We start from the raw sequence: 144,179 nt of genomic DNA, 5'->3' as shown, positions 1-144,179 counted from the left end.
CAGCGTAATTGTCGGCACAATAAACTTGCAAGGAATTGCCAAAGTGTATCCTGAAATGGGGCAATGTGAATTCTCCCTTTCCTTAAAACAACATCATTGAACAAACACACTTTGTAAATTGGTGCACCCTATTCTATAAATAATTGTCATTGTTGCTATGTATCAGATTAAGCATGTGTGTCTATCTGATGAAGAGCCTTTGTCAGCCTTGAAATGTGTTTTAAAGGACATCAATGAAGCCACTCAAGTTCTTCAGATATCACTGTAGCTTTCCATGGCTATTTGCAAGCAGATAGCCTCACATTGAGAGGGACCGTATTGAAAATGGACAAATATGAAGACTAGAGATGAGCGAGTAGTGAAATATTCAAGATTCGAGATTCGTTTTGAGTAGAGCCTCAATATTTGACTACTCGATCGAATATCGAATCCCACTATAGTCTATGGGAAAAAATGCTTGTTTCAGGGGAAACCACTGTTCGACTAAAGAAGAGTCATCAAGTCCATGAGTGGCAGGAGGAGAGTGTTTAGGAGGAGCGAAGTGCAGTTGAGGAGTGTTGAGGAGGAGTGCTGTACAGTTAAAGCGCACGGACTCCATAGACTATGGGCCGGTTCACATTAGCGCTTACCTCCCGTCCGGAAAGATTCCTTTCGGACAGGAGGTAAGCGCTAATGTGAACCGGCCCTTACTCGTCCTGCAGAACCAGCATTGATTGTCTGAATGCTATACACTGTATAGCATTCGGCCAATCAATGCTGGTTCTGCAGTAGGCTCGTCTTTGCTAGTCGGGAGAGCTGGCAGCTTGCAGTTATGCGGGAACTGACTTTTTCTCATAGGAATGTATTGACCAGCGTTGATTGGCCGAATGCTATACAGTGTCAATGGGAGTCTTATTTTACACGTGCAAAATTACACACCAAAATACACGCCAGTTTACTCCGTGTGAACTACCCCTAAGAGTGCAGAAGGAGGGGTATTTTCAGCACAATGTCATACTGCACTTAGTCTATAAAACAAGGAAGTCTGCAGACCACCACCGAGGTATCAAAGTTAGCAGTGAGGGAAGAAAATAGATAGAGGAGCTATAATAGGTAGTAGGGTTATGAGGGAATCTGTGTCAAGGGACCAAGAATAAGAAGAAGACGAATGCTGGAGACTAAGAATAAGAGGAAAGTTGTCCTGGGCATTAATAAGAGGAGCCATGGTGGAGACCAAGAGGAGAACCAGGGATGAAAATTGAGAGGTGTACTAATCATAGAACTAAATATAAGGAGAACCATGCTTAGAGGATAACTGTAAATTTGAGTGGTGGGCTGAAAGAGTTTATAAATTGTAAAATGGTGCTTAAAGGTGATTTCCCCAAAGGGAATTTCAAGCTAAGTAAAACAAGATACACACCCATCTAAACAAAATACCTACATTACATTCTAACATACAATATAAATACACACGGCATGTAGACTGCTTCCAGTGTTGCTGATTTGCCTTGAGAGTAAAGACACTACTCCTACAACCATGCTTCTGAAGATCTGTGCATTTATCATCTTGTCACTCAGTGAATTCTCAATGCCATGTGATGTACATGAACATCCTGTAGCTCGATTAAATGGGGACATCATAATTGGTGGGATTTTTCCAATTCACCAAGGAGTGTCTAATTCATTACAGCGTCCTTATGCAGATGGCTTTACTTGTAGTGGGTAAGTGTTTTTACAATTGTAAATGATGATACAACTTCCAGTTTATTATTGAAGGGATTACCTTCTCAAAAACATGTTCATGTGTTATTGAAAATGTATTAATATACTGTAATATATACTGTAATACCTTCCACCTAATATCATTGGTCACATAGGGAAGATGATTTTTTAAATGTAGATTGTGAGCTCCATATAGGGCTCACAATGTATGTTATTCTGTATCAGTACATCTTTGGAATATGGGAGGAAATCCATGTAAACACAGGAAGAACATACAAACTCCTTGCAGATGGTTTGTCCTTGACAGGATTCAAACCCAGGACTACAGCACTGCAAGACTGCAGTGCTAACCACTGAGCCACCGTGTTGCCCCCCTTGGGGCAGATGTTTGACACTAATTTGTAGTGCCACAGCCACGTGTACAGTAGCATTGAGATGCTCTCACTCTCGGTGGGTTAGCATAAGGTTGCTTGAAGCGTCTGGCTTAGTTACTGTTAGCTCAGCTAGTTTAGTAGCTACACCAGCTCTTTCAGTTTAAATATTCTTTTGAAACTTTATATAACAATTTTACAGTTTTTTCCAGTTCTACTGCATGACTTAGAGGGGTTGGCTAATTTCTGACTAACCTTTCTCATTACTGTTAATGTTTATGAAAGATGAATACATGACACTAAAATGGCCATTGTTAATGTGATGTGCAGATCTGTACATTTCTTAAGCCACGCCCCTATGCCTGGGCTGTTTTCTGTGTCATCTACATAGAGATCTTGCACAAGATGACTACTAATGAAGGGGCACGTGACAAACATGTCACTCAGCCTCCTCAATACAAATACACAGTGTTTGCAGCAGCTAAAATGTAGTACATGGATAGTGTGGCTGAATTATCAAGGTCAGTGTATTACATGGCAGTCTAGATGATGCTGCAATGGAGGTGAATTTCCCAGATTCGTGATGAGACACAAGCAGCCTTACTGAAATCTATGCTAGCTGGCAAATTAGGTATAGGCAGTGGGCTTGCCCACATCCATTCTGTTCCACCCATCCCCATCCCTGTTCTACTCAATTTTTGAAAGTGGCAAAGTGGGCGTAAAATAATGCTACTCCTACCATGGTTGCTATGAACAACTGGCATCAGAGCTATTAGATGTAATAGTTCTTCATTCTTCAGATGGTGGTGGACCTGGGAATCTGACCACCGCCAATCAAATATTGATGCTTTGTCCTAGGAATAACAAATTTGTTCTTGAATTTTATTGAAGTTTAAAATTGGAACAATATTACAATTCCATATTATTATTGATATTAGAATATGATCAGTGATCAATTATGACAGTGTTATCAGCTCTCCAAGACACTGTAAACCACTGGTATGTTAATGTACATGATAGGAATATAATTCTAATCATACAGTTCAATTGCTGATGAACCACGGGGATGCCTGTAAAAACTTATTTTAAGAGATATGCACATTAGCTTAGGGGACATTGCCTTCAACGTCATCAATAAATACTTCCATCCAGGCCTCTTGTCCAGCCCCCTGGGCAGTGGAAGAACAACATCATCAGCCCTGCTATCATTGAGTGCTCCTGTCATACAGTGCTACAGCAGCATACTGCACATGTGCAGGATTTTGATGATATCAGTGAAATCCCATGATTGTGTAGTTGTATCATCCACTCCTGCCTGGGCTTTGGCGCCATCTTCCAGCCACATGCTGCAGGAGACGTGTTCAGCTGTGATTTCTTCCTTTGGGTTCTTCATGTATTGTCTAAACACTGTCCTATTTCCTCACCTTGGTACTTGATTTTCCACCACATCCATCTCTTTCACCTTGGTTTCCCTCTGCTCCTCTGAGGGTAAGTTAACACTGAGTTTTTTGGTCAGGATTTTGAGGCCGTATTCTCCTCAAAATCCTTACCAAAAAGACGGCTTCCATTGAAATCAATGGGAGCCACTTAGGTGTTTTTAACGGGAGCCGGCTTGTTCCGGCTCCTGGAAAAAGAAGCGAGATGTTAATTCTTCAGGCTGATTCGCTTCGTGATTCGTCCTGAAGACACTCCTTCCTCACGACTAGGCCCATTCATTGGACCTAATTCGGAGCGGAGTGTTTGACCGGCATCCAGTCGCGCACTCCGCTCCGGATGAGGCCAGTGAATGGGTCTAGTTGGTAGTGTCCTCAGGCCAATTCGCTTTGCAAATGAGCATCTCACTTATTTTTCCGGGAGCCGGAACAAACCAGCTCCCGGAAAAAAGACCTGACCAGCTCCAATTGATTTTAATGGAAGCCATCTTTTTGTTCAGGATTTTGAGGAGGATACGGCCTCAAAATCCTGACCAAAAAACAGTGTGAACTCACCCTAATAGTAAATTTTAGCCTTATCCATGTGATTGACAGCCTATTAAGCTGCCTATTAAGTCTGGTGCGGGTTCTTACCCCTTATTTATTGTTGGCTCACATTCACACTGGTGCTTGATATTGCCTAGTGCTTGCTGGCTATTTACTCTTGCTGTTTTGTTACCTGTATTCTTATTCCTGACTTCTGGCTTTATCTTTGACTATTCTCTTGAATTCTGATTCTTTATTGCGTTGCTTGACTGTTACCGACCCCTTGGCTACCTGACCACCCTTTGTTGTTGTTTGTCTTGTCTGTGCTCTGTGTCATGATCTATATCTAAGAAGAGCTTTGTCGACCAGTTGTCCTCTGACGCCTAGTGCAGTGAGGCAAATAGGCAGAGAGATGGGAATTGCGGCGGGAGGGGGGAATTCAGTTTATGGCTCAATGTCTTATTGTGCCCCTCCTCCCAGGGTTCATTAGCAGCTAGTGGCGAATTGCTCCTCTAGCAATTTCTTTACAGTATTATTCTCATGTAGTACTGCAGTACTACTACTTGCAGGATTTCAGCACAGCGCTCAATGACAACAGGGCTGATGATGCTGATCTTTCACACTCCAGGAATGCCGAACAAGAGGTCTGGATGGGCATATTTATTGATGACTCAGCTGTGCACGAGCACTGAAGGCAACGTCCCCTGTGCTCCATGAAGCTAATTTGAACATCTCTTAAAACGGATTTTTACCGGCATTCTGGTGGCTCATCAACTTAAGAAAGATATGATTGAAATTATATTACTAGCATGTACATTCCGAGAAACAAGTGGTTTACAGTGCCTAGGGAGCTGATAGACTCCCTTTAACCTTATATCAGTCATCCACAGAAACAAACACACATACCAGTATATTAGTTATTCACAGATACAAGCCAATACATATATCAGCCATCCACATAAACAAACACACATATAACAGTCATACACATAAACAAACACATATATCAGTCATACACATAAAAAAACACACATATATCAGTCATACACATAAACAAACACACATATATCATTTGATACATATAAACAATCCAATACATATGAATTAAATAAGTTGTTCCAAAACTAGATAAAACAGAAAGCATGAGCTCAAGTGATTTGATCCAGTTATTGTTAAAATGATGTATTTGTGGTGATGTTACAATATCTGATTTTATTTCAGACTGGACTTGCGAAGTATGATTGATGCCCTTGCCATGATCTATGCTATAGAAACAATTAATAATTCCACTGATTTCCAAGGGATAAAACTGGGATATGAAATTTATGATTCATGTGCAGATGGCATGAAAGCAGTTCAAGCAACAATTAAGTTAATCCCAGAATTTTTTACCATAAGAAATACAACAGAGTGCAACTACACAGAAGTTATACCTAAAGTCAAAGCTGTTATCGGAGAAGAATTTTCAGAAATCTCTATTGTCATGTCAAGAATTCTAAGCACTTACTTTATTCCACAAGTAAGCCTTTTTCTTAAGCAATATTTAGCTGCAAAATTCTAGCTGTAACTGGATACTCTGCCGTAGTGGTTTTAATATCTATAAAGCTAGTGAGGGATCGAGTTAAAAATATGCACTAAAGTTAACAAGCCAAAAAAAAGCAATCAATTCCCAGAGCATACAACTTAGGAGGCATTCACACGGAGTGACGTGGTGCTGATTCTGGCACGGTAACTCGTGTAAGAATTAGCGCTGCAAAACAGAATCCCATTGACTTCAATGGGTTCCGTTTAACGCACGTAACACATTGAAATCAAAGGGTTAAAAGCCTCACATTGATTTCAATGTGTTATGCGCGTTAAACGGAACCCATTGAAGTTAATGGGATTCTCTTTTGCAGCGCTAATTCTTACGCGAGTTATCGTGCCAGAATCAACGCAGCATTACTCCGAGTGAATGCCCCCTGAGGACACATGGAGTTTTTTGGTCAGGATTTTGAGGGCGTATTCAGGGGTGAGCCTGCTCCTTTCGCCGCCCGAGGCTAACTGCAGAAAGCCGCCCCCCCCCCCCCCGTAGGAGGAGGGGGCGGATCGGGGGCGTGGCCGGGCGGATTGGGGGTGTGGCTGCGTGAAGGGGCGGGGCTTAGCCCCGTTCGCCGGCAGAGAGTAGGCCCGGAGACTGCCTGCTCTCTGCCTGAGCATGAGGGGAGGCTGCTGGAGCAGCGCTGCTCCAGTGGCCTCCCCAAACCACCGCTCGGTGATAAGCCAGTCCAGGACAGCTTGTCCTGGACTGGCTTAGGTTAGCAAAAATGCCGCCCTCCCTGAGGCCCTGGCATCGTGCCGCCTGAAGCGCTCGCTTCAGGTCGCCTCATGGGAGGTGCGGCACTGGGCGTATTTGCCTCAAAATCCTGACCAAAAAGACGGCTCCCATTGAAATCAATGGGAGCCGCTCAGAAGCTTTTTCCGGTAGCCGGCTTGCAACACTTTCTTTTTCTGTGTTTCGCTATGTAGGGCCTTAGCAATAGAATGTCACACCAACATGACATTGGTATTTGAAAAAAAGAATGATGAATTATATCAAGAGTGTGCCAGTGACAAATACAGAATTTGAAGGAAAATCTCTGGCTAAAATGTTTGGATTGTCAAAAAGCACTATTGCAAAAAAGCTCTTAAGAAAATGAGAGTTTGCACTAAAATGAGTGGCATTGGCAGCCAAAACAATGAAAGATTCTCTGGACAGTCATCGATCACAGTGCAGCAACACTAATGGCAGATCAGACACTGTGTTAAAAAATATAGTTCTATTGCAAAGAAAAACTTATAAAAATTAATTTTTTGGCACTTAAAGGGTGACCTAGCCATTGTATATGTACTACTGAGCTTTTCCCCCTACTCCAACAATTTTTTTGCACATCTCCATAAATTGATTAAATCTATATAAACTATGCTATGAACCAATTTGCCCATCTCTACTACTCATTATTGGCTAAGAGGCTTTCAGGTGATGCCAGAAGCCCTCCTAGGTCACAGACACCATGTGATCCTCCTCCTCTTCTGTAGCTCATTTTACATGTTTTTATTTCATTTGAAATTAATCACAAAAGTTTTGGTTTAATTTAAACCCAACCTAGTTAAAGCTGGTTTGTTCTGAATCCATTCACTCATATACACTTATAATCACATTTGCTGGGCAGGCCATCAGTCTGTCTCCTAACCATCCAAACACCTGACTAGCAACAGAGAGAAGAAGAGTTGTGGTCCACAAACTGTTACTTTAAGTGTAAATGAAGAACATTTAGGTCTCCATAAATGTATTATTTGAGTTCCATCTTGCATTTTCTAAAGACTCATAATTGTATCTGTCCAGGAGAAGCATTTTAGTAATAATTTATTAACTCTTGCTTTCCAGGTAAGTGCTGCCTCCACTGCGGATCTACTTTCTGATGAAACAAGATTCCTTTCTTTTCTGCGAACTGTTCCAAGTGATAAATACCAAACGCAGGCAATAGTGAAGCTCATCAGGCAGTTTAAGTGGAATTGGGTTGGTATTATTGTTGGTGATGACGATTATGGCCACTCTGCTCTGGCTTTTCTCAATGACTACTTCAATGACAATGGGATATGCACTGCTTTTAGTCATATTGTCCCAACATATGTGGAGAACCCTGCTTTACAGAACAGTTTAAGTAATATAATTTATGACCTCAAAAATACCGCAGCTAAGGTGGTTGTTGTGTTTGCAAGAAGTGAAATTGTTAACAAGATTCTTAAAGAAGCTGTGACGAATAACATTTCATGCACATGGATTGGAAGTGACAGCTGGATTGTATCAGGACAAGCAGCAGATTTGCGAAATCTTAGAAATGTTGGGGCAGTGATGGGATTTACTTTCAGAGGAGGTTCAGTTCCTGGATTTGTGGAATATGTGAAAAACATTTTTCCTATTAGCCATGAAGAAACAAATGAGTTCCTTGAACAATATAAAGAGCTAAGATTTGGATGTACCAAAGAATACAGAGAATATCTGCAATGCATGAATTCCTCTTCCAAAAACTGCCATATTCCTAATTCAGCGCAATATAAATCTCCCCTGGCGTGCAGCACTGATAACATTTCTCTACTTAACGATGACTACCTGATGAAGTATATAGAACGTGGTACATTGTACTCAACATCCTTAGCTGTAACCGCCATAGCTGAATCACTAAAAAAAATGGTATGCAAAGATGGAATATGTGACAAGAATCTTCAAGTGTCTCCTCGCAAGGTAAAGTTCTATGCAGTCTAGGAATAGCACAATAAGAAGCCAAAATATTGGATCATCCAATGATATATAGGACCCTTCATTAAAATATAAAACTAGCATTTATTTATTAGTTTCCAATTTATTTTCTTATTACATTATATAGTTCTTTAGTGCGTCTTTTCAATATTGTGCCTTATGTGTATGTATTTGTTCCATGTGTGTATATATTTGTACTTATATAAGCGTATATGTATGTTTACTTATAAAACTTGCAACTCACTGATGCTGGTTGACATCTGCGTTTGGTAATCTGTGTGGACAGAAAAGTACTTCATAATCTACATCCCTGTCTGCATGACTCACGCAGACACTGCACGGAAAGCACATGGACCCCATTATAGTCTATGGGGTCTATGTGCTTTCACTGCACACCGCTTGTCAATGCGTTCGATAGTCCGTTCAGGGGGCCCCCATGTGGACTTCCCAAATGAAAACCCAAACGCAGATGTGAACCAGGCCTAAATAATTCTAGATTTCTACTCACTGTATGATAGTGACTGCATATTACCACATACATTGTTTTGTATTCATTCAATTCATTCTCAATTTCACAGCTCCTTGGAGAATTAAAAGAAAACTACTTTTCCTACAATGGTGACACGTTCCACTTTGACAGTTCTGGGGAAATATTGCTTGAATATGATTTCATTAATTGGCATACATTAGAAGATTCCACAGACTTTACTGTAGTTGGGAAATATGACACATTCAATGAAAGACTAGAGATCAACAGAAGTCTTCTGCTATGGAACACAGTAAATAATTTGGTATGTACTATCCTAAAGATACTTTTTAGTAGATAAAACACTCCCTTCAAGATAATTCACTTGATTAGATATGGATGAACACTTAGAGGACCTGTCACCAAGTAGAAAATGCTAAGTAAGGGTGCGTTCACACGATGTAACATGTAGCGTGATCTGGCACGTGTACAGCGTGTCAGAGTTTGAGCGCTCAAAAAAATCCCATTGAGTTCAATGGGAGTTACGAGCGTATACGCCGCGTTATTTTGCGCCCACCGTATACATGCCAGATCACGCTACACGTTATATCGTGTGAACGCACCCATTAGACCATGGCCTCACTTTGCTAAAAAACTGCTTTTTTTTGTTGCAGATTTTTTGCTAAATTTTAGCCTTAGCAAACATCATCAGATTCTTGCTGTTCCCCTAAAAAATGTGATGTTTTTTTTTTTAACTCTGTCAAACCATTCAAACAATATGTAAACCAGATTGTCTTCTCCATGTGGGGGAAACCTTTAATAAAAGGTTACCGCTAAAGATGAGCGAATCAATGCTGATTAAGTGGAATTCATTCCGACTTTCAGGAAAAAAATTGATTCACGTCTAATCCGGATTTCCTCACGCTTCATGGTAACGAATCACATTTTTCTAAAATGGCTACTGCACATGTTAGGATATGGGGCAAGGGAACTCTGGATACTTGGGATCACCCACAATGCCATGTGTGCAGCCAATCAGCAGCCAGCCAGCCCTGTGATGTCACAGCCCTATAAATACCCTCCAATATCTTAGGAACAAGCAGTTTCCATTGTACTTAACCCCTTCACGCATTATCACGTACATGCATGTGGGAGAATGTAGTGACTTACTGCATCCCCACGTGCATGTACGTGATGGTGATCGCAGGGGCTAAGAAGCAGAGCCCATGCGATCACCATGGGAGCCCGGCTGTATCTTACAGCCAGGCTCCTGCTGTAACAGCGGTTTGTCACAGACCCTGGATCCCGCCGTCAGCATTGGGAGCTGGTGTTAGCTGTATCGTACAGCTAACACCCTGCTGCTTAATCCCCCATCGGAGTCCAGCTCTGATGGGATTTTTTTAACCCCTTGAATGCCATCGTCAAACATAACAGTGGCATCCAAAGGGTTCTGTCATCTTTCTGCCTGGCACCCCCTGTGGTGAGATCCAAGAGGGGGGCAGCATCTATAAATTGCAGCTTGGGGTCTGGCCAGTGACCCTAGGCTGCTAAGACCCCCTGTTACCTGGTTGAATCTGCCTTGCCTTGCCTAGGCTCACTTCCTCTATAGACTCACAATACAAGTAAGGTCCACTTTAATAGCCTTAATAAGGATTACAGTACTAATCTCACAGTCTGTAGACTACATATAGATACCACATAGTCTTATAACAGTTGCTTTATAAGAGTCAAAATGATAATAATACAATAATGCAATATACTGAGAACACAGCAGTACTACAACAACCAGCAATCCTGCAACAGTCTTAAGTTACCACCTGCCACTTGCCTTAGGGCTAGTTCACATGGGACATTTAATGGTGTATTTTGGTTCTGACTCTGATGCGGGAAGCCGCATCAGAATTGGACTAAAATGCACCTGCTACGACTGTCGCGGCTTCCCCCTCTGGAGTACGCTCAAATGAATGGGCCTAGTCCGAAGGGTGCTGTCGTGAGGCGGACGCCGGGGCTGACTCAGCTGTGGAATCCGCCTGAAGAAAGGACAGCTCATTTCTTTCTTCTGTGAGCCGGAACATACCACTCATGGAAAAAACGAATGTAGCGGTCTACATAGACCTCTATTGTGAGCGGGAGGATTCTGAGGTGGATTCGGCTTCAGAATTCGCCCCCTCTTGACCCGTGTGAAGGATTTCTTAGACTCCTAGAGACATAAGATACCTCATACAGTGAAACGTGCTCTTATACCCTCATATATTTGCACGTTTATATCCCATACTGTACAATGACTCCCTTATGTCCCCATATAATGGTCTCTTGCACTCCCTTAGAGTAATCCCTTATTTTCCCCATATATTGGCTTTGTATGTCCCCGTACAATACAATGCTACCTTATGCCTCCACTTAATAGCCCCACACAATATAATACCCCAATATAATAGTTCCTTATTCCCCTATACAGTACAGTGACCCTTAAAGGGGTTGTCCCATCACAAGGATCCTATCTATACTGCTGGTTAATGTGGATGTAAGACTTTTCCTAAATACACTGCTTCAGCAAAACTGCTTTGTTTGTCCACTATCTTACTTTATTCAATTTTTTGTGGCCACAGCCCTGACCTAGCTGCTCCTGAGTCAAATGATGTATCTGCTGCTCTCAGGGGGGAGGGAGGAGGGGCTAAGTGCAGGGAGCCTGTGTCTCTAGCTAATCCTGTGTCTGCACCACATGACCTAGGTCCTGCACTCAGATAGAGGAGCTGCTTTCATTTCTTCTGTTCTCCCAGTTATCAGGCTAGCTAATTCAATTGTGTTCATTATGGCAGAGACAGGCAGTCTCTGTATGTAACACAGAATGGAGTTGCTTCTGCCTGTACTTCATAGTCCAATGTGGGTGGGCGGAGCTACACGCGAATTTGGGGGCGGAGCTAAACGGCAGGTTGCCTGTGAAACCCCGCCCACCAAATGATGCAAGAAACCAGGAAGAAAGAAGATTTTACAAGAGTGAAGACTGCTGAGTATGTGAGGTGGGAATACCCCTTTAATCCCTAATATAATGGCACCTTATGTCCCCACATAGTATAACAGTACTGCATATGCCATTATATAACATCACCTAATTCCCCATACAATAGAGTACCCTCTAATGCTTAAGGGCTAGTTCATACGGGGTTCCACGTGTAAACATTCTGTCGCAGCTGCCGCAATAGGATGCTGGTGCAGTGCACAGGCATCCCGCCGTGGCATTCCGCGATGGATTAGTCCCAAATGAATTTGCCGTGGCATCTACGGCAAGATAGGGCATCTCACTTCTTTTTTCCGCTAAAAGCTAGCGGAAAAAAGAAGCGAGCAGCTTCCATTGAAGTCAATGGGAGCAGCAGATTTTGAGGCGGATTCCGCTTCAAAATCCGTTGCCAACTTGCCCCATGTGAACTAGCCCTTACCACCTCTCCATGCTTTATTGGTAGAGAGCAATAAGTGCAGACTTCATGTTCACTTACCAATTGTTGCTCCTCAGACTCCTGCCGCTTCCCTGCTTTGGGATCCCTATTAGTGCCGAAGCAGAGAAAGGGCAGAGATCAGAGGAGCTTTGAGCAGCAAGTTAAGGGCTAGTTCACACGTGGGCAAAGGGGAGGTTTTTGACAGCGGAATTCGCTTCAAAAACCTCTCCTTTAACATGGTGGTCTATGTAGACCACTAGCTTTTTTTTTCCTCCTAGCGTTTTCCGCCTGAAGAAGCGACATGACCTTTCTTCAGGCGGAAAACGCCTGAAGAATTGCATAGAAGTGAATGGGAGGCGAAAACCGCGCGGTAAAAAACCGCGCGGTTTTTTGCAAAAAACCGCGCGGTTTTAGCCTGCAGTTTCTATAGCACATATAGGAAAAAAAAAACCTAGCGAAAACTGCTAGCGAAAACCGCGTCAAAAACCTCGTCAAAAACCGCGTGGAATGCAAAAAACAGCGTCAAAAAAACTCCTCAAGGTTTTTTACCTCGCACAAATAAGCTAGGCGGTTTTCACGTGTGAACTGACCCTAAAGTGTAAATTACATTTTCCACTAAACTCATTACAGAACCTAGGGAGATCTGGGGTAATTCCTGTCAGGAGAAAGCTGGATAGTAATTCCTGATAAGCTGTGTTGTGAAAAAGAACTGTCCCTATATATTTCTGATGTCTGAGTTTAAGGAGCTTTTCTTTTCCTCCACTCTCCTCTCCCTAGAGTTCGATTGTACAGATTTGATCAGTGACACAAAGACACAAATAAGTGAAGAAAAAACACTTTTCTAGTGTATTAGGGGGCGTTCACACTACCGTCAGTGTCCGACAGGTAGTGTCTGCTGCTGATGTCTGTTCAAAATCTTGCACGGACATTAGGAGCGGACACTAGCTGTGTCCGTGACATTTTTCATTCATTTAAATGGAGATCGGGTGCGTTGTTTTGCACTCCGTGCCTGTCCTTCACTGTCCGTTCCTAAAGATGTCCAACTTTTCAAGCGGACAGCAAAACCCGACATGTAGGTTTATTCTGTCCGTTTGAAAAGTCGGACATCTTTAGGATCGGACACTTAAGGACAGGCACGGAGTGTAAAAGAACGCACCCGATCTCCATTTAAATGAATGAAAAATGTCACGGACACAGCTAGTGTCCGCTGCTAATGTCCGTGCAAGATTTTGAACGGACATTAGCAGCGGACACTACCTGTCGGACACTGAAGGTAGTGTGAACGCTCCCTTACAGAGCTTGTTAGCTTTACTTAAACTATTCATTTATGAAATAAAAATTTAGTTAAAGCATACAATTCCAGTAAATAATTGTTCACAAAATGTAATTCAGAAGTTATAATGCAATGCATCTTATATACTACTTACTTATTTTTACATTTGTAGGTTCCATTTTCTAATTGCTCATCTATATGCAGTCCTGGATATTATCAAGAACATTCATTGATTTCTTGCTGTTATAAATGTCTTCCATGTGCAGAAAATTACTACTCTCCCACAGCCGGTACGAACACGTAACTGAATCTGGTCAAAACTGTTAATATTGCAAAATGAAGCATCTATCTGTCTGCAAGTCTAGCTACTTACTTATTTATGAGTGATTTATATATGTATTTTTTTTTTTATTACCAGATGCAACTGTATGTCTAAAGTGTCCAGCCTGGCAGTGGTCTAGAAACGGAAGTGATCGATGTACAAACAGGACAGTTGAATATTTTGCGTGGAATGATCCATTTGCTATCTCTCTGGTGACTGTAGCAGCATTTGGCTTTGTGCTGGTGATAATCATTGGAGCTTTGTTTGTTAGACACTATGATACCCCAGCAGTTAAAGCGGCGGGGGGCCACTATGCATTTTTATTGATGATATCATTACTCATTAGCTTGGTAGGCATTGGGTTTTTTATCGGAGAACCTAATGAAACTTTCTGTAAAGTCAGACAACCTCTTTTTGGTATCAGTTTCACCATTTGTGTTGCTTGTATCTTGGTCAAATGTATTCTGATCCTTCTAGCATTTGAGTCAGCCTCAAAAATACAAAAAGTGGAAATGATAACCTACCAGCCGGTGGTTATTATCAGTGTATTAACTGGCATTCAAGTGTGTATATGTACCATGTGGCTCATTCTTAAAGCCCCATTTTTTGATGAAATTTATACAATACCTGAGATTTTACTCTTTCAATGTAATGAAGGTTCGTACGCAGCATTTGGCATCATGATTGGCTACATTGGGTTTCTTGCATTGATTTGTTTCCTCCTGGCTTACAAAGGCAGAAAACTGCCAGAAAAATACAATGAGGCCCGATGTATCACATTCAGCATGCTGATTTATATGTTTGTGTGGATTCTCTTTATCCCAATCTATATCAATTCCCCTGGAAAGTATACCTCTGCTGTGCAAACTCTTGCCATATTGGCTTCAATATACGGAATTATATCCTGTCATCTTTTACCAGCTGTATACATTATATTGTTCAAGAGAAAAACTAACAACAGAAAAATGTATTTAGAAAGCATTTGTAGAGCAAGGAGAGCGATACTCTCAATTCACCAAAATAAGTTTAATCGTATTACCCAGATAAGAAGTCCAGTAGTAGCTAATGACAACACTACATTCACTCAGTCATCCAAAAGATCTTTTCCCTCCTTAAAGGCATGTAAAAGACGTAACAGTTACTAGCGCGCTACTGTATTTATCAGGAGTGTCATCTTTCCTGACATACTTGTTGTAGTAGATATTTGTATCCTCTACAATTATATGACATAAATGAAATATTTTTTTTTTCTTAAAAGAAGACTATTCTAGCACAATTCTAGATTGCAAGAATATATTTATGACCTATCCCTGAAATAGGTTATCATTAGAGATGAGCGAGTAGTATTCGATCGAGTAGGTATTCGATCAAATACTACGGTATTCGAAATACTCGTACTCGATCGAATACTACTGCTGCTATTCACAGTAAATATTCAATTCAGAGCCAGCGTTGATTGGCCGAATGCTATACAGTGTATAGCATTCGGCAAATCAATGCTGGTTCTGCAGCAGGCTCGTCCTTGCTAGACAGGAGAGCTGGCAGCTTGCTGTTACGAGTGAGCTTACTTTTTTTCATTGGACTGAATTGACCAGCGTTGATTGGCAAGTGTACAGCATTCAGCCAATCAACGCTGGTCCTGCCGGAGGCTCGTCTGTGAAGAGGCGGAGTCTAAGATCGGACCACAGCAGTCTCCATTTGAGCCTCAGGCAGGACTAGCGTTGATTGGACGAATGCTGTACACTGGCCAATCAACCCTGGTCTATTCATTCCCATGAGAAAAAGTAAGCTCACTCGTAACAGCAAGCTGCCAGCTCTCTGCCGGCTAGCAAGGACCAGCCTGCGGCAAATCAACGCTGGTTCTGCCATAGGCTCGTCCTTGCTAGTCGAGAGAGCTGGCAGCTTGCTGTTACAAGGGAGCTGACTTTTTATCAGCGCAACTGCAAGCACTGTGCAGTTAAAGCGCACGGTCCCCATAGACTATAATGGGGTCCGTGCGCTTTAACTGCACAGCGCTCCTCCTAAACACTCTCCTCCTGCTATTCATGGACTTGGTGACTCTCCTTTAGTCGAATAGTGGTTTCCCCTGAAACAAGCATTTTTTCCCATAGACTATAATGGGATTCAATATTCAATCGAGTAGTCGAATATTGAGGCTCTACTCGAAACGAATCTCGAATATTTCACTGTTCGCTCATCTCTAGTTATCAATATTAAATTAGTAGGGATCTAGAACCTGAAGATCCCACTGATCAGTTATTGCCAGCAGCCGATACCCTGAGAATTGAGCTGTCAGCATGATGTTTTCTGTGTAGTGGTCAGACCTGCTTACTGCACACCAGTTCCCACTTGAGTAGAAGCTGATCTGCAATAACTCATTTTGACCACTACACTGCCACTATTCATCTTCTTCCAGTTCCATTCTAAATGTATCGGCTTCTGTTAGAATGTCAGAATAGGTCGTCAATATATGTGACTCAGAAAATGACTTTAAGATTTAGTGTATGTAGGGGCAATGTTGGCTCAAGATTCCTAGAGTCCACCAGCTAAAATGGTTCTAGGGGTCCACCCTCCAACAACTTCTAGGAAATTAACCATAGTACCCTTCATATTATGGTGTCATCTGCTGGACTATTATTGTGTTATGTAAATGTTTGTTATGAAGTTTCTTTTCAATTTCTTATATTTATATAAATGTTGTTGTTTTATATAATTAAAGTTTTGAGATTCTCCTTGCTAGTAGTCAAAAATATGTTTACACATATTTCGAGAATACAATGACAGTGAACCAAGTGTCATGATCAAGTGTCCTATCTTGAGACAGTAGTTATTACACTTGTTGCATAAGTTTATTAGTAAAATCATCAAGCAATTTCCTTTAAAGGGGCTCTTTCGGAATAGGCTTAAAATAAAAATAAGTCTTAGTAAGAGGCAGGAGCTTCTTTTGCCTAGATTGATTGTGTTAACAAAATGGCCAGCGCTGCTCTTTTTTATTTGTAAAACCCTTCCTAGATGGGCTACCTGCTTTTGGGGGGGGGGGGGCTTAATTCTCTAATTTCTATTTAGACTCTATATCTATATCAAATTCATACATATCCAAACTTTATTAATGGACAAATTTTGTATTTCAACAGTGGCAATGTAATATGAATGAATGCATTAGTAGAAGGTTAAAAACAAACATTACATGCCGCAACTGGTATAGTCAAAAGACATCAATATATATCAACAACTTAGAGGACCATTAAAGGGATTCTCCCATCTCAGCCTTTCAGCCACGCTATATGCAGTGTCTGCTTCTCACTTCCTGTATTTCTCTCCCCTCCTCCCTCCTGCTGAACGGGACAAACACCACTTCTGCAGGTCAGATATTATGCAGATACTTATCTAGAATGAACTCCATGTTACCTATGTGTTTATTTAGAGAGATAACAGACTGGCTTTATCAGCAAAGTGTATCTGAACAATTGTCCTGTCCGTACTGAGTAAGTGACGTCACTTGTCCTATCTCCCTGGTCTATGTTTATAGCAACGCTGCGTAAACAATGAGAGGAATAAGGTCACATAGCAGGCAAACAAAGCAGAATTTCTAAAGCAATAAATTTAGAAAAAGGCTTCAATTTACATAAGCTACCAGTATAGAAAGGATCCTTGAGATGGGACAACCCCTTTAACCATCTAATAGTTTAAAGGACAACTAAAACATATTGTAAAATCACGTATCTATAAAAGTCTATATAAATAACAGTATGTATAGTTACATCACAGAGCAGCAAAATTTTGAGCGTCCCAAAAATAAAGATGTCTACGTACAAAGTGTGGACAGTACACTACAATATAGTACAATGGACAATACAAAAGTCATTCACAACAAAGAAGCAAATCCTGATACCACGTTATAGCCAGATCAAAATAAAACATAATAAGACATAATAAAGAATATATAGTGAATAGAGATGAGCGAACACCGTTAGATCGAATACATATTCGATCGAATATCAGTCCGTTCGAGGTATTTGATTCCAATCGAATTCCACAAGGTAAACGCAGTAAAAATTTGAATCCCCTCCTACCTTTCCTGGCAGGTTTTTTTGTACCAATAGCTGCGCAGGGGAGGTGGGACAGGAACTACGACAACGGAGGTATCGAAAAAAATAGGAAAAAGGAATTGGCGGCTGAAATCAGGTGACCTCCAATTTAGATGAATGGTGGATTTAACATTTGATTAATTTGGGACTGTGAACTATGTGACTGTGAGACAGGGATGGATCTACAGGCTAGGGATTACCTTTATTTAGGGGGGAATGTTACTCACCCAGCTCTTTGGGGCTCTAACTGGTCGGGATCCCTATCAGCTTGCGATGTGCTCGAGCTGACTTTTTCCCATAGGAATGCATTGACCAGCATTGATTGGCCGAATGCCATACAGACTACAGCATTCGGCCAATCAACACTGGTTCTGCCAGAGGAGGCAGAGTCTAAGATCCATCCACAGCAGTTTCCATTGCGGTCTGATCTCAGATGTAGCAGTGCTGACACAGAGATGAAGTAGAGCTGGCCGTTGGCTGAGCTCGGCTACTCCGGAGTAGCCAAGCTGAGCGCACAGCCTGATATAGCAGTGCTGGCCGATGTAGCAGAGCTGAGTGTGCAGCAGCGTTCAGCTGAACCTGCTGCACACTCAGCTCTGCTGCATCGGACACTGCTACATCAGCCAGCACTGCTACATCAGCCAGCACTGCTACATCGGGCGGTGCGCTCAGCTTGGCTACTCCGGAGTAGCCAAGCTCAGCCAACGGCCAGCTCTGCTTCATCTCCGATGTAGCAGTGCTGGGCATGCGCTCTGCTTGGCTGCATCTCCGGAGTAGCCCAGCTGAGCACATAGCCCGATGTAGCAGTGCTGGCCGATGTAGCAGTGTCGATGTAGCAGTCCGATGCAGCAGAGCTGAGTGTACAGCAGGGTTCAGCGCACACTCAGCTCTGCTAAATCTCCAGTGTAGCAGTGCCAGCACTGCTACATCTCGGCATAGGAATGCATTGACCAGCGTTGATTGGTCTAATACTATAGCATTCGGCCAATCAACGTTGGTTCTGCCGGTGGAGGTGGAGTCTAAGAGCGGTCCACAGCAGTCTTCATTCTGGTCCTATCTTAGACTTCGCCTCCTCACAGACGAGCCCCCGGCAGACCCAGTGTTGATTGGCCGAATGCCGTACTCTTCATGGCATTCGGCCAATCAACGCTGGTCAATGCATTCCTATGGAAAAAAGTCAGCTCACGCATATCACAAGCTGACAGGGATCCCGACATAATACAGTGACTTGAGCATGTTAGATGCCCCCAGACATGCTTCCCCTGCTGTCCCAGTTGCATTCCAGGTTGTTGGCATCATTTCCTGGGGTGTCATAGTGGACTTGGTGACTCTCCTGAGTCGAATGGTGGGATCCCCTGAAACGAAGCATTTTTCCCCGTAGACTATAATGGGGTTCAATATTCGTTCAAATAGTCGAATATTGAGCGGCTATTCGAAATGAGTATCAAATATTTTACTGTTCGCTCAACTCTAATAGTGAATCTTCCATAATCGATTATACTTACATGGAAAAGAAGAGTCCTCAAAATATCTAATTGTATTAGTGCTTTTTTAGGCTATAAATTAGCCATACCATGTTGAAATAAACTGGCACAATCCCTGAGAATCGAAAAAAGGTATAAAGATGATTATATCCATGCATATGTAATGTCAACAGGCTCCCAAACGTACAACTTAACTGCTATCATGTTGAAAATGGTCTTGATGCCACACTGAAACATATACAGTCCTATGAAAAAGTTTGGGCACCCCTATTAATCTTAATCATTTTTAGTTCTAAATATTTTGGTATTTGCAACAGCCATTTCAGTTTGATATATCTAATAACTGATGGACACAGTAATATTTCAGGATTGAAATGAGGTTTATTGTACTAACAGAAAATGCGCAATATGCATTAAACCAAAATTTGACCGGTGCAAAAGTATGGGCACCTCAACAGAAAAGTGACATTAATATTTAGTACATCCTCCTTTTGCAAAGATAACAGCCTCTAGTTGCTTCCTGTAGCTTTTAATCAGTTCCTGGATCCTGGATAAAGGTATTTTGGACAAACAATTCAAGTTCAGTTAAGTTAGATGGTCGCCGAGCATGGACAGCCCGCTTCAAATCATCCCACAGATGTTCAATGATATTCAGGTCTGGGGACTGGGATGGCCATTCCAGAACATTGTAATTGTTCCTCTGCATGAATGCCTGAGGATTTGGAGCGGTGTTTTGGATCATTGTCTTGCTGAAATATCCATCCCCGGCGTAACTTCAACTTCGTCACTGATTCTTGAACATTATTCTCAAGAATCTGCTGATACTGAGTGGAATCCATGCGACCCTCAACTTTAACAAGATTCCCGATGCCGGCATTGGCCACACAGCCCCAAAGCATGATGGAACCTCCACCAAATTTTACAGTGGGTAGCATGTGTTTTTCTTGGAATGCTGTTTCTTTTTGGACGCCATGCATAACGCCTTTTTTTATAACCAAACAACTCAATTTTTGTTTCCAAAATGAAGCTGCCTTGTCCAAATGTGCTTTTTCATACCTCAGGCAACTCTATTTGTGGCGTACGTGCAGAAACGGCTTCTTTCTCATCACTCTCCCATACAGCTTCTATTTGTGCAAAGTGCGCTGTATAGTTGACCGATGCACAGTGACACCATCTGCAGCAAGATGATGCTGCAGCTCTTTGGAGGTGGTCTGTGGATTGTCCTTGACTGTTCTCACCATTCTTCTTCTCTGCCTTTCTGATATTTTTCTTGGCCTGCCACTTCTGGGCTTAACAAGAACTGTCCCTGTGGTCTTCCATTTCCTTACTATGTTCCTCACAGTGGAAACTGACAGGTTAAATCTCTGAGACAACTTTTTGTATCCTTCCCCTGAACAACTATGTTGAACAATCTTTGTTTTCAGATCATTTGAGAGTTGTTTTGAGTAGCCCATGATGCCACTCTTCAGAGGAGATTCAAATAGGAGATCAACTTGCAATTGGCCACCTTAAATACCTTTTCTTATGATTGGATACATCTGGCTATGAAGTTCAAAGCTCACTGAGGTTACAAAACCAATTTTGTGCTTCAGTAAGTCAGTAAAAAGTAGTTAGGGGAATTCAAATCAATAAAATAATAAGGGTGCCCATACTTTTGCACCGGTCAAATTTTGGTTTAATGCATATTGCACATTTTCTGTTAGTACAATAAACCTCATTTCAATCCTGAAATATTACTGTGTCCATCAGTTATTAGATATATCAAACTGAAATGGCTGTTGCAAACACCAAAATATTTAGAACAAAAAATGATTAAGATTAGAGATGAGCGAACAGTGTTCTATCGAACACATGTTCGATCGGATATCAGGGTGTTCGCCATGTTCGAATCGAATCGAACACCGCGTGGTAAAGTGCGCCAAAATTCGATTCCCCTCCCACCTTCCCTGGCGCCTTTTTTGCACCAATAACAGCGCAGGGGAGGTGGGACAGGAACTACGACACCGGGGGCATTGAAAAAAATTGGAAAAAGTCATTGGCTGCCGAAATCAGGTGACCTCCATTTTAGACGAATAGTGGATTTCAAATCCGGGTCATATGAGAATGTGAACTTTGTGACTATGAGACAGGGATAGCTGTACAGGCAGGGATAGCTAGGGATAACCTTTATTTAGGGGGGAATGTTATTAAAAATAACTTTTTGGGGCTCTATCGGGTGTGTAATTATGATTTTTGTGAGATAAACTTTTTCCCATAAGGATGCATTGGCCAGCGCTGATTGGCCGAATTCCGTACTCTGGCCAATCAGCGCTGGCCAATGCACTCTATTAGCTTGATGAAGCAGAGTGTGCACAAGGGTTCAAGCGCACCCTCGGCTCTGATGTAGCAGAGCCGAGGCTGCACAAGGGTTCAAGCGCACCCTCGGCTCTGATGTAGGAGAGCCGAGGGTGCACTTGAACCCTTGTGCACCCTCGGCTCTGCTACATCAGAGCCGAGGGTGCGCTTGAACCCTTGTGCACACTCTGCTTCATCAAGCTAATAGAATGCATTGGCCAGCGCTGATTGGCCAATGCATTCTATTAGCCTGATGAAGTAGAGCTGAATGTGTGTGCTAAGCACACACATTCAGCTCTACTTCATCGGGCTAATAGAATGCATTGGCCAGCGCTGATTGGTCAGAGTACGGAATTCGGCCAATCAGCGCTGGCTCTGCTGGAGGAGGCGGAGTCTAAGATCGCTCCACACCAGTCTCCATTCAGGTCCGACCTTAGACTCCGCCTCCTCCAGCAGAGCCAGCGCTGATTGGCCGAATTCCGTACTCTGGCCAATCAGCACTGGCTAATGCATTGTATTGGCATGATGAAGCAGTGCTGAATGTGTGTGCTTAGCACACACATTCAGCTCTACTTCATCGGGCTAATAGAATGCATTGGCCAATCAGCGCTGGCCAATGCATTCTATTAGCGTGAACTGAGATTGCACAGGGGTTCTAGTGCACCCTCGGCTCTGCTACATCAGATTGCTACATCTGATGTAGCAGTGCCGAGTGTGCATCAGATGTGTAGTTGAGCAAAACTGACTCAGCACTGCTAAGTCTCTGCATTCGCATAGGAATGCATAGGCCAGCCTTCGGCCAATCAGCGCTGGCTCTGCGGGAGGAGGCGGAGTCTAAGGTCGGACCTGAATGGAGACTGGTGTGGAGCGATCTTAGACTCCGCCTCCTCCAGCAGAGCCAGCGCTGATTGGTCGAGTTCCGTACTCTGGCCAATCAGCACTGGCCAATGCATTTCTATGGGGAAAAGTTAGCTTGCGAAAATCGCAAACTGACAGGGATTTCCATGAAATAAAGTGACTTTTATGCCCCCAGACATGCTTCCCCTGCTGTCCCAGTGTCATTCCAGGGTGTTGGTATCATTTCCTGGGGTGTCATAGTGGACTTGGTGACCCTCCAGACACGAATTTGGGTTTCCCCCTTAACGAGTTTATGTTCCCCATAGACTATAATGGTGTTCGAAACCCATTCGAACACTCGAACAGTGAGCAGCTGTTCGAATCGAATTTCGAACCTCGAACATTTTAGTGTTCGCTCATCTCTAATTAAGATTAATAGGGGTGCCCAAACTTTTTCATAGGACTGTAGTTCCAACATCTTATAGTAAGCTGGACGCCAGATGATGACGTCAGCCGACCCCAGAGAAGCTGTTAAATAAAGATGTCTATGTCCAAAATGTGGACAGTGCACTACAATATACTAAGACTTTATTTATGTTTGATAGTACGCTACAATATAGTACAATGGACGGTACAAAAGTCATTCACAGCACAGAAGCAAATCCTGATATCACGTTAGAGCCAGACCAAATGAGAACATAATAGGACATAATAACTAAATTCAAGCTGCAGTGTTGTCATTGCAGTTACATAAATACTACTAATTCTGGATAGGTCACTCAAATGTATGCAAAGTATAAATAAAAAAATAACTTTTATTAAATAAAAATAAAATAATTCTAACCATGTATTATAGAATTCCCTAGAGAACACCTAAAAGTGCTGTGCTTCTGCTTTGTGAGTTAACCAGTTGAAAATTCACATAATATCAACATGGAATACAGCTTGGGCAGGTACATTAAAACACTTTTTGGCAGAAAAGTGTTTCTATAGACATACATGTCACTTTCACTTTGTAGTCCTTGTGTGAATGGTTCACATAAAAAAATAACTTTTATGATTATCAATTGAAAATAGAAAATGACCAGGTAAAAAAAAAACAAAATAAAAAAAAAACCCACATGCTATTTAGTGCAGTACCATCTCGTTCCAACTCACCTTTGGTAAGTAACAGGTGTGAGCAATATAAAAATCACACCTGAAACCAGATAAAAAGGATAGAAGTTGACTCAATCTTTGCATTGTGTTCTTATGTGTTTCACACTTAGTATGGAGAGTAGAAAGAGTAGAAGAGAACTGTTAGAGGACTTGAGGACCAAAATTGTGCAAAAATATCAACAATCTTAAGGTTTCAACTCTATCTGCAGAGATCTTAATGTTCCTTTGTACATGGTGCGCAAAATAATCCAGAAGTTTACAACCCATTGCATTGTAGCTAATCTCTCTTGATCAATCCTCTGAGCAGATAATGCTTAATAGTATGCCTTATAAACAACATTCCCTATACTATTGTAATTGTTAATGTACTGCATACCTGACCTCTTGCTTTTCTTAATAAAGTCTTTAGACGTACCTGAGGAGACTTTAATGGTGTTATAGTCATGGACACCACGAACTCCCCAAGGCAAGCTACCCCAGGCCTCTCTCACCTCTTCCTCAAAGAAAAGCTCTATGACACGTGGTGGGCATAACATGTGTCTGAAAGAGACTATACTCACTTCTCCTCAGTTCACATATCTATTCCCATATTGACATGTTTCTAGTAGACATTTCAATATTGTAGCGCGCAAAAGCATCTACTATAGAACTGATCATATGGTCGAATCATGGATCATTGTGACTATTACACTCATAATAGCAGAGGAAATCCCTACCTCACCTATGAGAATATGGAGGAACAACACTTTCATTATATGCCATTCAACATACAAACCCGTAAATTCTTTTAACATAACGTACTTTCAGTCTCCGTTCCTCACATTTTCTGTAGCGTACACAAAGCCTTCATCTGAGGCACTCATATCAAGCTACACTCAACCCACCAGAAAATGGTCACAGACACCTTGACCAAACTATCTACTCTAGAACAATCTAACAAAATGAACTCCACTCCAGACCTAGTTGATCAGATATTTAGAACAAGACACCAACTACGCATCCTTGTTATCCAAGTTTACAAGAAAGCACTTGAAAAGTCCAAAGCCAAACGCTAGTCACAAAGCAATAAAGCCAGCAAATTGTTAGTGAAAAAGTGAAATCCAGAGTGACTAAATCTGGAATCCCATATATTACCTGCCCTGCTGACAAAGCTGGACTGACAGATCCCTGAGACATAGATTTTGTTTTTTGAGCCAAAGCCAGGAATGAATTGAGCAGAAGGTAGAAGTATAAGAACGTCCTATATATCTCCCATCCCTTTTGTAGCCACTCCTGGCTTTGACTCAAAAAGCCACAGAAAAATCTGCAATAAAAGAAGATGCGTTTCTGCAATGTTGGGTTTTAGGGTGCATTCACACTGAGTAAACGCTAGCTTATTCTGAACGTAAAACACGTTCAGAATAAGCGGCGTCTAAAGCAGCTCCATTCATTTCTATGGGAGCGGGGATACGAGCGCTCCCCATAGAAATGAATGGGCTGCTTCTTTCACTCCGTGCAGTCCCATTGAAGTGAATGGGGAGTGCCGGCGTGTACGCTCCGGCATGAGCAGAGCTTGCCGTATACGTCGGCACTCCCCATTCACTTCAATGGGACTGCACGGAGTGAAAGAAGCAGCCCATTCATTTCTATGGGGAGCGCTCGTATCCCCGCTCCCATAGAAATGAATGGAGCTGCTTTAGACGCCACTTATTCTGAACGTGTTTTACGTTCAGAATAAGCTAGCGTTTACTCAGTGTGAATTCACCCTTAGGCTGAGGCCCACAGTTTTTGGGGCCATGCGTCTGTGCCATATTCAAAGAACGCAAATTATGAAGCATGTCCTATTTTTGGCCACCTTTTCAGAACAGACCAGTGTAGGGAACCATACAAGTCTTTTTGCGGATCTGCGTTTGCAGATGGCAGGCAGAGAGGTTTTTTTGCAGATTGCAGATCAGTATTTGCAAACAGAAAGGGTCCATTTAGGGTGCATTCACACTGAGTAAACGCTAGCTTATTTTGTAGAGTAAAATTACACTTGTAAATTTTGCTATTCCATTGACTTCAATGACATTTTACAGGCGTATTTTTACAGGCGTATTTTTTACAGGCGTATATTTTACAGGCGTATTTTTACAGTTGTAAAAAAATATCATTGAAGTCAATGGGATAGCAAAATTTACAAGTGTAATTTTACTCTACAAAATAAGCTAGCGTTTACTCAGTGTGAATGCACCCTTAGGGTGCATTCACACTGAGTAAACGCTAGCTTATTTTGTAGAGTAAAATTACACTTGTAAATTTTGCTATCCCATTGACTTCAATGATATTTTTTTACAAGTGTAAAAATACGCCAGTAAAAAATACGCCTGTAAAAAATACGCCTGTAAAAATACGCCTGTAAAATGTCATTGAAGTCAATGGGATAGCAAAATTTACAAGTGTAATTTTACTCTACAAAATAAGCTAGCGTTTACTCAGTGTGAATGCACCCTTACACAGTTTTTTTGTGCTGATTTTGATGCAGAATCCACCTCAAAATCCACATGGAAAAAAGACTTCCATTGACTTCACGCCAGAATCATCACCAAATTCCTCCATGTGAATGGACCCTAAGGGTCAGTGCACGCAGAGTTTTTTTACGCTGATTTTGATGCTGAATCTGCCTCAAAATCAGCCTCCAAAAAAGCCTCCCAATAGAACTCTTTTGGAGGCTGATTTTAAGGCGTATTCAGCTTCAAAATCAGCACCAAAAAACTCTGTGTGCACTGACCCTAAAAACACTATGGTCATCTGCAGGAGGGCTAAGGCGTTTGTGGTAGGAATGCATATGCCATAAACTATGTAAGGCTGAGGCCTCACGGGCCGGAAATGCTGCGGGAAAAATGGCGGCATTTTACAGTACTTGCAAAGTGGATGGGATTCAGTGAATCCCATCCCCACTTTGCGGAAAAAATAGCAGCACGGACACGCTGTGATTTCCGAAACCATTGCGGCTTCCCTGTAGATATAATGGTAACAGAAAGTTCAAAGCGCTGAGGGATGAACCACAATGCGTTCACACTGCGGTTGTTGCCGTAAGGTGCCTTCACACGGAGTTACGCTCTGTGCATTTTGCTACATTTTACACATGTAAAAATACATGTGTAAAATGTAGTAAGCCTTTGAGTTCAATGTTTTTTCTGTATAATGCGCGTCTTTTTGCGCACGTCTTTTTGCATGCGTTTTTTGCACGCACAAAAAGACGCATGTTAAAAAAAAGCCATTGAACTCAATGGCTAACTACATTTTACACGTGTATTTTTACACGTGTAAAATGGACAAAAAGCTTGGAGCATAACTCCGTGTGAGGGCACCCTAACACTGTCTAGACTAGGCTTGCACTGTCTATTTTTTGATACATGCATTACCTTAATGGAAAGTATAGATCTATGAAAATAAATAAATGACATCCAAGTTTCATCTGTGAAATGTAAATACAGTGTAATTCACGATTAATGTAAACATTTTGCATTCCTATTTTATTTGACTCTTCCATAAAATTATAAGTAACGGCTTTTATTCTTATTCTGATATAACTGCAGCATATTCGTTCATCTGCCGTCTAATTGTCATAAAACTTTGTTAAACAGCAAACTATATATTTATTTAAATTCCTTTTAAATTATTCCAATAAATGAATTCCATTGCTTCACTACAAAGAAAAAAATGACACTGCTGTTTATATAGGATATTTTACGCTACTGATTTTTATTACCATATATTATTCACATGAAACTCCAGCTAAGCGTATTTGTTAAATCACCATGTGTTCCAATGTACAGTGTAATCTGTTTCATTAGATTATCTGGTAAGAAATAAAGGCTTCATCATTGACTCAGTCATGTAGGTTTAGATATGGAGGCACATAGTAAACAAACATCACTTTGACTCACACGATCAGACAGGATTGTTCCAACCTGTTAATCATTAATACCGCTGATCTGATCACCACCATTTTTTCTATCTTTTTAAGACAACAGATAACCCAATTCGCTGCTGCTACATCACATCCAGTGCATTTATCTCTGCCCCTACTTGACTTTTTGTCAAAATAAAAGCACCTGGAATTCTAGGCACCAACCTGTTGATGAACAATCGCCTTTCATTTGATAGGAGATTTATGCCAACAAAAGGGCGTGTTTATAGATATACTTTAAAATAGCAAGCAATGTCAGACCATTCTGTATGGTCTTTGTCAGACCTGAAAAGTAAATAATCCATGAAGCCTGTGGAGGATTATACAAAGAGAGCAGAATCCTGATTCCTAATAATAATTCCTAAGATCTTCTACAAGAACCTTTGCTTGTAATAACCACATTTAGAGAATTCTTTTTTTCTTGGGACGATCATTGGACTCTATTCAGTCTGAACGTGTGCCGTGGATTATTTCTAATTTTTTTCCATGATTGGGGAAGAATTCTAGTTCATAGAATGCCAGTTGAGCAGTTTTCAGAGACACAGGAGGGAGAGTGTCCTTTCCAGAATGGGGAATCCCACAAAAAGAATAACCCAAGGATAGAAGACTGCTATGGAACAATGGTGGCGAAAGAACTGTCTTTTACACAAGAGGGATTGTGTCCTGAAGGGGAAGATCAAATAATGCTGACTCCAGAGGAAGAAGAAACATCAACGTGCATTGGAATAAAAACAGGTATTAACATGAATATTATATTTAAAATATTATTATCGTTATTACACATATAACAGCCAGTATAATATTATTATTATTATTATTATTGTTATTGTTATTACAAATATTATTATTGTTATTATAAGTTTACCAACCACTATAATATTAGTATTATTGTTTCTACAATCATTATTATTGTTATTATAAGTGTACCAACCTATATAGTATTAGTATTATTGTTACTACAATCATATTATTGTTATTATAAGTATACAACCAATATAATATTAGTATTATTATTACTACAATCATTACAGTATTATTGTTATTACAAGTATAACAACCATTATAGTATTAATATTAGTATTATTGTTACTACAATCATTAATATTGTTATTACAAGTATAACAATCAGTACAGTATTGTTATTACTGTTGCTAAAATCATTATTATTATTATTATTATTATTATTATTATTATTATTACATGTTTTATGTTTGGGTCTAGAATATTTTTTCAATTTATTTATTGCTTCTTAATCTCAGCTTCAGGATTCATACACTTATTTTGTATGAAGTTGTGATAGGGCTTTCATGCATATGTCCTCTGTTGTACCTCTATATGCTATTTAGTGACCAAAATAAGCAAAATGAAAAAAAACATTACTTCTGTAAGAGAATTTTTTCATATACAAGTAGATGAGCAGAGGCTGTACCGTACAACTGTGCACAAATGCTATAAGTACTATGTACTAAAAGCTAAATGTCATTTTATGCTATAAGTATAATCTGAAAATGAACATGATAATCTTATGACCAGGAAGATAGAAGGAAACACTTGCCTTATAAATATAATGATTTGGTGCTTTTCTGTATGTAGAACTGCATATGGCAAGTGAAACATTTTCATCAGACGAAGAAGATCTGGATATTATTTATAGGAAAACCAGCACAATGTGTAATAAAGGATCTCAGAAGAAATCAATCACCCAGATTATTAAGGATAAAAAGAAGCAAACCCAACTTACTTTACAATGGTAGGTCCAATTCTAACTTAACATGTCTTCTAAGGGCTAGTCATCTCAAAGAAGATGGCCAGGACCGTATGCGTAATGTAAGGTAGAACTCAAAATCACAAGAATCTGCTCTGATTAAAGGGTTAATCTGGAAGAGTATGTATAACGCGTACAAGTAAATATAATGTGACAATATTGTTTGCATCCAAATATTAGATTCACTGAACTAAACGCAATACTGAATTATTTTCGGAACTTTAATGTATGGTATTAGTTAATTAGACATTATTTAATGTATTAGTTTAATATGTTTTTCATACATCCATGGGTAAACTATAATACATGAATATATATTTATATTATAATTTATTAAGAATAAAGCCCCATGTTGCGGAAACACAGTGTCCTTTGTTAAAGATTTTGCTGCAGGTTTTGAGCCAAAGTCAGGAGTGGATTTAAAAGAAGTGAGAAGTAGAAGTACTACCTTTATATTGTCCATTCCTTTTGTAGCCACTCCTGACTTTGGCACAAAATATGCTGCATTTCCATGACGTTGGGCCTTCGCCTGACAGAGGTTTGACATGCAAATAAATTAGAGCCAGACACTACTACAATCTGGAATACAGAGCTTCTGATAGGACAGTAAATGCACAGAAGATGTTGACTAGAGATGAGCGAACACTAAAATGTTCGAGGTTCGAAATTCGATTCGAACAGCCGCTCAATGTTCGTGTGTTCGAATGGGTTTCGAACCCCATTATAGTCTATGGGGAACAGATACTCGTTAAGGGGGAAACCCAAATCCGTGTCTGGAGGGTCACCAAGTCCACTATGACACCCCAGGAAATGATGCCAACACCTCTGGAATGACACTGGGACAGCAGGGGAAGCATGTCTGGGGGCATCTAACACACCAAAGACCCTCTATTACCCCAACATCACAGCCTAACAACTACACACTTTACACACTCAATACCACATCTCTGACAGTAGGAAAACACCTTGAAACATGTGTATTTGGCACTTGCAGTGAGGAGAGCTTGTCACCAGCAGTGAATTTGGCCCTTGTAGTAAGTTGAGGTTGGCACCAACATTTGTTTTGAAAATCAGGGTGGATTGAGCCTCTAACCAGCAGAGTTTGGGCAAATTCATGGTGGAGGGAGCCTCTAAAAACCCCAGTTTGGACCAATTCATGGTGGAGGGAGCCTCTAAAAACCCCAGTTTGGACCAATTCATGGTGGAGGGAGCCTCTAAACACCCCAGTTTGGGCAAATTCATGGTGGAGGGAGCCTCTAAAAACCCCAGTTTGGACCAATTCATGGTGGAGGGAGCCTCTAACCAGCCCAGTGTGGGCAAATTCATGGTGGAGGGAGCCTCTAAAAAACCCAGTTTGGACCAATTCATGGTGGAGGGAGCCTCTAACCAGCCCAGTTTGGGCAAATTCATGGTGGAGGGAGCCTCTAAAAAACCCAGTTTGGACCAATTCATGGTGGAGGGAGCCTCTAACCAGCCCAGTTTGGGCAAATTCATGGTGGAGGGAGCCTCTAAAAAACCCAGTTTGGACCAATTCATGGTGGAGGGAGCCTCTAACCAGCCCAGTTTGGGCAAATTCATGGTGGAGGGAGCCTCTAAAAAACCCAGTTTGGACCAATTCATGGTGGAGGGAGCCTCTAACCAGCCCAGTTTGGGCAAATTCATGGTGGAGGGAGCCTCTAAACAGCCCAGTTTGGGCAAATTCATGGTGGAGGGAGCCTCTAACCAGCCCAGTTTGGACCAATTAATGGTGGAGGGAGCCTCTAACCAGCCCAGTTTGGACCAATTAATGGTGGAGGGAGCCTCTAACCAGCCCAGTTTGGACCAATTAATGGTGGAGGGAGCCTCTAACCAGCCCAGTTTGGACCAATTAATGGTGGAGGGAGCCTCTAACCACCCCAGTTTGGACCAATTAATGGTGGAGGGAGCCTCTAACCAGCCCAGTTTGGACCAATTAATGGTGGAGGGAGCCTCTAACCACCCCAGTTTGGACCAATTCATGGTGGAGGGAGCCTCTAAACAGCCAAGTTTGGACCAATTCATGGTGGAGGGAGCCTCTAAAAACCCCAGTTTGGACCAATTCATGGTGGAGGGAGCCTCTAAAAAACCCAGTTTGGACCAATTCATGGTGGAGGGAGCCTCTAACCAGCCCAGTTTGGACCAATTAATGGTGGAGGGAGCCTCTAAACAGCCAAGTTTGGACCAATTCATGGTGGAGGGAGCCTCTAAAAACCCCAGTTTGGACCAATTCATGGTGGAGGGAGCCTCTAACCAGCCCAGTTTGGGCAAATTCATGGTGGAGGGAGCCTCTAAACAGCCCAGTTTGGGCAAATTCATGGTGGAGGGAGCCTCTAAACAGCCCAGTTTGGGCAAATTCATGGTGGAGGGAGCCTCTAAAAACCCCAGTTTGGACCAATTCATGGTGGAGAAAGCCTCTAAAAACCCCAGTTTGGACCAATTCATGGTGGAGGGAGCCTCTAAAAAACCCAGTTTGGACCAATTCATGGTGGAGGGAGCCTCTAAACAGCCCAGTTTGGGCAAATTCATGGTGGAGGGAGCCTCTAAAAACCCCAGTTTGGACCAATTCATGGTGGAGGGAGCCTCTAAAAACCCCAGTTTGGACCAATTCATGGTGGAGGGAGCCTCTAAAAAACCCAGTTTGGACCAATTCATGGTGGAGGGAGCCTCTAAAAAACCCAGTTTGGACCAATTCATGGTGGAGGGAGCCTCTAACCAGCCCAGTTTGGACCAATTCATGGTGGAGGGAGCCTCTTAAAACCCCAGTTTGGACCAATTCATGGTGGAGGGAGCCTCTAAACAGCCCAGTTTGGACCAATTCATGGTGGAGGGAGCCTCTAAAAACCCCAATTTGGACCAATTCATGGTGGAGGGAGCCTCTAACCAGCCCAGTTTGGACCAATTCATGGTGGAGGGAGCCTCTAACCAGCCCAGTTTGGGCAAATTCATGGTGGAGGGAGCCTCTAAAAACCCCAATTTGGACCAATTCATGGTGGAGGGAGCCTCTAAACAGCCCAGTTTTGGCAAATTCATGGTGGAGGGAGCCTCTAAAAACCCCAGTTTGGACCAATTCATGGTGGAGGGAGCCTCTAACCAGCCCAGTTTGGGCAAAATCATGGTGGAGGGAGCCTCTAACCAGCAGAGTTGTGGGAAAGCAGGGTGGAGGGAGCCTCTAACCAGCAGAGTTGGTGGAAATCAGGGTGGAGGGAGCCTCTAACCAGCAGAGTTGGGGGAAATCATGTTGGAGGGAGCCTAGTATTAGCAGAATTGTGCAACGCTTATGGTGGATGAGTATGAGGATGCGGAGGAATTGGAGAGGTTGAGTACAGACATGGAGTTTCATGTTGGGGTGCTTTACACAGGTGGGCACAAAAATGAAGGCTCTATCCAGTGGTGGTTCATTTTTATCAAAGTGAGCCGGTCGGCACTCTCAGCTGACAGACGGGTGCGCTTGTCAGTGATGATGCCACCGGCTGCACTGAACACCCTCTCAGATAGGACGCTGGCGGCAGGACAGGACAGCACCTCCAAGGCATATAGGGCAAGTTCAAGCCACAGGTCCAACTTCGACACCCAATACGTGTAGGGCGCAGAGGGGTCGGAGAGGACAGGGCTGTGGTCGGAAAGGTATTCCCGCAACATGCGCCTATACTTCTCACGCCTGGTGACACTAGGACCCTCCGTGGCGGCACTTTGGCGAGGGGGTGCCATCAAGGTGTCCCAGACCTTAGACAGTGTGCCCCTCGTTTGTGTGGACCGGTGAGAACTTGGTTGCCTACTGGAGGAACTGCCCTCCCTGCCACCAACGTCACATCATGGAAACATCTCCATCATATTCTGCACCAATTGCCTGTGGCAAGCATTGATGCGATTGGCCCTCCCCTCTACCGGAATAAAAGACGAGATGTTGTTTTTATACCGGGGGCCAAGGATAGCAAAGATCCAGTACTGGTTGTCCTCCATGATTTTGACAATACGCTTGTCGGTTGTAAAGCACCCCAACATGAACTCAGCCATGTCTGCCACAGTGTTAGTTGGCATGACTCCTCTGGCCCCACCGGAAAGTTCAATCTCCATTTCCTCCTCATCCTCCATGTCTACCCATCCGCGCTGCAACAATGGGACGATTCGAAGTTGCCCGGAAGCCTCCTGTATCACCATCACATCATCGGACAACTCTTCTTCCTCCTCCTCCTCCTCCTCCATTAAACGCAGTGAAGCGGACAGATGTGTGGACCTACTCTCCAGCTGTGACGGATCGGATGCTATCCCTAACTCCTCTGTGTGATCTGAGTTATCCCTGATGTCAATCAGGGATTCTCTCAGAACACACAAGAGCGGGATTGTAAGGCTCACCATCGCATCCTCAGAGCTCACCCTCCTTGTGGACTCCTCAAAGACCCGTAGGATGTCACAAAGGTCTCTCATCCATGGCCACTCATGGATGTGAAACTGAGGCAGCTGACTTTGTGGCACCCTAGGGTTTTGTAGCTGGTATTCCATCAAAGGTCTCTGCTGCTCAACCACTCTATTCAACATCTGAAACGTTGAGTTCCAGCGTGTGGGGACGTCGCACAAAAGCCGGTGTTGTGGCACATGCAGGCGTTGCTGGAGAGATTTTAAGCTAGCAGCGGCTACTGTCGACTTGCGAAAGTGGGCGCACATGCGCCGCACTTTCACCAGTAGCTCTGGAACATTGGGGTAGCTCTTTAGGAAACGTTGCACCACTAGGTTGAAGACGTGGGCCAGGCATGGAACATGTTGGAGTCCGGCAAGCTCCAGAGCTGCTACCAGGTTCCGGCCGTTATCACAAACGACCATGCCTGGGCCCAGGTGCAGCGGCTCAAACCATATTGCCGTCTCATCGAGGAGGGCATCCCTCACCTCGGAGGCAGTGTGCTGTCTGTCCCCCAAGCTGATCAGCTTCAGCACAGCCTGCTGACGTCTACCAACGCCAGTGCTGCAACGTTTCCAACTCGTAGCTGGGGTCAATCTAACAGCGGAGGAGGAGGCGGTGGCGGAGGAGGAGGCGGTGGCGGAGGAGGAGGCGGTAGAGGAGGAGGAGGAGGGGGGTGTTCTTCTCGTGTCCCTGCCAGGAATGTTAGGCGGGGAGACGAGGTACACCGGGCCAGTTTGGGAAGCAGTCCCAGCCTCAACTACATTCACCCAGTGTGCCGTCAGTGAAATGTAGCGTCCCTGTCCGCATGCACTTGTCCACGCGTCGGTGGTCAAGTGGACCTTTGTGCAAAGCGCGGAACTAAGGGCCCGCCTGATGTTGAGTGACACGTGCTGGTGCAAGGCGGGGACGGCACACCGGGAGAAGTAGTGACGGCTAGGGACGGCATAGCGAGGTGCCGCAGTTGCCATCAGGTCCAGGAAGGCGGGAGTTTCAACAAGCCGGAACGCCAACATCTCCTGGGCCAGCAGTTTAGCGATGTTGGCGTTCAAGGCTTGCGCGTGTGGGTGGTTAGCAGTGTATTTCTGCCGCCGCTCCAATGTCTGAGAGATGGTGGGTTGTTGTAAAGAAACGCCTGATGGTGCCTTTGATGGTGCAGGAGAAGGAGATAAGACAGGACCAGGGGAGGATGAGGTAGAAGTCAACAAAGTGGCGGAGGCAGATGAAGTGGTGTCCTGGCTCGTCCTCTGGAGTGCATCGCCAGCACAGTCAGCAGTGGCAGTGGCAGAGGCAGAGGCAGAGGCAGTGGCAGTGGCGTGAACGGCAGGCGGCCTTTGTCCTGCCGTTGCTGCCTGCCACTGATTCCAGTGCTTGGATTCCAAATGACGGCGCATTGAAGTGGTGGACAGGTTGCTCTTCTCAGAGCCCCTAATCAATTTCGAGAGGCAAATTGTGCAGACAACACTATATCTGTCCTCGGCGCATTCCTTGAAAAAACTCCACACCTTCGAGAAACGTGCCCTCGAGGTGGGAGTTTTTCGGGGCTGGGTACGAACTGGAACATCTTGGGAGATTCCGGGTGTGGCCTGGCTTCGCCTAAGCTGCTGACCTCTGCCTCTGCCTCTAGCTACCCTTTTTGGTGCTGCACCTGCCTCAACATCCACACTACTTTCCCCGCTTGACATCCCCCCTGTCCAGGTCGGGTCAGTGTCCTCATCATCCACCACTTCCTCTTCCAACTCCTGTCTCATCTCCTCCTCCCGCACAATGCGCCGGTCAACTGGATGCCCTGACGGCAACTGCGTCACATCATCGTCGATGAGGGTGGGTTGCTGGTCATCCACCACCAAATCGAACGGAGATGGAGGAGACTCTAGTGTTTGAGCATCTGGACACAGATGCTCCTCTGTTAGGTTCGTGGAATCGTGACGTGGAGAGGCAGGTTGAGGGACAATGAAAGGAGCGGAGAACAGCTCTGGGGAGCAGGGACAGTTTGGGTTATTGTTCTGTAAAGCTTCGGAATTTTGGGAGGAAGGAAGACAAGACTGTTGGGTAATAGGAGGAGAGGAGGCAGAGTCTGACTGGCTGCTGGACAATGTGCTGTAAGCGTTCTCTGACAGCCATTGCAAGACCTGTTCCTGGTTCTCGGGCCTACTAAGGTTTGTACCCTGCAGTTTAGTTAATGTGGCAAGCAACCCTGGCACTGTGGAGTGGCGCAATGCTTGCTGCCCCACAGGAGTAGGCACGGGACGCCCTGTGGCTTCACTGCTACCTTGCTCCCCAGAACCATTCCCCCGACCTCGCCCACGGCCTCGTCCACGTCCCTTTCCGGGAGCCTTGCGCATTTTGAATTCCTAGTTAGAAATTGGCACTGTATACCAGTAGTAAAAATTGTGGGTGCACGTAACCCCAATATATTCTTTGAATTCCCAGTCAGAAACTGGCACTATATGGCAGTAGCAAGAAATGAGGGTATTTATAACCCCAATATATTCTTTGAATTCCCAGTCAGACAATGGCACTGTATACCAGTAGTAAAAATTGTGGGTGCACGTAACCCCAATATATTCTTTGAATTCCCAGTCAGACACTGGCACTATATGGCAGTAGCAAGAAATGAGGGTATTTGTATTCCCAATATATTCTTTGAATTCCCAGTCAGACAATGGCACTGTATACCAGTAGTAAAAATTGTGGGTGCACGTAACCCCAATATATTCTTTGAATTACCAGTCAGAAACTGGCACTATATGGCAGTAGCAAGAAATGAGGGTATTTGTATTCCCAATATATTCTTTGAATTCCCAGTCAGACAATGGCACTGTATACCAGTAGTAAAAATTGTGGGTGCACGTAACCACAATATATTCTTTGAATTACCAGTCAGAAACTGGCACTATATGGCAGTAGCAAGAAATGAGGGTATTTATAACCCCAATATATTCTTTGAATTCCCAGTCAGACAATGGCACTGTATACCAGTAGTAAAAATTGTGGGTGCACGTAACCCCAATATATTCTTTGAATTCCCAGTCAGACACTGGCACTATATGGCAGTAGCAAGAAATGAGGGTATTTGTATTCCCAATATATTCTTTGAATTCCCAGTCAGACAATGGCACTGTATACCAGTAGTAAAAATTGTGGGTGCACGTAACCCCAATATATTCTTTGAATTACCAGTCAGAAACTGGCACTATATGGCAGTAGCAAGAAATGAGGGTATTTGTATTCCCAATATATTCTTTGAATTCCCAGTCAGACAATGGCACTGTATACCAGTAGTAAAAATTGTGGGTGCACGTAACCCCAATATATTCTTTGAATTCGCAGTCAGACACTGGCACTATATGGCAGTAGCAAGAAATGAGGGTATTTGTATTCCCAATATATTCTTTGAATTCCCAGTCAGACAATGGCACTGTATACCAGTAGTAAAAATTGTGGGTGCACGTAACCCCAATATATTCTTTGAATTACCAGTCAGACACTGGCACTATATGGCAGTAGCAAGAAATGAGGGTATTTATAACCCCAATATATTCTTTGAATTCCCAGTCAGACAATAGCACTGTATACCAGTAGTAAAAATTGTGGGTGCACGTAACCCCAATATATTCTTTGAATTACCAGTCAGAAACTGGCACTATATGGCAGTAGCAAGAAATGAGGGTATTTGTATTCCCAATATATTCTTTGAATTCCCAGTCAGACAATGGCACTGTATACCAGTAGTAAAAATTGTGGGTGCACGTAACCCCAATATATTCTTTGAATTCCCAGTCAGACACTGGCACTATATGGCAGTAGCAAGAAATGAGGGTATTTGTATTCCCAATATATTCTTTGAATTCCCAGTCAGACAATGGCACTGTATACCAGTAGTAAAAATTGTGGGTGCACGTAACCCCAATATATTCTTTGAATTACCAGTCAGAAACTGGCACTATATGGCAGTAGCAAGAAATGAGGGTATTTATAACCCCAATATATTCTTTGAATTCCCAGTCAGACAATGGCACTGTATACCAGTAGTAAAAATTGTGGGTGCACGTAACCCCAATATATTCTTTGAATTCCCAGTCAGACACTGGCACTATATGGCAGTAGCAAGAAATGAGGGTATTTGTATTCCCAATATATTCTTTGAATTCCCAGTCAGACAATGGCACTGTATACCAGTAGTAAAAATTGTGGGTGCACGTAACCCCAATATATTCTTTGAATTACCAGTCAGAAACTGGCACTATATGGCAGTAGCAAGAAATGAGGGTATTTATAACCCCAATATATTCTTTGAATTCCCAGTCAGACAATGGCACTGTATACCAGTAGTAAAAATTGTGGGTGCACGTAACCCCAATATATTCTTTGAATTCCCAGTCAGACACTGGCACTATATGGCAGTAGCAAGAAATGAGGGTATTTGTATTCCCAATATATTCTTTGAATTCCCAGTCAGACAATGGCACTGTATACCAGTAGTAAAAATTGTGGGTGCACGTAACCCCAATATATTCTTTGAATTACCAGTCAGAAACTGACACTATATGGCAGTAGCAAGAAATGAGGGTATTTGTATTCCCAATATATTCTTTGAATTCCCAGTCAGACAATGGCACTGTATACCAGTAGTAAAAATTGTGGGTGCACGTAACCACAATATATTCTTTGAATTACCAGTCAGAAACTGGCACTATATGGCAGTAGCAAGAAATGAGGGTATTTATAACCCCAATATATTCTTTGAATTCCCAGTCAGACAATGGCACTGTATACCAGTAGTAAAAATTGTGGGTGCACGTAACCCCAATATATTCTTTGAATTCCCAGTCAGAAACTGGCACTATATGGCAGTAGCAAGAAATGAGGGTATTTGTATTCCCAATATATTCTTTGAATTCCCAGTCAGACAATGGCACTGTATACCAGTAGTAAAAATTGTGGGTGCACGTAACCCCAATATATTCTTTGAATTCCCAGTCAGACACTGGCACTATATGGCAGTAGCAAGAAATGAGGGTATTTGTATTCCCAATATATTCTTTGAATTCCCAGTCAGACAATGGCACTGTATACCAGTAGTAAAAATTGTGGGTGCACGTAACCCCAATATATTCTTTGAATTACCAGTCAGACACTGGCACTATATGGCAGTAGCAAGAAATGAGGGTATTTATAACCCCAATATATTCTTTGAATTCCCAGTCAGACAATGGCACTGTATACCAGTAGTAAAAATTGTGGGTGCACGTAACCCCAATATATTCTTTGAATTACCAGTCAGAAACTGGCACTATATGGCAGTAGCAAGAAATGAGGGTATTTGTATTCCCAATATATTCTTTGAATTCCCAGTCAGACAATGGCACTGTATACCAGTAGTAAAAATTGTGGGTGCACGTAACCACAATATATTCTTTGAATTACCAGTCAGAAACTGGCACTATATGGCAGTAGCAAGAAATGAGGGTATTTGTATTCCCAATATATTCTTTGAATTCCCAGTCAGACAATGGCACTGTATACCAGTAGTAAAAATTGTGGGTGCACGTAACCCCAATATATTCTTTGAATTCCCAGTCAGACACTGGCACTATATGGCAGTAGCAAGAAATGAGGGTATTTGTATTCCCAATATATTCTTTGAATTCCCAGTCAGACAATGGCACTGTATACCAGTAGTAAAAATTGTGGGTGCACGTAACCCCAATATATTCTTTGAATTCCCAGTCAGACACTGGCACTATATGGCAGTAGCAAGAAATGAGGGTATTTGTATTCCCAATATATTCTTTGAATTCCCAGTCAGACAATGGCACTGTATACCAGTAGTAAAAATTGTGGGTGCACGTAACCCCAATATATTCTTTGAATTACCAGTCAGAAACTGGCACTATATGGCAGTAGCAAGAAATGAGGGTATTTGTGTTCCCAATATATTCTTTGAATTCCCAGTCAGACAATGGCACTGTATACCAGTAGTAAAAATTGTGGGTGCACGTAACCCCAATATATTCTTTGAATTCCCAGTCAGACACTGGCACTATATGGCAGTAGCAAGAAATGAGGGTATTTGTATTCCCAATATATTCTTTGAATTCCCAGTCAGACAATGGCACTGTATACCAGTAGTAAAAATTGTGGGTGCACGTAACCCCAATATATTCTTTGAATTCCCAGTCAGACACTGGCACTATATGGCAGTAGCAAGAAATGAGGGTATTTGTATTCCCAATATATTCTTTGAATTCCCAGTCAGACAATGGCACTGTATACCAGTAGTAAAAATTGTGGGTGCACGTAACCCCAATATATTCTTTGAATTACCAGTCAGACACTGGCACTATATGGCAGTAGCAAGAAATGAGGGTATTTGTATTCCCAATATATTCTTTGAATTCCCAGTCAGACAATGGCACTGTATACCAGTAGTAAAAATTGTGGGTGTATATAGCCCCAATTCTATTGCTAGGGGACTTGCAGGGTATTTCTGGGGTGAAGGTGGGGGGGCACACCGTTGGAACGGGTATCGGGGTATATATCGGGTATACGGGAATACACTGACAGTGTATTCCATTCAGGATCCTGGGAAAGCTGGGTTGCGGCGATTGAGCCCGTCAGTGCCACGTTACACTGACAAGCTTCTCCCTGGAATTTAGCTCTTACAAGAGCTGTTGGTTGTCTTCTCCTTCCTATCCTAGCCTGTCCCTGCCTACCCAGAATCTAAGCCCTAGCTAGCTGGACGGAAACCTCCGTCCTCGGTGAATTGCAAGCTCAGAATGACGCGAACCTGGGCGGCGCTGTTCTTTTAAATTAGAGGTCACATGTTTTCGGCAGCCAATGGGTTTTGCCTACTTTTCTCAACGTCACCGGTGTCGTAGTTCCTGTCCCACCTACCCTGCGCTGTTATTGGAGCAAAAAAGGCGCCAGGGAAGGTGGGAGGGGAATCGAGTAATGGCGCACTTTACCACGCGGTGTTCGATTCGATTCGAACATGCCGAACAGCCTAATATCCGATCGAACATGAGTTCGATAGAACACTGTTCGCTCATCTCTAATGTTGACAATGCCAGTAATACAATACTTCTGTTAAATAACTGTATATTCAGATACCAGGAGATAGCGGAATATAAATTTGTTTTTGTACCCCATTGCTGGAATTGTAAATCTTAGCACCAAGCAGTATACACTTTGTTGTAAATAAACGCAATTGTAAGGAAAATCAATTTGCCTTGAGTGGGATCCTTTATGTAAATCTTAGCAGTTACATTTACACAGTGCTCAGTGAGTGTTGTATATACAAAAGGAGCAGTGGCAGAAATAACTAGACCGTGCACAGCCATGACTGTGACAACTGGTGACTTATCCAGACTTTTTTCGTGTGGCAGAGCTTGCTATGATGTTCACACTGATGACTGAATATCCTAAAGGTCCATTCACATGGAGTTTATTGGCGAGGATTTTGTCACTGAAATTCCACATGGAAAAAAAGCCTCCCATTGACAATGGACATCAAAGTTTCACTTATCAATAGATAAAAATGAAATACTGTGGGGCAGATATGCTGTGTCTGAGTTTTAGAATTTAATTTTAAAATTTATTAAAGTGTCTAATGCTGTTTGTTAACCCCTTCCCGACATGCGCCGTAATAGTACGGCGCGTGTCGGGTCTGTAACTATGGCGACCGCCCGCAGTAGACAACCGGCTCTAATGCCTCCGATCGGTCCCCGGACCGATCGGAGGCATTAACCCCTCCGGCGCTGCTGTCAAAGGCGCCGGAGGCGCCATCTTCCCGGCGGCGCATGGGCGCCACCATTTTGGCAGGGATCGCTGTCTCCTGGAGCATGCTCCAGGGCCGACCCCCCGTTGCCATGACAGCCGGGAGCCTTGTTAAGGGCTCCCAGCCAGTCTGCAAATTCTCTCTTTTGCAGGCTGGTGTATACAGCCTGCAAAAGAGATGATGCTTTTTTGCAATGCATTGCAATGCATTAGCATTGTAATGCATTGCATTAGTGATCAGACCCCCTGGGGTTCAACACCCCTAGGGGGTCTAATAAATGCAAAAAAAAAAATAAAAAAAAAGTAAAAAAAAATATAAAAAAATATAAAAAGTATTAAAAGTTCAAATCACCCCCCTTTCCCTAGAACAGATATAAAAGTAGTTAAAAACTGTGAAACATATACATGTTAGGTATCCCCGCGTCCGAAATCGCCCGCTCTACAAATCTATACAAATATTTTTCCTGTTCGGTAAACGCCGTAGCAGGAAAAATAGTCAAAAGTGCCAAACTGCCGTTTTTTCACTGTTTTAATTCTGCTAAAAATTTGAATAAAAAGTGATCAAAGCAATAACATTTCCCGAAAATGGTAGAACTAAAAAGTACACCCGGCCCCGCAAAAAAAGACGCCCTATGCATCCCCGTACACCTATGTATAAAAAAGTTACGGCCGTCGGAATATGGCGACTTTTAGAAAAAAAATTTTTTAACACCGTTTTGGAATTTTTTTTAGGGGTCAAAATGTAAATAAAACCATATAAATTTGGTATCCCTGGAACCGTACCGAAACACAGAATACAGGGGACATGTCATTTTGGCTGCACAGTGAACGCCGTAAAACCAAAGCCCGTAAGAAAGTCGCAGAAATGCATTTTTTCTTCAAATCCACCCCATTCTGATTTTTTTTCCTGCTTCCCAGTACATTATATAGAATAATTACTGGTGGCATCATGAAGAAAAAATTGTCCCGCAAAAATTAAGACCTCATATGACTCTGGGAGCGGAGAAATAAAAAAGTTATGGGGTTTAGAAGGGGAGTCAAAAACGAAAAACGAAAATCAAAAAATGCCATCGGCGGGAAGGGGTTAAATCTAACGTATTGTTAGGCAGTCTAGTCTAACAATACACTATTTATTAGTTGGTTAAAAAGTTCTTGACACAGTTTTGGCATCTTTTTAGCACATGGAGTCGCAGCTTAGGCCATGACCCTTTCCTGTGATGTCATGTCCTTTCCTGACATCTCAAACCCCCTTTTTGCATATGTTTAAAAGTATCTAAAGCACTTGATTAATGTGGTACACAGCATGTAAGGCTAAGGCCCCACATAGCAGGCCGCAGCCAAAAACTGCAGCGGAAAGTCATGACGTTTTTTCCCACAGCGCTTTTCACAGAAAGCCCACATAGTTTTCCTCTGCGAACTTACTGCTTCAATTATACCAATACAGAAACCAAGATCACAGCATAGATGGTATTGAAAAGAAAATATTAATAAAACCTAACTTTTAATCAAGTCAGTTAAATATAGAAGCATTCTAAAATTGCAAGTGTCCTCAACACCACACTGACACGTGCCCTCAGGGAGGTATATGTATATCTCCAATACCCTGGCAAATAGTGACTCTATATAGATAACTATCAGGAGATAGGTCCTATATGTACCACCTACTCCCTACAAAATGGTTATAGTTTTTCGTCAAAAAGTTGTAGGAAGTGTGTGTGTGTGTGGGGGGGGGTCTTCCAAGATCAACATCCCATGTGGTCTCCTGATAAGCTACCTGTGTGCCCATGGTGCCGTTATGTTGTCACACCAGCACACAGGTCTCTGCATGCAGGACAATAACAGACTACTAAGAGGGATAGATCAACACTCTACTGGTGCCAGTCTCAAATATGTAGGGTTCAGATACACCTCACAGGGCCGTACTGATAATCTCAAACATGTTTAGGTGTGTAAGGGGTAACCCATCTCCTATCTCCACACTTGACATTTAGGATAAATCAACTAAGGTCTCCTCAACAGATGTTTTTTCTAAATGAGAGCTGAAAACGGGTTCCAAGATCGAGTCATGCGAACCCAAGATACACTAGGTTCACACTAGCGTTCGGGTCTCCGTTCTGAGCTTTCCATCTTCTGCAGGCAGAAGACAGAAAGCTGTCAGAGCGGGTCCGGCCTTGAGCGTCGGTGAGCGTTTTATGCTCTCCACCACAAAACCGGTTTTTTTTTAAAACCAGACACAGAGTACTGCATGTCCGACTCTGTGTCCGATTTTAAAAAACCGGTTTCACGGCAGAGAGCATAAAACGCTCACCAGCGCTCACGGCCGGACATCTTTCAAACCCATTGAAATGAATGGGTATGAAAGAGTCCTGCAGATTTCCGTCTCCTGCCTCTGTTTTGTGCAGGAAACGGAAACCTGCAGAACGGAGACCAGGTGCAGATGTGAACGAGCCCTAACTCATAAATTTTAAGCTCTAATCACTTGTCTGTAGTAAATAATCTATCTCTACGCGTTTCTCCTCATGGTTCCGGGGTTCATCCGGAGCTGATGTAAATATAAGGGCAAGATCACCCTAGTCTTAGCTTGGAGTTAAGCCAAACTGTCCAGCAAAATAATAAACCTGCAGTGAAAACTGCACTTCCTGGGTGGTAAGCTTCAGTACTGATAGTAGCTACTACCCATTATTGTCCTACATGCGGAGACCTGCGTTCTGGTGTGACAACATAGCGGTACCGTGGGCACACAGGTGGCTTATCAAGAGACCACGTGGGATGTTGATCTTGGAGGCTAGTTATCTAGAAAACACCCCACCCCAAAAAAAAAAATAAAAAAATTGGGCCATTTTCTAGGGAATAGGTGATACATGTAGAACCTAGCCCCTGACAGATATCTATCTATAGACATTATTTGCCAAGGTATTAGATATACAGTATATATACACACCCCTGATGGAGGTGTATAAGATGCTGTAGAGGATGCTTGCAATTTTAGGACACTTCTATTTTTATCTGTTTTGATTAAAAGTTAAGTTTTCTTGATATTTTATTTTCAATAACATCTATTTTGTGATCTTTGTTTAATTGGGATGGTTTAGAACCCGCTGTCATGTACCTATACAGAAACCACTGGCATTTCCATATGTATATTTGATCTTCTGCAATTTACAAGGACAACATCTGCAAGGCGTTTGTATGTTCCCCCGCGTTTGTGTGTGTTTACTCCCATACACCAAACACATACTGATGGGGGGGGGGGTGAAATACAAATAGTAGTTTAAGGTTCTTCTATGTAATTTTCAAAAGTAGTTAGAACTTGAAAAACATATTGTTTTTCATTTGTTACACTATAAAAATAAAATATTTTCTTTAAACAAAAGCAATGTTATTTTTTTGTCAAATTGATGTAAAAATAACCAGAAGTATTTGTCACAAATGCAAACAATTCTTGCATAGCATTAGACAAACAGACAAGTCAATGTGCTTGGATAAACATGGAGCCACACTATGAAATACAGCAGAAATAACTGGCTCTGGTATGGCACTGATAACAATAACTTATCTTTACAGGCTGGAGGAGAATTATATTGTATGTGAAGGAGTTTGCCTGCCTCGGTGCATATTGTATGCACACTATTTAGACTTCTGCAGAAAGGAGAAATTGGAACCAGCATGTGCAGCAACCTTTGGAAAGGTATGTTATCTTTTTTTGACCCTTCGCTATATTCACATACCATGAAAAACATTGACATTCTCTTCCACATGATGTGGCATGAGCTGGCTGGTGTAGATGGTAAAGCAATAGCACGGTGCTCAGCAGGTAGTATGCATGGATTTAATTCTGCCTAATAAGACCATGCAGGAGACTCGCTGATAGTCATATGGTTACTTAAGTAACTGTACTGCCCAGCTTGAAATTGTGTCTTTCCATGGCCAATGTCAGATTGGGAGGCAACATATGCCTAGAGGTACACTTTGAGGCTACCCTGCTTTTTTTGTTGCAGATTTTGTTGCCTTTTTTGAACCAAAGCCAAGAATGTCTACAAATGGATTGGGAACTACAGTCCTATGAAAAAGTTTGGGCACCCCTATTAATCTTAATCATTTTTAGTTCTAAATATTTTGGTGTTTGCAACAGCCATTTCAGTTTGATATATCTAATAACTGATGGACACAGTAATATTTCAGGATTGAAATGAGGTTTATTGTACTAACAGAAAATGCGCAATATGAATTAAACCAAAATTTGACCGGTGCAAAAATATGGGCACCTCAACAGAAAAGTGACATTAATATTTAGTACATCCTCCTTTTGCAAAGATAACAGCCTCTAGTCGCTTCCTGTAGCTTTTAATCAGTTCCTGGGTCCTGGATGAAGGTATTTTGGACCATTTCTTTCTACAAAACAATTCAAGTTCAGTTAAGTTTGATGGTCGCCGAACATGGACAGCCCGCTCTCAAATGATCTGAAAACAAAGATTGTTCAACATAGTTGTTCAGGGGAAGGATACAAAACGTTGTCTCAGAGATTTAACCTGTCAGTTTCCACTGTGAGGAACATAGTAAGGAAATGGAAGACCACAGGGACAGTTCTTGTTAAGCCCAGAAGTGGCAGGCCAAGAAAAATATCAGAAAGGCAGAGAAGAAGAATGGTGAGAACAGTCAAGGACAATCCACAGACCACCTCCAAAGAGCTGCAGCATCATCTTGCTGCAGATGGTGTCACTGTGCATCGGTCAACTATACAGCGCACTTTGCACAAATACAAGCTGTATGGGAGACTGATGAGAAAGAAGCCGTTTCTGCACGTACGCCACAAATAGAGTTGCCTGAGGTATGAAAAAGCACATTTGGACAAGGCAGCTTCATTTTGGAAACAAAAATTGAGTTGTTTGGTTATAAAAAAAGGCGTTATGCATGGCGTCCAAAAAGAAACAGCATTCCAAGAAAAACACATGCTACCCACTGTAAAATTTGGTGGAGGTTCCATCATGCTTTGGGGCTGTGTGGCCAATGCCGGCATCGGGAATCTTGTTAAAGTTGAGAGTCGCATGGATTCCACTCAGTATCAGCAGATTCTTGAGAATAATGTTCAAGAATCAGTGACGAAGTTGAAGTTACGCCGGGGATGGATATTTCAGCAAGACAATGATCCAAAACACCGCTCCAAATCCTCAGGCATTCATGCAGAGGAACAATTACAATGTTCTGCAATGGCCATCCCAGTCCCCAGACCTGAATATCATTGAACATCTGTGGGATGATTTGAAGCGGGCTGTCCATGCTCGGCGACCATCTAACTTAACTGAACTTGAATTGTTTGTCCAAAATACCTTTATCCAGGATCCAGGAACTGATTAAAAGCTACAGGAAGTGACTAGAGGCTGTTATCTTTGCAAAAGGAGGATCTACTAAATATTAATGTCACTTTTCTGTTGAGGTGCCCATACTTTTGCACCGGTCAAATTTTGGTTTAATGCATATTGCACATTTTCTGTTAGTACAATAAACCTCATTTCAATCCTGAAATATTACTGTGTCCATCAGTTATTAGATATATCAAACTGAAATGGCTGTTGCAAATACCAAAATATTTAGAACTAAAAATGATTAAGATTAATAGGGGTGCCCAAACTTTTTCATAGGACTGTATATAGGAGGTTCTTATACTTCTACCTTCCGCTCATCCACTCCTGGCTTTGGCTCAAAAAACTGCAACAAAATAAGCTGCTTTTCCACAACGTAGCCTGAATCACAGACATATAGAATGTTGTAAGGATGAAGCCCCATGTTGCGGAAATGCAGCTTTTTTTGTTGCAGATTTTACTGTGTTTTTTAAGCTAAAACCAGTGGTAGATTGAGCAATAGGTAGAAGTAGAAGTTCCTATATAGTTTCCATTTCTTTCATAGCCATTCTTGGCTTTAGCTCCAAAAAATGCAGCAAAACCTGTAACAAAAAAATAAGTGTTTCTGCAACATGGGGCCTCAGCCTAAGACATTATACAACTACTATATGATGTAATTCTGCAAATATGCTATATGGTTTTGAAATGTATTATGTTCCATATACAGCTCCAACATATTTACTGTACAGATATTGTCATGAAAACATCAGCTTCTGCCCCAAATAGGGCTATATGCAGTATACGGCTCATAGTAAACATGCCATCCACAATCGCAGAAATATTGTATAGAAAGGCATGCATTGTGCAGAATTTGTTATGTAATTGAATAGAATTTTATAAGAAGTTGCTAAAATTAATTGCTTGCTCAAAAGTAGCTCAAAATGTATTGTCGAATTAAACATATGTTTTCTGTGTTCATGTTAGTATCGGGATCCTTATTATACCTCTTATAAGGAAATTATTTAGTTCTATGAGAGAAGTCCACATCTATAAAGAGGTGTTATACCTATTTGCTTTAGTCTTCATATTACAACCTGAAGAAAAATATATCAGAGAAAAGAATATTAGACCAAAACTAGTTCAGGACACATGTACAGAGGCATTTATGGTTATAAAAAAGAAAGGGAATTACTCATCTTATATATTTTTGGCATATTGACCTGATTTGTCACACATATCTGATAAGGGGCTCCAGTACTCCAGAGAGCAGGAGACAAAATGGCCACATCTGCATAACTATCATCCACCATAACTTATGGGAGCAACAGAAACAGCTGAGTGCAACCAGTTGTCTTCCTTCTCTATGGAGTGCCAAACAAGGGTTTAGATTTTCTCTATCTTCCTAATATGCAGAGTTCCTGAATTAGAACCCTAAGGCTGGGTTCACACGGGTTTTTTTGGGCAGGATTTTAATGCAGAATCCGCCTCAGAATCCGATCCCAAAAAAATGCCTCCCATTGATTTCAATGGGAGCTGTTCACTTCTTTTTTCCGCAAGCGGTTTTGTGCCGCTCGAGGAAGAAAAGAAGCGACCTGCCCTTTCTTGCGGCGGAATCCATGACAGCGTCCAAGGCGTGACACCTCCCTCCCGACTAGGCCCATTCATTTGGGCCTAATCTGTAGCAGAATGCCGTGAGTGGATGCCGATGCAGTTGCAGTTAGCCGTTTTTTTGGACCGGATTCAGAGCCTTTGTGTCAAAATCACACAGCATTGGAGCACAGAAAAAATATGTGACACTGAAAGTGATATCAGAATGTGCTTCATGACCGTCCATTTAAGTGGAGAATAATGGATGGCATTTGAACAAACCTCATCCGCATTCTGTAACTAATCCGTGCAGGAAAAAGTACTTAAAGTTTTGCAAAGCACTGGACAGTTATAAAGCCACAACATGTCAGTTATTGCTGCTGGCTTTAATCCCAGGTTTAACTTGCAGTGCAAAAGGTTGAATGCTGAAGGAAACATGCAGTGATTCCTGCAAGTGTGTCTCAGCAAGAACAGCAAGATTTCGGATGGTATTTGCCATGATGCTTTCATGGAGAAAGCTTTGAATTTTCCTAAAGGAAATTCAACAGCATGTCCCTCCTGTGTGGCCCAAGCCCAAGGAATTGTCTTAGTTTAGAAATCAGGGAAATCTTGTCCTACAGCTTGTCTGTATAATATATCCCTCTTCTCTGCTGCCAACACTCAGAATTTACCTTTTTTGGAAGATCTATTTGTACAACAGATTGTATAATTATTTTTTTTTCAAAAGATTTAAAGTTTGTTAATCTCTGTACTTTTAGGATGCGTTCACACAATGTAAAATGGAGCGCAAGCTGGCACGTATACGCGTGTCAGCATTTTGCATGCTCAAAAAGATCCCATTGATTTCAATGGGAGTTACGAGCGTATACACCGCGTAATTTTGCGCCCGTAATTTTGCGGCCGCGTGAACGCACCCTTATCCTATCATAATCTGTCTTAGGCAGTGGTGTAAGTCTTATAGGCCTCAATGCAATCTTATGTCCAGGGCCCCCTACCTCATCCCTAGAGTGAATTCTTGATAGTGATGGTTACGGGTACTAAGGAGTTTAATCAACATTAGTGTGGTTAGGATAATCTGTGGGTCTGCTTGGCTTATGGGCCAGATGGAAGCTGAAATTTCAATACTGATTCCAATGCTTATGGGCCCTCTAAGGCTCCTGGGCCACAGTGCGACTGCACCCTCTGCACCCCTTCAAGTTACGTCCCTAGCCCTAGGGTTTTACGAGGCTTGATGCTACTAATGGTGGTGGTCTCTGACCCACATAGCCTGGATACCTGAAGCCTATATCACCAGATTATATTTCATAGTTAGGGTAAGTTCACATGGCAGAAAGTGAGGCTTTTTCGTGCAGCTGGTCGTGAAGGGATGTCGATACAGTGTATCCGACATGCCATTCATCTGGGCCTAATCAGGAGGGAGTCTCAAGCCGAAAACGCTGACTCAGCCGCAGAATCCGCGTGAAGTTAGGTCATGTTGCATTTTTTTCTGCGTTCTTTTAGACGTTTTTTGAGGCGAAATCCACATCAAAATCCACCTGTAAAAACCTTTGTGTGAACTTATCCTTATACTGTTATTTAGGCAGCTGTCTGGTTGTGTCATTTGTACACTGTTTCATTGCATTATTTTGGCACTAGTTGATACAACCTGTATGCAGTGGGGTCATAGCATTGATGATAGATTCTGTAGGGTAACTGAATTTCATTTCTCTGCTGCCATATTGTTTTTAATTGCAATTAGTCAATTTTCTAACAACATTATACAAAACAAATGCATGTAATACAACAGTCAGATATAATATACAAAGTGAATAAAAGTGAAATATTTACCACTACAACATGAGGGCAGCTTATTGAAGCTTATTCTGAGCATCCCTAATTTATCACATTAGCCAATAATCACGTAATACTTTATTACACAGAAATTGTAAACTTTAAAGCCCTCCAATATCAGTGTATCTGTGCCATCAGATGTTGACCTCCCGACTGTCTACTTAAGTGTTTATTTTTCCTCAGGAAATAAGAGTGTGACAGCGGCTTATTCTTTTTCCTCCATTAAAATAAACAAGCACACATGAGTAAACTGAATTTACGTGGTTATTCTGGAGTTGGGAGGAGAGCTGCTCTATGTGGTTTAGTTAGCAGTTTGCTAATTCGTAATCATCTGGTGGTCTGCACCATTGTTGTATAAAATGTTTACTTGGATTCTTTGACTATTTATATACTGATAGTCACACTTAACTTATCTCTAAATGACATTATTTGACATTATTGACTAGTCTAAGTTGAAAGGGAAAACAATTCAGAGCAGTTTGTAAATCTAATCCTCAGAAAAGGCTAAAGCCCCATGCAGCGAAAGCGAACCAGCCGCAGCGAAAATGCACTGTGGGAAAAACTCTGGTGGAAATGCATCAGGTTTTATTCCTGCAGCACTTTTCACTGTTATCCTCTGTGGACTTTCTGCTTCAATTATACCTATAGGGAAACCACCAGCATTTCAAAGCTACAAGTGACATGCTGCAGTTTCCAAAAACGCTGCATTTACGCTACGAGGGGTCCTGGCGTAAAGTTGAAGCAAAAACACAGAGTTTTAAATTACCTGCAAATGCTGTGATTTCTGAACCATTTTTGACAAAAATTGCAGCATGTCAATTATACATACGGAAATGTTGGCAGTTTCTACATAGGTATAACCAGAAAGTCCTCAGAGTTTTCCTGTGAAAACTCCTATGTGATTTTTTTTTTTTCATACAAAAATGTTGTGCCAATTTGCATTTTTATATAACTCACTTCACTTTAGGCAAAGGAACCTTGTTGAGGAAATTTTACTGTACCAGCAAAGCGAATGAGATTTTGCTTAATCTCATCCACACATTGAAGGATATAATGTGCCCATTTTTGAAAAATACAACAGGTTAAGTTTAGCTGTGGAATTACAAGTGGTTTCCCTATAAGTTTAATATTTTGTTTACTTTATGTATTTTTTTATTAAATGGTGGGGGCTTTTTTTTTTTAGAAAAAAAAATAACTTTGTTTATTTTTTTATATACTTTATTTTAAACTTTTCCATTTTTTTTATTTTTCCTTTTTTCCTTTCCCACAAGGAGATTTGAACCGGGGATCTTCTGATCCCCAATTGCAGTGTAGTCCAATACATTGGATTTCATTACATTGCACATGGGGTCCCTATTTGCAATAGGAAAAGGCAGTCAGGATGTCATTACTCCTTCTCCTGGCACCCATGGTATCCTGCAATCTCATCATACGGGATCCAAGGGATGGCAGGGAAAGGGGCAGAACCACCTTGATGCTGTGATCACTATATAGCCAAGACCTGAAGGTAATGCTGCAGACACAGATCCTGCGCATGCAGCACTACAGCGCCATACTATTACTAGATGTAAAAGCTGGCAAGGGGTTAAAGATGCAGTGAATTTATCAAATATTTTGCAAAAACAATATATTTGGCAAAAAGTGGCAATGCAATGGAGGGGATTTATGACATTTTTCTTCTTATTCTGTGCTTTTTTTTAATGTTTTGTGGTTTGTAAGGCTGCGGTCACACTAGTGTTAGGTGACCATTTGGGGACTCCGTCCCCCACTCTGTTTAAAATATATTAAGAGGCTTCTTGCCAGACTTTTATCTCCACCCGGTGGAGAACTGGCAAACCCCATTATAGTCTATGGACTCCGCAGGTTTCTGTGGGTAACTGCTTTTTTAAGCGGATATGGTTTCCATTTTTCTGGTCCCCAAGTGGACCCAAAGAACGGAGACCCAAACGATAGTGTGAGCCTGGTGTTTGAGACTGCATTTCGAAAATCCCCAAAGTATCTGAAAGCAGTGAGATCATAATTTCATCTAGAGGTGAATTTGTGCAAGATTTATTATTACACATGGTGTACCTTTATAGTAAATTAGACACATGGAAATATACTTCATAAGAAAGGCAAATACAACTGGAAAAGTTCAAAAACTATGCAAATTGTATTCCCCCTATTGACAGTAAAAATTGTATTTACAGATTGACAGAATTAGGACCTAGAAATTTATATGGGTATAAAAAGTGGAGGTTGAAATTAAATCACATAGCATATATGGGTTAGCTCAAATGCATAGTCCTGTATTTTCCCTTGAGACTTTAATTGTGTAATTGTAATTGTGTTTAGAGCTAAGACTCCACATAGTGAAATGCTGAAAAACACTGCAGAAAAGATTACTTTGAAAATTCTTTGAATTTTTGTGGCAGTTATTTCTGTATTTCCTCTTACCCTATTAAATCTTTAAGGAAAATACTCATGATGCCACAGCTAAAATTATCTTTTTTTCCCGCATGTGTGGATTAGAACTGACTTGATGGATAAAAAGCTCAAGCATGGTTATCCAAACCCTCTTTTTAACATATACTATTACCGTTTGTATTTAGATAACTTTCCTTTTATACTTAACACCTGTCAAATCTATGTACAGTATATTTCCTGTATGTGCTTCTCAATTGTTGTTTTTGTGTTTTCTTATTTTATGTCAATAAAAAAATATAAAAAAGAAAATCTCATTCACTTTTCAGGTACTGAAAAAAGGCTGTGTTTTTTTCCACTGTGTTTCCGCAGCATGAGCTTTAGATTTTTCAATTTTTACCAGCCAAAGCTAGAAGTGCACTTAGCAGAAGTGAAAAGTATTGATGTTTCCTTTATATTTCCCATTCATTCTGAAGCCACACTTTAAGCCAACTCAAAAAACAGCACAAATTGCACCAAAAAAATCTGCTTTTCTGTAACTTATGACTTCATCTTAAAAGGGTTGTAAAGCTTTATAATATGGCTGCTTTTTTCACAGTGCTACAACTGTTTTCAGGTTTTGTGTGGTATTGCAGCCCACCTCCATTAACAACAATGGAGTTTATCATGGATAGATGTGACACTAGTTCTGAAAGCAGCCATGTTTTCATATCTTGCACCCCCCCCTTAGGCCGGGACTCCACGTGCCGTAAACACTGTGGTTTGCCTGTGGAGGAAATGCCGTGGAAAAAAATGCAGCATCTTACAGTCACAGTAAAGAGAATGGGATTCTAATGAATCCCATCGCCACTTTGCGTTAATATACTCGCGATGGATATGCAGCGATTTCCAAAACCATCAATTATTCCCACGGAAACCTAGCAGTTTCCCTATAGGTATACTTGAAGCAGAAAGTCCACAGAGGAAAACTCTGCGTATATTCTGTCGGAAGCGCTGCGGGAAGAAACACAGTGTTACTACTGTATTTTTCCAGAAGTGCTTTTTTCCTGCAGGACGTCACGTGGGGCCTTACCCTAAAAGAGAATCTGTCACCAAGTACAAGATACTAAATGCCATACATCACTGATTCTCCTGATCAATTTGGTGGTCTTATGTTTAAAATCCATCCACCTGTCCAAAAAGATATGGCACCTGTAAGATTATACTGTAGCTGTGATTCTATGAGGAAATAAAAGGAGAATCCAAACTGGTTTACATATAATCTTCCATCTTTTGACTAGGTAGATGGATTTTAAAAAGAAAAACTTCAGATTGTTCAGGGGAACAGCAAGAATCAAATGATGTATGTTATTTTACATTTTGTATGTTGTGACTGATTCTCTTTAAGGTATGATCACAATAAAAAAAAAAGTCATGGCAATATTTTAAATGTAAAATCAATTTGCATTGTATTTAGTTTTCAATTTCTGTGACATGCAATGTTTTAATTGATGTTTTGCAGACAATTCGCCAAAAGTTCCCACTTCTGACCACGAGAAGATTAGGCACCAGAGGTCATTCAAAGTAAGACCAGTAGTTTATGTGCACTGTGTAAATGGCCCCATCCTCTTGTCATTAGGTATATACCCCTGCAATTAAGCAAAATCCTCAAAGGTAATAAATTGTAAAGATGTGAAGAACTGTGAGTGAACTAGATGACTCCAGAAAGGTAAAATTACAGCCCTATAGAGTATACTGTATATGATATGTACTAAGAGGAAGAGTGAAATCTAACATCAACCTTATTTATTAGTTGTGATTTAGGTGGTAGAAAATAAACCAGATGACAGCTGGCCTCATGATAACATGTTATTGCAGGCTTCAGATAGCTTCCTTATATCAATCTGCTTATCAGTCATTGCTTGTGGCACTGCATGATAACATGAGGTCTTACGGGTGCACACACAAAAAGTGAACATATGTTGCAGGAAATGTATAGTATCTTTCAAATAAAGGAGCCATAAATATAACAAATTAAATATCAGCCTCCATCTAAAACAAGATATTGTCTAAATTGAAATAATATGTTACAAAAAACTGTGAGAATTAGTAAAAAGGTAGACAAATACTGCAGATTTTCTAAAATGTGTCACTTTAGATGTTATTATAAAACGTGTTTATTACATGTAAAGTATTATACAGACAAAATTAGGCACTATAATGTTAACACAATGAAACAAACCATATAGTTCCTGCTCGTAAGAGCTTACAATCTATTAGGAATAGTAGTGATGGTGCAATGGTTCAGTTTTTTTTTAAAAGACAAGTTAACCCAAGCATGGTTACTTTTAAGAACAGTGCATCATGGTATAAGGAACAATGTAGAGGAAAGGGTTACAAAGAAGAGTTACTTTAAGGAGGAAAAATAGCAAGGAAGAATTAGATTAGGGATTGTGATAATTCTGCCTAAAACTACATGTATGTGTTTTAGAAATCGTTTGTAACTGTGAAAGCTGAGTAGTAATGTGATTGTCCAGGGTAGAGCATTCCAGAGAGTATATGCAACTCATGATAAGTCTTGTAGAGGTGACTAATTCAGGCAAAGGTCCCACATAGCGAGCTGCAGACAAAAGAGTTTTTCTCTGCGGGCTTTCTGCTTCAGCTATACCTATACAGAAAACGCCATAGCTATAATTGACATGCTGCGATCTATAAAAATACAATTGTTTTTGAAATCTTAGCATAGCTAAGGCCCCACATTGTCGAAACACATGCTTTTTGTTGCAGATTTTGCTAAGTTTTTCTTTTGAGCCAAAGTCAGGCAGAAGGGAAATGACTTAGAGCTTTCTTCATATTTTACATTCCTTTTCTAACCACCCCTGACTTTGGCTCAAAAAAACAAAGAACAAAATCTGCAACAAAAAAACGCTGCGTTTCTGCAAATGGGGTCTTAGCCTAAGACAGCCTCTCATCACAGCCAGTTTCTCATTAGGAATTACTATGTGTCTTTAGCTTTTATGGACAAATAGAGTTCTAATAAGAATTAGGAATCATTATATCCTGTGATGCATGACCTCGGACTAACTCAGATACTGTCCCTAAGGTCAATGTTTACACTCTCACCCATTGTTAGAGAAGCCTGTTTGACATCTTTTAACAAACTAAAAAAAAATGTTGGGAATGTTGTTCAAAAAGAATGTTGGGAATTGCAGTGCAATAGTGATGAAAGTAATAAAAATATTTTAAAAAGCCCCTCTAAATATGTAATATATTGATACCTGAAATATTAATGTCTTTTATCTATAATATCTCTTAACATAGGTATCATTACTATGGTATTGGAATAAAGGAAAGCAGTGCTTATTACCATTCAGTATACTCAGGAAAAGGACTGACAAGGTAAAAGTATCTTCACGTGTTTGAACAAGCGACCTCCAAATTGTGACTTTCCAGATGACTTTATGTTGATGAAAATATTGTACGTCTCAGTATGCTGTTCATTGTACAGGCAGCATGTTATAATAGTAATGTATAATAATAAATTTTATTTATATAGCGCCAACATATTCCGCAGCACTGTACAATTTGTAGGGTTCAAATACAGACAGAAAGATACATAACAAAGAACGTCATTTCACACAATGGGACTGAGGGCCCTGCTCGCAAGAGCTTACAATCTATGAGGTAGAGGGGGTGACACAAGAGGTAGCAGGGGCGGCACTGCTTATACAGTGGTCAGACAATTTTGTAATAGAGGTTACTGTCATTACACAAAAAACTTTATGAGCCATCACTAGTGGTGTCCTGTAACATGTGGATGGAGCTTGGACCTATAAAGTTAACCTGAAAAGGCATCATATCATGTGGGGTAATGTGGGAGCGAGGACAGAGGAAGGTTAAATTTTGGGGATTCTAATTATAGTACGTTAGAAATTGTGATAGGCCTGTCTGAAAAGATGTGTCTTTAGTTTGCGTTTGAAACTGTAGAAATTGGGAGTTAATCTGACTGTCCGGGGTAGAGCATTCCAAAGAAGTGGTACAGCTCGGGAGAAGTCTTGTATACGAGCGTGGGAGGTTCTGATAATAGAGGATGTAAGTGTTAGGTCATTGAGTGAACGGAGAGCACGGGTTGGGCGGTAGACAGAGATGAGGGAGGAAATGTAGGGAGGTGCAGCATTATGGAGAGCCTTGCGGATGAGGGTGATTATATTGTATTCTATAATGAATAGGCAGCCAATGTAGCGACTGGCACAGACCAGAGGCATCGCTGTAGCGTCTAGCCTGATAGATGAGCCTGGCCGCTGCATTCAGAATAGATTGTAGAGGGGAGAGTTTAGTGAGGGGAAGACCGATTAGTAAGGAGTTACAGTAGTCAAGGCGAGAATGAATCAGAGAGACATTAAGTGTCTTTAGTGTATCTCTGGTGAGGAAAGGGCGTATTCTGGAGATGTTTTTGAGGTGGAGGTGACATGAACGTGTTATAGAGCCGTAGCAGTGGAGCAGATTGAGATATTTGTGATATAATAGTATGGTATAAAGATTTAGTATAACCTGTCATTTAGCCATTTCTATGTGGTGGATTCAAGGAGTCAGTCCTATCAGTGATCGACAGCTATGTCCTTCATTCCTCAACATAGAAAGAGCAGATATTTTCATGGATAAATGACAGGTTATACTGAGGCTTTCACGTAACACTATAGATCAGGGGTCAGGAACCTATGGCTCACAAGCCAGATGTGGCTCTTTTGATGGCTGTATCTGGCTCACAGACAGGGGTGTAACTACCGGCTGTGGGCCCCACAAGCACTATTATACTCGGGGGTCTTTTTGGACCCCCAAGTATAATGATCAGAGGCCAAGGAGAGGTAAGGGAACATAAAAAAACCAGTGGTACTTACCTCTCTGGGCTCCAGGCAGGCTTCGGGCCTACTTGCGTGACATCCCAGATATCACATGACCAGGGCCTGCGTCCATATGCGTCACAAGCCCCCCCAGTCACATTTATCAATAACTGTAGAGGTCGATTTGTAACATACAAATGATAGTAGTAGTAAGGTATAACGTATTTATTTATTTATTTTCCTAAATAAGGTTTTCCGGAAGCAAGCTAAAGAGTGAGGTAAGTCTTAGAATCTGTACCTAAGCGTTGGTATTTGTTATAGTATTATTATTACTATGATTATTCTTATCACAGTGATACAATTATACCACTTTTTGCTTGCATATTGGTCTTTACTTTTCTTTCTTCACATACTGTAGAAGTTGATGAAGTAGCAAAAAACCTTAACAGTTGTCTGCATTTGTTACTATGCATGCTGCTCTATTGTTTTAGTAGATAAAAATGGGAAATTGATGGAAAATTCTAACATAATGTGATCTTCAAATACCTATTTTGTAATGAATCGGTCTTATTTTTTATGGTGCCTTATATAATGCCCGTGCTGCCATTGTAATCAATGTTCAAAGACGTACTTTTGTCAATGGCATAGGGTCGATTGGTATGTGTGCTATGCCATGTCTATATCAATTTAGACAAGTCACATGGCTAAGGTAACCATGCTTATATCCCCACCTACTAACCCACTACATGACTTCAAAGTAAGGCTGGGTGATTAATCTAATAAATTTGATTGATTTGCCATTTTAAGAACCCAACTATTCTGTTTTTTAACATAATTGCTGTATTCATTTTCAAATACCTCAAAATGGCAGCCTTGTGCCAAACTACAAGGTGAAGAAGTTCCTGAGTTCTGTAATGTCTGTCAGCATAGTAATGCTGTTTCTAGTATGTCCTTACCAGAAGTAGGAGATTTTTATTCAGCTATCCACATTGCTTTTGAGACTGTCTGCATGCCCTGCCATAGGTGACAACTGTCCTGAACTATATTACCTCCTGAGTCCTGTCTAGACCCGTATATCTAGCTCTGCAGGCCATAGTCAGGTACTTTGCAGCACTTCATGGGCCCAGGAGCTAAATGTTAAAGTGCACTGGAGCAAAGAGCAGATAAGGGATTGTCTCCTGGACCTAATCACAGCTCCTAGAAGTGAGAGCTGTAATAATGGCTGCCCCTAAAGCCTGAGAAAGAACTTCCTTAGGGTCCATTTACATCAGTCTTTCTCAAAGTGGGCGATAACGCCCCCTTGTGGGCGCTGGAGGCCTATAGGGGGGCAGTAAAGGGCACAGAGAAGATTGGGGGGCGTTGAAGCGGTTTAGGGGAGGCGATGGCTAATTTAAAGGGGTGGTATAACAATGATTCTATCTATACTGCTTGTTAATGTGGATTTAAGACTTTTCCTAAATACACTGCTTCAGCAAAACTGCTTTGTTTGTCCAGTATCTTACTTTATTCACTTCATTATGGACACTAGCACCTGGCCCCCTGCTCATTGCTGAGGGAGCCACATGACGTAGCTCCCTGCTGTGTGGGGGGAGACGGGGGGGGGGGCTGAGTGTACGGAGCCAGCCTGTGTCTGCCCCACACATACACATCACATACACATCACCTAGGTCCCTGCTGTGAGATAGAGGGGGGTGTGTGGAATAAGTGCTGCTTTCTTATATAAAGCAGTCTAAATCCTACTGGGCTAAAAGGACCTGGTCTCTCTGTTCACTAGGATAAAGCTTTATTATATAGAGCAGGCTGCTAGTGGGCAGAGGAGCCAGGTCCTTTAGGAAACCCCGTACAAGGTAAATCCAAGTCTACAGGACCTTTTGATGACATCACAGGCCCTTCAGTCATCCCATAGGATCACGCTATGTGGTGGGCGGAGCTACACGCTAATTTGGGGGTGGGGCTAATTGATGCGAGCAAACAGGAAGAAAGAAGATTTTTAGGCAGCTTAGAAGGCAGATCAAGCTTCATGAGGCTACCCCTTTAAAATTGTTTTTTTGCTTTTAACACAAACTTTACCGCTCCTTTACGCTTAACGCGCGTTTCCTCGTGTAACGCCATCCAGGGGACTAGACAGTAACTATTTCCTGTCCAAAAGTTGTCAAACTGTACTATAGATGGCGGTAAGCTCCAATGCGAAGCGAGAAGTTTCTAGTCCATTCTCGAAAGTACTAGGCCCGCCCGCTGCCTCATATAAAAGCGCATGCGCCATCATGTCACAGCCAGTCATGTCATTCGACGATATTACGAAAACAAGTGAATTTAGCGACTAGGTAAAGTGCTGTACGTGCGGTGGTGAATACTGTGAGTGGTGTCATTAGCAAGTTTTTAATACTAGATTCTTTACATTACCCTCATCAGAAAGTCTTATTTTCACATGACACACATAATTTAATTATTAACATAATGACTGCGATTGTGATTCTTAAGATGTAGTAAAGTAAAAAAAATTGGGGGGGGGGGCGCTAGAAAATAATTAATTCTCGTAGTGGGCGGTAGACAAAATAAGTTTGAGAACCTCTGATTTACATGGAATAAAATGGTGAGGAATTTGGTGTGGAATTTCAGTGCTGAAAAAATGGGTTCCTTTTTCTGCTTGCAGCACTGTAGTCCTGGGTTTGAATCCTGCCAGGAAAAACACCTGCAAGTAGTTTGTATGTTCTCCCCGTGCTTGTGTGGATTTCCTCCCATTCTACAATGACATACTGATAGGACAAAAAAATGAACATTGTGATCCCTATTTGGGGCTCACAAGCTACATAAAAAATAAAAAAAATTAAAAAAAATGAGCAGAATAAAATACAGCCTTAACTTCAGGCAAAACAAGAAACAAAATCCTGCTCATCTGAGCTACTAACTAAACAGTAATAATTATCTAACTATATGTGTGGCTTACTAACAGACAAAGAAATAAGTATGATACAGTCTCATCAGACTCAGAGTATCAGGACAGACTCAGCCGCCTCCTCTCATTCCCTGGATCTGCCCTGAAGTGCAGGCTTTTCAGCCTGTTATGGGCCAGTAATGAGCGTAGGACCCACACCTAGGCTGAAGCCTACTCTAGACCCACCCTGGACCACACATAGGTCAGAAACCTGGGTTGATATAGCGGCACTCCAGCACTTTGCCTGTCACCTTCTCACAACTGGCATACACTGCTCAGAGTCATTGATCAGTCAGTCTTGCCAAAATCAGTGGGTTTGGCCTACATTAATGTAACATGTATGACAAGCTTTACTGTATTCATTAATGTAATGAGATAATCCTACCTCCCTGCACTTAAAGTTAATTAACGCTTTCTAAACAGATGGCATATGCCCTCGCTGAAATCTAATACTAGCCATATTCCAGATAAACACTCACAGTCAATCCATTAGTTTTACTAAATGATATAAAAGTTTCCTTTTCATGAGGAAGGCCATTACTACTGAGAGTTTTTTTCTTAGGCTTTAATACACTTAATGAGTAATAAAATTGCCTAATTGCATTTTTTATCAATATGCACAAAATGCTATATTTACACTCAATTGATCTACTATAAAATATTGATCTAATACACAGACTTTGTTTGTTAACTGTAGTATCAATGCATTATGGGGCGGAGGTAGTACATAGTACATTTATTTCAGATTTGACTACTAACACTTCTTATCTCATAAGGCTAATAACTCATATGCATTAAGTAATGTAATGTTTATGTAAGCATATAAAAGATACTGAAAGCATGGTTTATGATCATGCCTCTGATTCTGTGCTTCCATTTCACATATGCTGACAATGATAAATTGGTTGAAATTTTTTCATATTTTCATACATTAGTAAGCAGAATGCTAAGATAATAAAATCTGGCATAGGTTTTAATAAAGGTATTGCAACAAGTCATACACTGGGAGATGTCTGGAGACAAACCCTAATCTCCTGCCTTGCTTAATAATGTGGATGGAGGTCTGTATAATAAATATGGCTGGATTTACCTATAACTATAACCTTGTAAAGAAAACACACAGACGAAGACACAGTAGAGCAGCGATTCCAAACCAGGGTGCAGCGGGAACCCAGGGGTACTATGGAAATCTGCTAGGGGTTCTATGAAAATTCAGAGGGGAAAATAGCCACATGTCTTCATTCAACTATTTCTGCATCATTCTGACATGGGTACAGTTGAATAGATCACTGCTTCAGCTTCAGCTTCCTGCTCCATTCAGGCATTTGCTAGTGATGTCTGCAGCTTTGTGCCAACCTGCTTCCTAAAATGCAGACAAGAGAAGCAGAGCAAAGATCTCTGTGGGAACATGGATGGGTAAGTTTTACTTGTTTTTTATTTATATGGTGTGCGGCCAATGGGAAGCATCAATTGTCTGCAACCACTGGGGGACATTATTACAGGTTTGCAGGCCTCTCGGGAACAATCATTTCCTTAGTGGTTAGACAAGGTAGAACAGTTGCTGTCACAGGCATACTACAAGGTGTTTTATGCATGGGTCTTTTTCATTTTAGTCCAGGGGTCCTCAAACTTTTTAAACAGTGGGCCGGAGGCAGAGCAGGTCGCACAGACATCGGGAGCGGTGCCATCCAACAGGTAAAGTGAAGTGCGCTCCATGGCCTGGCCCGAGCTCCCCATGAGCTTCATTATAAATGCACGCCTGCCGGCGTTGTCGGCGGGGCCAGACAGAAGTGCTTGGCGGGCCGCATGTGGCCCCCGGGCCGCAGTTTGAGGACCCCTGTTTTAGTCTAACCTTGTCTGTCACCATGCCATAAGTCATGATTCTCTAAAATTGCCATTTCTGGCTGTTATTGTGGTTAACTTGATGTATATTTATATGTTTAGATGGTGATTATGTATATAAGTAAAATGTAGTACAATACTATAGTATCACATATGCACAAAAGTATTACATGATATTGATAAATAATATCTTTCCTTTGCTATATATAATAATCAGATTCAACAATATGTTATTTTGGCGCTTACAGGGTGGCTTCACCAGAAAATATTCTCTTAATTCAAAGACTGGAACTCTACTTCCAGAATTTCCTAATGCCCAACATCTTGTGTTACAAGGATCATTGTCCAAAGAAAAGGTAAAACTATTGGTCGTGCAATATTTTCAAGTGTCTTCATTTTTTGTTATAGCTTAAGAAGAACATTTAAAAATGTTCAAGTCTCCTATCGGTCTACATCTATCTATCTATCTATCTATCTATCTATCTATCTATCTATCTATCTATCTATCTATCTATCCCACTGAAGGTCCAACTGTTTGAAGGTAGTATGGTGCTTTTGCAAGCACAGTTACTTCTTTACTTTTTCCATTGCACAGTATCTGTTTTATTATCACCATGCAATGTTATTACAACCTGTAATAATAGTGCATAGCTGCTATAAAATAGGTGGTAGTGAACGGCCCCCACACAGTATAATACTCTCCACAGTGCCCCCCATGCAGTATAATATGTTCCACAGTGGCCCTCACGCAGTACAGTATGCTCCACAGTGGCCCACACACAGTATAATTCTCTCCACAGTGGCCCCCACACAGTATAATACTCTCCACAGTGACCCCCACACAGTATAATATTCGCCACAGTGACCCCCACACAGTATAATATGCTCCACAGTCACGACACACAGTATAAAATGCATCCAACAGCCCCGCTTCAGGTGAACCCCCACGAAATTTGATGAATATTTGTGAGGTCCGGCCCTTGCCTTCCTTGCTATTATTATACTCTACTGAGGTAGAAAGCCACAGACATCACTGCTGGTGCCTGTGATTGAGCATCAGCGATCAGCAGTACACCCCAGGTAACTGCTGGGGTCCAATCACAGGCCACAGCAGTAACGTTTGAGGCATCTGACCTCAGTTAAAGAGAAGAAGAGTCCTGAAGAAGAGCCCTGCTGGGGCCCGTCAGAAGCCCAGGAGAGATGGGTATAAGTATTTATTTTTGATCACCTCCGTCTGCAGGCTACCACTGGAAAGGTGGGCCCATTTCCTTTAACAAAGTATATAGTAGCATGGTGGTCCGTGGCTTTGGCCATATCCAGCTGGCTGCATGCTCCATACCCCTCTAGGCCTGTTTGCACTCCCAGCAGCCACGATCATTACTCCTCTGACTCCACTGTAGGTTTTCCCATAGCACCTTTTAGCTGTGGCTCGCTATGTAGGGCCTTAGCCTTAAAGGGGTTGTCCGGAATAAATTGATCTTTCTAATCTAAGCTATACAAACCCCCAATCCCCCGCCTACCTCCTAAATTACTTAGGTTACCTAAAATTTATATTCACCTAGATCGCCGGGGCAGACAAGTGAAGACACCAGGCATATATTCCAATTTTCCAGTGATGTTCTGTTTTCGTAAGTAGGGGAACAGAATGTCACCTATCACTCAAACACTGTTAAAAGTATTTAGTTCCACGTATTAACCTATTAATAGTACTAAGAGACTTTTTTAGAAAAAATATTTTTAGCTTAGAAAACCCGAATATCCGTCACACTTCCGCCACATCTAAATAAATACTGTTAATTTTTTGTGAAGTGACAGTTGCGGAGAATATTTTCTTATAATTTTATGTTGTGTTTTTTCTCTAAAAAATTACCACTAGATATTTTTCAATAAATTGCCATCTGAGTATTAGCATTTAGAGTGCATTATATAATGATTTTAACATCTGTTTTGCATCTTATCAAGGTATGGAGCATAACCACCTGATAGCAATGTATGTAAAAACCATATGATGTGAATGCTCCATACCTTGATAAGAAGGGGGAAAAAATTAAGTTCTAAAAAATATCTGATTGGTTTATTGGGGTTAATATAGGTATTTACACAAACAGGCAGGGGAGCTAAAAGATCCTCTTTAAATTATAGGATGGTCAACTGTACCTAAAATTTTTAAGTGCATCCATATTTTTGTTTTAAAGCTGAGAAACCTGTGCTTGTAGTTTTATGATTGTCATTGCCACCATCTTAGGGAGCCTTCACAGGATGTAATGCTGCGCTCATTCTGATCGTAAAAACACGTTCAGAATGAGCGCGTAAAAAGCAGCTCTCATTGACTTGAATGGGAGCCGGCATACGTGCGCTCCCCATTGAAATCAATGGGAGGCTTTTTTCCCTATTGCTTACGCGCGTAATACATTGAAAGCATAGGGAAAAAAGCCTCCCATTGATTTCAATGGGGAGCACACGTATGCCGGCTCCCATTCAAGTCAATGGGAGCTGCTTTTTACGCACTCATTCTGAACGTGTTTTTACGATCAGAATGAGCGCAGCGTTACATCGTGTGAAGGCTCCCTTACAGGTTAATAATAAATACCATTGAGGTTTTCAAATCCATAATATTACTATGTTTATAATCTTTAGAATTCATTGAAGTTACAATTTTTGTATTTTATAACTAGGTTTCAGCACACTTGTCAAACTATACTTACATATAGTAAATGTATGATCATATTTAAATTGCAATTGTATATTGATGTTATTATTTTGATACCTACAGGTAGACACACTCATCATGATGTATAAAACTCACTGCCAGTGTGTACTCGATAATGCAATCAATGGGAATTTTGAGGAGGTATTAATACATTCTGATAAATGATATATCCTTATATTGTAATGCTGATCATTTTTATATGTGTATGTACTATACTACTACTACTGCACCTATTTAATTCACAGTTAACCATACTATGCTTTGCTTCATAATAGATCCAACACTTTTTATTGCATTTTTGGCAAGGAATGCCCGACCATTTGCTTCCCCTGCTTAAAAATCCTGTGATCATTGATATTTTTTGTGTTTGCGACTCAATTCTTTACAAGGTAAGGTTTTTTTTTTTTTCTATTTTTATTTTATATCTCTATGGAAAATGTAAAAACTTATATTAAATCATCTTTTCTATTTACTGCAGGTTCTCACAGATGTCCTTATACCAGCAACAATGCAGGAAATGCCTGAAAGGTGAAACTTTAGAATTGTTTTATTAAGATTACTATTCTTGTTAATTTATTATATTATTATGATTTTAAAGTGGTAACTATTTATACCAATAATAATTCACAGTAGTTCAAGTTATTTTCTTTTAAAAGTTTTCAACGAAATGTTTTCCTCATAAAAAGAGAAGAAAAATATATTTAGTTTGAACGTTAAAGGATCAATACAAATAGTAGTAAGTAAACTGAATACGTCAGTGAGTCATCAAAAAGGATATATTGTGGGCAAACTTCAAAATCTTATTTTATTACTTTATTTTTTCATTTGGTTAACTAAATATACATTGGAATAGCCTTAAGAAAGGCTTTTCTTCTCTTAGCTTTCTTTTTCTGATCTGCACCGCCGTTCCTGAGGAATTTCTTCTTTCTTCTATATGTAAATGAGCTTTCAGGCAGTACAGGGGGCTTTAACCTTTGCTCTACTGAAGTAAAAACTCCCCCACACATCCCTCATTGACCATTTTATAAAAAATGTGAAAGTGCAGGTCATCCAATGTAATCCAACGAAATGAACCTGTAAAAAATAATGAAATGAAAAACTAAAGTAGGCCATACATATGAGAGAGCTGACATCTGAACAACAGTAACTTAAACTGTGGCTCAACTTTCAGAATTGAGGCATGATCTCTGGCTCACATATTGGCAAATTAAACCACACCTCCTTTTCAACAAGCCTCGCCTACCTGTCGTAGGAGGCAAACAGTTAGAAAGCATTGTGCCTCATACAACACAAATCATAGAAAACACATAGAAAATAAGGTGTAAGCATGGACACCAGTTTTGTGGTGCAAATGACGCCAGAATTCTGGCGCATATTTATTAGTTTATCTGCTCTACTGTGTGACCACGGTCTTACCATTGAGTGAAGAGCTACATACCTGGACCGACCATCCTCTTCAAGCTGTTAAGCTCATGTAACACAAGATGGCTCAGAGTATACTGATTGGAGACCCATGGGAGGATCCAAAAATGAAAAACAGTGTTACTTACCTCTCCCTGACTCCAGCACACTCCCCGCAGATCTCTTCAGTGTTGGGCCAGACATCACCTTATCCAGCATTGCGATGCATAATGACACTGGCCTGGGCCCACTTTATGTTGTAATATCCCCAAACAGGCCTTAAGCCTGTAGGAGCCCAGGAGAGGTAAGTAACAGTGTTTTTTATGTTCCTTCACCTCCCCTGGCCCAGCAATCACTATATTCTGGGGTCTTAAAAGACCCCAGAGTATAATGAAAGCAGTGTTTATGGGGTTAAGGGCCCGCGCTCTCACTTACCTAGAAGGGGAAGTGCAGGGGCCGTGAGCAGGAGCAAAGATCGGTAAGTAAATAGGGCTCATTACATGCTAGGGTTACCCCAAAAGGTAATGGCCTAATGAAAAAAAGAAGAAGAAATCAGGGGCCTGCTGGGACCCCTAATGTGGCAACCGCTACCGCTGCTACCCCGGTAGTTGTGCCCCGATCAACAGACCAGACATTCCCTGTGGCCTGGTCCATCACGTTATTCCATACTGTATTACTGCTCACGTTGGCACAACTACCACCACTCGGCCAAACAGCTCTCGCAGCCTGGTCATTGTTCTACTATTCCACACTGTTGGTGCCACATTGTTGGCATAATACAAAAATATATATTAAAAAAAGATATTTAAAAAAAGCATGCCACGAAGTGGTCATTTTTCATTGCTTATTTAATAGTCAGTTCTTCATCACCTTTCAACTGTCAGGCACATTGATAGTGTGCTATAGATTTATCTTGAAATTCTGTAATTGTCACTGTTTGCCGCAGAATCTATTTTTATAATGGATATATAGATTTTTTTTTTGTAGTTCTCACTTGCCATTACCCTTGGCATAATAGCAACAAAATAAAACAAAAAAAAAATTACAGTTTTTTTTAATACTACTGCCATGTTGGTGCAGGATTCTGCTCCAATTTCCTGCAGCCTGCTCTATCACTTTCTCTTCTATACTGTACTGCCATTCATGTTTTCACAGCTGCCACCACCACCAGCAGACATCTCCTGGACTCTACTCTGTCATACTCTCTTCCACACTGTACTGTCACGCATATTCCCACAGATAAAATTTCTGTCACCAGTCAGCCAGACACCTGCTGCGCCTGGTACATCATGTTATTCCCTACTGTACTGTACATTTTTTGCAGCTTTTTTATTCTGGAAAACACATTTCAACAGAGGCATATTGCTACAATTTTTTCTTAAAAATAACAAACCTATTGTACCTATAAGTCCCCAAAAGGAGTTGATTTTGTAAAACGCCATTGCTTTTTCTAATAGAACTGATCTGTGTATATGAAAAAACACAGTTCTTTTAAATCTTAAAAGGCTTAAAACATACCTCCAATTAAAAAAAAAAAAAAACTTTTCAGAAAATAATAAACTTTATACTATATATATAGCTTTCTCCATGTATCAAACTGAGTTACTTTTCCCATATTAGTCTAGGCAGAAGGGAGGGGTAGGAGGCTGCTGATAACACACAAAGATAACTTCTATTGTTAAACCAGCTATTCTCTGATTGAGAGGAAGCTCTCTTAATACTTATGCTCTAGAGATAAGATGCAATAAATCAATTAATATCCTCCTTCCATCTCCATAGTGCTTGGTGTGTTTGCATTAGAGAGCTAGAAATAGCCTAGACAGAGTCCTAGTAGCCCTGACAGTGCCATACACTATGTGTTAAGCCAATTTTAACTCTAGTTTGTAACAAAGTTAATTGACCTGAAACAATTAACATTAAAACCCAAAACACAATAATTTTTCAGAGGTTCATCCATGTCTACCCAAGAGTATAGTTCAGTTTCTGGAAATGGTTTGTTCATTTCAGACAAGCAAGGAAGACTCACCAATTCAACTTCATACAAAGCTGTCTATACTGCAGAAGGCAGTTGGTTTCCTATCAACCCATTCAGGACCAAGCGAATTTTAATTTTTGCATTTCCTTTTTCCCTCCCCACATTCCAAGAGCCATAATTTTTTTTTTTCATTTTTCAGTTCACAGTCACATGATGGCTTATTATTTGTGAAACAAATTGTACTTTGTAATGGCACCATTCAATATTTGCGATGAAGTGGGATGCTGGAAAAAAAGTCAGGATGAAGTGGAATTAGAATAACAGCGTATTTTCTTATGGGTTTAATTTTTACAGCATTCACTGGTTTGCATGCTGTAAAAATAACGTTACCTGTATTTTGCTGGTCAGTACAATCACAGCAATACAAAATTTATATGGAATTTTTAATGTTTGATACCTTTTGAAAAATTCAAAACTGCAAAATAGAAATATTTCCTTATGTCACCATATCATTAAAAATGGCAGCACCCATGTCACCTGTGTAGTGCTTTTTCACGCCATCTAAAGCTTTAACTGCAATCGGAGACACTAGTTTTTGTCATAGTACTGCATAAACCGAGCCTTTAAATATGGCGGCCGCTCTGATGCAAAAATGCCACCATAACCATATTGTACAGTGGAGACCCAAACGTAAAGCCCATGATCAGAATTCACTCTGATCACTAGCATTACTTTTTATGATTTCCAAAGTTAATTGTAGCCCCCCCCATACCTTTTCCATTGCAGGAGTTGCGAGAGCTGTCCCGTTTATCTGGCAGACAGGAACCTAATGAAGGCTCCCAGGCTTGACATAATAATTAGAGATGAGCGAACAGTGTTCTATCGAACACATGTTCGATCGGATATCAGGGTGTTCGCCATGTTCGAATCGAATCGAACACCGCGTGGTAAAGTGCGCCAAAATTCGATTCCCCTCCCACCTTCCCTGGCGCCTTTTTTGCACCAATAACAGCGCAGGGGAGGTGGGACAGGAACTACGACACCGGGGGCATTGAAAAAAATTGGAAAAAGTCATTGGCTGCCGAAATCAGGTGACCTCCATTTTAGACGAATAGTGGATTTCAAATCCGGGTCATATGAGAATGTGAACTTTGTGACTATGAGACAGGGATAGCTGTACAGGCAGGGATAGCTAGGGATAACCTTTATTTAGGGGGGAATGTTATTAAAAATAACTTTTTGGGGCTCTATCGGGTGTGTAATTATGATTTTTGTGAGATAAACTTTTTCCCATAGGGATGCATTGGCCAGCGCTGATTGGCCGAATTCCGTACTCTGGCCAATCAGCGCTGGCCAATGCACTCTATTAGCTTGATGAAGCAGAGTGTGCACAAGGGTTCAAGCGCACCCTCGGCTCTGATGTAGCAGAGCCGAGGCTGCACAAGGGTTCAAGCGCACCCTCGGCTCTGATGTAGGAGAGCCGAGGGTGCACTTGAACCCTTGTGCACCCTCGGCTCTGCTACATCAGAGCCGAGGGTGCGCTTGAACCCTTGTGCACACTCTGCTTCATCAAGCTAATAGAATGCATTGGCCAGCGCTGATTGGCCAATGCATTCTATTAGCCTGATGAAGTAGAGCTGAATGTGTGTGCTAAGCACACACATTCAGCTCTACTTCATCGGGCTAATAGAATGCATTGGCCAGCGCTGATTGGCCAGAGTACGGAATTCGGCCAATCAGCGCTGGCTCTGCTGGAGGAGGCGGAGTCTAAGATCGCTCCACACCAGTCTCCATTCAGGTCCGACCTTAGACTCCGCCTCCTCCAGCAGAGCCAGCGCTGATTGGCCGAATTCCGTACTCTGGCCAATCAGCACTGGCTAATGCATTGTATTGGCGTGATGAAGCAGTGCTGAATGTGTGTGCTTAGCACACACATTCAGCTCTACTTCATCGGGCTAATAGAATGCATTGGCCAGCGCTGATTGGCCAGAGTACGGAATTCGGCCAATCAGCGCTGGCTCTGCTGGAGGAGGCGGAGTCTAAGATCGCTCCACACCAGTCTCCATTCAGGTCCGACCTTAGACTCCGCCTCCTCCAGCAGAGCCAGCGCTGATTGGCCGAATTCCGTACTCTGGCCAATCAGCACTGGCTAATGCATTGTATTGGCATGATGAAGCAGTGCTGAATGTGTGTGCTTAGCACACACATTCAGCTCTACTTCATCGGGCTAATAGAATGCATTGGCCAATCAGCGCTGGCCAATGCATTCTATTAGCGTGAACTGAGATTGCACAGGGGTTCTAGTGCACCCTCGGCTCTGCTACATCAGATTGCTACATCTGATGTAGCAGTGCCGAGTGTGCATCAGATGTGTAGTTGAGCAAAACTGACTCAGCACTGCTAAGTCTCTGCATTCGCATAGGAATGCATAGGCCAGCCTTCGGCCAATCAGCGCTGGCTCTGCGGGAGGAGGCGGAGTCTAAGGTCGGACCTGAATGGAGACTGGTGTGGAGCGATCTTAGACTCCGCCTCCTCCAGCAGAGCCAGCGCTGATTGGTCGAGTTCCGTACTCTGGCCAATCAGCACTGGCCAATGCATTTCTATGGGGAAAAGTTAGCTTGCGAAAATCGCAAACTGACAGGGATTTCCATGAAATAAAGTGACTTTTATGCCCCCAGACATGCTTCCCCTGCTGTCCCAGTGTCATTCCAGGGTGTTGGTATCATTTCCTGGGGTGTCACAGTGGACTTGGTGACCCTCCAGACACGAATTTGGGTTTCCCCCTTAACGAGTTTATGTTCCCCATAGACTATAATGGGGTTCGAAACCCATTCGAACACTCGAACAGTGAGCGGCTGTTCGAATCGAATTTCGAACCTCGAACATTTTAGTGTTCGCTCATCTCTAATAATAATATAGCAATATATCTATTATTTAAGAAAATAAATAAACAAAAACAAACATAAGCAAATTGTATATCCCTGCATCCAAAAATGCCCAGTAATATTTTTCCCATATGGTGAACATTGTAGCGTTTTTTTCGCTGTTTAAACCTCCCACAAAAATTTTAATAAAAATCCCCCCAAAATAGTATAACTAACAAGAACATCTGGCAGCGCCCAAAAAAAAGATGTCTAATGCATCCCTGTATATGGAGATATACACTCACCGGCCACTTTATTAGGTACACCTGTCCAACTGCTCGTTAACACTTAATTTCTAATCAGCCAATCACATGGCGGCAACTCAGTGCATTTAGGCATGTAGACATGGTCAAGACAATCTCCTGCAGTTCAAACCGAGCATCAGTATGGGGAAGAAAGGTGATTTGAGTGCCTTTGAACATGGCATGGTTGTTGGTGCCAGAAGGGCTGGTCTGAGTATTTCAGAAACTGCTGATCTACTGGGATTTTCACGCACAACCATCTCTAGGGTTTACAGAGAATGGTCCGAAAAAGAAAAAACATCCAGTGAGCGGCAGTTCTGTGGGCAGAAATGCGTTGTTGATGCCAGAGGTCAGAGGAGAATGGCCAGACTGGTTCGAGCTGATAGAAAGGCAACAGTGACTCAAATAGCCACCCGTTACAACCAAGGTAGCCAGAAGAGCATCTCTGAACGCACAGTACGTCGAACTTTGAGGCAGATGGGCTACAGCAGCAGAAGACCACACCGGGTGCCACTCCTTTCTGCTAAGAACAGGAAACTGAGGCTACAATTTGCACAAGCTGATCGAAATTGGACAATTGAAGATTGGAAAAACGTTGCCTGGTCTGATGAGTCTCGATTTCTGCTGTGACATTCGGATGGTAGGGTCAGAATTTGGCGTCAACAACATGAAAGCATGGATCCATCCTGCCTTGTATCAACGGTTCAGGCTGGTGGTGGTGGTGTCATGGTGTGGGGAATATTTTCTTGGCACTCTTTGGGCCCCTTGGTACCAATTGAGCATCGTTGCAACGCCAAAGCCTACCTGAGTATTGTTGCTGACCATGTCCATCCCTTTATGACCACAATGTACCCAACATCTGATGGCTACTTTCAGCAGGATAATGCGCATGTCATAAAGCTGGAATCATCTCAGACTGGTTTCTTGAACATGACAATGAGTTCACTGTACTCCAATGGCCTCCACAGTCACCAGATCTCAATCCAATAGAGCATCTTTGGGATGTGGTGGAACGGGAGATTTGCATCATGGATGTGCAGCCGACAAATCTGCGGCAACTGTGTGATGCCATCATGTCAATATGGACCAAAATTTCTGAGGAATGCTTCCAGCACCTTGTTGAATCTATGCCACGAAGAATTGAGGCAGTTCTGAAGGCAAAAGGGGGTCCAACCCGTTACTAGCATGGTGTACCTAATAAAGTGGCCGGTGAGTGTATATATATATATATATATATATATATATATATATATATATATATATATATATATTACTGATGTCAAAAAACGGTGACTGAAAAAAACATTTTTTTTTTGCAAAGTTTTGGATTTTTTTAAGTGGTTAAAAATAAAAAATAAAGTATGGGTGCATGCTATTCAAGATGGGAGTTTCAAATAGTACTCGCTCATCTCTAATATTTACCATTCATTTTGAATCTACTCATGGTTTTGGATCAAAACACTGGGGCAGATTTATTAAGATTGGTATTTCGTAAACACCAGTCTTAGTATAGGCCCCCAAAGGGCACAGGTCAGGACTGATTTATGAGAAGGCTCCGACCTCTTCATAAACTAGGTGCACCTCTGGTTTAGGTACTGGTCTATATTTTCATTATAACTCACCCTTGAACACTGGCATGAGTTATGATGAACAAGTTGGGACAAGGTGTCCCTGCCCTGGTCTGACCCACTCTCCGCTCACCCACATATGTAGAATGTGGTCAATGAGGTTCAGAACAGGGGTCGGGGTGCACATCTGGTGCAAGAAAGGTCCTTGTGCCAAATGTCCACTGCAAAAATAGTGTAGAAGAATTGATGAATTCCCTCCATTGTATACAAGGTAGACAACTATTGAATATAATATTTTAGATAGTCTTACATTACTTTAGTAACTTACTTTGGTTTATTAGTTTACTAGCAGACATAAGAAACTTTGCTAAACACTGGGAACAGTGGGTGATATCATCATTGGAAAACCTTCCAGAATGTCTCTCAGAAAAGAAATTGCCAATTGTCCGAAGATTTGTGTCATCTTTGAAAAGACAGACTTCATTCTTACATTTGGCTCAAGTAAGTTTTGATTGCTTTAAAAAATAAAGCATGGAATCTCATATGCAAGTATGACATAGTTTCTTGTTCAGTTTTGAATGCAGTTTTTTTCAGTCAGATACTGGAATAAATATAAGAACTGATTTTGAGGCGGAGAGAAAAGCACTTCAAGCACTACTTTTCTCTCCACATGATTCGTGCGGACACCACGAGGAAAACACATGGACCGCATTATACTCTATGGGGTCTGTGAGCTTTCATTGCTCACCGCTTTTTAATGTGTTTGGTATTCTGTTCAGGGGGGTCCCCAAGTGGACTCCCCATTTGGAACACCGAACACAGATGTGAACCGGGCCTTAATATGTGGTAGTCTTAAAGTAGTCTGATATTGATGACTTATACTTTATTCCTTGGTGCTCTTGGATAGGAGAGAGGTTAACACTTTGTGGTTTACAGCATAAGAGATGTTAATATTTTGTACCTTGTGGTCTATGGTAGTAGGGACAGAAAGTATCTGGTAATATATTTTTGACAGAAACTAGAACAAGGTGTTTATAATGTGTTCTGCTTTCTAGGGACAGTAATAGCCATACAGGGTATATCACAATTGAGAAGATCCCTTTATTTTCTCAACAATTGTGTAGCATGCCCATAGTCATAGTAGACTGATGATAATGGGCCCTTGGCATAGCTTGTCAATATTTTAGCCCAGAAAACAAAACTAAATGTTTTTTACTACATATAAAAAATGTAAATAAACATATGACATGTTCTCAATTCCAGATTGCTCGACCTGCTTTGTTCGATCAAAACATAGTCAACGCCATGACAACTGACATTGAAAAGGTAGACTTGTATAGTATTGGTTCACAAGCTCTCCTTAACAGCTGTAGTGGAGCAGACTCAGATATTGATGTCTACACTGAGTGTGAGTTCACATTTTCTCTAAGTGGATTGTTTTTTTGTTTTTTTCTAGTTATGCTAACATGGCCAAACATGATTTTTGAGCAGAAGGTTCTTGCACATTTTTGTAATTGATGTCTTCCATTATTGTATTGTCTGTTATTTGTAAGAACAAGAGTGTGCAGACTCCACTTTCAACTACTAGTTTTTATTCCTATTCCTATTTTATTCCTATGAAGTAGCAGCCTATCCTCTTTCCTGATGTAGATGCCATGTTTCCACATCCGGCATGTCAGCCTCATAATGATGTCCTCTAAGAAAGCTAGAGAGCGACAAACTCCTGAGGACTAAAATATATTTATTCAAATAACATAAAAACTGTATTTTAATTGCAGTGGAAATATTATATAATGATAAAATGCTTTTCATAACATAAACATAATGACATGGGGCTGGATTAGAGGTGCATTATGACCTATTTTAAAGTTAAACAAATGTTTCTCTTTGATAGTATTTTTACATAAAGATATACTGTATATTCATCTTAGACAACGAAAACTAATTCTTAAAGGAGTTATCTGGTTTCTAACATTCATGGCCTATGCCAACACTTGGGACCCCACAGATCACCAGAACCAAGACAGTTCGGTCTGCGGTATTGTTTACATTTTTGTGATTATGTTTTTTGCAGCACCACTGCATAGATTTCAATGGGACAGCACTGCAATACCCACACTTACCACTACAGTTTGTAAGATGAGTGAGTAGCATAGCTGACAGTATGTAAACAATACCGCAAAACACGCTGTCTTGATCCCACAGATCTAATATTGATGGCCTATGCAATACACTAGGCCATCAATGTTAGAAACCAGATAACCCTTTTAAACATACTAGTGGTCACCTTCAGTGTGAAATAATTTGTAAGTTCAATTTTTTGTAATACAAGTTCCATATTAGTTCTGTGATTTCACTACCTGTCACAAACAAGCACAGAATATTTCTGAAATTACTTTTTGTTCACACTTTTAAATATAATAAAACATCTTTCCTTCTAGTGTTCCAAGAGCTCAAAGATCTGTTAAAGAAAAATGCAACTGTGGAGTCCTTTATCGAATGGCTTGATAATGTTGTTGAGCAACGAGTTATCAAGGTAATATACTTCTATATGACTAAGGTGTCAACAATGTCATTTCTAGCTTAGAATACGGAATCTGCTTTGTTATATCATACATATCACAAGCAAATAAAAAAAAATATAACCTTTAAGCACAAAAACATACAGTTTACATAAAAATTCACAGCAGACATTCACACTAGCGAGTTCAGCCATTCAACTACTCTTACACAGCTAAGGGAATAACCAAGGCAGTAGTTCTTGATAGGGTCGAAGAGTTTTTCTAGACAAGTCAGATTAATGGAATTTCCTTTGTCAACTGCAAATATTGTTATTGTAAAGTGGGAAAGTCCAGATGGAAGTACAACTCAGCCATATTGGATGAGACCAAATATGAGCTTCATGAACCGGGTTTCCATCAAAAAGCAATCATACATAATACTATGTTTTTATGATAAATATTGTAAAGCAAATAGTTATTGAACTGTAAGGGCCCCTTCACACGGCGTATACGCTCACTGCTTTGGAGCGTGTAAACGTTCCGTAGCAGCGGCGTCTAAAAGCAGATCGCATTGTTTTCTATGGGAGCCGGCAGACGCGCGCTCGCCATAGAAATGAATGGGCTGCTTTTTCCATTCATTTCTATGGGGAGCGCGCGTCTGCCGCCTCCCATAGAAAACAATGGGAACTGCTTTAGACGCCGCTGCTACGGAACGTTTACACGCTCCAAAGCAGTGAGCGTATACGCCGTGTGAAGGGGCCCTAAAAAAGACTGTTTTCTTGAATCAAGAGTTAAGCCACAACTATATGTTGCCTTTTTGATGCACTGCTTCAAATTTTAGCTATTGAGTGACAGCTGCTGCCCACATGATTACTAACCAATCACAGAGGGTCCAAAACCATTCCACTGAAGACTATCACAGAAATCAAATGGCGTTTAGGAAGAAAATGAAAATAAAACGTAACTTTTTTTTGTATGTATTAAAAGTATATAAATAAACGGACGTCCGTGCTTATAAAAATAGGAGACTAAAAATGAGGGTTTATGTGACCATGAGGGATATATGCTCCTCACTCTTGAATCTATACCACATTAAATCCCCACAGAACAGTCAGGTACTGTGTGACTGATAGTATATAGCGGTCCCTAGTCTTTATTTACTCAGGCTACACATTAGACATTAAAAAAAAAATGTAAAACTGAGCTGAAATGCGTCTCAAGATCTGTCGGGCCAATACTAGAACCGGACTCAGCACAAACTTTCCTAATTTTTTGTGTTTGACCAACCTGAAACTTTTGCAGTTTGTTACCCATGAAACACTGTTATACTCTGTGGTCTCCTCACCACCCCTGGGCCTCCAAAATATTATAATAGCATTTGTTAAACGAACCAAGGGGGACTGAACCCCACAAATATTTTTGAGCTGAATTGAAGCTGTGGCTCAAAAGTTAAAATCCATCATTCCTGCTACAAAAAGTTACACTAGTCTATCGAAATATGTCAGAAAATTGAAAAAACATCAAAGAAAGACAACCTAATTAACAAGAAAAGGAAATATCTGTTCTGAGAAAGAATTGTCAAAACTAAGTAGGGAAAGAAAAAAATATTTTCTATGAAATGCTAAATTTTTATATGCTATTCAAAGGTATTTTTAATATCTACAAATTAATTTACAGTTATGTTCATGGGAAAATCTATTTAAGTGAAGGAACAAAAGAGAAACCCAAATCAAATCAATATTTGGTGGGACTACCTTTTGCCTTTAAAACAGCATCCATTCTTCTATGTACACTTGCATTACATTTTTGAAGGAACTCAGAGGAGTTCTGGGAGAACTACGTGTAGATCGGCGGATCTGTACTTGAAATTTTCTGTCTCTTCATGTAATCTTGGACAGTTTCAATTATACACTCACCGGCCACTTTATTAGGTACACCTGTCCAACTGCTCGTTAACACTTAATTTCTAATCAGCCAATCACATGGCGGCAACTCAGTGCATTTAGGCATGTAGACATGGTCAAGACAATCTCCTGCAGTTCAAACCGAGCATCAGTATGGGGAAGAAAGGTGATTTGAGTGCCTTTGAACATGGCATGGTTGTTGGTGCCAGAAGGGATGGTCTGAGTATTTCAGAAACTGCTGATCTATTGGGATTTTCACGCACAACCATCTCTAGGGTTTACAGAGAATGGTCCAAAAAAGAAAAAACATCCAGTGAGCGGCAGTTCTGTGGGCGTAAATGCGTTGTTGATGCCAGAGGTCAGAGGAGAATGGCCAGACTGGTTCGAGCTGATAGAAAGGCAACAGTGACTCAAATAGCCACCCGTTACAACCAAGGTAGCCAGAAAAGCATCTCTGAACGCACAGTACGTCGAACTTTGAGGCAGATGGGCTACAGCAGCAGAAGACCACACCGGGTGCCACTCCTTTCAGCTAAGAACAGGAAACTGAGGCTACAATTTGCACAAGCTCATCGAAATTGGACAATTGAAGATTGGAAAAACGTTGCCTGGTCTGATGAGTCTCGATTTCTGCTGCGACATTCGGATGGTAGGGTCAGAATTTGGCGTCAACAACATGAAAGCATGGATCCATCCTGCCTTGTATCAACGGTTCAGGCTGCTGGTGGTGGTGTCATGGTGTGGGGAATATTTTCTTGGCACTCTTTGGGCCCCTTGGTACCAATTGAGCATCGTTGCAACGCCAAAGCCTACCTGAGTATTGTTGCTGACCATGTCCATCCCTTTATGACCACAATGTACCCAACATCTGATGGCTACTTTCAGCAGGATAATGCGCCATGTCATAAAGCTGGAATCATCTCAGACTGGTTTCTTGAACATGACAATGAGTTCACTGTACTCCAATGGCCTCCACAGTCACCAGATCTCAATCCAATAGAGCATCTTTGGGATGTGGTGGAACGGGAGATTCGCATCATGGATGTGCAGCCGACAAATCTGCGGCAACTGTGTGATGCCATCATGTCAATATGGACCAAAATCTCTGAGGAATGCTTCCAGCACCTTGTTGAATCTATGCCACGAAGAATTGAGGCAGTTCTGAAGGCAAAAGGGGGTCCAACCCGTTACTAGCATGGTGTACCTAATAAAGTGGCCGGTGAGTGTAAGATCAGGACTCTGTGGGAGCCATATCATAACTTCCAGGACTCCTCCATGGGGTTGTCACATCTAATATTGATGTAATTTAGATTTTTCTCTTAACCTTGGTTCACATCTGTGTTTGGTAATCCGTTCGGGGAGTCCGCATGGCAACCCCCCCGAACAGACTACCGAACGTACTTGCAAGCGGTGTGCAGTGATAGCACATGGAGCCCATAAACTATAATGGGTTCCGTGTGCTTGCCGCACGCTGCCCGCATGAATCATGCGGAGAGGAAAGTATATTGTGAAGTACTTTGCCACCCGTATGTTCCCTGCAGAGATCTTGCGGCAAGCACACCGAGCCCATTATAGTCTATGGCAGTGATGGCGAACCTTTTAGAGACCGAGTGCCCAAACTACAACCCAAAACACACAAAATTTTCGCGGAGTGCCAACACGACAATATAGACTTAATACTATGCGGATCCACAATTGCGGACAGTTACTGACCAAAAATTACAGTCATGTGGGGCTTTACAGAGCTTTCAATAATACAAACAACGTTGTACTGAAATGTAAAGGTCTCGGCATTTGGTACTTTGAACAATTAATTTTCACTATTTACATCGCACAGGATCTGTTTTATAGTTACCGTGTAATATTCTTACATCCTGTACTAATATCACGTCTGCTATAAAACAGATACTGTGTGATATAAATAGTGAGGGGACCCCAGACAGTATTATATGCCCTGCAGTGGGCCCACCACACAATATTATATTCTCCACAGTACCACAGTAGCCCCCCAGTGTTATATGCTCCGCAGTAGGTGTCCCCCCCCCACAGGATTATATGCTCCACAGTGGCATCCACACACAGTATTGTGTGCTTATAAATAGGCCCCCCCCAGTATTATATGCTCTTTAGTACACCCCCCAGTATTATAAGCCACCCCAGTATTATAAGCCCCCCCAGTATTATACACTCCCCCCAGTATTATAAGCCCCCTCAGTATTATACACTCCCCCCAGTATTATAAGCCCCCTCAGTATTATACACTCCCCCCAGTATTATACACTCCCCCAGTATTATACACCCCACCCAGTATTATAAGCCCCCCAGTATTATACACTCCCCCCAGTATTATAAGCCCCCTCAGTATTATACACTCCCCCCAGTATTATACACTCCCCCCAGTATTATACACCCCACCCAGTATTATAAGCCCCCCCAGTATTATACACTCCCCCCCAGTATCATACACCCCACCAAGTATTATAAGCGCTCCCCCCAACATCATATACAAAGTGAGCCACTCTCATACTCACCCCTGAAGAGCCGCCGGCATCCACCTTCTTGTCACTGGCGGCGCTGATGACGTCATCGCGCCCGCGTCGGGGCAGAGGTCAAACTCTGCAGCCAGTGTAGGCCGCGGTCGCGCGATCCGCGGCCTACCCTGACAGCTTTCAGCTGTATGTGCATTTGCCCATACAAATGAAGGCAGTGATCGCTCATCAACGGGGAATCCTGTACCGGATTCCCTGTTGGTGAGCGATCCGGGCGACCGCACGCGTGCCAGCATGGAGGGCTCTGCGTGCCCTCTCTGGCACGCGTGCCATAGGTTCGCCATCACTGGTCTATGGGGTCCATGTGCTTTTACTGCACACCACTTGCAAATGCTTTTGATAGTCCGTTCGCGGGGGTCCCCATGCGGACTCCCCTGAACGGATTACTGATGCAGATGTAAACGAGACCTTATTCATTCACTTTGCATTTTGTTAATTGACAAGCATAACAAACCTATTATCATTTCTATTATTTATAGCATTCTTACTTTGCAGCATTTTTTCCACACTTGCTTAAAACTTTTGAATATTAGTGTATATATACTTTACTATATTTAGAAATCATAAAATGATGAACCAGTAAAAGGGCAAATGCAGAAAAAGTGCTCAGAATGTTTAAAGTGATTGTCCAAGATCAGATATTGATGGCCAATACTTAGGATAGGTCATCAATATGAGATCAGTAAGGGTCAAACACCCATTCCTTCCAGCTGGTATCCGCATTGTGTATATACAGTGGCAGGAAGCAACAGCTGTGTACACCGTGCAGTGCCCCTGTCACCCTATTGCTAATCAGATAATCTGTGGGGATGTCTGGAGAAGGAAGAGGTAGTACCTCCACCCATCTGATATTGATGACCATTCCTAAAGATGGGTCATCAATACACTGTGTGCAGAATTATTAGGCAAGTTGTATTTGAGAGGATTCTTTTTATTATTGTTCAACAACTATTTTCTCAATCAACCTAAGGATATAAAAGCTTAATATTTTTGGAAGTTGGAGTGTTTTTTTGTTTTTTTTTAGATTTGGCTATCTTAGGAGGATATCTGTTTGTGCAGGTAACTATTACTGTGCAGAATTATTAGGCAACTTAATAAAAACCAAATCTCTCCCCATCTCACTTGTTTATTTTCACTAGGTAAACCAATATAACAACACAAAATTTAGAAATAAACATTTATGACATTAAAAAAAAAATAAAAAAATCAGTGACCGGTATAGCCACCTTTCTTTACGATGACACTCAAAAGTCTTCCATCCACAGATTCTGTCAGTTGCTTGATCTGTTTACGATCACCATTGCGTGCAGCAGCCACCGCAGCCTCCCAGACACTGTTCCGAGAGGTGTACTGTTTTCCTCCCTGTAGATCTCACCTTTTATGAGGGATCACAGGTTCTCTATGGGGTTCAGATCAGGTGAACAAGGGGGTCATGTCATTATTTTTTCTTCTTTTAGACCTTTACTGGCCAGCCAGGCTGTGGAGTATTTGGATGCATGTGATGGAGCATTGTCCTGCATGAAAATCATGTTTTTCTTGAACGATACCTGCTTCTTCCTGTACCATTGCTTGAAGAAGGTGTCTTCCAGAAACTGGCAGTAGGTCTGGGAGTTGAGCTTCACTCCATCCTCAACCCGAAAAGGTCCCACAAGTTCATCTTTGATGATATCAGCCCATACCAGTACCCCACCTCCACCTTGCTGGCATCTGAGTTGGAGTGGAGCTCTCTGCCCTCTAATGATCCAGCCTTGGGCCCATCCATCTAGCCCATCAAGAGTCACTCTCATTTCATCAGTCCATAAAACCTTAGAAAAATCAGTCTTAAGATATTTCTTGGCCCAGTCTTGACATTTTATCTTATGTTTCTTGTTCAAAGGTGGTCCTTTTTTTCCAGTCTTCCTTACCTTGGCCATGTCCCTGAGTATCGCACACCTTTTGCTTTTTATACTCCATTAACGTTGCAGCTCTGAAATATGGCAAAACTGGTGACAAATGGCATCTTGGCAGCTTCACGCTTGATTTTTCTCAATTCACGGGCAGTTATTTTGCACCTTTATTTTAATCAACACTCTTCTTACGACCCTGATTTGCCATGAAACGCTTGATTGTTCGGTGATCACGCTTCAAAAGTTTTGCAACTTCAAGACTGCTGCATCCCTCTGCAAGACATCTCACAATTTCTGACTTTTAGGAGTTCGTCAAATCTCTCTTCTGACCCATTTTGCCAAAGGAAAGGAAGTTGCCTAATAATTAAGCACACCTTATATAGGGTGTTGATGTCATAAGACCACACCCTTCCTTATTACAGAGATGCAAATCACCTGATTTACATAATTGGTAGTTGGCTTTCAAACCTATACAGCTTGGAGTAGGACAACATGTATAAAAAGGATGATGTGATCAAAATGCTCATTTGCCTAATAATTCTGCACACAGTGTATGATCTTGGACAACCACTTTAAGGATATAATGTTTATTAGGATTTACTTTACCACCTCTTACATATAATAATAAGGATATTTAAACACACTTTTACTCGATTTTTCCTACCATGGCTTTATTTATGCAGTATTGTTGAAAGAGTATTTTTGTTGTAGGCTTTAATAATCATCCATTGCTATGTCAATTTCTAGACAAGCAAGCAAAATGGAAAATCGCTGAAGAAAAGAGCTCAGGATTTTTTGTTGAAGTGGAGCTTCTTCGGTGCACGAGTTATGCACAATCTAACGTTAAACAATGCAGCTAGTTTTGGTAAATAATAATAATAATAATAATAATAATAAATGTAAATAATAAAATATACTTTATTATTAATTTGTTAGTTACATACTGATGCATGGCATTTTATATTTGTTCATCTGATTTTTTATCTTTAAAAATAATTTAATATTAGAATGTAAATACTGTAAGTATAGAACATGTATTTTCTCTGAAATGTATATACCATCATGACATCAAACTCCATTTTGTCATAGACACACAAGTCCATAATTTTAGACCAAAAAAATGGTAGTTTTATTTTCACTCCAGAAAAAACAGTGCAGCAACAAAAAAATAATACAATCGGTCTTAAGATATTTCTTATCCCAGTCTTGACAGCCAATCAACGCTGGTCAATGCATTCCTATAGGAAAAAGTCAGCTTATCGCAAGCTGACAGGGATCCCGACGTAATACAGTGACTTGGGCATGTTAGATGCTCCCAGACATGCTTCCCCTGTTGTCCCAGTTGCTTTCCAGGGTGTTGACATCATTTCCTGGGGTGTCATAGTGGACTTGGTAACCCTCCTGAGTCGAATAATGGTTTCCCCCTTAATGAGTATTTTTTCCCCATAAACTATAATGGGGTTCGATGTTCGATCGAACAGTCGAGTATTGAGCGGCTACTTGAATCAAATTTCGAACTTCGAAAATTTCACTGTTCGCTCATCTCTAATTATTATATATTATTAAAAATTATCTATTCTTGGTGGTTACAAGGTCTCACCGCATGAGGTCTAATGTTCATGACAATGACATCCTTGTACCTGTATGTTTCGAGAAACAGACATCTTGTTTGTGGTCTCGGAGCCTTGTAAGCCAACAGGCCTGAAGAGACTTGCAGCTTACAGATTTGCAAAGCAGGAAGCCTACTACTTACTGCTCTATCATGCTCTTCAACTGTAATGGTATCCTTCAGGCACTGATATAGTTTAAAGAGGTTAGTGCCACAGGGTCAATGGGCATGGGGCCGCCGATTCCTTGCCCCCCCCCACCCCACTAGCTATGCCTCTGATTGGGTGAATAATAGTCTTACATCTATGATGTACTATTCTTTCACAGTTCAGTTCTTATAGTTAGTATTCTTTGTCTATTAAGTGCTATCAAACATTCAAACTTCACTTTCCTGCACCAGAAAATTACAGGGGAAACAGCAAAGAGGGAATTACTTCATCCTGCACATTATGGGACTAGGATATGGTACAAAAGGCACTTTTCTATTAAATAAGACCATGTAAAGTGTTGTTGTGTTCTTAGATGCCTGTCTACTTATAGTTGACTTAGGAAAGTTTGTGTTCACTTTTATATTTACACAAGAGCTAAAGTAAACTGGAACAGGTCAGTAAAGCTTATTATTGATCAAGCAGTATTTGCTTTTCTTTATTAAAGGACATCTTACTTTCATCTGTATACCCTTTCATCTGATTTGTGTACCATCAAGCAGAAGATGTATTGAGCTATATATCTCCTTCACTCTCAGGTCCCAGAAACTGCATCTTATTGATTTTAGTAGATGACTTGAAGTCTAACAATTATTTATTCCTTTGTTTTGACTTAATCCTTCTAAAGAGTGGTGAGATGGTCATGGAGATAATATTAAAATAGTCCTTATGTTTACATGCAGGTTCATTCCATTTAATACGCATGCTGCTCGATGAATATATCCTGCTAGCAGTGGAAACACAGTTTAATAATGATAAGGAACAAGACCTTCAGAATTTGTTGGATAAGTACATGAAAAATGCAGGTAGGTTTGTCTGTGTTAGAACTGCCCACTGGACTCAACTGCTCCTTGTAAGCATAGAAAGGACAGTGAAATAAATGGATACACTTATTATACTGAAGCATTTCACACAAAACTATATATCAATCTGCTCAGTTGATCCTGCTGAATAACATATTGCTAGCAGATTACACATCATTTTCATTGTGACAGGTTCCCTTTAAACTCAGGTCACACTGTCACTTGCCATTTCTCTCTGCCATGTTATCTGGATGGGGCTTGTTTTATCCTGCACAGTCATGATAGCCATATCTTCAGCTTGCTTATTCTGGCCCCAGGCTTTCTCACTGGTCTTTGCTGTCAGTCTGGCTCCTGCTGCTGAAAAATCCAAACCCCTGACTCTGTAGGCCTCATAGTCAGAATTTGCTGATTTCAGGCCAAGTCAGTTGAACTTTCCCCAGCCAGGGAGTGACTGGCTTGCTGATACCTGTGCACCACAATGCTGTCTAAGGATTGGGAAAACCATACCTCCCAACCATTTCAGATTCTGCGGGACTTTCCTGAATTCGGTGTTCTGTCCCGCAGTCCCCGTTGGCGGGAGATATGTCCCGGTTTCAACTCATCTGCATCTGGAGGACACAGATGAGTTGAATACACAGGCGAGTGAAGCAGAAGCTGTCACAGCTCCAGCTCATCGCTGCGATCTGGCTCCTGGAGGTGTAGGCACAATGTGATGACGCCACTCACATCATGCCTACAACTCTGTGAGTGAGACTGCGAAGAGAGCTGTGGGGAAAGGGAGAGTATCAGTGTTTTTTTGTGTTAAATATTGAGGGGGAACATAAAAAATGGGGGGAGAAAGACATGAAACTGGGGCAGAGATGGAGGGGGGCATGAAACTGTGGGCAGAGATGGAGGGGGGACATGAAACTGGGGACAGTGATGGAGGGGGGACAGGAAACTTGGGGCAGAGATGGAGGGGGGCATGAAACTAGGGCAGAGATGGAAGGGGGACATGAAACTGGGGGCACAGATAGATGGGGGCATGAAACTGGGGCAGAGATGGAGGGAGGATATGAAACTGGGGGAAGAGAGATCAGGAACACACCATCTTCTAAGGGTCTAATTTACATAGTTGGGAGTCATGCTGGTGTTAATCATCCCTTTAATTGTGCTATGTTCCTATTTTTTTCTTGTGTAGGAATAGAATAAAGAGAGCCAACAGCACATGCTTGGTGGCCCTCTTTATTCTATTTCTACACGAGCGGATCTCCGCATGCCCGGTGGCCATCTTTATTCTTTTCCTATACGAGCTAGAAGGACCAGGACATCTCAGGAGGCATGATGCAACTACAAAGGTAGTAGTAATGTGTCCTTAGTTTAAATGCATATCCCCATATCCCAATACTGTGTAAGTGGCCATTTTCTTGTGGCTGGCGGGCATGCATAGTCGGCTTTGCCCTAGGCCCGTCGCCTAGAAGTTTGAAGCCTGCGCCAGAAGAAGACTCGTGAAGAGGACATTACTGAAGAGGATGGAGGCGGCACTGGAGAGTTCTCTCGCAGCATTGGGGACGCCCCCAGTGCTGTTTGAGCGCTGGGGCCTGCCCTCAGTGTTGCGAGAGAACTCATTTGCATATCGATGAAAACCGGGATTTATACTGAACGGCGGCGCGGAGAAGACATCTAAAGGTAGGAGAAGAATAGACTTTCTTAAGGCTCTTCTGACGTGTTAGTGAGAAAAAATTGAGTTTTAGTGATAGGAACCCCTTAAATATTAGCGGCCACCGTATTTAAATACCTAACATCTTCTGTACTATTACTGAGAATGTCTAAAAGGGGTTAATAAAAATATGAAAAAGTAGGCGACCCAGTACTGACCCTGTGAGATCCCACTGTTGTGACCAAATCAATATTAAATGCCTTTTGAAAACTCCATATAAATTTGATCTACGGCCTCTTTTGTGCCAGAAGGATATGAAATGAAATAAATTTTCTGAGAGAAGTCCTCAGTAGTTGATACCTTTTTTAATGGCTAACTCAAAAAGTTTTTTGATGACATATCGAGCTTTCGGGACTACTATAAAGGTCCCTTCATCAGGATGGTATAACACAATGTCTGAAGGTAGGCATATATATACAGAGAAATGGAGTGTTAGATGCAAAATAGATGGAAAACAGAACATAAACAGTTTTAAAAAAAACACATATATATTTCATTTCATATCCATTGGCTAACACGGTACAAGGATATATATTTTTTCTTTTACAAAATGGATGATACCAGAATCTACCGGATATTTATGAACCTAATGACACTTCTGAAGAAACGGGCACAACTGGACAGCGACATCTTCTTCCTATCCAAATGCAAAAAAGAGAAATTAATTCCCAAAGGACTCTGGCTCAAAAATCCTATCCTACACACCTATAATACTCACTATGCACGAAACTTATGTCACAGGACTTCAGAGCGACTGAGGAACCATCTTATACATCATTTGTACAGCGTCAAGAGCAAAATCCAAATGGGGATTGAAACAGATTGGAACAACATTGAAGAAAACTCAAGGAGAATGTTGCAACAATACTACGAGAAACTGCGGACATCTCTAATTCACAGTAAACAAAAGAAACTCCACAGACTGAGACTTGCTGCAGGAGTCTATAAGAATACACACAGAGCAAAAGCTATACCTAACAAACGGGACCATCACTCACACTCAGATTTGGAAACACCGAACTGTGTGATCAATCTCTGTACTTATGAACCCACTGAAGCAGAATTTGGGGTACTCTCCAGGGGACTCTCATTTTGTCCATCAAAAACCGTGGACAAAATAGAACTGTGCAGTGACATGGAGGATTTTTTCAGGAGACTGCGCCTGAGGGAATATTTTCATGACACGGATGACACAGAGGGAACCCAATCTACTCATACAGAGGGTCCAACCTTTGTAAAAAAGGAGACATCTGATTGGACTCCTCCCAATGGACGCAATATCCATCTTGATAATTACATAGACTGTTTTAGACACATGGTCAAATCAACTATACTGGATACAAATAAAGCACTGCCATCTAACATCAGTGCCCAGGAAAGAAGGGCCATAAAATCCCTGAGAAATAATAACGACATCATCATTAAACCAGCGGACAAGGGAGGTGCTATAGTCATGATGAACACATCAGACTACATACAGGAAGCACACAGACAACTGAATGACACACACTACTACTCCAAGTTGGATTCAGACCCCACAGTGGAATACTCCAAAAAACTAAAAACGGTGATCTCCGGTCTATCTGATGGAGCCAAAGGCCTAAGCAGCCTCATACCAGCAAGTCCAAGGACAGGGACTTTTTATATACTTCCAAAACTGCACAAACCTGGGAACCCAGGGAGACCGATCATCTCATGTGTTGGGACTCTTACTGAACAGATCTCTGAATGGGTGGAGGGCATCCTCAAACCTTTAGTGAAAGATACAGCCAGCTACCTACAGGATACTACAGACCTATTAAATAAACTATCTAATATAGGTCCCCTTCCAGATGGAAACATCCTGGCCACCATGGATGTAGAATCCTTGTACTCCAACATTCCACACCAGGATGGTGTAAACGCCTGCCAGTTTTTCATGGAAAGACAAGGTATGAATGCTGAAGCTGTGGTGAAACTCACAAAATTCATCCTCACCCACAATTACTTCTCTTTTGGTGACTGCATCTGCCTACAGCATACTGGCACCGCAATGGGAAGCAAAATGGCGCCACAGTACACCAATCTTTTCATGGCCAAGCTGGAGAGTGACTTCCTATCCACCTGCACCACCAGGCCTCTGGCCTACTACCGTTTCATTGACGATATCCTAATCATTTGGACTGGGTCTGAACAACAGCTGAAAACCTTCCATGAACAATTCAACCAGTTCCATCCCACCATCAACCTGACACTCAATCACTCCTTCTCAGAAATAAACTTCCTAGACACAGTCATCAAGATACAGGACAACAAAATTGAGACATCACTGTAACGGAAGCCGATTGACCGCACTACCTACCTAAGATGGGATAGCTTTCATCCGAAACACATAAAGAAATCCATTGTCTACAGCCAAGCCATCAGATACCATCGCATATGTTCAGACCCGGTGTACAGAGACAAGCACATTGGGGGCCTCAAAAACACATTCTTGAGGCAGGGCTACCATCCAAGAACAATTGATAACCAAATCACCAGGGCCACCAGAACACCAAGATCGGAGTTATTAAAATACAATACCAAACAGGAGAACACTCGGGTGCCCCTGGTTGGCACATATAACCCCCACCTGGAGACGCTGAGAGGAATTACACGCAAATTACATCCACTACTGCAAAAAGACAACCATCTAAAATCCATATTTCCAGAACCCCCTCTCCTATGTTACAGACAGCCACCAAACCTCAGGAATATGATTATTAGCAGCTCACTGTCACCTCCAACTAACAAAGGAACATTTCCATGTGGACAGAAGAGGTGCAAAACCTGCCCGCACATACTGACTACGGACAAAATAAAGATCCCAACTCTGATCGACACTACAAGATCCCAGGTAACTTCACCTGCAGCACACCTAATGTAGTGTATTTGATATTGTGTACTAAGTGTCCTGAGGGCCTGTATGTAGGTGAGACAGGACAGTCACTTAGGATGAGGATGAACTCACACAGACATACGATTAGAGAGCAAAGAATGGACCTCCCGGTGCTAAAACACTTCTGTAATCAAAATCATAATATGACCCAGGATATGAAGATCCTGGTACTAAGGGGGAATTTCAGAGACAGAAAAGATCGCCTCATATGGGAATTTAAACTTATGACGACCCTTTGCACTCTCCAACAAGGTTTAAACAGGGCCGAGGGTTTTATGGCCTTTTATAACCACTAGACACCACGTCACTGATCAAAGAAGCCATAAACCAAGAGAACTTTCCTGCGAACTGATATATATGTGTTTTTTTTAAAAAACTGTTTATGTTCTGTTTTCCATCTATTTTGCATCTAACACTCCATTTCTCTGTGTATATATATGCCTACCTTCAGACATTGTGTTATACCATCCTGATGAAGGGACCTTTATAGTAGTCCCGAAAGCTCGATATGTCATCAAAAAACTTTTTGAGTTAGCCATTAAAAAAGGTATCAACTACTGAGGACTTCTCTCAGAAAATTTCTCTCTTTTGTGCCATAATATGTCCCATATGGACTCAATTATTTACCTATTTTAACATTTTGAAGGTGGCTTAAACAGGTAAGAGGTAATGGTGAATTTACATTACCCCTAAGCATGTCAAGTTGGTGATTTTATTTTCCTATGCAAATGCAAATACAGTAAAGAAGAAGGCATTTAATAAATGACTTTTCCTTATCCTCCATCACTATTACACCGCTCAAGATTATTTTTGAGAGGGTCCACATTATTAGGTTCTACTTTCTTATAGTTTATGTAGCTGTGTAATAAAATAGAATTACATTTTTCTGGATTATTTTTTACTTTCCTTTGGAATTTTTATCTCTGCCTCATTCTCTGCTGCCTATTTATCTTTCACTTATTATTTTTCTTATTAAAATCTTGTTTGTAGTTCAGTGATTTAGTATTTTCACAGGCCCTATTTAGGATGCTTATGTTTGTTATAATTGGGTCTAAACATGCCTCCCCTCTTTGTTGGTTCCTGCGCTAGTTGTGAAATGTACTAACCAATGTTGTAATTACCTCCGTAATCCCAGTAGGTAGTGGGCCCTATTTACTTAGTGATCACCATTCCAGCTCACGGCCACCTCCGATTCCCATCCTGTCCCCTAGGGGGCCCCATGTGTCCCATATCACAACACTGATATGGAATACACAAGACTCCCTGAAGGGCAGAAGGGGAAGCAGAGGCAGCCGTGAGCAGGAACGGGGATCCGTGAGTAAGGAAACAAGCCTGTGTCAAGGTTATTTGTTGTGTAATCCCCATGAGATTCATCTTGCGAGATTCACCTAGTGGTTCAAGACGTATTTGTCCAAACCCAAACTGCTATTATTATACTCGGGGCTCTCTTTAGACCCCCTGAGTATAATGATTAGAGCCCCAGGGGTGGTGACAAGATATAAGAAAAAAAGTAAACACTGTTAATTACCTCCCTTGGGCTTTGGCGGGACTCCCTGCTGTCATGGGCCTTTTTACTGATGTCACAGACTTTATGTGGGTCAGGCCAGTGTCAGGACCCATAATGACGCCTGTGATGTCATTAAAGAGGAGTCACACTGGAGTCTAGGAGAGGTCAGTAACACTGTTTTTTTATGTTTGTTACCTCCCCTGGGTACCCCTTTCTAGCCCGTTATTCCTCTGTCTCAGTAACCTGCTTCCCACTAGATAGTCTGTCAAATTGCTACTATATCTAAACGTGATTCAGGGATCCTTTTTGGCTACTTAATTCAACACTGTATCCCTACTATATTAGTTTTTATTCATTGCTGTAATACTCAGTTTACATCAATCTGCTGGAATAAAGCTGTGTTATGTTTCTATATTAGGTACAATGCTTAACATGTTGAAAATTTATAGTACATTTTGTTGTATCTTCATAGATGCTAGCAAGGCAACCTTCACTGCATCGCCAAGCTCTTGCTTTCTTGCAAGCCGAAACAAGTCTGGAGGACTCTTAAATGACCTGACAGTAAAGAATGAATGCCTTCAGGAACAGACTTACTCAAATTTGTCATCAGAAGAGCATGCTGGACTTGTTCGTGGCTTACATTCCTTCTCAAATGAAGACAATGAAACTATTCAACTCACAGGTAGAATGGAACTAATGTTTGTGAAATTTCTATCTGCTAAAGTGAATATTGGTGGTATAACAGTGGACAGTTTAGTAATAAATATACAATACCACATTGCTAAGATCTTAAAATACTGCTATACATATAATTCAAAAAATCACTTTCTTTCCAATTTGGTAATTCTAAATGAAGTCTTCCTTGTCAAACATCCATCCATTTTTAACCTAGTTAACTATCGAATGTCTTAAAGCACTAAATTTCCTTTCTATATTTGCATTCTATAGATCAGATGGAGTTATCCCAAAGCACACCTCATCTTATGACACCACCAATGTCACCTGCCGTTCTCAACCGAGGAAGTGTTATAAACCAAGGGCCCATGGTATTAAGATCCTCCAGTGTGGGTCCAGGATTATCAAGCCATTCTCAGGTTTCTTCATTTTCTGAGCCACCTTATCACAATCTTTCTGAACCTAACCAGAACTATTTTGGAAATGGTTCTAACTATCAAGCTATGTTCAGGACTCATGCTCAGTCTGGGAACTTTCAAAATAGGTTGGACCAGAGTAGATACCCACAGTTAAATGACCAACCAGTTACACGGGATTACTTCTCCAGCAGTTGTGCAGTGACTCCATTTGGAACCCGTCCATCATCAAACTACTGCTCATCAAATCCCCAAGAGATACAAGGCATGCCGCTATTTAATTCAGGAGGATTTAATTTCTTAAACAGTGTCCCCTCAGGAAGCTGCCAAGGAGGAACGTATTCTTCAAACACATCCAATGGTATTGTATACAGTTTTTAGTAACTTGTCTTCTTCAGTAACTATCAGTCTTTGTTCTACCATAACCATTTTACCTAAATATTCCTGACTTCAAGAGTACCTATAATTATAAAACAACATTTCATAAATGAATAGTACACATCAATATAAGAAATATAAAATACATCTTATTAAAGAATATTGCTTCGTTCTACACTGACTGTTTTCATCAAGTTTTATCACTAATAGATTCTATCTTCTGTAGTCAGCCTTATATACAGAAGTCTATAGAGTCAGGAATGGAGGTTGTTGCTGGCTAGCAACTGATTTATTGACTCAGGGCTCGTTCACATCTGCGCCCGGTCTCCGTTCTGCAGGTTTCCGTTTTCTGCACAAAAGAGAGGCAGGATACGGAAACCTGCAGGATTCTTTCTCACCCATTCATTTGAATGGGTGAGAAAGCTGTCCGGCCGTGAGCGGCGGTGAGCGTTTTATGCTCTCTGCCACGAAACCGGTTTTTAAAATCCGGACACGGAGTCGGACATGCAGTACTCTGTGTCCGGATTTTTAAAAAACGGTTTTGCGGTGGAGAGCATAAAACACTCACCGCCGCTCACAGCCGGACCCGGTCTGTGGTTTCCGACTTCTTGCATGCAGAAGATGGAAACCACAGAACGGAGTGCGAATGCAGGTGTGAACCTAGCGTCAGTAAGATTACTCCCTTACATTATACAGACCAAGATCACATTCTCTGTTAGTTAATGGGCCCCCTCTGTAAAAAAAAAAAAAATGACACCGTTAAGAGCAAATCATGCTAAAGATATCGCGATTTTACTGACACGTATGACAAAAACACATTTAGAATAGGTGCGGGGGGACCTTTGGTGACATCACAGTTACACATTAAAGGTCTTACATGTATCACAGAACGACAAAGTTTATTTTTAGGTGGTCTATTAGGAGCCGCCTTTGAGAGGTAAAATTAGGAATCTATTTAATGGAACATACATTATTGTGTCACTAAATTCTTAAAGCCATTAGATTTATTTTTTTTTTCATCAAGGGACAAAAAAATTTCACATGAAATTTTTATTTTTGAAATAATGTTTAACTTTAGTTTACTTTTACTCTCTTTACATGTATTAGAGTTTAGTGCTACATCTAAAGGTGGTGTGAACCCAGTTGCTAAGCTAAAACCATCACTTTGTTGTAAATGTACTGCAATTCATACTAAAGACATTCTGCTAATTGTGACTTTGTAACCAAGTAAAGAAACGCTGCAATGCATACCATTATTTTTTAGAGATCTGAGGGAGGTGGGGTCCTGATTCCAGTTCCATCCACCCTGTATTTGTGTAAGTTTCCTCCATAATACAGAGAAACCCACTAATAAGTTATAACAGTATTTAGATTATGAGCATCAATGGAGACAAGGACCGATGTAAATTATTAAATTCTCTATACAACACGGTGACATATATCTGAACTATGCAACTGAGAAAACGAAATATTGCAATGGTGGTGTTTGTATGCCAGGACATGGTATAGAGTAACTATAGTAATGAGCAATCTCCCTCATTAGGTACAGCAGTGGGTTGTAGCGGTATGTCTCTTCCAGCAGCCTCCTCCTCCCCATTCCCTTCTCCCTCTACTCCTATGTTGGAGGAATGGAGCTTAATAAATAAAGCATTTTCTTTAGGAATCTATATTACAAGGTTTATTTTATTCACTTGCACTGTTCATTGTTAGCAAGTAGTTTTATAAATAGAGGCATACTTGACAAACAAACAAAGGACAATATATTTTCTCAGGGTTGCTAAGTAAGAGAACCAAACACTGCAAGGTAAATAAATATATCAAGAAACGTGACATAACAATGATGTTATCGAAACTAAGGGATGGGAAGGTTATATATATCATATGAAACTTTCCCATTTACATGTTTACATTTCAGTAGAGCAGCATTTTCTGCATTTTCAACAAATGTGTAAAGTGGAATGTCTAACAAGTTTTAGGCAGTTGTGGCTAGTTCTGTAGTGATATACACCTTTATGATAATAACACCAATGCAAAAAACCCCTGACTCTGCTGTGTCATTTTCGCCCTTTACAGAGGGCTAGACAAGCATGTCCGTCATCTGACTGCTGCTACTGGTCATTACTATGGCACCCAGATAGAGGACGTACGCCATACCATGGGCAGAGATCTTAGTTCTGTTTTATTTTTTTTTAATAGTGTGCATCTCTTTAATATAATAATAACTTTTTCGACTGAATGTTTTGAAGCATATTTTTATTTTCAATGGAAATATCCCTTAATGACAAAGCCTATTTTGGCGCTCAGCACAGGGCATACTTTTTTGCTTTTTTCATCCCTGTCTTATGAGAGCAATAATCTGTTTTATTTTTCCCTTGACGTATCCATATTGCAAGACAAGTTATATTGAGAGGGATAGCTTAGCTATGGAGACAAGGAGGGGGGTGTAACGGAGTGACAGAGGAGGGGGGAGCAGTGACAGAGAGGTAGTGTGGAAGATACACAGCAGGAAGCTAACAGCTTGTAAACAAATGCAGAATATGCCAAGAGCACCCAACCCCCCCCCCCCCCCCCGAAAACACTCAAAACACTACTAAAAGTACATGGGTGCACTTTTAACCCCTTAACCTTTTAAATAGAAATTTGCTTGGAAAACCCCTTTAAGGGAAAAATATATGATATGATAGGTAAGTTGTGTAGAAATAAATGATGAACCGATGTAAAACAGGAAACCCTAATTTCATGCCCTGCTATGTCTTACCGAGTCCTATAGTACTGAGCTATATTTGTGCTTAGTTTACAATAGAGAGAACCATGTTTATGCAGCCATATTCCATCATATTCAATTTCAGATTTACAAACTTCTAAGCATGATCAGAGGACAATTTTCATGTGTGTGCGTATACAATACATCCTTTTGTTTTTATGCAATAAAACATATAAACAATAAATAGGCACTAGCCACAAAGATTCCACAAATCATGACAAACATGGCAGATGTTAACCCGTTAAAGACCCACTTCAACTCTGCGTATTCTGTTCGCGGAGTCCAGTTGGGGGCACAGGTTACAAATTAAGGCCGGGGCCCCACAGGACTTAAACGCTGCGATTTGCCCGCAGCGGAGACGCTGTGGGAAAAATCGCAGTGTCTTACAGTGCAAGCAAAGGGGATGAGATTCATGCGAATCCCATGCCCACTTTGCGGAAAAAAACGCAGTGTGAACACGCTGCGATTTGCAAAGCCGTTGCGGCTTTGCAAATCGCAGCATGTCAATTATATCTGCGGAAACACCTGCGGCTTTCCCGTAGATATAATCTTAAGAGAAAGTCCACAGAGGAAAACTCTGTGAACTTTCTCTTAAAAGCGCTGCGGAAAGAACCACGATGCGTTCACGATACGGTTCTTTCCACAGCGCTTTAGCGCTGCGATTATGGCCCATGGGGCCTTAGCCTTAAAGGTTTTTTTTGGTTTTTTTTTAATAAAGTTCAATGCCCTCTTCCATTCCAGCTTTGAATAGGGGCAGTTTTTATAATGCAATTTTTGGATCCAATTATGTTATACATGGAGGTTAGAATTTTGACAGACTGGTGGGACAATTTGTAGAGCTCGAAGATAGTTTTGTTGCAAATAACTAAAGAGTTGTGCTGAGTTGACAATAAAACTTTCAGCCTGAGGTACGTGAACAGGCAGTTTGAAGGTAAATGGTATTGAGCACTTAGAGAATGCTGTAAGGCCATAGTACCCTCTTGCCATAGTTGCAATATAGAGGAGATGCCCATAGATTTCCAGGCTGCCAGGCAGAGATCAGGAATTCGCAATTTTAAGAGTTTGATAGGAGGCAATAGTAGGTTCAGAGCTTGTTTCATCCCTGTGAGCTGGTGAGTATGTCTCCAAATGTGGGTTATGTGTTGAAGAATTGGAGATGAAGGCAGAGGCGAATCATTGATCCAAATACAGTAATAAAGACACACTTTGAGGTTATGTTTAGGGACCAGATGTGTTTTGATGTGGGTCCAGGCCATTAGGTGCCACCAGTCTCTTGTGTGGATAGAGGAGAGGCAATATAATAGTTGTACATGTTGGGGATTCCTAGTCCTCCCCACCCCTCGTCTTCTGTTAAAAATTAAAGGTGTAAGTATAGGTTTCTTAGAGTTCCAGATACATTTATTATAGTGTTAACTTTTTATAGGAAGAGGGAAGTCAGAGAAAAAGGTATCGTCCTGAATAAGCACATCAATTTTGGAAGTAGTAGCATTTAGAATGCAGATGCTCAGTCTAGTCAGGATTAGAGATGAGCGAACACTAAAATGTTCGAGGTTCGAAATTCGATTCGAACAGCCGCTCAATGTTCGTGTGTTCGAACGGGTTTCGAACCCCATTATAGTCTATGGGGAACAGATACTCGTTAAGGGGGAAACCCAAATCCGTGTCTGGAGGGTCACCAAGTCCACTATGACACCCCAGGAAATGATGCCAACACCTCTGGAATGACACTGGGACAGCAGGGGAAGCATGTCTGGGGGCATCTAACACACCAAAGACCCTCTATTACCCCAACATCACAGCCTAACAACTACACACTTTACACACTCAATACCACCTCTCTGACAGTAGGAAAACACCTTGAAACATGTGTATTTGGCACTTGCAGTGAGGAGAGCTTGTCACCAGCAGTGAATTTGGCCCTTGTAGTAAGTTGAGGTTGGCACCAACATTTGTTTTGAAAATCAGGGTGGATTGAGCCTCTAACCAGCAGAGTTTGGGCAAATTCATGGTGGAGGGAGCCTCTAAAAACCCCAGTTTGGACCAATTCATGGTGGAGGGAGACTCTAAAAACCCCAGTTTGGACCAATTCATGGTGGAGGGAGACTCTAAAAACCCCAGTTTGGACCAATTCATGGTGGAGGGAGCCTCTAAAAACCCCAGTTTGGACCAATTCATGGTGGAGGGAGCCTCTAACCAGCCCAGTTTGGACCAATTAATGGTGGAGGGAGCCTCTAAACAGCCAAGTTTTGGGAAATTCATGGTGGAGGGAGCCTCTAACCAGCCCAGTTTGGACCAATTCATGGTGGAGGGAGCCTCTAAACAGCCCAGTTTGGGCAAATTCATGGTGGAGGGAGCCTCTAACCAGCCCAGTTTGGACCAATTAATGGTGGAGGGAGCCTCTAAACAGCCCAGTTTGGACCAATTAATGGTGGAGGGAGCCTCTAACCAGCCCAGTTTGGACCAATTAATGGTGGAGGGAGCCTCTAACCAGCCCAGTTTGGACCAATTAATGGTGGAGGGAGCCTCTAACCAGCCCAGTTTGGACCAATTAATGGTGGAGGGAGCCTCTAAACAGCCAAGTTTTGGGAAATTCATGGTGGAGGGAGCCTCTAACCAGCCCAGTTTGGACCAATTCATGGTGGAGGGAGCCTCTAAACAGCCCAGTTTGGGCAAATTCATGGTGGAGGGAGCCTCTAAAAAACCCAGTTTGGACCAATTCATGGTGGAGGGAGCCTCTAATTAGCCCAGTTTGGACCAATTAATTGTGGAGGGAGCCTCTAACCAGCCCAGTTTGGACCAATTAATGGTGGAGGGAGCCTCTAAACAGCCAAGTTTTGGGAAATTCATGGTGGAGGGAGCCTCTAACCAGCCCAGTTTGGACCAATTCATGGTGGAGGGAGCCTCTAAACAGCCCAGTTTGGGCAAATTCATGGTGGAGGGAGCCTCTAAACAGCCCAGTTTGGGCAAATTCATGGTGGAGGGAGCCTCTAACCAGCCCAGTTTGGACCAATTAATGGTGGAGGGAGCCTCTAAACAGCCAAGTTTTGGGAAATTCATGGTGGAGGGAGCCTCTAACCAGCCCAGTTTGGACCAATTAATGGTGGAGGGAGCCTCTAACCAGCCCAGTTTGGACCAATTAATGGTGGAGGGAGCCTCTAACCAGCCCAGTTTGGACCAATTAATGGTGGAGGGAGCCTCTAACCACCCCAGTTTGGACCAATTCATGGTGGAGGGAGCCTCTAACCAGCCCAGTTTGGACCAATTAATGGTGGAGGGAGCCTCTAAACAGCCAAGTTTTGGGAAATTCATGGTGGAGGGAGCCTCTAACCAGCCCAGTTTGGACCAATTCATGGTGGAGGGAGCCTCTAAACAGCCCAGTTTGGGCAAATTCATGGTGGAGGGAGCCTCTAACCAGCCCAGTTTGGACCAATTAATGGTGGAGGGAGCCTCTAAACAGCCAAGTTTTGGGAAATTCATGGTGGAGGGAGCCTCTAACCAGCCCAGTTTGGACCAATTCATGGTGGAGGGAGCCTCTAAACAGCCAAGTTTTGGGAAATTCATGGTGGAGGGAGCCTCTAAAAAACCCAGTTTGGACCAATTCATGGTGGAGGGAGCCTCTAATTAGCCCAGTTTGGACCAATTAATTGTGGAGGGAGCCTCTAACCAGCCCAGTTTGGACCAATTAATGGTGGAGGGAGCCTCTAACCACCCCAGTTTGGGCAAATTCATGGTGGAGGGAGCCTCTAACCAGCCCAGTTTGGACCAATTAATGGTGGAGGGAGCCTCTAAACAGCCAAGTTTTGGGAAATTCATGGTGGAGGGAGCCTCTAACCAGCCCAGTTTGGACCAATTCATGGTGGAGGGAGCCTCTAAACAGCCCAGTTTGGGCAAATTCATGGTGGAGGGAGCCTCTAAACAGCCCAGTTTGGGCAAATTCATGGTGGAGGGAGCCTCTAACCAGCCCAGTTTGGACCAATTAATGGTGGAGGGAGCCTCTAAACAGCCAAGTTTTGGGAAATTCATGGTGGAGGGAGCCTCTAACCAGCCCAGTTTGGACCAATTAATGGTGGAGGGAGCCTCTAACCAGCCCAGTTTGGACCAATTAATGGTGGAGGGAGCCTCTAACCAGCCCAGTTTGGACCAATTAATGGTGGAGGGAGCCTCTAAACAGCCAAGTTTTGGGAAATTCATGGTGGAGGGAGCCTCTAACCAGCCCAGTTTGGACCAATTCATGGTGGAGGGAGCCTCTAAACAGCCAAGTTTTGGGAAATTCATGGTGGAGGGAGCCTCTAAAAAACCCAGTTTGGACCAATTCATGGTGGAGGGAGCCTCTAATTAGCCCAGTTTGGACCAATTAATTGTGGAGGGAGCCTCTAACCAGCCCAGTTTGGACCAATTAATGGTGGAGGGAGCCTCTAACCACCCCAGTTTGGGCAAATTCATGGTGGAGGGAGCCTCTAACCAGCCCAGTTTGGACCAATTAATGGTGGAGGGAGCCTCTAAACAGCCAAGTTTTGGGAAATTCATGGTGGAGGGAGCCTCTAACCAGCCCAGTTTGGACCAATTCATGGTGGAGGGAGCCTCTAAACAGCCCAGTTTGGGCAAATTCATGGTGGAGGGAGCCTCTAAACAGCCCAGTTTGGGCAAATTCATGGTGGAGGGAGCCTCTAACCAGCCCAGTTTGGACCAATTAATGGTGGAGGGAGCCTCTAAACAGCCAAGTTTTGGGAAATTCATGGTGGAGGGAGCCTCTAACCAGCCCAGTTTGGACCAATTAATGGTGGAGGGAGCCTCTAACCAGCCCAGTTTGGACCAATTAATGGTGGAGGGAGCCTCTAACCAGCCCAGTTTGGACCAATTAATGGTGGAGGGAGCCTCTAAACAGCCAAGTTTTGGGAAATTCATGGTGGAGGGAGCCTCTAACCAGCCCAGTTTGGACCAATTCATGGTGGAGGGAGCCTCTAAACAGCCCAGTTTGGGCAAATTCATGGTGGAGGGAGCCTCTAAAAAACCCAGTTTGGACCAATTCATGGTGGAGGGAGCCTCTAATTAGCCCAGTTTGGACCAATTAATTGTGGAGGGAGCCTCTAACCAGCCCAGTTTGGACCAATTAATGGTGGAGGGAGCCTCTAAAAAACCCAGTTTGGACCAATTCATGGTGGAGGGAGCCTCTAATTAGCCCAGTTTGGACCAATTAATTGTGGAGGGAGCCTCTAACCAGCCCAGTTTGGACCAATTAATGGTGGAGGGAGCCTCTAACCACCCCAGTTTGGACCAATTCATGGTGGAGGGAGCCTCTAACCACCCCAGTTTGGACCAATTCATGGTGGAGGGAGCCTCTAAACAGCCCAGTTTGGGCAAATTCATGGTGGAGGGAGCCTCTAACCAGCCCAGTTTGGACCAATTAATGGTGGAGGGAGCCTCTAAACAGCCCAGTTTGGGCAAATTCATGGTGGAGGGAGCCTCTAACCAGCCCAGTTTGGACCAATTAATGGTGGAGGGAGCCTCTAAACAGCCAAGTTTTGGGAAATTCATGGTGGAGGGAGCCTCTAACCAGCCCAGTTTGGACCAATTAATGGTGGAGGGAGCCTCTAACCACCCCAGTTTGGGCAAATTCATGGTGGAGGGAGCCTCTAACCAGCCCAGTTTGGACCAATTAATGGTGGAAGGAGCCTCTAAACAGCCCAGTTTGGGCAAATTCATGGTGGAGGGAGCCTCTAAACAGCCAAGTTTTGGGAAATTCATGGTGGAGGGAGCCTCTAACCAGCCCAGTTTGGACCAATTCATGGTGGAGGGAGCCTCTAAACAGCCCAGTTTGGGCAAATTCATGGTGGAGGGAGCCTCTAAAAAACCCAGTTTGGACCAATTCATGGTGGAGGGAGCCTCTAATTAGCCCAGTTTGGACCAATTAATTGTGGAGGGAGCCTCTAACCAGCCCAGTTTGGACCAATTAATGGTGGAGGGAGCCTCTAAAAAACCCAGTTTGGACCAATTCATGGTGGAGGGAGCCTCTAATTAGCCCAGTTTGGACCAATTAATTGTGGAGGGAGCCTCTAACCAGCCCAGTTTGGACCAATTAATGGTGGAGGGAGCCTCTAACCACCCCAGTTTGGACCAATTCATGGTGGAGGGAGCCTCTAACCACCCCAGTTTGGACCAATTCATGGTGGAGGGAGCCTCTAAACAGCCCAGTTTGGGCAAATTCATGGTGGAGGGAGCCTCTAACCAGCAGAGTTGGGGGAAATCAGGGTGGAGGGAGCCTAGTATTAGCAGAATTGTGCAACGCTTATGGTGGATGAGTATGAGGATGCGGAGGAATTGGAGAGGTTGAGTACAGACATGGAGTTTCATGTTGGGGTGCTTTACACAGGTGGGCACAAAAATGACGGCTCTACCCAGTGGTGGTTCATTTTTATCAAAGTGAGCCGGTCGGCACTCTCAGCTGACAGACGGGTGCGCTTGTCAGTGATGATGCCACCGGCTGCACTGAACACCCTCTCAGATAGGACGCTGGCGGCAGGACAGGACAGCACCTCCAAGGCATATAGGGCAAGTTCAAGCCACAGGTCCAACTTCGACACCCAATACGTGTAGGGCGCAGAGGGGTCGGAGAGGACAGGGCTGTGGTCGGAAAGGTATTCCCGCAACATGCGCCTATACTTCTCACGCCTGGTGACACTAGGACCCTCCGTGGCGGCACTTTGGCGAGGGGGTGCCATCAAGGTGTCCCAGACCTTAGACAGTGTGCCCCTCGTTTGTGTGGACCGGTGAGAACTTGGTTGCCTACTGGAGGAACTGCCCTCCCTGCCGCCAACGTCACATGCTGGAAACATCTCCATCATATTCTGCACCAATTGCCTGTGGCAAGCATTGATGCGATTGGCCCTCCCCTCTACCGGAATAAAAGACGAGATGTTGTTTTTATACCGGGGGTCAAGGATAGCAAAGATCCAGTACTGGTTGTCCTCCATGATTTTGACAATACGCTTGTCGGTTGTAAAGCACCCCAACATGAACTCAGCCATGTCTGCCACAGTGTTAGTTGGCATGACTCCTCTGGCCCCACCGGAAAGTTCAATCTCCATTTCCTCCTCATCCTCCATGTCTACCCATCCGCGCTGCAACAATGGGACGATTCGAAGTTGCCCGGAAGCCTCCTGTATCACCATCACATCATCGGACAACTCTTCTTCCTCCTCCTCCTCCTCCTCCTCCTCCATTAAACGCAGTGAAGCGGACAGATGTGTGGACCTACTCTCCAGCTGTGACGGATCGGATGCTATCCCTAACTCCTCTGTGTGATCTGAGTTATCCCTGATGTCAATCAGGGATTCTCTCAGAACACACAAGAGCGGGATTGTAAGGCTCACCATCGCATCCTCAGAGCTCACCCTCCTTGTGGACTCCTCAAAGACCCGTAGGATGTCACAAAGGTCTCTCATCCATGGCCACTCATGGATGTGAAACTGAGGCAGCTGACTTTGTGGCACCCTAGGGTTTTGTAGCTGGTATTCCATCAAAGGTCTCTGCTGCTCAACCACTCTATTCAACATCTGAAACGTTGAGTTCCAGCGTGTGGGGACGTCGCACAAAAGCCGGTGTTGTGGCACATGCAGGCGTTGCTGGAGAGATTTTAAGCTAGCAGCGGCTACTGTCGACTTGCGAAAGTGGGCGCACATGCGCCGCACTTTCACCAGTAGCTCTGGAACATTGGGGTAGCTCTTTAGGAAACGTTGCACCACTAGGTTGAAGACGTGGGCCAGGCATGGAACATGTTGGAGTCCGGCAAGCTCCAGAGCTGCTACCAGGTTCCGGCCGTTATCACAAACGACCATGCCTGGGCCCAGGTGCAGCGGCTCAAACCATATTGCCGTCTCATCGAGGAGGGCATCCCTCACCTCGGAGGCAGTGTGCTGTCTGTCCCCCAAGCTGATCAGCTTCAGCACAGCCTGCTGACGTCTACCAACGCCAGTGCTGCAACGTTTCCAACTCGTAGCTGGGGTCAATCTAACAGCGGAGGAGGAGGCGGTGGCGGAGGAGGAGGCGGTGGCGGAGGAGGAGGCGGTAGAGGAGGAGGAGGAGGGGGGTGTTCTTCTCGTGTCCCTGCCAGGAATGTTAGGCGGGGAGACGAGGTACACCGGGCCAGTTTGGGAAGCAGTCCCAGCCTCAACTACATTCACCCAGTGTGCCGTCAGTGAAATGTAGCGTCCCTGTCCGCATGCACTTGTCCACGCGTCGGTGGTCAAGTGGACCTTTGTGCAAAGCGCGGAACTAAGGGCCCGCCTGATGTTGAGTGACACGTGCTGGTGCAAGGCGGGGACGGCACACCGGGAGAAGTAGTGACGGCTAGGGACGGCATAGCGAGGTGCCGCAGTTGCCATCAGGTCCAGGAAGGCGGGAGTTTCAACAAGCCGGAACGCCAACATCTCCTGGGCCAGCAGTTTAGCGATGTTGGCGTTCAAGGCTTGCGCGTGTGGGTGGTTAGCAGTGTATTTCTGCCGCCGCTCCAATGTCTGAGAGATGGTGGGTTGTTGTAAAGAAACGCCTGATGGTGCCTTTGATGGTGCAGGAGAAGGAGATAAGACAGGACCAGGGGAGGATGAGGTAGAAGTCAACAAAGTGGCGGAGGCAGATGAAGTGGTGTCCTGGCTCGTCCTCTGGAGTGCATCGCCAGCACAGTCAGCAGTGGCAGTGGCAGAGGCAGAGGCAGAGGCAGTGGCAGTGGCGTGAACGGCAGTCGGCCTTTGTCCTGCCGTTGCTGCCTGCCACTGATTCCAGTGCTTGGATTCCAAATGACGGCGCATTGAAGTGGTGGACAGGTTGCTCTTCTCAGAGCCCCTAATCAATTTCGAGAGGCAAATTGTGCAGACAACACTATATCTGTCCTCGGCGCATTCCTTGAAAAAACTCCACACCTTCGAGAAACGTGCCCTCGAGGTGGGAGTTTTTCGGGGCTGGGTACGTACTGGAACATCTTGGGAGATTCCGGGTGTGGCCTGGCTTCGCCTAAGCTGCTGACCTCTGCCTCTGCCTCTAGCTACCCTTTTTGGTGCTGCACCTGCCTCAACATCCACACTACTTTCCCCGCTTGACATCCCCCCTGTCCAGGTCGGGTCAGTGTCCTCATCATCCACCACTTCCTCTTCCAACTCCTGTCTCATCTCCTCCTCCCGCACAATGCGCCGGTCAACTGGATGCCCTGACGGCAACTGCGTCACATCATCGTCGATGAGGGTGGGTTGCTGGTCATCCACCACCAAATCGAACGGAGATGGAGGAGACTCTAGTGTTTGAGCATCTGGATACAGATGCTCCTCTGTTAGGTTCGTGGAATCGTGACGTGGAGAGGCAGGTTGAGGGACAATGAAAGGAGCGGAGAACAGCTCTGGGGAGCAGGGACAGTTTGGGTTATTGTTCTGTAAAGCTTCGGAATTTTGGGAGGAAGGAAGACAAGACTGTTGGGTAATAGGAGGAGAGGAGGCAGAGTCTGACTGGCTGCTGGACAATGTGCTGTAAGCGTTCTCTGACAGCCATTGCAAGACCTGTTCCTGGTTCTCGGGCCTACTAAGGTTTGTACCCTGCAGTTTAGTTAATGTGGCAAGCAACCCTGGCACTGTGGAGTGGCGCAATGCTTGCTGCCCCACAGGAGTAGGCACGGGACGCCCTGTGGCTTCACTGCTACCTTGCTCCCCAGAACCATTCCCCCGACCTCGCCCACGGCCTCGTCCACGTCCCTTTCCGGGAGCCTTGCGCATTTTGAATTCCTAGTTAGAAATTGGCACTGTATACCAGTAGTAAAAATTGTGGGTGCACGTAACCCCAATATATTCTTTGAATTCCCAGTCAGAAACTGGCACTATATGGCAGTAGCAAGAAATGAGGGTATTTGTATTCCCAATATACTCTTTGAATTCCCAGTCAGACAATGGCACTGTATACCAGTAGTAAAAATTGTGGGTGCACGTAACCCCAATATATTCTTTGAATTACCAGTCAGAAACTGGCACTATATGGCAGTAGCAAGAAATGAGGGTATTTATAACCCCAATATATTCTTTGAATTCCCAGTCAGACAATGGCACTGTATACCAGTAGTAAAAATTGTGGGTGCACGTAACCCCAATATATTCTTTGAATTCCCAGTCAGAAACTGGCACTATATGGCAGTAGCAAGAAATGAGGGTATTTATAACCCCAATATATTCTTTGAATTCCCAGTCAGACAATGGCACTGTATACCAGTAGTAAAAATTGTGGGTGCACGTAACCCCAATATATTCTTTGAATTCCCAGTCAGAAACTGGCACTATATGGCAGTAGCAAGAAATGAGGGTATTTGTATTCCCAATATACTCTTTGAATTCCCAGTCAGACAATGGCACTGTATACCAGTAGTAAAAATTGTGGGTGCACGTAACCCCAATATATTCTTTGAATTCCCAGTCAGAAACTGGCACTATATGGCAGTAGCAAGAAATGAGGGTATTTGTATTCCCAATATACTCTTTGAATTCCCAGTCAGACAATGGCACTGTATACCAGTAGTAAAAATTGTGGGTGCACGTAACCCCAATATATTCTTTGAATTCCCAGTCAGACACTGGCACTATATGGCAGTAGCAAGAAATGAGGGTATTTGTATTCCCAATATACTCTTTGAATTCCCAGTCAGACAATGGCACTGTATACCAGTAGTAAAAATTGTGGGTGCACGTAACCCCAATATATTCTTTGAATTACCAGTCAGAAACTGGCACTATATGGCAGTAGCAAGAAATGAGGGTATTTATAACCCCAATATATTCTTTGAATTCCCAGTCAGACAATGGCACTGTATACCAGTAGTAAAAATTGTGGGTGCACGTAACCCCAATATATTCTTTGAATTCCCAGTCAGAAACTGGCACTATATGGCAGTAGCAAGAAATGAGGGTATTTGTATTCCCAATATACTCTTTGAATTCCCAGTCAGACAATGGCACTGTATACCAGTAGTAAAAATTGTGGGTGCACGTAACCCCAATATATTCTTTGAATTCCCAGTCAGACACTGGCACTATATGGCAGTAGCAAGAAATGAGGGTATTTGTATTCCCAATATATTCTTTGAATTCCCAGTCAGACAATGGCACTGTATACCAGTAGTAAAAATTGTGGGTGCACGTAACCCCAATATATTCTTTGAATTACCAGTCAGAAACTGGCACTATATGGCAGTAGCAAGAAATGAGGGTATTTATAACCCCAATATATTCTTTGAATTCCCAGTCAGACAATGGCACTGTATACCAGTAGTAAAAATTGTGGGTGCACGTAACCCCAATATATTCTTTGAATTCCCAGTCAGAAACTGGCACTATATGGCAGTAGCAAGAAATGAGGGTATTTATAACCCCAATATATTCTTTGAATTCCCAGTCAGACAATGGCACTGTATACCAGTAGTAAAAATTGTGGGTGCACGTAACCCCAATATATTCTTTGAATTCCCAGTCAGAAACTGGCACTATATGGCAGTAGCAAGAAATGAGGGTATTTGTATTCCCAATATACTCTTTGAATTCCCAGTCAGACAATGGCACTGTATACCAGTAGTAAAAATTGTGGGTGCACGTAACCCCAATATATTCTTTGAATTCCCAGTCAGAAACTGGCACTATATGGCAGTAGCAAGAAATGAGGGTATTTGTATTCCCAATATACTCTTTGAATTCCCAGTCAGACAATGGCACTGTATACCAGTAGTAAAAATTGTGGGTGCACGTAACCCCAATATATTCTTTGAATTCCCAGTCAGACACTGGCACTATATGGCAGTAGCAAGAAATGAGGGTATTTGTATTCCCAATATACTCTTTGAATTCCCAGTCAGACAATGGCACTGTATACCAGTAGTAAAAATTGTGGGTGCACGTAACCCCAATATATTCTTTGAATTACCAGTCAGAAACTGGCACTATATGGCAGTAGCAAGAAATGAGGGTATTTATAACCCCAATATATTCTTTGAATTCCCAGTCAGACAATGGCACTGTATACCAGTAGTAAAAATTGTGGGTGCACGTAACCCCAATATATTCTTTGAATTCCCAGTCAGAAACTGGCACTATATGGCAGTAGCAAGAAATGAGGGTATTTGTATTCCCAATATACTCTTTGAATTCCCAGTCAGACAATGGCACTGTATACCAGTAGTAAAAATTGTGGGTGCACGTAACCCCAATATATTCTTTGAATTCCCAGTCAGACACTGGCACTATATGGCAGTAGCAAGAAATGAGGGTATTTGTATTCCCAATATATTCTTTGAATTCCCAGTCAGACAATGGCACTGTATACCAGTAGTAAAAATTGTGGGTGCACGTAACCCCAATATATTCTTTGAATTACCAGTCAGAAACTGGCACTATATGGCAGTAGCAAGAAATGAGGGTATTTGTATTCCCAATATATTCTTTGAATTCCCAGTCAGACAATGGCACTGTATACCAGTAGTAAAAATTGTGGGTGTATATAGCCCCAATTCTATTGCTAGGGGACTTGCAGGGTATTTCTGGGGTGAAGGTGGGGGGGCACACCGTTGGAACGGGTATCGGGGTATATATCGGGTATACGGGAATACACTGACAGTGTATTCCATTCAGGATCCTGGGAAAGCTGGGTTGCGGCGATTGAGCCCGTCAGTGCCACGTTACACTGACAAGCTTCTCCCTGGAATTTAGCTCTTACAAGAGCTGTTGGTTGTCTTCTCCTTCCTATCCTAGCCTGTCCCTGCCTACCCAGAATCTAAGCCCTAGCTAGCTGGACGGAAACCTCCGTCCTCGGTGAATTGCAAGCTCAGAATGACGCGAAGCTGGGCGTCGCTGTTCTTTTAAATTAGAGGTCACATGTTTTCGGCAGCCAATGGGTTTTGCCTACTTTTTTCAACGTCACCGGTGTCGTAGTTCCTGTCCCACCTACCCAGCGCTGTTATTGGAGCAAAAAAGGCGCCAGGGAAGGTGGGAGGGGAATCGAGTAATGGCGCACTTTACCACGCGGTGTTCGATTCGATTCGAACATGCCGAACAGCCTAATATCCGATCGAACATGAGTTCGATAGAACACTGTTCGCTCATCTCTAGTCAGGATAAATTATTTTTAGTATCAATTTCAAAGTCCTTTTCAATGTCGGATAGACATAATAGGAAATTAACCTTGGAAGCTTGCGCAAGTTAGGAAGTCATTTTAATTCCTAGGCAACCTAGTTCAGTTAATCTCCAATCGAAAGGAAAGTCTGTTTTTTTAAAAAAATTTTGATAGGGTAGGAGGATGGATATGTAGAGGAAGTATTTGAGTTTTGTTCTCATTAATCTTGAAAGAGAGCATGCCTAATGTTTGAATAAGTCAGTCGCATGAGGAAGAGACATGTTCAATTGTGTTAAGGAGAGTATGATATCAGCATAGAGAGTTATTAAAGTGGGAGGAATTCACTATGTCTATTCCGTGAACAGACATGTTGTCTGAGTACCTGCACCAGTGGTTTGATGGTTAATATAAAGATCAATGGGGACAGCAGGCAACCATGTCTCATACCTTTGCGAATGTCAACGCTGTCAGACAGTATATCATTGGTGAAGACTTTAGCTCAAAGAGAAAAATACGGTCTAGAAAGTCAGATACATGAGCTGAATGGTTCAGGGAAAGGGGCGTCTGATCTTGCAAGTATCATAATTGGGTGTAGTAGTCCTTAGTTTCTTAAGGACCAACAATAAGAGCTTCATAGCCACTAGGTCTTTGCTGTTTTGTATAACAGGACCTGGCAGGATTGGAGACTGCTTTAATCATGGGCAATTGACCCCTAAATGTTGTTGTCAAATGCCATCATGGCATCCGAGATGTTACTTTCACGATCAGTCTATTTGGTTATGGAATACCAACCCCACAGGGAGATCACGTGAGTCATTCCATTGCTATGGGAGTCAGGAGCCTTCTGTGGCAGGTCTCAATAGTAACATAAGGATTTTATCATAGATTGCAATACTGTAGTATTGCAGTCTATGGTATATGCAGTCTAATAATTACTAGCTCACGCCCCCTGAGGAGGCTTAAAAAATAAACAAATTAATATTTTTTAAAAAATATCAAATACGAAAAAACACATAAAAATATAAAAATTCAAATCACCCCCCTTTTTCCAAATCACATATAAAAGCAAATAAAAATATACATAAAAAAATTGGTATCCCCAAATTTGAATATTTTTACCGGACAGTGCACACCATTAGAACTAAACCAGAAAGAATTTGTAATTTGTTTTTTTCAGCTTCTCATAGTATTGTAAAGAACAGTAAACAATGCAATTTCTCCTACAAAAAATAAGATAAGCTATCATAAAACACTGTTTATAGAAAAAATAAAAAAAAATTATGGCTTTTGGAAGGATGGAAGTAAAAGACAAAAACACAAAACTGGAAAATTTCATGGTCCTGAACCAATTAAAGGGATTAGCTATATCCCTGGGGTCAGTCAATTTAGTGTTAGTGGTAGGATGCTTAATGTATGGGACTTTAGATTTTGACTCCCTTGCTTTCAGTTCTTGGGCTAGCAGTTAGAAGACTGTTGCTTTGAGAATAGTATTTGGCTTTAGATCTCTTGAGTGTTTTTTCATAGTCTTAGGCCTTGTTCACATCTGCCTCAGTAATCCGTTCGGAGGAGTTTGCATGGGGACCTCCCTGAACGGACTGCTGAACGCATTGGCAAGCGGTGTGCAGTGAAAGCACATGGTTCCCATAGACTATAATGGGGTCCGTGTGCTTTTCGCATGGTCTTTGCATGAGTCATGCGGGAGGGAAATTAGATCGTGACCTATTTTTCTGTACGTATGTTCAGTGAGTGCAAAATGTATTCTTGAAGTAAAAGGGATTCTTTCCAGAGAAAAGAATGTTTATGGGGACTGTTTAAAAACATGGACATTGAGAGGCATATTTAGTAACCATTTTGCTATTTCAGTCTCTATGTACTCGATCAGAGTCAAGCTCAATATGTAGGATGAAATGAGTAACATTTTTGTAATTGATAACTAGGAAACAATAACAAATTAAAGCAATGGATTAACAAACTTGTGGTCCAGTAGACAAATGCAGTAATACTGTATGGGAATGGGGTAACAGTTCAAGGATAACTGGTAAAAAGAATATTCATGATGAAAGCCTTGCAGCAAGGCTGAGAAAGCTAGAGTCCCATAGGGGGTTAGACTTATGTTCCATTATAATGTTCAGACTGTTGATCCATTATCCTGATACCATTATCTAAACCATGGATAGTTTGGACAGCACCATCTTTAGTGATAAGAAGTTATAGAGGGAATCCCCATCTGTAGATGATTTTGTTTTTGCGAAGTGAAGTAGTGAGAGGAGCTAAGTTACATCGGAGGTGTAGGATGGTTGTGGAGAGATCTGTGTGAAGATGGATATCTCGGAATCTTGCAGGCCAGGATTTTTGTTTGTGTCTAGAATTATAATCTGTTTTTTGATGTGAAAGAACGATCCGTGCTGAAGGTTAGTCAGGTCTCTGCAGTTCTTGGCCATACACTTAGAGGGCAACAGCAGTATTTGGGTCTCCTGATGGTGAACTCTGGTCTTGGGCAGATGAGGAGAGCCATGGGATAGTGTGGGTCAGTGAGTCCAAGGCTTATATATTGTGCTGGATGAGGTGCATCCATGGGGAAGCAAGGTCTGAGATCACAAGATGGCAGATTACAGGAGAGACTTCAGTAGGCTGCAATCTTGATAGTAGTGAAGGTCTTCAGGGAATCTTGCAAATACCACAAAATAATAGATTGGGGTCTGGTGGAGAACTCCGGGGTATATAAAGGTGATAGAAAGTGTGGATGCTACAGATGTATGGTAGATTAAGTGTGGCAGGCAACAGAGCTCTGGCCCACATGGCTTCTCACTTTGCAGATCTTACATACTCTCTGCTGATACAAACCTATATTTTTTTTAAAAAAAATGTTTTTTTGTTTAAAATAAAAACAAACAATTTAATGAATGATTCTATGAGAGAATAGTATGCTAAAAAGAGTTTAAACTGGGCACAAACATTGTGTAAATTTTTCGTGGTGTGAGCATAACAATACTAATGGCTGTGTGACGCTATTCTTTTAACTGGCCTTCATATGGCTGCATTATAATCAATTCATTTCAATTGGGCTATTCACATGGCTAATTTTTAGCTGATACATTTTAACAGTGTACACTACTGCAGTACCTTTCGCCATTCTTCATCCTTCTACCTCTTTGACAAAAAACATACGGGTAAGTTCACACGGGTTTTATTTGGACCGGAACCTGAGGCGGTCCAAAATACGGGTAGCTGCAGTGCACCGGCATCCAGTCGCTCACTCCGCTCCGGATTAGGCCCAAATGAATGAGCCTAGTCAAGAGGGAGTGTCTTCAGGCGGATGTTGCGAGGCGACTCCGCCTGAATGAATGAGAACGTTGCTTCTTTTTTCCAGGAGCCGGAACAAACGGCTTCTGGAAAAAAGAACTGACTGGCCCCCATTAATTTCAATGGGAGCATTCTTTTTGATCAGGATTTTGAGGCTGAACTTACCCTAACACAGCCAGATAGAGATGTTGGATTGCTGCAAAATTCAGCATATAGTTACCGTATGTCTCAAACACATGATATGTGACCAGCAAGTAAATTATGATAGGTGTGGTCTGCTAAGATACTCAGTCTTGACAAAGGAAGAGTAAAAAATCTATTGTTGTTGCCCTATAAAAAGGCATTCAAAGGCAACTTTTGGGGAGTGTAGTTCTTGGTGAATTTGGTCAGAGAAAAGTGTCGAGACTCTGAGGGACTGCTTTGATATAACATTATGGGAAGTGTTTCAAGATGCATTTCCAGGTGATATTGAGGGACTCACACACTGCATAACGGACTATATTAATTTCTGTTTGGACAGTACAGCATCAACTAAAAAGGTGAGGTGTTTCTCCAATAACAAACCATGGATCAACTCTGAAATTAAAGCCCTTCTCCAGGAGAAAAAGAGAATCTTTAGATCTGGGGACAAAAATGGCCTGAGGGAGGTGCAGAAACAGCTGAGACAACTGATCAGAGAAGGGAAAGCCATCTACAGGTGGAAGATGAAACTACAGATGGGGGAAGGTAGAATCTCGAAGGTGTGGGACAGTCTGAAGACTATATCTGGACATAAACAAAAGGCGGGTCCTCAGATAGAAGGTGACAGGAAGTGGCTTAACGAGCTTAATCTATTCTTCAATAGATTTGACTCCAAACCAACTGTCCCTTCACCAGCATGTCAGCCAACCCCCTCCCCCCCACTGACTTGCAGTCAACTGCAATCTAACTATCTGATCCTCAAGGAGTCTCAAGTGTGTAGGGAATTCAAGAGGATTAAAGCAGACAAGGCCGGAGGACCCGATGATTTAAGCGCAAGGGTTCTTAAAATGTACAGTGACCAGCTGTGTGGCATTATTATGCACATGTACAATATGAGTCTAAATCTGGGAGTGGTACCTCAACTGTGGAAAACATCTTGTGTGGTACCAGTCCCAAAGAAACCCAACCCGGTGGGCTACAATGATTACCGACCTGTAGCACTGACAACCTACCTGATGAAGGTCCTAGAGAGACTGGTTCTCACACACCTACGCCCCCTAATGAGCTCCGCTCTGGACCCCCTGCATTGGGGTAGATGACGCCATCATCCACCTTCTTCACAGAGCTCTCTCTCACCTGGAGAAACCCAGGAACACTGTGAGGATAATGTTCTTTGATTTCTCCAGTGCGTTCAACAACATTTAGCGAGGGCTATTGAGGGAGAAGCTGAACCTTGGTGGAGTGGACCATCACCTGTCCAACTGGATCCTAGACTACCTGACAAACCGCCCTCAGTGTGTGAGAGCCCAGGAATGTGTGTCTAACACTGTGATCTGTAGTACGGGGGCACCACAAAGTACAGTTCTTGCCCCATTTCTCTTCACACTGTATACTGCTGACTTTAGGCACAACTCATCCAGCTGTTACTTACAGAAGTAATCCAATGACTCTGCAATAGTAGGCCTTATCACTGATGGTGATGATAGGGAATACAGAGACTTAAACCGGGATTTTGTTGAATGGTGCCAGCAGAACCACCTCAGGATTAATGCTGGGAAGACCAAGGAGATGGTGGTGGACTTTAGCAAACAGAGAAGTGCTCCGACCCTGGTGGAGATCCAAGGAACATGCATTGAGATAGTCAGGACCTATAAGTATCTGGGTGTGATCCTCAATAATAAACTAGACTGGGCTGATCACCTGGAGGTGCTGCACAGAGAGGGCCACAGCAGACTCTACCTGTTCAGGAGGCTGAGGGCCTTCGGAGTACAGGAGCCACTTCTTAGGGCCTTTTTCAACTATATTCAGCCATCTTTTTCGGTATGGCCTGCTGGGGGAGCAGTATATCAACCAGGGACAGAAATAGACTTGACAGGCTGATCAGAAGGGCCAGCTCTGTCCTGGGGAGCTTCCTGGACCCATTACAGGTGGTGGGTGACAGAAGGATACTGTCCGTGGTGAACTCCATGCGGGAGAATAAATCCCACCCCATGTATGAGACCTTGATGGCACTTGGCAGCACTGTAAGTGACCGTCTGCTTCACCCCAAGTGTAAGAAGGAGCGCTATCGCAAGTCCTTCCTTCCAACCGCGATCAGGCTACATAATCTACATCAGACCAAGAGAAGATCACTCCGTACAGGAAACTAATAATTATGATTATGATGTCTTCCTTCTTTCTTCTTCTGTTCCTTAGCTGCTATGGACTCCTAGTATATCTTCTCTTCTCAGCTTATGTGTGTCTACATCTGTAATATATTACTGTGTATTATCCTGTATCTGTATTACTATGCTACTAACATACTGCAATTTCCCCACTGTGGGACTATTAAAGGATTATCTTATCTTATCTTATAATCGTTGACTGCAAGACATGTCTCTATGACACACTCAGGCTGAAGCTGTAAGTGGCGTAAACACTGTGGTATTACAGTCCCTATCGATTCCCATCCAAACATTGCAGAAAAATATCCAAAGCAGAAATGCTGCAATTTCCAAAACCGTTGGATTTTTAGAAATCGCAGCATGTCAATTTTGCCTATGGAAACACTGACATTTTTCCTATAGGTATAATTGAAGCAGAAACTCTGTGGACTTTCTGTGAAAAGCTCTGCAGGAACAAATGTGCACAACACCATTGGTCATTTGATGAACTGCCCGCCATCTAGTATGCTCTGACCTAGCTATTAGGAGGTGTTGGGAAAAAAATACATGTACATGAGGATACACACACATGGTGAACAGGCTCTAAATGACCAAGGAAGACCACCAGTAGAGAGGATTACTTGACTCACTGACAAGTATGAGAAGTTCCCAGTTTTCTTGTCCACAGTCCAGACACAGGTGACACCTTCACTAAACATCCCTGTCTCTGCACAAACCATTTCCAGGTGCTTAGTATAAGGATATTTGGTGTCGCAGTGCTGATATACTTGTTACACCCAGAAATGGTTGCCTTTGTTTGCAGTGGTGTTGTGAAAGCAAAACCTGATCTACTAAGAACTGGGGCTATATTATCATCCAAAGCCAGATTCTGTTTGGGATCCAGTAGGCAGGTTTGAGTATGGAGGCCTTGCTTCAGTTCTGCCTTTGCTGCGGATTAACACACTACCCCAACTTCTGTTGTGTTGATCTAGGGACCTATATTACAATCACCACTTGTAGTGATACGAGGGAGGTTAACAGCTCGGCAACATGTGCAGGATACAAATTACTTTTCAAAGCCATGAGACAGTATAGAGATATTATCTATATTAGTCACATTTTAATTGTCATAGGAAATGTGTGAGTTCTAGAGATTTTACGCAGCTGCCATTCTGCAACTCTATATGTTACAATTTTCCATTTTCTGACTATCAGTTTTCTAAATGCAGGTCATCGATATAATCAATTGATAAATGAGACTCATAAAGACGGCTGTTGTCCATATGACCTATACTGACAAAATGTATACAAACCAGTGCTTTAAAAAAAAGTGTTTCAGATGTTTTCCAAATCAAATTAAAATACATACATGTCCAGACACACAGTGTGGAGTTCATTGATTCTATGTTTTGAATAGATCACCTTGACAATTCGTCATGAATAAGTAATCTGTCCAAAACACATATGATCACTACACTCACCCTTGTTAAACCCAACTTGTATATATTTTAATCTGACTTGGTATAAAGTTGAAAGACTTTGCTTTTAAAGCAATGGATTGCATTTCATGTTTTACCTATCATGGATCTGTGATCAATGGAAGTCCCTGGGACTGGAGAGCTGAATTTTTGTGTTTACTTTAGGCCTATAATGGCATCTGGACATTATACAGGGAAGCCACCCACTTGGGGCCCCACTGTATGAGCCAAAAGTGAGAACTGCTCTGAAAGATATGAATGGCTGACCATGGCTGGTCCTGCAGCAGTGCTAGGGAAAATGTCTGACCTGACAAGTCTTCTACAGCAAATATATATGTGATATACATGGATGTGGTATTGCATCCAACAGAACAGGGGCTCTGTTAGTTTACCTTGCAGCCTCACTTTCTAGCTTCTAAACAAGATACCCCCCCATGTGGCATGTTTTCTTATTTTATTGGATTTCAAAAAATGAAAACAACAATTCTACTGGTTAAAAGAAAACACTTATCTTTACTTATTTTAGATGAAAGAGGATTCAAAGAAAAAACAGAGAAACACCACAAACTTGCAAGAAGTGTGCTTTATTTTTACCATTAGTTTTGTTTCTTCCATATATTATTGTAGTTTATTGCTATAGAAAACTTTCGAAATACTCAGATAATGGATGGGCAACATGGTGGCTCAGTGGTTAGCGCTGCAGCCTTGCAGCACTTGTGTCCTGGGTTTGAATCCCACCAGGAGCAACATTTGCAAGGAGCTTGTATGTTCTCCCTGTGTTTGCATGGATTTCCTCCCATTCTACAAAGACATACTTAAATGAGAAAAAAAAGTACATTGTGATCCATATATGGGGCTCGCAATCTACATTAAAAAAATAAATAAATACTCAGATAATGCTATTTTTGGTTTTCTTTATACCTTCAGGACATTGCTATGGACCCATTGCTGTACCTATATGAATTATTTTGCAACATATTTGATTTGAGAAGAAGTTGGTTTAGTTATTTTTAAATATAAGTTAGTAAATCTTTCCATATTAGTATTTTTATTCTAAGGGCTAGTTCACACAGGGATTCTACATGCACGGCATCCCGTAGCGGATTTCCGCTCCGGGTTAGGACCAAATGAATGGGCCTAGTCCGGAGGGTGCTGTCATGAGGTGGACGCCGTGGCTGAATCAGCCGCAGAATCCACCTGAAGAAAGGGCAGCTTGCTTTTTTATTGTTTGTTCCCACTAGTGGAATAAAGAATGCTAGCGGTCTACACAGACCTCTATTGTGAGGGGGCGGATTTTAAGGAGGATTCCACGCCAAAATCAGCCCCTTCTTCCCCCGTGTGAACTAGTCCTAATAGAATCTAACCACTTTGTCTGGTGTCTCACACAGTTACTGTATCTTTAAAAAACTCAGTATTTTATAGATCACATCCAGACTCTAACAGGTTGTTTTTTTGTTTCTTCATACAGTAGGCTACTTTGGCAACCACTTAAACTATTCAGAATCCCATCGGCTTGGTTCTATGATTGATCAGCATGTATCAGTTATTAGTAGTGTTAGTTCCATTCGACCTTTGCATTCATTTAATGATATTCAAGATCCACTTAATATATTAGATGACACTGGAAGAAAACAGCTGGGATCCTACTTTACTGATTCATCACCACCTATCCTTTGTCGCAATTCAGTGGGTAAGGCAAAGTCATATTTTATTTTATTTCATTTTTTTTTTTTAAAGACCAATTATTTTCTTGACAATAGGGGTCTTTGTCACCAATAAGATTTTTTTTTTACAATACAGTCAAACAGTTCATACTTTAGCTAATGTTTTTATATTTTGAATTTTTCCTTTTATGAATAGACAAGATCTAATGCTTTATTTTAAAGAAAGACTAAACCCAGAAATGAAGGCTAAAAGTATTGAAGAACTAGAGTAACTCTTTGGCAGGGGCCCCATGTGGTGTAAATGGTTGCGGTGGAAGTCCTCTGGCAAAAACTACAGGATAATACGTGCAATGGAAATTGTACCTGTCATTTATACCTACGGAAAAGCTATCTCAAAAGGTATGATTGAAGCAGAAAGTCTACCAGGGAAACCTCTGCGGAGTTTCTGTGCAAAGCACTATGGGAAAAACTGCGAAATGGGGCCAAAGCCTTAATATTGTCACATGTAAAAAGATTAGGTCCGCACTCCTGTATTCCTTAAAATTTCATCTTTATTCCATTCTTTTAAAAGTTCATCTTCTTACAAATATAAAGTGTGCAAAAACTCCCCAAAGTGACTTAAAAAATCACTAGCTCTAGCTGACGCGTTTCTGGGCATACTCGCCCCTTAGTCGTAGCCCTAATGCAATGTGTATGTGGCCAGACTTATATATCCTTCTCTATTACTTTCAGTCTGTGTGTCGTGAACTGATTGAACTGATTATGCTACACCTGTTTAATCTCCCTATTGCCTACTCTGTCCCTTAATATTGTCAGTCCAAAGAATATATTTCCTGATCCTGATACAAACAGAAATTCCGCAGAAAACCAAGGTGTTAGGGCCTATTCACACGGAGTAAACGCAGCACGCAATGTGCCGCGTTTACGGGACGTTAGCGCTGCAATTTTGACGGTGCATGTTTGCGGTCGCGTTAACGCCACGTTAACGTGCGTTTACGCGGCGCTAACGCGACCGCAGACATGCACCGTCAAAATCGCGGTGCTAACGTCCCGTAAACGCGGCGCATAGGCCCTTAATCTCCTGCTTCTACTTCTGTTTCTGCTACTCCATCTTTGGCCACAAGGGACATTCTTGTAGCAACCATTTGCATTACAGACGATATGATATATTGTGAGGAGGAGGCGGACAACATAGCTGAGCTCCTTGAACACACAGAGAATATTTAAAGCCTAGGGAAAGGAAAAGATTAATTGATCAATGGCTGGGAGATATTTTTATTTCTCTATGCATTTTCTGGGCTTAGTATTCCTTTAAGTGGTTTTTTTTTTGTAATTATCACAGTAATGCATTTAGACAATGAGATGAATGAGTCTCATGACGTCTAGATATCTACAGTATGCACATTATTTAGCATTGAGTAGTCCCATGAGCTCTGTAGCTTGTACTCTATATATTTGCCAGTGTATTTGACAGGAAATACCATGACCGCTATGATTGGCAAGTTATTTCTCATATATGTAATTTATCAATTACTTGGTCATCTGTAAGGCAGTTTGCTTATCCTCCTGCCAGCATATCATATTAGCCTAATTATAACTGTATTAAAAGAAAGCTATGTGTATTTCTAGCATTCAGTCAGTAGCTGTTTTGCAGATCTATGCATCCAAGGTAACTGGCAAAAAACTCTGTATAATCTCCTTCTTCAGTCATACGCCTCTCTGTCGGTCCCCTACTTCTTTCTAAGCTAATAAACAAAAGTGCATGAAGAAGTAGTAGGGAGCAGGTAGAATATGACTATATAGAGATCAAACTGGATTCGGCCTGAATTTTTCCAAAACTTTCATGCTCAACTGAAACCCAAAAGTTTGGGGGTTCAGCATCCATGAAACACTATTATATTCTATTATAAAAATAATTATTTCACCTGAGGTCAACATGGCAAACAGAATGAGGAAAGCCATTCCCTGATTGAAGTAGTGTTTAATCTAGGGACTAAGGGCAATAATATATGTAGAGGGCAAGGTGGTACAGGCAGGGAACTAGATCCCTGTAGTGTAACTGTGGGTAGAGCGGAAGGAGAATAGTTCGGAAAGGATACGGGAAAACACATAAAATGCATGTACACCGAAGCCAGAAAACTCACTAACAAAATGGAGGAATGAGAACTGATAACATCTGTGATTTCCTGGAGGTATACCTCCCCCTACCTGCTGATATATCCCCTCCTTTTACTCTTGGTACTTGTCTAGTGTCACTATACTGCACTCCTTTGTTTTTTTGTACTACTAAAACTTTAAAAAAAAATCTTTAATAAAAATTACAAAGGAAAAGAACTGATAACACTGGAATCAGAATATGGCATAGTCGAAATAAGCAAGACATTCTGAAAGGGGTTATGTAGTTACATAGTAGATGAGGTTGGATAAAGACATCAGTCCATCAAGTCCAGCCTATGACCCTACAGTGTTATCCAGAGGAAGGAAAAAAAAAAACCTTGAGGCTTGTACCAATTGCTTCATTTCAGGGGAAAAAATTCCTTCCCAAATCCAATCTGGCAATAAATATAACATTCTGGATCAACGTGTCTTTAAAATCTACAATCCATAACCCATAATATTGTTCTCTTCGAGAGAGGCATCCATGTCCTGTTTGAACTTCAAAGAATCCACCATCACCAGTTCCTGGGGCAGAGAGTTCCAGAGCCTCACTGTTCTTACTGTGAAGAATCCCCTTCTATGTTTCTGGTGAAGCTTTCTCTCCTCCAGACATAGTGGCTGTCCCCTTGTTACTGTCATTGGCCTAGGAGTAAAAATATCCTTAGAAAGTAGTATCATGTAGATGATACTAAGCCCTGTATAGTAGTCAGCACAAAAGAGGATAGTGTATTATTAAAAAGGGATTTGGGGAAGCTGGAAGTTTGGGCTGGGAAATGGTAAATTACTTAATGTGGGTAAATGTAAGATTTTGCACCTAGGCTGTAGACACAAGTCTTACAATTATGTATTAAATAATAAAACACCGGATATTACTAATGCTGAAAAAGCCTTGGTTATATTGGTAGACAGTAAACCTAATTTTGGCAAACAGTGCCAGGCAGCTGCTGACAAGGCATATAGAATTGTGGGAAGCATCAAGAGAGGATTCGATGCATACAACAAGGACTTAATTCTGCCTCTAAAAATCACTGATCAGACCACATATCTAATACTGTGCACAGTTTTGGGTACCTGTATATAAGACAGGCATAGCTGAACTAGAGAAGACATAGAGGAGGGTGAACAAGGTAATTAAGGGGATGGGCAAATTATAGTAGTTATCAAACTTGGTATTGTTTGGTTTAAAAAATTTACAATTTAGAAATATATGCCTGGATAATACAGAGATCTTTTGCAATATCTATTTACATCAAGGCATGTTTCCAAGATAAGAAAGTATCCTTTCAATAGAAAAAAAATCATTGTCATAGATGGGGCATCTTTACAGGAAGAGTGGTGAGGTTATGAAAGTCATGGCCACAGGATGTGCTCCAAGAGGACTCAATGACTTTCTTCAAAACAATAGTATCATAGATTATGGGAACTAGAATTTTTGGTATATAATGTTGTTCCATATTTGGTTTTAGGAAGGATTTTTTTCCTCTGATAAGGTAAAGCGGCATCTGAATTAATTTTGTAGGTATATAGGTTGAATTGGATGGACTTCTATCTTTGTCCACCATTATCAACTATACAGAGATGAACTTCATGCTTTTTTAGTGTCTAATCAATCACCATTTATTCGTAAAGTCAAGTGTGAATGTTTTCGGTCCTATGGACCTTCATCAGACTCTGTTATGCAGGAGACAATTATAGTCTGTTAATAAGGTAGGTTATATCCATTGCCATATGCTTTCTCTCTGCACGAGTACAGACGTCCCTTTACTCCTTCAGTTCATTATTACTCTTTTTGTAGGCTTGGTTGGGTCTCCTGGAGGCTGACCAGAAGTGATTTTCACCTACCTTATTAACAGACTATAATTGTCTCCTGTATAACAGAGTCTGATGAAGGTCCATAGGACCGAAAATGTTCACACTTGACTTTACAAATAAATGGTGATTGATTAGACACTAAAAAGTGTGAAGTTCATCTCTGTATTATAAGACGGGTTGGGACCCTAACTTCACTGCCTGGAGCATCAACTGTATCCCTACGTCCATTATCAACTATGTTACTATTATGTTACTCTTAATTGGATATTTTTTTCTACCTGATGTCATAGATTTACAACAATTCTGGGGTAGATTTGCTAATGTGCTTGTGCATAGAATGCGATATAAAAGGCACCAAATGTGGATACATTTCTCACAAAATATGTAGCCAGTTGTCCTGGCCAACCAACAGATGCTGTAAACTTTTACACAAGGAGTCCATATACTATTGCTCATACTACTGCTATCAATCTGATGCATTTTTTATACTGTGAAAAAATAAGGTACCAAAAATAAAATACTGTAGCTGTAAATGTGATCATTGCCTTTAACAAACTTACGTTTCACTTTTATGCCAATGTTTCAATGAAATATACTTGATTTAATCTTTTCTACTTTTAATACCCAGCTTCTAACATGCAAAGTGGAATATCTGGCTCCTCTTCCCAGTGCATGTACGGAACCTCAGGGCAGTATGCTGGACTAGGATCTGTAGACTCTCAAGAAGCTCGAGACATAGTGTCCTCTTTGCCTCCAATCAACACAGTGTTTATGGGAGCCGCTTCAGGAAGCACATGACGCATCATTGCTGTAAAGGGTTGAGAACTTGCTGTTTAGTAAGACAAGTATCATCAAAGAGAAAATAAAAAGACGTATGGTAATTCCAAATGCTTAGGTTATGTTGTCACAATGATAATTTTTCAATTACCCGAGTCTCTAAAATGAGAACATTTTAGACCTTCAAACATCCTTCATTTTTCCAGTTACCAGTCCTTCCACTGCAATTTCTCTATTGATGATCGAGAACAGACTTATCACGTTTCCTTTTATATGAAAGGTGGTGATTTTACCAGATGCGGATCACAATTTTGTGTTGGGTTATCTTCAAAATCTTTCTGTGCTGTTTTAGACAAGTGGGTACATTTATTTGACTAATAGTTATATTTCTGCCCGCACCATGATCTGGTATGGTACTTTCCCTACTTCTGGAGACCACCATTTGGCAAAGGAAGTCTTCTAAAAGTCATATGGCAAGTTAGATTGTCTCATCTCTATGTTAGGATAAGTATTTCTTTTACTGCTGTCCTGTATACTATTGTCCTGCATACTACTGTTCAGTAAAGTTCATTGAAGTCCTTATCCTATTTGGAACAATTTTTTTCATAAAAGAATAATTCAAAAAGTTTACAGGCCTCAATTAAAATGTCTATAAAATCATGGCGAATATCTGATGTACACTCCATCAAATAAGATATCAATCAATGGCCATATTATACTATATCAAATGTGAATATTATTTGATGTATTTGGTGTATATATAATTGTAAATCAATCTCGATTTGTAAAGATATTTCAATATCTGTATCATATCTCTCTTATTTATTATTCCTAAAGAGTATCCGTTTACTAGAATGTGCCTGACACATAGTTGGGACCGGTTTCATTCTACCTCCTATGGAATTGTTTACAAGATTGATATTACCTAACTATAGATATCCTACTTTACTTCTGTTCATTAAAATTTCTACTCAAAAAGTGCTGCTTAAATTATTTGTGTTATATTTTGAATTTGCCAAAAAGTTTGACCATTACAAAAATTTATAAAGGAACATTTACTTACTTATCTATGCCAGTTTTCTGGTGTAGATAGGTATATATGCGGAATAAACCCAAACCCAAACAATCTGCTTCTTAGGGACAAAATACAGCTCAGAATCACAGTACAACTAAGGTCCCCAGGACTAGCATCAACCAATAGTCAAGAAGAACCCTTTTAAAAGGGCCCCTTCACACGGAGTAAACGTGCATGTATTTTGGCAAAATACAAGTGTAAAAATCAGACTCCCATTGACTTCAATGGCATTTTTTTTACATGTGTAAAAAAACACGTCAAAATACACATCACAATACATGTCAAAATACACGTGTAAAATGTCATTGAAGTCATTTTTACACGTGTATTTTTACATGTGTATTTTGCCAAAATACGTCACACGCGCGTTTACTCCGTGTGAAGGTGCCCTTACATAATCCATGTTGCGGTTACATATTTCGTAAATTGCCTCTGTTACTATTATAAAATGGATCCTCATATATGCCTTTCAATAAAGGAAGATTTACAAAAAAACCAAGAGATTAGGGTATTGTCTTTATGCACAAATTTCCTCTACAATAGCAAAGTTAAATTAGAACTGCAGGGGTCCAAGTCTTTATGTCAAAAGCAAGAGATCTCAAGTCATGGAGACACACATTTCCCCACTAAAGGGAATCTATACTAATGTCCTTATACTGTTGGGGTTTAGGGCCCCAATCTTGGTAAACACAGACCCAACAATTGTTAAATTGTTGACGCTATATACTTGTAATCTGACAGAGATGATAAACTTTTTTTGATCTGCCTATCCTAGAATAAGTCCTGGACTCTTCTCCTGCTGCTCCCAGTACATGCACAATGTTCAGCATCAGCCAAAGCAAGGAGTACTGTCCTAGGTATCAATGGTACAATGCACATGCCTAGTAGTTTCTGTAGATGAGTTTGGCAGTTTAAAAGTAAAAAAAAATAACCCAGTAGCTACAGTGGCTTGCAAAAGTATTCATACCCCTTGAACTTTTTCACATTTTGTCACCTTACAACCACAAACTAAGGCTAGTCTTACACGATCGTAGTGGTTTTTGCGGTCCGCAATTTGTAGATCCACAACACAAATTTAACTTTAAAAATTAATTCCGCAGACATCCGCAAAGTGCATCCGCAACGTTTCGTGTGTAACAGTATTATGCAGATCCGCAAAAAACAAAACACACCACAAAACACACATGTTGATATCCGCAATTGTGGATATACACTGATATATGTTCAGTGTATATCCGCAAAAATGCACATGCCCATAGACTTCTATTGGACCTTCCATGCAAAAGCACGGAAAAGCATGTCCATTACGGACATGCGGTATACTGTCCGGACCATGGTTGCGGCGCCACACCACTGACAAAATCTACGGTCGTGTAAGAGGCCTCATAGAAAACTATGGGACCGTAAATGGTTGGCAACTTTGAACCCACAATTGCGGACCATTTGCGATGCAAAACTACGGTCGTGTAAAACCAGCCTGAGGGCCCCTTCACATGGCTGATACGCTGGCTGCTTTAGAACGTGTAAACGTTCCGTAGCAGCAGCGTCTAAAGCAGATCGCATTGTTTTCTATGGGAGCCGGCAGACGCGCGCTCGCCATAGAAATGAATGGGCTGCTTTTTCCATTCATTTCTATGGGGAGCGCACGTATGCCGGCTCCCATAGAAAACAATGGGAACTGCTTTAGACGCCGCTGCTACAGAACGTTTACACGTTCTAAAGCAGCCAGCGTATCAGCCATGTGAAGGGGCCCTTAAATGTATTTTTGTTTGAGATTTTAAGTGATAGATCAATATAAAGTAGCAGATAATGGTGAAATGGAAGGAAAATGATCCATGGTTTTCAGAATTGTAATTAAAAAAAAATCTGAAACGTGTGATATTTTATAGAGCCACCTTTCATTGCAATTACAGATGCAAGTCTTTTGGGGTATGTCTCTACCAGCTTTGTGCACTAGAAACTGAGATTTTTGCCCATTTTTCATAGTAAAATAGGTCAAGCTTAGCTTAAGTGCTGGATGCTTTAATGCCGTGATTAGTGCGGGAACTAGTTGTAGATATTACCACCGGGTCTTTGCTGTATAATACAGCAGAGACCCATCAGCTATGGTGGCCGGTCAGCTCCTGAGTGCCAACCATGTTTAAGTACCTTACATAGGCTGCAATAGTAAAGTGAATGTGGGAAAGGGGTTAAAATACTCCAAAATTTGTAATTATTTATATTTGTAAAAATGTTTAACTTTTAATTGCCTACAAATGTAAATATGACTATATAGTTAATATGAAAACACCTTTAGATCCTGGACAACTGCTTAAATATGAATATCCTTTTGTTTTGTTTTTTTTACCAATACCTGTATCCATTACACATTTGGGATACTATAGAGTATTTTATTTTGTTTCTTCATATTAAATATGGTTTCTGGCAATATTTTTCCTTTTCCTTTTAAGGCACAGATGGATATACAATTTAGAACACATAAAAGATTATAATAAACATATGAAATAGGAAAACTGACTTGCTTTCCTGTTGGCTTGGTTGATTATTATCTTTGTTCAAATACTGGACCACATGTTCCATTTACCTTTCACTCGTGGTTGCTACAACAAAGATTGACAGAACAATAAATTTAACATGTAAGGAGACTGATGGCACAGGGTTAACTTTAAAAAAAAAGCCAAATTAAATAAAATTAATGGACGAACTACATGTAGTAGTAATGACCTACTTTTAGACAATTGCTATTCATTGTACAGCTGAATTCCTGTTTGATGCTTTATATGCAGTCTATTAAAGATTACATTTAGCATTTTACTAAATTTGCTAACCTGATACGTAAATTGTAAGCAAGTAACTTGTATTAGGAGAGAAAATTCCTGTAAAAAGCAGTCATGTCTGGGGCATGTGACCTCAGTCACAAGCCGGAAGAGCCCAGAAGAGGATGATGGGGATTGTCAGAAGCCCAGGAAAGGTGAGTATAAGTGTTTGTTATTTTTAATCCCCCCCCCCCGGAAAGATTATGTGTATAGAGGTCGGGGAACCAGGCTTTCCTCTATTACTATAATGGTGCGGTAGGGCCCTGGCTCCCCAGCCAACCCTTCTCTTGGCTCCTGTGATCCTGCTCCAGTGCCGCCGCCCCGCCCACTACTTTTGAACTAAAAAATGTGTGTTTCTAATCTAAAAAACACAGTACTTTTTTGTACTATAAGACTCCCTTTTTTATGCTATTGTGTTGGGAGGTGTTTCGTGATCATTTTTGTAATATCCTTATTAATCGGTCTAACTTCCTATTTATTATAAAATAGGCTATAATATTTTTAACTGAGCTGTTAAGGAAAGTCTGTAGGCAGTTGGTTTTATACAACATAAAAAATGTTTCTGGTAACATAAGAAAGCTGAAATTTGAACTTAATATGCATGTAGTTTATACTGCATATAAAATATTTGAGTGCTGCGTACCAATGGGTCCAGCTGCAGTAACAGCTGGCATCCCAATCATATAGCTTCATATATGTACCTAGGAGAAGCTTGTAGGATAGGGGTGGTGGCGAAAACATTTCTGCTGCTGCTGGTATTGGTTAAGGGAAGTTTTTTCGTACATTGCCAACCATTAATTCATGAAAATGTGCAACGCCTTAAAGGAAAACCTTAGAAACCTGGTTGCTGTTGTCATCACCAACTGTTTCGCCTACTCTTCCACTTCAACATCAGTCATCCATAAGGGAATATGAGTCCAATAAACAACAATACGCGCCCAGTCATCAGACGTTTCTACTTAACTTACACCTGGGCAAGCTGCTGGCCATGCAGCCACTGCCGTACCAGTTATTGGATTCCACTGCATTTCACTAGCGATGACAAGTGCTCAACCTAATTAGCACATACCTAGCTGACATTATTTCTCTAGGAAAACTGCCCCTGCTTTATATGAGTCAGAGAATGTGGGCCTTTCCTTGGATATGTCAGTCTGGGGAAAGGAGCATGCCGCCATCATTGTCAAACAGCAATTATGGACAAGGACAATACATGGCTTTCGTGGCTCCTAAGTGGCAGCGGCAGAAGAGCCCGCTCTCCGGACTGTTTCCTGCCATCATCTTCACCAGGGAAAGGGATTGCTTCCACTCATCCTCCTTCCCTTCCCCTTCCCATGGCAGGTAAAATACTGCCATGTGGATTTACAATTAATTAACCCAAATCAGGAGAAGAGCTGCTTTGCTGTATCCTGCAGCAAGTATCCCATTTGATGGCTCCTCACCAACTATAACTTTGCACTGTTAGGTTGAATATCTCATTGTTCCTGTTAAGGTGCTTTATCTGGTGCTCCACTAATTTATTAACCTGTATAGTGGCTTAAAAGGGGTGCTCATCATGGGCAGAAAAGTGTCTGAGCATTTCAGCCAGTCTTATTTTGATTGATTTGCAGCGACAAAATGATCTGCCTTTGCACCGCCTTATTTGCCACATTCCAACTCAGTCAAACTCTATTTTCAGCACCTTTTGAGTGGCAGCACAGAAAATGGTTAAACTCGGAGTTTGTATCCAAGGATTACCAACTGATTTTCCATAGACAGACACATAACTTTCACTTTGACATAACTTCAGCTGTGTTTGCCTTAGAGAGCTAGAAAGTGGATAGATAGGTTCCTAGGAGCCATGACAGTGTTCTACGCTATGTCGTAAGCTAATTAAGGGGTGGTTCATACCAAACCTGTTCAACACAAAACAAATCTGGATCCCAAGCAACCCGAAACCAAAGAAAAACCTATATAGCGAACTGATTCTAGGAAAGGTCGGTCCATAGATACAGTATGCTTTACAGATGACCTTTAACCACTGCCACCAATTCAAGACCTTAGCATTTGTTAATAGGCATAGCTCCACTGATTTCAGCACTACTGAAATTTTTTCTCCATCTCCCACCATTCCTGAGCAACAAGCACAGGTAGTTATTAAGTTGTTATAGGGATTCTACCACTAAACCAACATTTTTTCTAATTACCACGTCGGAATAGCCTTAAGAAAGGCTACTCGTCTCTTACCTTTAGATGTGGTCCCCGCAGCGCCGTTCCTCAGAAATACCGGTTTTATCCAGTATACAAATGAGTTCTCCACAGCAATGAGGACAGACCCCAACGCTCAAACGGCGATGGCGGCATCCCCACTGCTGCCAGAGATCTCTCTCCAGCAACGCCTCCATCTTTAGCTGCAACCCCGCCTCTTCTGTCTGCGCAGTATGCTCCTGCCGCTCTTGCTCTTGTAGTTCAATACAGGAGCGTACTGTGGCCGTTGGCCATTTTTGGGAAGCCGCTCTTCCTCTTGTAGGTCAATACAGGAGCGTACTGCGCAGGTCTTCAGAAGTTGGACCAAGACGGAAGACAGAAGAGGCGGGGTTGCAGCTGAAGATCGAGGCGTCACTGGAGAGAGCTCTCGGGCAGCAGTGGGGACGCCCACATCGCCGTTTGAGCGCTGGGGCCCGCCCTCACTGCTGTGGAGAACTCATTTGCATACCAGTTAAAACCAGTATTTCTAAGGAACGGCGCCGCGCAGACCACGTCTAAAGGTAAGAGACGAATAGCCTTTCTTAAGGCTATTCCGATGTGGTAATTAGAAAAAATGTTGGTTTAGTGGTAGAATCCCTTTAAGTTAAGCTACTCTGTAATGTCAAGAGGGTGGTGTCAGGCAGGGAGTGTGATTCAGAGCTCCACTCAGAGGTAGGACATATTAGAGCTCAGAATCACACCCCTTTCTTGCTCCTGCCTGACATGGAGAATGTAAGGAGATTGTATCATGATGTATGTACTGACTGGATTCTAACTGATTGTGTTATTTCAGATAGGATATTAATCACCACAGAAACCGGCTTTCTTTTATTGTGCTCAGATTTCTATTTTCCTGTGTCAGTTATGTTTTTGGCTACATCATGTCCTATGTTTGCAGTCCATCATCTCTGTATCTCCTGTGTTATGTTCTCCTGGGATTTTCTCTGCTATTTGTTTGCTATTTTACATGTTACTTTACAGTTACTCCAGGCAGAATTACATGTAAATAAGCTAATAGTAGTACCAATGGATTGGGGAGGGGGTAGACTGCTCTTCATTGTACATGCCCACAGCCTTATACAGAAATGTAAAATATACTGAGCCATAATAGGGTTTTAAGCAGCAGAAAAACTGATAGGACACTATGTATGACAACTTATACAGACAGAGAACAGAAAGCCTTGCAAAAATAATTGTACATATGTCAATATATCTGTATGTCTTTTTCACTGTTATTTTGTAATTCCATAAATTGCTTTCTATTAATAATAAGCATTCATATTTTCTAATGCTCTTGCATATTTACATACCTGCTAGTATAATAACCTGTGTATTAATAAGTACACAGCAATTATCATGGACATCTCTAGGGCCATTTATTTGACAATTGATTGTCTACCCATAAAGTGTACAGGTATGCATTTGCGTGACATGATACAGGGTTGGCTCCAGGTGTGTGTGCCCTTGGGTAACTGAGCCTCAGCAAAGCATCACAGAGTTCAGGCCCTTGGATAAAGTGATATGGCCTATATCACAGCAGCACCTATCGCGTACTATGGACGAGTACAGCGCTATAGGCGCTGCTGTGAGAAAGGGCATTCCTGAGTGACTGTCAGGAACGCCCTTCTGACGGTGAAGAGCTACGGTACCGGGACAGATAGCTCTTCACCTGGGGCACAGATCGTGAAAGCCGGCAATGCGCACTGTCGACATTCTAGCGGTATATAAAACCACATGTGCCCCAACTAATGAAATGTCCTCTTTAAGTCACCTTGTCACCACTGAGTCTGGTAAGTTAGTAGTTGCCTAGATGCTGTATATGGCCTGGAAATTAATAACTTAGTATTGGCTAGATGAAAAAGGCCAATATCAATTGCTTCGTGAACTTACAGAAGAGGATCTATATGAAAGAGGTGTCTGAGTTAAATCTGAAAAATTGTGGGCACTTAGCATTGGCATAGTCAGTATAGCATTAACCCCTTCCCGACATGCGCCGTAATAGTACGGCGCGTGTCGGGTCTGTAACTATGGCGACCGCCCGGGAGCCGGGCGACCGTCATAGCCGCCGGGTGTCTACTGCTTTAAGCAGTAGACAACCGGCTCTAATGCCTCCGATCGGTCCCCGGACCGATCGGAGGCATTAACCCCTCCGGCGCTGCTGTCAAAGGCGCCGGAGGCGCCATTTTCCCGGCGGCGCATGGGCGCCGCCATTTTGGCCGGGATCGCCGGCTCCTGGAGCATGCTCCAGGGCCGACGTCACATTCCCATGACAGCCGGGAGCCTTGTTAAAGGCTCCCAGCCGGTCTGCAAATTCTCTCTTTTGCAGGCTGGTGTATACAGCCTGCAAAAGAGATGATGATTTTTTGCAATGCATTGCAATGCATTAGCATTGTAATGCATTGCATTAGTGATCAGACCCCCTGGGGTTCAACACCCCTAGGGGGTCTAATAAATGCAAAAAAAAAATTAAAAAAAAGTAAAAAAAATATAAAAAAATATAAAAAGTATTAAAAGTTCAAATCACCCCCCTTTCCCTAGAACAAATATAAAAGTAGTTAAAAACTGTGAAACACATACATGTTAGGTATCCCCGCGTCCGAAATCGCCCGCTCTACAAATCTATAAAAATATTTTTCCTGTTCGGTAAACGCTGTAGCAGGAAAAATAGTCAAAAGTGCCAAACCGCCGTTTTTTCACTGTTTTAATTCTGATAAAAATTTGAATAAAAAGTGATCAAAGCAATAACATTTCCCGAAAATGGTAGAACTAAAAAGTACACCCGGCCCCGCAAAAAAAGACGCCCTATGCATCCCCGTACACCTATGTATAAAAAAGTTACGGCCGTCGGAATATGGCGACTTTTAGAAAAAAAATTTTTTAACACCGTTTTGGAATTTTTTTTAGGGGTCAAAATGTAAATAAAACCATATAAATTTGGTATCCCTGGAACCGTACCGAAACACAGAATATAGAGGACATGTCATTTTGGCTGCACAGTGAACGCCGTAAAACCAAAGCCCATAAGAAAGTCGCAGAAATGCATTTTTTCTTCAAATCCACCCCATTCTGAATTTTTTTCCTGCTTCCCAGTACATTATATAGAATAATTAATGGTGGCATCATGAAGAAAAAATTGTCCTGCAAAAATTAAGACCTCATATGACTCTGGGAGCGGAGAAATAAAAAAGTTATGGGGTTTAGAAGGAGGGGAGTCAAAAACGAAAAACGAAAATCAAAAAATGCCATCGGTGGGAAGGGGTTAAGATAAGGAGGTTAGGGTGATTTTGTTATGAAATATGCAAAAGAAAACTTCAATAAAAAAATTCAAAGAAAAAACTGGTGAATTATATGTTCCAAAAATGTTTATCTTGTGAAAAAACTAATTTTGTGAAACTGATTATAGAAACATGATTATACCAATGCCTTATTCTCCTGGAGGATGTATGCCTAAACAATAAACAGTGTAGCCTTCTGTGACTTGATTTTTTGCAAAAGTTTTGAAGCTAAGGCCCCACACAGCAAATCGCTGCCAAAAAATGCTATGGAAAAGATAGTGGTGGATACGCATTGAGTTTTTTTCTGCATAGTTTTTAACAAAAAGTCTACTGAGTTTTTCCATATAGTATTATACCTATATGGAAAATGCCATAGTATACATAGGTATAATTTAACATACTGTGATTTACAAAAACACTTGTGCCTTAATAGAATTTGTTCTTAGTTATCACATTGCAGCATGTTACCAGATTCAATTTGAAACGGAATACATCTGTATTTTACAGGCTCAGTGCAAGTACTGTAGACAGATTCAATACAAGTAGACAGAGCCAGCACAAGTAACTCCAACATGTAACGCCATCATTACATGCTTTACATTGAGGCCGAGGCAGCAGTCCTATGTAAGTTATCATGCCAGACTGAAACTATAACTTACCCAGAACTGCTGCCTCTCATGCCATGTAAAGCAGACATTTCTGTTATAAGGAAATGTCTGCTTTATATGTAAAGACAGCTGTCCTATGTAGTAAAGTTATGAGCAATGGGACCAGGGTGGTAATTACACTGTAGAAGCAGCAGCAGCCACCATCACACTCACAATCTACTCAACCTAAAGGCTCTCACAATTTTGACAAACTTCAGTGGGGCCCAGGTGAGGTGTAACATAAAAAAAAGAAAAACAGTCGTACACTGTGCTTCATTCCTCAGCAACCAATGGACCCCACTAAGGCCAGTCAGCAGCCTCAGCAGTTTCTGGAGAGCGACAGTACATGGCCGAATTTACTGCTATGTTAGACCCCAGAATATAAAAGGTGTGGGCCCAAGGGAGTTGTAAAAATAATAAACATGACATCAGAGAACAATGACAGAGCGCCTGGAGAAGGAAGACATGGGCCGGGAAGGTGAGTATAAATGTTTGTTTTTTTTGTTTTGTTTTTTTTTACACCTCCTTTGGGCCCACATCTATTATACTCTGGGGTCCGACATTGCAGCCAATTTGGCCATGCCCTATGCCTCATTCCCTTTGCACCCCAGGTATGGAGACTATGCTGCAAATATGATGCTAGTATATAAGCAAGCTAAATAAATATTTCGTATGAATATATATATATATATATATATATATATATATATATATATATGTAAACTGAACTATAGAACCCTGCTGTAACAGGAAATCACAGATGCTACAGAATCAATATAAGCTATAAAAGTATACTGGGCCATATTTTTTCTGTTCCATCTGGTAAAAATGACCCTTATACCATAACAGATGGTGTCAAATGCAGTGATTACAAAAAATCCTGAAGCTAAAATAGTTTAATTACTAAGTCAATACCACCTCCAACCTTTGCTGAGGCTTTAGAGTAAAAACAACAGACGGTATAAGGCACACAGCAAGACAATGTTTAACTAGAACTTTGCATTAGTGCCTTTCCTGTAGACATTGAATGTTAAAGATCACCCGCTCTGTAGTTGATTTTATTAACCAGATCAACTTACACAGTATACATATTTGCCATGTACAATTTACCCAAAATCTTCCTTTACTTATCGTTTACTAGACTAGCTTATTTATATAGCTCAGAGTCATTACCATATCTTAGCATCAATAGTTCCCTTCCCTATATAGACTAGTAAGACACCTGTTTAGTCTTAGCATGCAATGCAGCATGGGTTTAACTACCATGGTAGGAGGCATGGCAGGCCATGTAGGCCACAGCAGCAAAGGGAGCCTACCTCCAATGAAAGAGGATGTGACACAAGGACAGAATAATTACAAGACTGTTATATCCAGCTGCTACTGATGGTGGATATGGTGGAAAGAGGCCCTGCTCCAATATACTGTACAGTATGGCTATATAAAGTGCATTGACATATAGGACCTCATAGTTTGCAGTAAAAACCCCTTTAGAGTATGATAATGTTATCTTTATTACAATATATAAATATTACCAATCCTATATGTAAGGTAAGAGTCTATTTGAAATATGGTCCTAATATGATATGGTTGCCTTCTATGCTCTTGCCGCACTGGCCCACTCTAAGACTAACTCTTTCCTTATAGCGTATACCTTGTACAATACTATTGCACTACAATTTCTCTAAGTTACAGACATCATGTAACTTTTGTGAAATGTCACAATTTTCATTCCATATGTTATATCCACCCATAGTACACCTACAGCTTGTTACAGTCACAGTTATACTTTTTTGTACCCCTAGTTGTCTGTAGAAGCCAACAGAAGATAGTTTTTCTTTTCTATGAAATGTTTTTTGCTCAGACTTAAGCCATATGTCACTCTCCCATAGTGGCATCTACAATAGCTAGGATATTGTATCCATGGAAGTAACATATGATAGCATGTAAAGTAACTATGGGTCTGTATAAAGACTAAATGTTCTTCAAAAGTTCCCAAGAAGCCACAACCCATAGTCAGACAAGTCCTAAAAAGTGTCCTAAGTGATTGATAAATGTGGTGCAGTGCATTTGCACGGTTTTCAGCACAAATTGTACCAGAATTCTGGTATCTGTTCAATACTAAATCTCCTGTGAACAGTTGAATTGTCTGATACTTGAGATACTTGGGCTCTATCTGGGATGTTATTCATTGTGGTTTATGAGACTGGTAACTCTAATGAACTTATTATCTTCTGCTGCTGAGGAAACTCTTGAGCTTCTTCTCCTGGGGCAAGTCCTCATTAGAGCCAGTTTCATCATAGCATTTGATTTCATAACTACACTTGAGGATACCTTCAAAATTCTTGAAATTTTCTAGATTGACTAAGCTTGATGTCTTAAAGTAATGACTGAAATTTCTCTTTACTTTGTTGAGTGGTTCTTGCCATAATATGAATTAAAATAGTGGTTGAAAAGGATTAAGCAGTGTAGGAAACTGCGCACCATTCCTACCACTGCACAACACAACCGATGGTCTCAAACTCATTACGAAGACTATAAATTCCACAAATAACATTTGACAAGACATACCTATTAACTGAAAACCATTTTAGATCATTACCTCATGAAGCTGACTGAGAGTATACAAAGCTGTCAAAGCGAAAATGTCCTCTTTGAAGTACAAAAAATATCAAACATTTTGGTTTGTTTTCTAACTAATTCTGTATATGTTCCTTGTCTTCAATATGAAACTAATGAAAATTAAAAAAAACAAAAACATTCTAAACATTCTAAAGAGCTCAATGACTTCCAGAATGGTGCCGTAATAGGATGACATTTTTGCAACAAGCCCATTTGTAAAATTTTCTAGATATTCCACAATTGTGAGTGGTTTTACTGAGAAGTAGAAGTATTTAGGAACCACAGCAACTCAGTCACAAAGTGGCAAACCACTTAGACTTACAAAGCGGGGGATGATGAGTGCCAAGGTGCCTAGTGCATACAAGTCACCATTGCTTCATTGACTCAATAATTTCAGAATTTTAAGCATCTTCTGGCAGTAACATTGAGACAAAGCCTTCTCTGGGAAAACAGGAAGCTTCATGGTATGGGTTTCCACTACTGACCACATTGTGCTAACTGTAATGTTTGGGGAAGGGGATATGGAGTTGTTTCTCAGGGGTTGGCCTAGGATCTTTAGTTCTATTGAAGGGAACCTGTAATGTTCAGCATACCAAAACATTGTAGAAACAGCTTGGGGAAGGCCCATTCTATTTCAGCAGGTACCATATCTTCTCACTTCATCTGTACTATAAAGCTAAAAGAGGTAGTTATGTATTACCAGGTACAGTGTATATCTTACTAAACAACATAATCCTCTAAAGTATTTGGAGAATACAGAATATGATAAGAATGACAAGGTCAATTACCCTCATGTTATGTGCTCACGTCAGATAAACTGTGATGACATTGAAATGTTCCACCGTTCATAGTCCAGAAGACTGTGGGATGTGAGGTAGTGCTAGGCAACCATGAAGATAGCTTGCATCCTGAATTAGAGCTACCGAATCACATTGTGTAGGATGAATTTCATTGTACATAGCTTTACTAACCAAGTATTTCTATGAAACATGATGCTGTATAATGTGAACTTAACCAGACTATTACACTATATCAGTGTAGTTATAAACTATCAGCCTGAACTCCAGGAGTCCTCTGCAGGGTTTGTTATAATACACCAGTAGTCTGAAGTCCAGGAGGCCTCTGCAGGGTTTGTTACAATATACCAGTAGCCTGAAGTCCAGGAGGCCTCTGCAGGGCTTGTTACAATATACCAGTAGCCTGAAGTCCAAGAGTCCTCTGCAGGGTTTGTTACAATACACCAATAGCCTGAAGTCCAGGAGGCCTCTGCAGGGTTTGTTACAATACACCAGTAGCCTGAAGTCCAGGAGGCCTCTGCAGGGTTTGTTACAATACACCAGTAGCCTGAAGTCCAGGAGTCCTCTGCAGGGTTTGTTACAATACACCAGTAGCCTGAAGTCCAGGAGTCCTCTGCAGGGTTTGTTACAATACACCAGGAGCCTGAAGTCCAGGAGTCCTCTGCAGGGTTTGTTACAATATACCAGTAGCCTGAAGTCCAGGAGGCCTCTGCAGGGTTTGTTACAATATACCAGTAGCCTGAAGTCCAGGAGGCCTCTGCAGGGTTTGTTACAATACACCAATAGCCTGAAGTCCAGGAGGCCTCTGCAGGGTTTGTTACAATACACCAGTAGCCTGAAGTCCAGGAGGCCTCTGCAGGGTTTGTTACAATACACCAGTAGCCTGAAGTCCAGGAGTCCTCTGCAGGGTTTGTTACAATACACCAGTAGCCTGAAGTCCAGGAGTCCTCTGCAGGGTTTGTTACAATACACCAGGAGCCTGAAGTCCAGGAGTCCTCTGCAGGGTTTGTTACAATATACCAGTAGCCTGAAGTCCAGGAGGCCTCTGCAGGGTTTGTTACAATACACCAGTAGCCTGAAGTCCAGGAGTCCTCTGCAGGGTTTGTTACAATACACCAGGAGCCTGAAGTCCAGGAGGCCTCTGCAGGGTTTGTTACAATACACCAGTAGCCTGAAGTCCAGGAGGCCTCTGCAGGGTTTGTTACAATACACCAGTAGCCTGAAGTCCAGGAGTCCTCTGCAGGGTTTGTTACAATACACCAGTAGCCTGAAGTCCAGGAGGCCTCTGCAGGGTTTGTTACAATACACCAGTAGCCTGAAGTCCAGGAGGCCTCTGCAGGGTTTGTTACAATACACCAGTAGCCTGAAGTCCAGGAGTCCTCTGCAGGGTTTGTTACAATACACCAGTAGCCTGAAGTCCAGGAGTCCTCTGCAGGGTTTGTTACAATACACCAGTAGCCTGAAGTCCAGGAGTCCTCTGCAGGGTTTGTTACAATATACCAGTAGCCTGAAGTCCAGGAGGCCTCTGCAGGGTTTGTTACAATATACCAGTAGCCTGAAGTCCAGGAGTCCTCTGCAGGGTTTGTTACAATACACCAGTAGCCTGAAGTCCAGGAGTCCTCTGCAGGGTTTGTTACAATATACCAGTAGCCTGAAGTCCAAGAGTCCTCTGCAGGGTTTGTTACAATACACCAGTAGCCTGAAGTCCAGGAGTCCTCTGCAGGGTTTGTTACAATACACCAGTAGCCTGAAGTCCAGGAGGCCTCTGCAGGGTTTGTTACAATACACCAGTAGCCTGAAGTCCAGGAGTCCTCTGCAGGGTTTGTTACAATACACCAGTAGCCTGAAGTCCAGGAGGCCTCTGCAGGGTTTGTTACAATACACCAGTAGCCTGAAGTCCAGGAGTCCTCTGCAGGGTTTGTTACAATACACCAGTAGCCTGAAGTTCAGGAGGCCTCTGCAGGGTTTGTTACAATATACCAGTAGCCTGAAGTCCAGGAGGCCTCTGCAGGGTTTGTTACAATACACCAGTAGCCTGAAGTCCAGGAGTCCTCTGCAGGGTTTGTTACAATATACCAATAGCCTGAAGTCCAGGAGGCCTCTGCAGGGTTTGTTACAATACACCAGTAGCCTGAAGTCCAGGAGTCCTCTGCAGAGTTTGTTACAATACACCAGTAGCCTGAAGTCCAGGAGGCCTCTGCAGGGTTTGTTACAATACACCAGTAGCCTGAAGTCCAGGAGGCCTCTGCAGGGTTTGTTACAATACACCAGTAGCCTGAAGTCCAGGAGTCCTCTGCAGGGTTTGTTACAATACACCAGTAGCCTGAAGTTCAGGAGGCCTCTGCAGGGTTTGTTACAATATACCAATAGCCTGAAGTCCAGGAGGCCTCTGCAGGGTTTGTTACAATACACCAGTAGCCTGAAGTCCAAGAGTCCTCTGCAGGGTTTGTTACAATACACCAGTAGCCTGAAGTCCAGGATTCCTCTGCAGGGTTTGTTACAATACACCAGTAGCCTGAAGTCCAGGAGGCCTCTGCAGGGTTTGTTACAATACACCAGTAGCCTGAAGTCCAGGAGGCCTCTGCAGGGTTTGTTACAATATACCAGTAGCCTGAAGTCCAGGAGGCCTCTGCAGGGTTTGTTACAATATACCAGTAGCCTGAAGTCCAGGAGTCCTCTGCAGTCCAAGAGTCCTTTCTGTGGAAGTAGAAAAATTCTAATTCTTGGATAATCGCTTTGTGCAAAGATGACCAATGTGGATTACAACTAAATACTCTAGGCCTCATTATTCTTCAATACTCAAATATGTAGCAATGGATACATGATCTGAAACAGATCTATTTGCAGTTTCCATTTTCTGTACATAAAACATCAAAGAAAAAAAAGACATCCCCATCTTAAACATTGATCTTGTGCTTCTCAGCCAAATCTACAATAGGTGTATAAGCCTACTAGCCACTTCATGGTGACCTCTTTATAGTGGGTCCTTACTCTACTAGGTGCAGCACTCAATAGCAACTGCCACCACAATAATTTAGCAGCCACAGGGAGAGCAACCTAGTGGCCCAGCATCACCCCTACCGTCAGGCTAAGACCCAAGGTTCTGGGCCACATCGCCCCACACAGCACTGCAACATGTGAACAGATCACAAAAAAAATCACCTTGCCAAATGCTTTCAGTCAGAGGACTGGGCCGGTAGACATTCTTCTTCTTTATCCAAATATATAACAATGGATACACAATCTGAAACAGATCTTCTTGCAGTTTCTGTATTTTCTGTATTTAAGAGTCTACTTTACCATTTCCCAGAACTAAATCAATGTAAGAAAGTATTTTGGGTGAGGCATAATACAGTGGCGGCCAAAAAAACCGCACCATTTCACAAAATGGAATGATTGTAGCGAAAATGATTTCTTGTCTTTATTCAGGTAAAGATTGTGCCACAGAGCTGGTCTGCAGGTATGCTTACACAGCATAAATGTTTGAAACCCAGTAATACTCTGAAAAGTAACACTTATCAGTTTAATTGTATTACTTCAAACAGCTCATCTCTTACATACATCAGAGATACTCTTAATAAACACTGGTCAATCCTATTAAATGACTCTTTCCTAAACAAAAGTTCTACCATCAACTCCATCAATCACTTTTAAGACCCTGAAAAATTATGTAGCCCCTAGTAAATTAAAACCAGTTCAGAAACAAGTTACAAATATAATAAATCCAATGAATGGCAGTTTTAGAGATGGTGTTAGGGAATTGCTAGGACAGCAATTCCCCAGTAACTGTTTGAACCCTGGGACGGGACACAAGAGACAGTGAGCCCTAGGCTGAAGCCCCCAACTAGGAAGCTATTGCCAGGCCCTATCCTACGTAATAGGTGGCAACCACGAAGACAGTCCCTTCCTGTGAGACACAAAACGCAGACAAGATGGACAACAACAAAGAGAGGTCAGCTAACCAAGGGTCAGTAACAGTCTAGCGATGCAGTGCCAAATTGGAGTCCAAAGAATAGTCAATAGGGAAAGCCAAAGGTCAAGGATTAGAATGCAAGCAAAAACAGTGACAGTAAGGAGCAAGTATGCACAAGGCAGAAGACGGGTGTGGTACAAATACAATCACAGAACTAGAGCCGTGTTCACACAGTGCGACCAAAGACTTTAAGCCAAGAACCAAACTGCACACGCCTCCTGCGCCGCAACACACGAGCGGAGGGTGGTGCAGAGACCCGAACAGGCAGAGATGTTACAGTTGGTCAATCAAACTACAAATGCTGCTTGTCTATCATACATAGATCACAGGAGTTCATGAGCCACTGCACAGGGGAAAGGTTTATAATGAAACATTTCCTAAATTGCTCTTCCTCCTATATTATGTATCTTTTACAGTGTCCCTGCAGGTTGCAATATATCGGCAGAGCAATTATGAGCTTATGGGAGCGTGTTAACAAGCACCGCTTTAATGTTTTAAATGGATATATTACACACAGTGTTTCCAGGCATGCCTTAAGCTTTCACAATTGTAGTTTTGAAGGTTTCAACATAATGCCCATAGATCATATCCCAGCAGGTACCTAATCACTTACGTGTTCTGAGCAAGCGGGAAATGTTTTGGATCTTTAAAATGAATACTCTTATACCTAAAGGGCTCAATGAATCAGTTGAGGATGTTACCAAATAATTACTATAGTTTTATGTTTTGCTATCCCAGTCATTTCAGCGCTAACATTTAGTGGGTTCCTACCTACAAATAGGGACCATACTCATATTCATTGTTTGTTCAGATTTAGTGTATTTCGTTTAAATTTTGGTTATATACATTTTGGTTTTTATTCGCCAGCATAAATATCTATGTATATTTATGAACATCAACAACTGTACTCCAATATACATTTGGGTATTAACTACTTTACTTCAATATACTATATTTCATCATCACGAATATTCCATCACCATAAATAATTACAAGTCTGCTATTTGAGATATAGAATTTTGGTAATTTTTAACAGGATTCTATTTTTCATATTTTTATATTTAAACATGTATAAAAAAAGGAATATCGACCTTCACACGGAGTAAACGCACATGTATTTTTGAAAAATACATGTGTAAAAATAAGACTCCCATTGACTTCAATGATTTTTTTTACATGTGTAAAAATACGCCTGTAAAAATACGCCTGTAAAGTGTCATTGAAGTCAATCCGAGTCTTATTTTTACTCATGTATTTTTACACGTGTATTTTGCAAAAATACACATGCGTTTACTCCGTGTGAAGGCTCCCTAAAAGTGTTTATTCTTATATACATATCTTAGTGACCCTATATTTATATCAATTCCATACTTACACTGACTCCATATTTATTTTATTTCAGTATCAGTCACCCTGTATCATACATTATGTCTTGTAATGAGATAACCACTAGTTTAGGCAATGTAATATTATCAACAGGTCGGGAATTGCATACCATCGAAGATTCTCCTGTCGTGTGAGTCAGCGCTTTAGACAGCGCAAGTTCTTGATGACCTTGATGACTGGTGTGCATTTTGCGCGTGTGTCCTAGACATTGGATGACGCCGAGGCATCACGCAGCACGTTGTCCATGGCTCCTAGTGCGCCTGCACAACACTTTAAAGAGCACGTGCATCATCCTCAGGCTATCACATAAGTGCTATTTAAGAGACTCAACGAGCTCTTGAGATAATCTTGTCTCATCCCAATGCCTACCCAGTGGTAAGTCCTGCCTGTTATCCATATCTACACTCTCTATTTATCCACAGATTGCAGTTGCGCTGATATTCCGTTCAGGGGGGGTCCTCCTGCGGACTCCTTCCGGACGGGAGGCAAGCGCTAATGTGAACCGATCCTCACTCATCCTGCAGAACCAGCATTGATTGGCCAAATGCTATACACTGTATAGCATTCGGGAAATCAACGCTGGTTCTGCAGCAGGCTCGTCCTTGCTAGTTAGGAGAGCTGGCAGCTTGCGGTTATGTGGGAGCTGACTTTTTCTCATAGGAATGCATTGACCAGGGGCCACACAGTGGCTCAGTGGTTAGCACTGCAGCCTTGCAGCGCTGGAGTCCTGGTGTTCAAATCCCGCCAAGGGCAAAAAACCATCTGCAAGGAGTTTGTATGTTCTCCCCGTGTTTGCATGGATTTCCATCCCATATTCCAAAAAAGACATACTGATAGGGGAAAAATGTACATTGTGAGCTCTATGTGGGGCTCACAATCTACATTAGAAAAAAAAAAAAGGAATGCATTGACCAGCATTGATTGGCGGAATGCTATACAGTGTACAGCATTCAGCCAATCAACGCTGGTTCTGCCGGAGGCTCATCTGCGACGAGGTGGAGTCTAAGATCGGACCACAATGGAGACTGCTGTCTCCATTGGCCAATCAATGCTGGTCAATGCATTCCTATGAGAAAAAGTCAGCTGCCGCATAAACGCAAGCTGCCAGCTCTCCCGACTAGCAAAGACAAGCCTGCTGCAGAACCAGCTTTGATTTGCCGAATGCTATACATTGTACAATTGCAAGCTGAATAACTTCTAGTTCCTCATATTCCAGATAACGTATTGGCTGCTGATGTTGCAATTTTGAGTCTTGACACTTGCAATTGTGGCACTGGCAGAGGAGGTTTTTCATTATCTTGAAAGAAATAGAGTTGTGACTGTAACATATCAAGTGCTCCCTCTGCATCCAAAGTAGAGTCTTCCTCCTTCTCCTCTTCCACTCTAGGAGTAACAGTTCCTCCACCATAAAGACCCTGACCCAAATCCTTATCCTCCTTCATCAATCCAGTGCAATGATGTTGGATAAGAAGTAGAAACTGTTCATGTTGTGTGAGTGTATGTGTTTCCTATAAGATATATAATAAAAAGATCACATAGCTGATCTCAAAATAACACTTTGTCCCTGTGATCTGAAATATCCAGGGAAAGGCCCACATTCACCAATACATGGCAATGTAAAGCAGGAACAGCTTTCCTAGAGAAATAATGGAGGCTAGGTATCCTTCATCGAGGTTGAGCACATGCCATCAGTCGGTGAATGAAATGGAATCCATTAACTGGTAGATATGGCTTTGAAGGAACGACTAGAAGCTTGGCCAAAAGCAAATTATATTACAGAACCACTAGATGACTGGGAACATATTGCTGTTTCCTGGACACACATTCCCTTATGGATGATTGACGATGGAATGGAAGAAGAGGAGGAGCAAAAGAAAAAGTTGTTGATGATCAGATAAATGTGACAGTCTCAAAATTCTGTAAAATACTGTGATTAAAAAACATCATAAAAGTGCTCATGACAATATTATGATCACCTACAGTAAATCCTCTGAACGGGTTTGCAATAGCTTTCCTTCTATCATTTCTGTTTAATATTTTTCTCTTTTATGGTATTTTTAAAAGACCTTCATAATTGTCAAATATCTTGTTAGCGTACTTATTTTATGTTTCGGTATATGTTAATATTGTTATAAAAACATGAAGCTATACAGGATACTGTATGTATTTATATATCTTTTTTATACATGTTGACATGCTATCAACAACTTAGGAGGACAATTCAGGCTGTGAATAAATTGTACTTTGTTCTTCTCCTGTCGTTTAATGATGATGGCAACAGAATTATTGGACTCGTCTACAGCCTTGAATGTTGCCAGATAGCTCTTTTATTCCTAATATTAAACTATGAATATGTTTAAAATATAAACATGATCCATTTGTTAATGTATTTGGGCTCTTAAAATATCTGTGTTGGGAAGACTCATGAGCTGTCATAAGTTAGCAACAGTGTCATTTAAGGCATGGGAAGAGTGGCTAAAACAGATGTTGGCTTGTCTATGTGTGTGGTTTGTTAACATTGCCACCTGTCTCCCATCACGGTTACTAGAGGACATGTGCTACGCTTTAATACATTGGTAATCTATAGTAAATATTCTGAAAGGAAGTTGACCAAATATTTTCTTTTCCTTTCTGATTTTACTCATATAGAAATTCTACATATGTGGGGACAGTTATCCACATAATGGTACTAAACCCATGAAATAAACAGAAAATAATGTCTTCTATTTAAAGGGATCCTATCATACAAACCCTTTTTTTTCTGAGTAACACGTCGGAATAGCCTTAAGAAAGGCTATTCTTCTCCTACCTTTCATCGTCTTCTCCACGCCGCTGTTCCGTAGGAATCCCCGTTCTTGTCGGTATGCAAATGAGTTCTCTCAAACAGCACTGGGGGCGTCTCCAATGCTGTGAGAGAACTCTCTCCAATGCCTCCTCCATCTTCGTCTGCAGCGCCCTCTTCATCCTCTTCTTCCGGCGGTGACCTGTAACTTCTAGGCCTCGGGCGGACTGCGCATGCCCACAGGCCACGATAAAATGGCTGCTTGCACAGTATTGCGCCCAGTGCTGTTTGAGCACTGGGGCCCGCCCTTAGTGCTACAAGAGAACTCATTTGCATACCGACAAGAACCGGGATTCCTACGGAACGGCGGCGCAGCGAAGACGACGAAAGGTAGGAGAAGAATAGCCTTTCTTAAGGCTATTCTGACGTGTTACTCAGAAAAAAAAGGGTTTTTATGATAGGATCCCTTTAATAAGCTTGTGTGAAGACAAACCGTATCTCTCTTCTTATAACTACTGTGACAAGGGACGGTGGGAAATTTTATTTTCCTGTATTTCTAGTAATATTCCTTTTGGTCTAAAGAGTTAATTTGTAATATCTCTGGTGGCCAAAGGTGTTAAAGAACTACAAGTAATATCCATTGAGTTCTAGCATGGCATTGGGTTAATGCACAACATTCTTGTAGGTCTAGAATGGGTTAGAAGTTTACAGCTAAAATTTGTGGTGATACATTTTACTGAAAGAGCATTAGCGTGTTTATCCTTAAAAGTAAACCTGACATCTCCATAGGTCATACATAACCAAGAAGGGTGCCACAAAATCTCTGCTATGATTTTTCCTCTACCCCCTTCTGATCCAAAGATACTGGTGCTGTTACTTTTGGCTGTTGATATAAGTGTACTGTCAAGTGGTGGAGACTACTCATTAGACCAGACCTGGGCATTGTACAGCCCACGGGCC

At 41.8% G+C, this 144,179-nt stretch overlaps 2 protein-coding genes across 2 annotated transcripts; both read left to right on the top strand.

The window, feature by feature from the left end:
• Positions 1 to 1,516: 1,516 nt before the first annotated feature.
• Positions 1,517 to 14,949, top strand: LOC142198490 (G-protein coupled receptor family C group 6 member A-like). The gene is made up of 6 exons (XM_075269524.1): positions 1,517 to 1,701; positions 5,252 to 5,549; positions 7,437 to 8,294; positions 8,888 to 9,100; positions 13,655 to 13,772; positions 13,901 to 14,949. The coding sequence occupies exons 1-6, from the start codon at positions 1,517 to 1,519 to the stop codon at positions 14,947 to 14,949; spliced, it is 2,721 nt and encodes a 906-aa protein (XP_075125625.1).
• Positions 14,950 to 28,154: 13,205 nt separating this feature from the next.
• On the top strand, positions 28,155 to 121,647 carry RFX6 (regulatory factor X6). The gene is made up of 19 exons (XM_075268089.1): positions 28,155 to 28,374; positions 29,233 to 29,389; positions 45,162 to 45,285; positions 54,258 to 54,319; positions 56,057 to 56,134; positions 57,827 to 57,854; positions 62,602 to 62,709; positions 65,127 to 65,204; positions 65,339 to 65,452; positions 65,542 to 65,591; positions 73,515 to 73,674; positions 74,437 to 74,581; positions 75,615 to 75,709; positions 82,761 to 82,878; positions 84,511 to 84,633; positions 91,226 to 91,435; positions 91,702 to 92,205; positions 116,688 to 116,906; positions 121,478 to 121,647. Exons 1-19 carry the CDS (start codon positions 28,155 to 28,157, stop codon positions 121,645 to 121,647), a joined length of 2,763 nt encoding a protein of 920 aa, XP_075124190.1.
• Positions 121,648 to 144,179: the final 22,532 nt, after the last annotated feature.

This window comes from Leptodactylus fuscus, chromosome 3, assembly GCF_031893055.1.
Source record: "Leptodactylus fuscus isolate aLepFus1 chromosome 3, aLepFus1.hap2, whole genome shotgun sequence".
Classification (NCBI taxonomy): Eukaryota; Metazoa; Chordata; class Amphibia; order Anura; family Leptodactylidae; genus Leptodactylus; species Leptodactylus fuscus.
The sequence above is the reverse complement of the archived record's forward strand: the minus strand, read 5'-3'. Positions and strand labels throughout refer to the sequence as shown.

Excerpts from the sequence above, each read along its gene's own strand:
- RFX6 (XM_075268089.1), top strand. The coding sequence starts at position 28,155 with ATGCCAGTTGAGCAGTTTTCAGAGACACAGGAGGGAGAGTGTCCTTTC. Across the intron at positions 73,675-74,436 it reads CATTCTTACATTTGGCTCAA|ATTGCTCGACCTGCTTTGTT; the intron begins GTAAGTTTTGAT and ends TCTCAATTCCAG. Across the intron at positions 84,634-91,225 it reads TAAGTACATGAAAAATGCAG|ATGCTAGCAAGGCAACCTTC; the intron begins GTAGGTTTGTCT and ends GTATCTTCATAG.
- LOC142198490 (XM_075269524.1), top strand. The coding sequence starts at position 1,517 with ATGCTTCTGAAGATCTGTGCATTTATCATCTTGTCACTCAGTGAATTC. Across the intron at positions 5,550-7,436 it reads GCACTTACTTTATTCCACAA|GTAAGTGCTGCCTCCACTGC; the intron begins GTAAGCCTTTTT and ends CTTGCTTTCCAG. Across the intron at positions 8,295-8,887 it reads TTCAAGTGTCTCCTCGCAAG|CTCCTTGGAGAATTAAAAGA; the intron begins GTAAAGTTCTAT and ends TCAATTTCACAG.